Source organism: Pinus tabuliformis, chromosome 7, assembly GCF_031772625.1.
Source record: "Pinus tabuliformis cultivar Carrire ecotype Pingquan chromosome 7, CPIR1, whole genome shotgun sequence".
Lineage (NCBI taxonomy): Eukaryota > Viridiplantae > Streptophyta > Pinopsida > Pinales > Pinaceae > Pinus > Pinus tabuliformis.
In genome coordinates this window covers 169,136,293-169,280,471 of record NC_142293.1, presented here as the reverse complement: position 1 = coordinate 169,280,471, position 144,179 = coordinate 169,136,293, and the positions used below count along the sequence as shown (strand labels likewise).

General features: G+C 38.8%; 1 protein-coding gene across 1 annotated transcript; it reads left to right on the top strand.

Moving 5' to 3' along the window:
• The first annotated feature begins 28,975 nt into the window (after positions 1–28,975).
• APC10 (anaphase promoting complex 10) lies at positions 28,976–103,636 on the top strand. Its single transcript, XM_089455680.1, has 6 exons — positions 28,976–29,322; positions 48,439–48,499; positions 48,630–48,722; positions 66,446–66,516; positions 102,989–103,093; positions 103,245–103,636. The coding sequence occupies exons 1-6, from the start codon at positions 29,168–29,170 to the stop codon at positions 103,312–103,314; spliced, it is 555 nt and encodes a 184-aa protein (XP_089311806.1). The 5' UTR covers positions 28,976–29,167; the 3' UTR covers positions 103,315–103,636.
• The last annotated feature ends 40,543 nt before the right edge of the window (positions 103,637–144,179 follow it).

Sequence of the window (144,179 nt, the reverse complement as noted above, 5' to 3'; positions counted from 1 at the left end):
AAATTAAGTCTTGAATCACCTGAAGTTCAGTCTCTAATCCATAAACTTCAGAGCTTCTCGATTTCACCACAGAAATCTGAGGTATCAGAAAGCAGTGCGACTTCGCAGTTCAACCTCACTCACCCTCTCACCAGACTTCTGAGCGAAAAACTCGGTATTGAACCCACTGAGTTTCCTTTACCTAAAAGGAAAAGGGCAAAGAAAATTACCAAAGGATCTGATAGTGAAGGGCTTTCATCCACGTCCTCCATTTCATTTTCTCCACTGCGAGGTCAACCATCCACTCCCCCACTACAAATTGTCGTTCACCAGGGATCAGAAGCCTCAATATCTCAATCCACTCACTCCTCATCTTTAATCCCTTCCCACACATCCGGAATCCCAGCAGTAGTCTCAACCGTTGTTGCTATCATAATGGCAGATCCATGGACTAGGCCAGGAGCAGTCAATATGCCTGCACCCTTGCATGATCTACCCGATTATCCCGAAAAATGGCTGCCTAAATTCAATCCAGATGATGGGACCCAGGCTGAAGAACACATCAACAACTTTATGTTAGCAGTTAACCTAAAAGGAGTGACAGAGCAAGATGTTGTTGTAAGACTTTTCCCTTACACTTTATAAGGATCAGCAGGATCCTGGTATTTTTCCTTACCTTCTGGTTCAATTACCAGTTGGAACACATGCCAAGAGCAGTTTCTCACCAAATATGGAGATGATAGGTCCCTAGCAACTTTAATAAACGACCTCTCCAATTTGAGAATAGAGCACAGGGAACCAATAAAAGAGTTTAATGCCAGATTTAATAAACTACTGAATAAAATCCCTACCGCTTCTAAACCAAGTGAACAAATCCGAAGCGAATGGTATATCACTGCCCTACCTGCCAACATAACCATTTTTGTAGACAGGGCTGCGAAACCTACCTTAGCTGAAAACATGAGAGAGGCACTTGCTGTTGAAAAGCGCATCAATGCTCTAGAAAAGAAAGCTGCTTTGGAAGATAGAAAAGATAAAAAAGTCTCGTTTAAAGAAGATTCCAAGAAGAAAACCCCGAAGGACCCGTATGACATGGAAGGTTTACAAAAGGTCCTTAAAACAATGTCTAACGAAATGGTTGAGATAAAGAAGCAGGTGGCCGAAACTTCAAGCAAAAGACCATTTAGAACTTTTAAGAAAACTGAATCAAAGCCGCCCAATGTTATATCTAACGCTGATTCAGACCAAGAAGAAGAAGAAGAGGAAACATCTTCACAGACCGATGATGAAGAAGAGGAAACATCTTCACAGACCGATGATGAAGAAGAAGTAGCTGAATGCCACGGAATGTGGGATTTTATACTCCCAAACTCTGATACGGAGAATGAAGAAGAAGCCTTTCCGGTTACTACAAGAAGTAAAAGCACTCCTGAACCCGCCCAGGCAACTTCAAAGAAGAGGAGCGCAGGCGCTACTACAGCAAAGGAAAGAGTTCCCCCAAAGAAGTCACCTGTAGTAGTTCCTCAAAACCAGCCTTCAACTTCTAGTTCTCCTTCAACATCCAAGATTCTAGTGGTATCCGATTCAATGGAATATAACATTGTTGATGACATGAAGAAAACCAAGGCAAATATAACCATGTTTGAACTTAGCAAACTAAAGCATCAACAAAAGTTACTTCTCAAAGAATTAAATGTTGTTCCCTCTACTCCCCTTCCCAGTGCAAGAGCTGCCAACGATTCAGGCCAGCCTCCTGCAGGTATGGTTGAAATTACCGATTCAGTTTTAATCGGAGATAAATCAAATTCTCACACTCCACCCTTCCTGCTCACTTATGAGATTTATAATAAAAACCTGCACAACTGTTTAATTGATTCAAGGGCCTCATCTAATATAATGCCAGCTTCAGTTTGCTCTAAGCTGAACATCGAACCCCAGAAGTCTGCCATTCATATTGTACAGTTGGATAGGACTAAGGTGCAGGTTGTGGGAGAAATTAATTCTGTAACCATCAGGTTGTCAGCCGACCCCAGAATTGTTCAGAGGATTGACATCTTAATTGCCGACATACCCGAATTTTATGGTTTGATTTTAAGCAGAGATTGGTCCGAAAAACTACATGGGTATATTTCCACAGATTGGTCACATATGTGGCTTCCCTACAAGGGAAAGCCGAATCAAATAAGGATCGATCGGGAGAAGCATATGACCCATACAGTTACTGAATTTGAGCAAGAAAACCAACCTGTGGCATTCAACAACAATATTTTGGGGAACTATTCGTCCGAATCATTCTTTGGCAAATTTGTTGCCCAACCATCTCCTTTTTCAGTCAATCATTTTACATCTCAGATTGAAAATTTTTCACAAACAGATAAATCCAGATGCTTTAATGATGCTGAGGAAAATGTAGACATTTCTGTTAATACTTCTTTATTTTGGTCTTTATATTTTGATGGTTCTAAGTCCAGCGAAGGCTCAGGAGCAGGTTGCATTTTGGTTAGCCCGCAAGGAGAAAAGACAATGCTGTCTTGTAGGTTAGAATTTGAGTGTACTAATAACACAGCCGAATATGAAGCTTTGGTCCAGGGTTTATATAAAGCGATCGGCCTTGAAGTGCGATATCTAAAAGTGTTCGGCGATTCGGAAATCATTGTTAAACAAGTTAGAAATGCAATTCATTGCCTTTCGACTCACCTTAAGCATTATCAATCGCTAGTGCAGGATCTTACCTCACACTTTTCAGCCTTCAACATTTCTTCCATTCCTAGGTCACAAAATTCAGCAGCCGACCTACTAGCCAATGTAGCTTCTAAGCTTCTACCTTCCGAAGACTACAGCCTTGATAGATTTTCTGTAGAATTACTTTTTAGGCCTTCGATTCCTGACAATGTCACTAATTGGAGAGTATTTAACCATGACGAAGATATCTTGCAGTTTCTAACCTCGGAAAAATCCTATGACAATCAAGTCATTGAGGAAGATGACCATGATTTACAGATGAAACAAGCGCCTCAAGAAAATTCAATTCCCAAACCCGTGGTGAAGCTTGAAGACCTTTATGATATCAAAGACAGGTTTAAACCTGTAATTAATGCAAAGCTTCAAAGTTCCACCCTTAGGTTTGAATTAATAAATCTAGGCACAGAAGATGCTCCTCAAAACATCAACTTAGGAATAGGACTTTCCCAAGAAGAGAAGGAAGCATTTATTAAACTATTGAAAAAAAACAAACAGGTCTTTGCTTGGAAATATGATGACCTAAAGACATATGATACATCTATTATCCAGCATACCATCCCTATGCTTCCTGATCAGAAACCAATTCAGCAAAAATTAAGAAAAATACATCCAAATTTGGAGACCCAGATAAAGTCGGAGCTTAATAAGCTTTTGAAAGCCAAAATTATCTTTCCGGTCCGTCATTCAAATTGGGTCTCTAATATGGTGCCAGTCAGAAAGAAGAATGGCGACATTCGAATCTGTATTGATTTCAGGAACCTGAATAAAGCAAGCTTGAAAGATAATTTCCCACTACCTACTATGGAGCAAATTCTTCAATCAGTAGCAGGTTCTGAATTGATGTCCTTTCTTGATGGATTCTCCGGATACAACCAAGTTTTGGTTCATCCTGATGACCAACTTAAAACCACATTCAGAACAAAATGGGGAACTTATGCATATCAGAAAATGCCTTTTGGACTCATAAATGCAGGAGCGACATTCCAGAGAGCTATGGATATAGCTTTCAAAGGGTTGGTTAATCGATCAGTAGTCGTCTATCTAGACGATATTACTGTATATTCTAAAAAGAGATATAATCATTTGCATGACTTAAATCAAATCTTTCAGCGATGCAAAAGATATGGTATTTCTCTAAACCCAAAGAAGTCTTTCTTTGCTCTTGACCAAGGAAAGCTCTTAGGCTTTATAGTATCCAAAGATGGCATTTATATTGATCCTGATCGGATTAAGGAAATTTCTGAAATCCCTTTCCCACACAATAAAAAATCAATGCAGTCATTTTTGGGTCAGATTAATTTTGTCAAACGATTTGTTCCAGATTTCTCTCAAATTGTATTACCACTTCAGACAATGATCAAGAAGAATTCAGTCTTCAAGTGGGGATCAGAAGAAAAGCAAGCTTTTGATGTTATCAAGCAATCAATAATCAATGCCCCAGCCTTGAATACTCCCAATTTTTCTAATCATTTTACATTGTATACCGTTGCGTCCGATGTATCCTATGCTGCAGTTCTCACGCAGCCAAATGCTCACAACTTGGAAGCACCAATTTCATTTTTTAGCTCAAATCTTCAGGGTGCCGAACTAAATTATTCCGATGTGGAGAAACAAGCCTTTGCTGTGTTCAAAGCAGTTAAACATTACAGGCCCTTTCTTTTGAAAACTCACACGAAAGTTATAGTCCCTTTCCCAGCGGTAAGACAACTATTAATTCAAAAAGAACTAGGTGAAAGAAGGGCCAATTGGGTCACAACGCTTCAAGAATATGACCTAGAAATAAAGCCAGCAAAGATTGTTAGGGGCCAAGGTTTTTGCAGGATATTGGCAGGAGCATCAAACATTCCTGAATCAAGCGATATGGATAAGACTCAATCAATCAATCAGATAAGTGTCACTGATTCTGAATCTCAATATGCAGATTTAATATTTTATTTGAAGAATGGTTATGCTCCTCCAAATTTATCTTACAAAAATAAAAGGGCCATTAGGTTAAAAGCGAAGAATTTCACTCTCATTGATGATGTGCTCTTTATACAAAATTATGATTCTATCCTGTTAAGATGTCTTGAGAAACCTGAAGCTCAAAGGGTTTTACAGGAGCTACATGATGGGCGAGCGGGAGGACATTTTGGAGCAGACACAACAGCCCACAAAGTTATTCATGTTGGATATTATTGGCCTACACTGTTTAGAGATGCTCATGAATACGTAAGAAAATGCTTCAATTGTCAAACCACTAGTGGAAGACAACGGAAATCAGCTTTCCCTCTGCAACCTGTCAACATTGAACAGCCATTTGAACAATGGGGAGTAGATATCATTGGAGAGATTACTCCCCCATCTTCCAAACAACACAGGTATATCCTCACTGCTACCGATTATTTTACCAAATGGGTAGAGGCTATTCCTTTAAAGGCAGCAAATTCAGAGGCAATCACTGACTTCATACACCAATTCATCATTACCAGGTTTGGTGTTCCAAACGCTCTCGTTTTTTATAATGCTTCCTATTTCTCAGGAAATGCTATATATGATTTCGCTATTAAGAGAGGGTTTAAACTGAAATATTCTGCTAATTATTATCCCCAGGGAAATGGTTTAGCCGAATCTACTAATAAGAATCTCATTAAAATTATTAAGCGAACTGTTGAGCAGAATCATAGAAACTGGCACAAATCTCTAGTGTTTGCATTGTGGGCTGATAGGGTTACACAAAAGGCTTCTATAGGTTCCTCCCCATTTAATCTAGTATATGGAAAAGAAGCAGTATTGCCTACCAATCTTGTTCTACCCTCTTTAGCCCTAGTACAGTACATCGAAGAGACTCCTTCTTCCTCTGTTCAACTTAGACATGACCAAATTCTCAAATTAGAAGAAGAAAGGGAGAAAGCCAGAATCACCCACGCCAAACATCAACAAATGATCAAAGCATCCTTTGACTTAACCTCATCCGATTCCAAACACTTCCAAGTTGGTGACTTAGTTCTCAAATGGGACAAGGCCCATGAAGATAAAGGTAAGCATACCAAATTTCAGAAAATGTGGCTTGGACCATTTCAGATCTGTGACAAGATAGGCCATTCAACCTTTATATTGCAAGATTTATCAGGGTTGAGAGATTCTCTCCCTGTTAATGGCCTGATCTTGAAGAAATTCTTTAATTGAGAAGGTGATCCCTTCTCCTCTTTGTAGATTTGTGTAGTTTGTAGGATCGATAGGAAATAAAACTGTAGAGTATCTCCATTGACCTTTAGCTTGGTTTGAAAAAGCTGTCTCACAAAATAATACAAATATTTGCTTTTAGATAGTAGAACCCTCAACCAAAAGGAATAATTTCTAGGGAGCTAGATATCTGTTTGTTCTGAAATCACCACCTAATGTTTTGAAGACTCTTCTCGAAAGGTAAAAGTTCTGTAAATCATTCTCGGTTTTCAAAAACTGGTCTCTAAAGGTTATTCATTTTAAGATAAAAACTAACCCATTTTCAGCATCCTCAACTCTTCACCTGTCATCCATTTTCTCTTAAGGAGAAAATTGTTCACCCCATTCCTTAAAGTTTATGGTTACTCAGAGTGTAATTCTAAAATATAGAAGATTAAAGATAAGAGGTCTTATTACAAGCCTGCTTACCATGTTCATAGGAAAGTAGTTTGACTGACATTACCAATACTGCCTATCATAACAGGGTAATGGCTTGAAATTTCAAGACAAGAGGTCTCATCACGAGTCGGCTTGTTCAGTTAAATTACTACCAGTGAATGGCATTGTCAATAGCTGGCCACCAAACTAGGACAATGGCTTTTTATCTTATCAATGACAAAGAAGAAAAAACAGATAAAAAATAAAATATGGGAACATATTTTAGTTTCATTCTGTTAACTACAATCTTATGTGAATGGAAAAGTGAATAATACTATGGTTAAAAGGTATCCCTGTCGAGACTATAAACGTTTGCTGGCAACAGAGGCTCTACCTATGACAGAGGGGTTAATTATAAAAGCTGATTTGGGAAAGTTTTTGTTTTATCATTATAAACCAATAAAGGCCTATTTTAAGACTTAGAATGTATTTATTTTTCTCGAAACCAAAAGGAAAGAAGTTAACAGAATTCACTTGGTTCAGAACGCGCGAATATCCAGTTAAATTAGAAGTTTTTCCCTTATGATTGAGTTTCTAGTTTTGAAAAGCTTAAGTGTTTGGATTACTTTCAGAGATAACTGGTTCTTCCAGCGAATCGCCAATTGTTGTGCCCTACAACAACCCCCCATTTCATATCATTCTTATTTTTCAAAAAATTAACATATGGAATGGGTCCCTTTTAAAATTTTGGCATCAATGCTTGCATGTGCAAAAAAGGCCGCATAATCAAATGAGCTTTCATGTATTTAAGCCTTTTTGGGACATTAATGTTTCAAATAATAAATAATCTTTTATTATTGCGATAAAGCGATCGCAAGATCGCATATCGCAACAACATGAGAGATGCATTCAAATGGCATTTTGGTCTCCACCGATGCGATATCGCTATCGGCGATCGGCAATGTTACATACACACTAAGTTACGGCACATAACTCATGCCCCGACGCGACGCTATATCGGCGATAAGCTATCGACGATACCTCATGTGAAACCGCTTTATGATTTAAATCCCGACCCGATGCGATATCGCTATCGGTCGTCGGCAGAATTCCACGCACTTCGGTAAGGCACCCGGTTCCTACCCCCGATGCGATGCGATATCGCAATCGGTAACCCCAAACCATTTTATATGCACCTACCTCTGTTTCCATGCGCTAGCCCGATGCGATATCGCTTATCGGCTGTCGGCACGATCATTTGGTGATAATTGTGCAGCACCTATTCCCCGAAGCGATGCGATATCGCTCATCGGTGGTCGGCAATCTTAAAAGCCATCACTTAAAGCTTTAATTTTATATTCATATCCGGTTGACAAAGCGCGAATCCCAAAATGCCGTTAATGCAAAGGATAAGGTAATGCGTGTGTATTTAAAAGATTTTGCCCCTTCGATTAATGAACACCTGTGTCTAACCGCCAGAATATCTATTGCACGCTTAAGTGAGTCATTCACCCGGATAACGATGTAATCATCACATTTAATGGGTAGTAGGCCTCAAATCACCATTAATGCATCTGCAATATCCTCTCAGCGATTGGATCCGCAGCCACTTTTGAAAATTAATCTTGGCACGCTTCAAATGATATATCTATCCCGCCGAGAAGCGTCATTGTTATTGTGTTATTACGATTTATCTTGCAGTTGTGTAGAATTCGTCTTTTGAGAGAAGCTTAAGCATGATGGGGAAAAGATCCAAGAGGGCTACGGGCTCTACTGTTACACCTGTAGCAGGTCAAGCAGCCGCAGATAAGAAAAAAGGCCTCATTTCAGATACTACATGCACTGGTCTTAACAAGACTACATGGCAGGGCACATATAATCTATTAGAGGCCGAACAACCAGAAGTTTCAGTGACAGTGGCTACTGCGGACCCGCTCAAAAAGTCCGACGCAACTCTCAAAGAGTTGGCCGATTCCTTTCTTCACAGAATAGCTGCCAGAGAGCAAATCCTTCCCTACACTGATGTAGTGCGATGGGCAATTGAGGAAATTCCAATCATTGACAGAACGTTCCACACAAGAGACGGACGAATTTTCGGGTCGTTCAATCCAGAGCACCTGAGGGAAATGTATCATTTGCTTGAGCCAGAGAAAATCTACAACAAAGACTTCGTGGAGAAGTTTGCAGCTGAAAATGAAGTACCATCTGAGCCCATTCGGGATTGGAGGCAGAACCCGGCCAAACACAAGCACGAAAGCTCGGGTAAGTACTCTGTCGATTCCTTGGCTTCTCCCTATTGCTATGCGGAAATTATGATGTGTAGGCTATGGGGATTACATGATTCTGCCAATTTCGATATAGAAATGGTTCCCCTAATGGAAGCAGCTGTTAATAGTTTTATCATGGATTGGGCCACCATTCTTTCTGATAAATTGACTGTAGCTGTTCGGGATTTTAGAGCTAAATCTGTAGTCACCGAAAGGAAAATCCCCCCATTTTATTATAGCGCCTACATTATGGACACATTGTGTTTTAACTCTGAGTTTCCCATCCTCGGTTGGAAATGGACCACCCAAGACCCTTCGCCCATTCATTTGTATCATCGGAAATTATGGAAGTCCTCTTACAATGACCATTTGTATCAAATTTGCAATGGTTTTATGGTTCCCATTCATTATTCCATTTTTGATCGACCTATTCCCAAAATTTCCTATCTCGCTTCCTTCGACTTACCAGCTGTAGCAGGATGGTTTGGAGAAGAGCACTTTACCTATATTAGGGTTTATGGAAGCCAAGCCAAACCGCATGTTCTCCCTCTATATGTTCCAGACAAACTGTTAGCCCGAGAGATATCCTACCAAATTATGGCCGAGAGTGTAACCCAAACACTCAAGAAAGAGAAGAAGAGGGGCTGGCCCCCTTTTCCCTTGAGGATGGGTGTTTTTACTCTGCATAATCTTCAGCATGCAGAAAAAGAGGCAACAAAGATGCAAGCTTTATCCCTGCCCACTATGCCAGCCAGACTCTATGATCCACATAAAACTTCCTACAATGCCCTAGAACAGGCCAAACTGACTAAGATTGATCATCAAAAGGATGAGTTTGATGACCTGTTCGTAGCTGCCGATTCAATAAGCCAAACCAAGCAGCTTGCCAAGATGAGATACAATGATGAGAATTTAACTGAGTTCAATAAACTTAGAGAGCAGAGGTTGCAAACTCTGCCTCTGGATTTATCGTCATTAACCTCAGCGTCCTCCTCAAGCGAGCCCGGTCAGAAACAGACAAGCCAACCTCCTGTTATAAATAAAGAACAAAAGAAACAACAGGAGGAAAGGCAAGAGAAGCAGCAGGCAGAGAAGCAGAGAAAGGAGCAAATGGATAAGCAGCAGAAAGAGCAGAAGGAACAAGAACAGAGAAAGCAGAAGCAGATGGAGGAACAGCGGAAGAAGGAAGAAGAAGAAAAACAAAGGAAAGAACTGGCAGATAGGCAGAAAAAGGAATTAGCAGATAAGCAAAGAAGAGAGCAAGAAGAGGAACAGAGAAAGGAGTTAGAAGAACAGCAGCAGAAAGAGTTGGAGGAGCAAAAGAGGTTGGAACAAGAAAAGGAGAAGAGTAAATCCCAGACCTACATAGATCCTGAATTGCTGAAACAATGGAATCAATTCGATTCCATTATCAGTGGAAAGGAAGGCTCCAAAGACGCACCAGACACCACTTCTTCTCAGGTTCTAAGCGGAACCAGCGGCCCACCCACTTCAAAGGATCTCGAGGTAATCACCAAAGACCCTTCCGATCAGATTGTGCTCCAGGTGGAAGATATTCCTCCCCTGGACGTTTTCTACAGCCCTAGGCACAAAGCAGTTGTTAAGCGCTCAAGGAAGAGACGAAGGCTTGATCAACCTTCCATCTTTCCTGAGCAGACAGTCACGGGGAATGTAGTCTGGAAGGAAGAATTGGACCCCTCTGATGATCTAACCAAGCTATCGCAGTATGCGGGAGCTTATTCTGCAGCGACTATTGATAAAGCATCAGAGGTAAGTCTTTTGTTAAAGACTAAGGACCAGGAAATTTTTGCATTGCAAGCAGAAGCAGCCGAGGCACGAAACAAAGCAGCACAGGTAGAAGAGCAGTTGCTGGCACAACAGCAAGCAAACAATGTATTAACCCAGCAACTGCAAACTGAAAAACAGAGGATTGATCAGAACGCAATCCAAAAGCAGAAAGAATTAACAAAGGCATTGGCACAATTGAGAGCAGCAAACGAGCTAATGACGAAGTCAAAGGATGAGCAAATCGCTCAACTATTAGCACAGCTCGAAGATATCAAGGGCACCAAGAAAGTCGAAGATTTCAGAGCAGAGGCAACTCAAATAAATAATTCATTAATCTCTCAAGTTAGACTCTTGTGCCAACAACTAACTGAGGCTGAGCCATTATGTGAAGTATCTACATCAGTATGTCAGCAAATTGAAAAAGCCAGAAATGAGCTAGATCAAACCGAAGAAACCATAACCTCATATCTTGATTGGCCAGATACTGATGTGGGGAAAGAAGCAAACTTCCCTAGGATCTATGAGCCATTCAAAGACATACTCTTCACGGAATGGAACACTCAGATGATGAAAGCGGAAAGGGCAGCTTCAAGGTGTAAAATGATTGCCAACAATATGATTGATTTGGTCAACAATACACTCTATTTGGCCAACATGATCTCTCAGTGTACACCTGGAAGCATAACCACGGCGAACATGATTGAACAAACAAGTTATCATGGACTGGAGGAAAAGAGAAAGTTAATCGCTGGAGTAAATACTTTAATCTCCGACGCATATTGGCTCTTTCTAATCAAGCCGCACACTCAAAGGTCGGCTCTTAAGTGTTTAACAGATGCTCTCAAGTGCCTAATCCCCGACATTCAGGATGCCACATATGATGCCCAGCTCACGTCGCGTCTCAACACTCCACCGGAAGTAGAGCCAATGCTTGCGATATGTCAGTTGAGGTTTAAAGGCAAAGAGCCCACTGAATGAAGCATTGCTGCCGACTGCCAGATCGCCAAGAAAGATGGAGAAATATTTATTGATGCCAATTTCATAGCTGTTCAGTTTTTCTTAGATATTTAGATTAGATTAGTATTTACAGACCCTTTCATTGTTTTGGAAAGGGTCGTAAAATTTTGTAATAGACTTAAAGGCTGAAGTTTGCACTACTGTGCTTCAGCCTATATTCTTTTGTGAAACTCGACCGATAGTCCTTAATTTGACGAGAAGGTTGTTTTATGCATTTGTGCACTATTGTCTCTTGTTTGGAATGCTTTCTGGTTTGAAGGAAGGACTGCGACATAGCGATTTATATAATGGATTGTTGAGCAGCTTACATGGTACTTTTATCTGCATCTGTCCTCTTTCCTTTCATATGAATTGCTGTGTTATTATCTTTTGCTATTGTTGAATACATGTATGCGTTGTAACAGCAAATCTTCATTTCATTCCACTATTGGATGTTTTGTGATATGCCTTTCTTTTAATCATGCATGTAGCAATGATATGAATGACAATGTGTAGTAATTCGCTATTATCGCTCTGCATAACTAATTATGCAGAGCAATCTTAAATGGTTTAAACGTCTATGCTTTAGTGTTAGAGTCATCTATATGCCTGCCTTAAAGCACAGATTATCAAACGCTACGCTTTGAAAGATTGATAAGTCCCGGGATTAGATTATAGTTAATATATATTTCGCTGATAGTTTTAGTTGTTCACTTATCACTATCATACCTCATAAGTTACTCGTCCATCCCACTTTTACCTATGATTGGGAAACTGGTCCCATTATCCCCAGTCGGAGCCACTATTCCAAACGGAAAAGGAGCTGTACTAAGGTCCGGACCGGGTGGTTTCCCCTTTGTTGTGGCAGCAATTTTCGAGGCCTCAACAGGTTCTAACACACAGAAAGTGGAATGAGTGCGCCCCTTGGAAACCTGTGGAAACACATAGCTTGGAAGGGAACACACGAGCAAAGATGCATCACAAGATGAAAGGCAGGTGAACCAACAATCCAAAGTGATGGTTAAACCAACAACACATCTCAACAAGATTCATACATACATATATAGAAAGAGTCCATACATACATGCGTAAGAAAGCAACTACATATATCATTAGAGTAACCAAGACAACTGAAATACAATAATCACATATGCATGAAAAGTGTTGGCTCTGTTATATTAAGAGTGAAAGATCCAATCATATAGTACAACCATGACCAACCTCTAGTTCCAACAGTGGAACGTTGCAGTCACTTTCGCCTGCTCCTCCAAAGAGATGTACTAGCTCTATACTGTGGAGAAGCCAAGGCCTGTTACAATACACTCCAAGCTTTCTCTAAGATACACCTATAGGAAGCTTGGATCCCAAAAGCCTGTACAAAGAGTTATGAGGTTCTATAAATAGAAAAGGGTGGGGTAACCCTTGACATTCCCATTTGTGACTCTTCACCTACCCTCATGACTCTTCAACTACTACATGATTGCTGCATTTGACCATCGACACTTGGTCTTTCACTTTTACAAGGTGTTACATTACAATCTGCACATGTACTCATGTGAGACAAAATAGGCTTGAGAAAGCCATTGAAGACACTACTAAGACTCGGACAACTATGGGAAGACCAACTTTTTGACATCCTAGTGATGGTCGACGATGGCGAAATGATGCCAAGCTTGGTAGTCCGTGATGGTGTCCGTGTGCTCAATGGTGACATCGTGTTGAAAGCGAACTCTCGCCTTCGTTGCATCTGGATACACTAATCTGGCACCTCTGTCCAACTCGTCTGATAACATGTGCATCATAGTCTTGAGTGTAGCGGGACCAGCAACATACTGATGCATAATGTCTACGCTGATCTCCAAGTCCACACTAGTGGTTACACACATCAACTTGTCAAAGTACATGTCCAACTCCATTCAAACTTGGTTCTTTGACTTCACCTCAGTGAGAATGCCAATAGATGGGATTGCGTGCGTGCGTGTGCGTGCACAATGACATCCATGCTTATGAACACCCATGCATGCGAAGCCTGCAAACTGGTGATGAGTTGCGAGAGTTCCTCATAGTTTTGGATTTGACTACGGATGCGTGCCTTCAACTCTACCACCTTTGGCTTCATCGTCTTTGGAAAATGCAATGGGGCTCCTTTGTACCTCATTGTTCCTGTGTGCATGGGGTCAACAACAGTGTGCAAATTTGACAAGATGCGTGCTCTCCTAGCACATCGTTGTTGCCGATCGTTGAGATGGACAACTGCCTTATGCATGATGCCAAATCTAGAACACAACATCCACATGACCGTTTCGAGGGATGATACTTCATCCAGTATCGCTCTCTTCAACTCGGCTCTAGCAGATGATGTAACATGTTATCCTCCCTGCTTGGCCGCTTGTAACTCCTTGGCCATGCACTTGTTTTTTGCTATCAAGAATCGAACACTCGAGCTGGTGGATTCGACATATGCTTCGGTAGCATTTACCAATGTTGTTAGATGCTTGTGCACATTAGATACAATCACTCATTCTTCAAACTGCACAAGATATGTGTGGACATCCGGAGTACGTACTCTGCATGACTCAACAACTCTGTGTTGTGATTCGTCGAAAGATGTGTTATGCATCTTTTCCTCTGGATTGTCTTCAAGGATCTTTGTGTCTACTTGATCGCTTGGGACTTGATCTTCTTCTGGATCTAGCAAAGACGGTGGGGTGTCCTTTCGATTATGAGGCACGAGATCAATAGCATGCTCGGACTTTGCCTGCACTGCATTCGTATCCATCTGCTTTAGCATTTGTTCAATTTCTTGAGCTAAGTCTTGCTCCTACGACTGCTCACCCTGTCTGCTCTGTGCCAGCTGCTCGGATGAGTCTATAACCTATATGGGTGCAGTTTCATCAATCTGTGCGGGTTGCGCCTCCTACTGTGTCTTTCCCTGTTACGCTCCCTTCTCTCTTTTACGAAACTCTTGTTCTTCCCAGAGTTACTGCTTCAACTCTTGCAACTCTTTTTTTGTTTCCTCCATCCTCCATTTATCTATTTGCCTTTGGGTCTTCCCCTTGTCGAGCTGTCACCTCTTAGCCTCAATCACCAAAGCTACTTTCATCATGAGTGGATCTGCTTTGAACTTGCAACTTTGTTATGCCTTTGCGATGTCGTCAACCTTTCCATTGCCTTTGTCATGCACAGGTCTATTACCTTCTACTGCTGCAGATGATGGTGCTCTTTGAGATGCTACTTCGCTAACCATTCCAACAGCTATGCCGACCGGTTCATTGAGCTTGGAGAAGCTGTGACTATATCTCCATGAGTCTTCCTCAGGCCAATGACACGCCCCGTGAATCCAAGGAAATTGCACTCTCATGCAGTGGTCCTTTTCAAAGTAGTGTAGGTCATACGGTTTGAAACTTTTGGTGCCGAAAGTGAATCTTTTGAACTCTTTCATCTCAGCATCAACATGCTTGAGATTTTGTATCTTGTACAACTCGATCCGTAAAGGAAGAGCGGGCCAAGGTGCCTTCTTCTTCATGTGCAATCTGGCTGAAAACCCTGTCGAGATGTGATATGACACTTCTTGCATGATGAGATTATCCATGGAAAACTTCGGTAAAACATGTGGAGGCTTCTCCGCACTATACATTCGTATGAAGGTGCCAAGTGGTGAGGCATACCAATCTGCTATGTTTATCAATGCCTCCATTGCTGCGTGCAACATGCAAGGTGGATCCTGCTCAATATCATTTTGTACACTAGGGTGACAAAGTGGTCTAACAACTGTGTGATGACTCCGCATAAGTTGCATTTGGATAACAATCTGCAATACATGTGCACAGAGGTTTCCGAAGGTGTCCATGCCCACTTCAAACTTGGCAACTACTGACAGGCACAGATTGCATCCAGAATATAAGCGAACATGTATATTTTTGCTTGCTGACCTTTGGGAGGATGCTGGGCTTCTATCACCTATTCCTTCATCTTGAGAGCCAACATGTCGGACCAATTGCATGGCCTTCCTTCGCTGACCAGTTGGTCCAACGCAATCACCTAGCTCTGCAGGAAGGTCTTTCTGTTCTCTTGGTCATATAAGCGGCATGAAAACATGACCAAGTACTGATATTCCTTTCGTAGTATCTTCGTCTTGTAAACTGGACTGGGTGTTGTCATGAACTTGGATGGCTCTTTCACCCAACTCTTCAAGATATCCATGGAGTTTGCATTATTGTGTATGCTAAAGGTTTTCTCCATTATGATCATAGGTTGTGGCAAGTGATACATCTCATGATAGTCCTTCACCCTGAAGGTAGCAAGCTCTATCTCGCTGACACTACTCAACATCATCATCTTGGGATCAGTGTGTGAGACAATCCAATGTGTCATGTCCGCGCATGGAAATGCAAGATACCAGCATGCAATCCGGTACAAGCTAGATTTGTGGACGTTGACATAGACCCTGAGGTCTTCCAGATCCTCCTCAAATGTGAATGAGAATGCATTGTTGATGCCTTGCCATTTCATATTGATGTCTCTGTCTATGACCATCTTGGTGTCTCTGTAAACGGGTAAGCTCATAGACACTTGTTCAACTGCATCTCCAGTTCCACTTCCAACGGTGTCCTTTGACCCTGCTCTCTTAGAGGCCATTGTACATGTACCGCTAAGAGATGAACGAACACCTTCTATACCTAGAGAAATAAAGACACTCATGGCAAACAATCTGTCAGTTGAAAACCAAAACAAATTTGAGGACTCTCATGCAACACACTCGGGTGACAGGCAGTAAAGATTACGCAATTTTCACTGGAAGGATGGGAGACTGACTGCCAAAACTATGCAAAGCATAGTCCGAGCTATCAGGAGGCTGACTGACTGTTGGAACTACGCAATGCACAATGCATCGTGCCTGCTGAGGACTGAAACTGCACAATGCGCAGTTTTAGTCAGCAAGGACATGCATGCCCAAAGACTGCATTGCACAATTTTCTGGGTCAGTAGGGCACTGCCTCCCAGAATTGTGCAATGCAAGCCTGGAGGCTAGTGCAAGGCCAGATTTGCGCAATTTCTAGAGGGAAGGCAAACCCTTCACTTCCAGAAATGTGCATTTCTGTCCGCCCAAGGCAAGGTCTGGGCCAAGGCAACCCAGACTTGCCGACGAGCGACTGAAAACATGAAAAGGTTTGGATGCATGGCGAGACTGAGTGTAAGCAAGAGTGAATGATCATGCATGCAAACAATGAATGCAGGATTCAGAAAATAGGAATGCATGCATATGTGTGAAACGAGTCACCGCAACGACGACCGTCAATGCAAAACAATGTCATGCATGGGACAACAGTGAGGTGCAAAAAAAAACTGAAATGGTGCTTCTACAAGATAATATACATTAAAACAACAACAAATATTCAACAAAACCAAGCAAACAACATTCATACAAACCGAAATACGAAAAGTGACAGAAAAGCAGCAAATGACATGAAAAACAGACTTACCTGGAAACAACTGAGCTGAATGTGTTGAAGACACCTAGATTTGCTGTGGGATGTCAAAGCTCTAAGATCGATGTGAGGAATGAGCTCTACAATGTCAAATAAATAAGTTTGAGGCTTATGATGCGCATGCCACAAATTTGGGAAAAAGCGACACTTGGAGGGAAGTTTCTAAAACGATCTTTGCATGTAACCTCCAGCTACTAAAAATAGATCTCTAAAATCTAGGGATGCTTTTTGCATGTTGTTTTTTGTTATTTCGGGAAAAGCAACCCATGCATGCAAATCAGGATTGCTCAGTCCTGGAGGGAACCGGTCAACCTAAAGGCACATGCAACATTCTGCAAGCTTGGGAAATGGATTTGCACAGTTTTTGGGCTGAGCAAAGTTGGATGTCCCTTAGACATTGCGCAATTTCTAGGGTCAGCAGGTCACTGCCTCCTAGAATTGCGTAATTTCTAGGTTGAAGCCGAGTGTCAAGCTGGATTACGTAATTTTCTGAGGGAGGGCTGCCTGGCTGGATTGCACAATTTCTAGAGGGAAGGCTGGTTCCCCTCCAAAATTCCGCAATTTTCTGAGTGAACATCTCAGCTATAAAATTACCTAAGTCCGGAATGGCAGCCTGTGATGGGAGACAAGCAAGTTGACATGCACAGGCTGGCAAGCCACTCAAAACTCAACTGAAGCTTATTTACTCGACAGTGCAAGACATGTTGTTAAGTATGGTTGGTAGGGAGGCTCCAGAACGAAGCTGAGGCAAAATTTTGGAGGGTGGTTGTAGCCGCTACAACAAAACCATGTGACTTTTTAAGTAGCATTAAACAAAAAAGCCAACAACTTTAACTTATTGTAAGCAAAACACACCCAAATATTTGAAAATCCTACTCTTACAAACCATAGCTTTATTGCAAGTGTTTGCTAGACTTTTGACATTTTAGGATGTTACCTTAGCTGATAATTTTTGGGCATGATAAGGTCTATATTGTTATTGTCGGCATTATCTTTCAACTTAGCCAAAACATTACCTAAATTCAATGTCTTTGGAGGCTTTATCAGGATGTTATGGAGCTAATATTCCTAGGTTTAATGCTTCAAACTTCTTCTAAAGCATTTGCAAGGGTCGTGGTTTCTTAAGTACTCACAAGGGAAGGTGGAGAACGTACCTTCCTACCCATTGTCCCCAAGGCAAAGAGAAATAAGAGAGATCTATCAATTCTTTATGATAATTATCAAGGCCATGGGCTTATTCTAAGTCCACCTTCGAATAAAATTGGTTTCAAATGTTGCATTTTTATAGTGACACTTTCATTATTTTGGAATTCTTGTAAAGAACATTGACATATCCTCCTATAGTACCATTATTGGCTTGGGCCACATTTTAAGATTGATTTTTATTGGCTTAAGAGACATGGACAATTGTGGTTTTTGGTTGGACCATCGAGGGTGCTCAATATGGATTTTAATGTTTCAGGCTCTAGCACTTGAAAGATGCCATAGGTTGGTTAATTAATCTCATGTTGTTTCATCATTTTATCGTTTGCTTGGATGAGGGCAATTTGTTTCACATCCTTGGGAATGTTCATCATTACATAAGCCTTTATCTGAGTTTTGAGATTGGAAAATGTGGTGGGGGATTGCTTATGGAAATTAAAGTTCTTGACAACCATTGAGATGCACTCTTGAAAAGGGCCAAGACTTCGTAGGCATCATGTGAAATTTAACCCATGTAAGACATGATAATAAGTGTGTTAAGATGTGCTCTTAAAAGGGCTATAATTTCATATGCAGTTTAGGCAGTTCAACCCACATAGAATGTGTTAATCACATAATCTAATCAATAGTAAAATTGACCTCAATCGAAAGGAAAATACAACCAAGATATTGGTCTTATCTAATATCCATCAATAATGATGGTTACAATGTGTACTTTATTAAGAAAATAGGGTTGAGAAAGCCCTTTGTTAGGTTACATATACTAATACAATTCCAACCAGAAGGTTACTGGATCTCCTTTACTTAAGCCTTGATCATGTGCTACAGCAAAATATGACTATCAAAGTATCCATGCAACATAATTTTTCTATAAAAATTAGGAATATGATCATATTTAGTAATGATAATATTTATTTGAATTTTATGTGGGGTTTTATTTCATGATAAAATTATGAAACATATTTGCTAGGACTTTAACAGGTACCATAATGTTCACTATTAAACATCGAGGTTTTATGGACAACTTCAAAAATGAACATAATAAATGAATCACATTTGAGCTAGGCGTAGGCATAAATGAGTTCAAGAGGTCACATGGTAAGGCTATTGGGCTAGTCAAGGTCAATGTAAGCTAACTAAAGAGATGACGTTGATAACAATTACAAAATAAATGACAATAAATTGCATCCATAAATATGTCCATACCCACTCTTAAAGCCTAAGCTCCAATTTATGTTTTTTAACCATGGGAAATACATAACACGTTGAGGTAATCTAGGCGAGCTCTAAGGTCAAATCTTCTTGCTTCCATCATAACACCACGTGTATATACAACAATCAACAAGCCATATACATCAATAACTTATTGCACTGAGGGGCGCTAGACAACCTAGTATGGGGGATATGTTGTAGTGTTTGTAAATGAGTGTAAACATTTAAATGTTAGCTCACTATGGGAGAGATGTACTGTCCACAAAATGAACCATTAAATGAAAAATTAATAATAATAAACATTTATCAACTCAATTAAATTTTTTTATTAAATCTGTCTAATTAAATTTATTATGTTGTCATTTTGTTGGTGATTATACCTCGAAGGTGGGTTACACTTTACTGTCAGCAAACAGAGACAAATGCCACCCAACATGGTGGTGGAGGCAGGTTTGGAAGGCAAAGTGCCCCCCAAAAGTAAATATCCTCATGTGGTGGCTAATGGAAAAGAAGGTTCCTACTCGGGAGGTACTTCAAAGAAGGTTCACACATCGTTCAGGTTAGTGTGCATTATGTAAAGATAACGAAGAAAAAATGTGCCACCTCTTATTGATCTGCTCGTTCACACAATAAGTATGGATAGTATGCCAAAGCACTAAATGTTATATAGGGTGATGGGAAGGAGGAAAATTGGAAGATGCTTGGAAGACTTGGGGGTTGAACCCAAACTATCGCCACTTCATGGCGCTACCTAAGATCATTTGTTTAGGGATCTAGAAAAGGATTTAGCCCCTTGGAGAATCGAGTAGTGTTCCAAGATGCGGCCTCCAACCCAACCCATATAACGACAGAGTCACTAGCTATTGTGAGTCACTGTCCTCGGGAAAAGGATTCAGCCCCTTGCAGAATAATTGTGGATGAATCACCCAACCCTTACTTACCATGGGCCTACTTTGATGGAGCATCGGTTGATGAAGGGAAAATTAGAGGGGGGATTATTCTACACCTTTTTTAATCACATTCTTTCCATGCAAAAATGGGTTTTGGGCCTGGGACGAATAATCAAGCATAACTCCTTGCTTGCAAAAATCTTCTCCTCTTTGCTCTAGATAAAGGTTGCTCTCACCTTCAAGTTTACAAGGACCCTCTGCTTGTCATAACTTGGTTGAAAACACACAAGATTATAGAAATATCACCTTAGTTCCTCTTTTGGAAGAAGCATTACAAACAAAAGGAGAATTCACCTACTTTTCTTGTACACGCCTCTACATGGAACAAAATCAGGAGGCTAATAATCTCTCGAAGCTTGGTTTGAATTTGGATTGTGGGCTCTGGCAAAATTTGGAATGCAGGGATGACATCAACAAAAAATATTACCATTAGCTATACATGGTTTTTTCCTGATAAATTTGATAGATGACTTCTTGCATTCTATATGACATATTACTATTTCTTTGGTTTTTATTATATAGACTTGTTATCATGTACTCTTTATAAATTTATGATATTATGTATAATGGCGATTCTCTCCACTGCTTTTGAAAATTGAACAACTATGTCTAAAGTCTTTTTTTTTGGAACAAGAATACACAAAGAAAGAATGCAAAACGACAAATGTTGAGGTATATGAATACACTCGAAAGTGTATTCGCTAAATGTAATTTTTCTTCGTCTCTAATGAAAAAATTATGGTTTATTTCCTTTGGAAAAAAATTGTGTCATAATTTTGTTTTTATTAATAAAAGTACACACAAAGTTTTCTAAGGAGAAAACCAAAATATGCATATCACATTAAAATAAATTAAAATAATAATAATTTATATTCTTAACCATCATTTTTCAAAACTTAGAATTAAAAATAAATAAATTTAACAATAGAAGAATAAATAATAAAAAAATATTTTTAGATAAAGAAATGTTATATATATAGATATCTATATATATTTGCCCAAATTTCGGTAAAATTTTATAAGAATCATAAGTTTAAGCGGTTTAATTTGCAAAGTTCAAGGCCCCCTATGGTTTTTTAGGGTGTTGAATCCATTTATGCATTCAAAAATGCAATTTAAACAACAGAGAATCACAATATTGCTCGAAATTGTGTATATATATATATATATATATATATTAAATGGAACAATTAACATTTGCATTATAACAGCTGGACAGATGACCTGAATCATTTACATGCTTCAAAGATTTCAAAAACTTGTAGATTTGAGATTGAGCACGAAGGCTCAATCCAAACCCTAATATGATTTCCCCATGACACAAACATTTCAAACCCTTTCCAACTAATTATTTCCAAAAAACCCCCAATATCCAGACAAATTTACATTGCATTTTTCACTATTTTTTATTTAATTTGGTTTAACTTCTTGTTTTTCTCGGTGAAAACTATTCCCTTTCTTCTCAACTTGTATCCAATTGATATTTCTGCCAATTCTAATGGGTCATTCATCGCCAAGTGCACATTATTATTCTTGACATTTTCCTCATTCGCCTAATTTGCCCAAGAAGTTGCCATTTCAACGTTATTCCTCGTGGTTTCTAGAGGGGATTTGATTTCCACAAGGGTTTGTTGCTTGTACACTTTCACTACATCCAAAGAATCCTTGTTGGTGTTTGAAGGGTCCTCATTAACATGCTTTTTATCTTGCTTAGTTTTTGTTGTCACAGATGCATTTTCTTTGGCCGTGTCTACTTCCTTCTTGTCTTTTGGTTTTGTCTTATCCCAAAGCTCTTGCTCTTTGTATACCATATAGTGATCACTGGGTACTCCTTCCCACCATTTGAGCCTTTGAGATTTTTCCCATCTTTGCTACTTTGTAAACGTTTGGGGCGATTTTTAATTATGTGCCCCGTTTCATAGCATGATCTGCACTGAAAAATACATATTCTCATAGTCAATCTTTTAGACATAAACATAGTTTGGAGCCTTCAGATTAATCTCCACGAGAAAACCCTTTTTGAAGTCCATCTCCACACATATTGTGACAGAATTAGCCATGTAAAATTGTTCAGATTCAAGACAATAACGATACAAATTCTTTAATGCATCCCCAACTGAGGATAACAATGGAAGATTCAAAAATTGCAACAAAAGATTCATAAGCGTTACCAAAAATGGGGTCATGGAAATTGTTAAACACACACATGGCAGAAAGAGTATGAAAGATAAAACATGAGAGTACATTTTTTATTAACAAATGATATACAATTATAGTACATGGTGTGATCCTTGGATTCATATTCCAAGTGGTCTCTTGGACTCTTTTGGCTGTTCAGCTTCCACACTAACCCTTAGAGGATTAGGTGTCCAACATTCCCCCCCTTAATCCGAAGGGTTATGTATGAGTCCAAGAAGAGAGCTGTAATACAAAACATGCAAAAATGCATCGTAGCACTAGGCTGAATGTGCTCTCTGAAATGTTGGTATAAAGGGCGATGGTTTAAGGATGACCACCAACATTGGAACACTTAGTGCAGTTCCCATAACTCTTCCAAAATTGGCAAGAAGCTGAAGTCTTCTGCTAGAGGAAGTGCTCCTGATGTTTTGAAGAGGGAAACCTTCAACCAGTAAAGGGAGGTCTCACCTCGCATAAAAGGAGGACCTCAACCTGAAAAGGGGGGTCTCAACCCGTGATGGTTTAAGGATTACCACCAACTATGGAATGCTTAGTGCAATTCCTGGAACTCTTCCAAAACTGGCAAGAAGCTGAATTCTTCTGCTAGAGGAAGTGTCCCCAATTCTATTCCTGGAACTCTTCTGAAACTGGCAAGAAGCTGAAGTCTTCTTCTAGAGGAAGTGTCCCAAATTGCAACTAAAGGCATGCTTAGGGGCATCTTTGTCTCTGGCTAAAACTCTGAAACTGGTGTGATAGGTTGTAGCTCAGGCTCGCTTGATGTGGCTTTGAAGCTTGTAGATGACCATCATTCCCCCCCCTGTCAGATACAAGGTGAGATGATGGAGAAGACTCAACTACAAGACTGTTCAATACTCTTGAACAAGTTCTGACATGTGACTGAAATATCTTCTTGGTTGTTGATGCCCATTGCCAAGAAGTGATCCATCTAAGATGAATCTTTGTTCTTGCAGGAGATTTGTTTTTAAAGCATCTGTTTGAAGAATGACTGGTTTTATGACAGTGCTTACATGGATGAAGATCAAAACAATGATCTTTCAGATGACCAACTTGGTCACAGTGTTGGTATTTCACAATCTATTGTTGTTGAAGAGGGGTAGAGTCTGGAACAGCTGGAGGTGAACTGTCATGAAGGAATCCAACACTCTGAAACTGGATGGGCTTTGAGTAGTCTGAAATATGAAAGGACACGTCCTTCTCATATCCAAGACCTATTCTGTGTTTTTTATGGACAAGTTGTTCCCAAGGTCTGATGATGGGCTTGGGAAGTGCAAACTGAACTTCTGCATCTGCATGCAAATCTACTTCTGAAATGATCACTGGATCTTAATCAACTTGCTACTTATGGGAGTCTGTTTCAATGTTTTGAACAAAAACAGGTTCAAAATGATGACTCCTCTGTTTTAATTCTTCTTGCTTAAGCTAAGATTCAAGCTCCAAAAATTCTACCTTTTCTTGTGTATACTGCAGATAGATTTTAATATCACAGAGAGTGTTCTTGCTGATTTTCACTATATCATGATCAGTAGAATGCATCAAAGTTTTCAAGAATTCTAATACTTCAGTAATTTGAGCCATATTCTCCATTGTCAAAATTACACCTTTTAAAAATTGATCACAACTATGACCCAATGTGGAAAAGTAACACCCACTCACAATACAAAGACACAACAATATCCTCTATAAATGTGCACCAATTGACCAGTATGCAACCAACAAGCACCAATTACTGTAAAGCAATTCAAGTTGATCTGGTTGCAGCATCTTTGAATTCTACCTGTTGCTTCTTGTTGCAAACTGGGACATCACTTCTCATTTGGCATGGTAATTTTGTATGCTTGTGCATTTGAAAAAGGAATATTGAAGCCTATAGAAGTCTTCAACTTTACTCAAGATGACCTGTTGACGGAGGATATCATGGTACTGGATACTCACAGCGAGGTTTTCATTTGGATTTGTTGGATAGAAATACACAGAGCGTGCAGCGGTGTTTGAAGGGTTGTCTCTAGATACTCCGCTTTACATAGTTACTGAGGGAAATGAACCATATTTCTTCACAAGATATTTTGCATGGGATTCTTTCAAGGCCGTGGTCCAGGGGAATTTATTTGAAAATAAACTTGTGATTCTCCAAGGAAAGCCTATTCTAGCTATTGAGAAATTAAAAGCCGAGTACACAACATTAATGCTGCATCCAGTGAAAATACAAAACAAACACCTGAGAGTTTGAATGGTCTTCGAAAAGGTGGCTTAACTGAAAAATCTTCTGCATTGGTTGCCTTGACTTCTACTTTTACATCAAGTAACGAAGAAAAAGGTTCAAGTAAAGATGTGAAAGCGTCATCCAAACCTACTTTGAATCAGTTCTCTCAGAGATCATCTGTTGGTTCAACATTATCTATGATCCTCAGTGTAGAAACCAAAAGCCATCCCGCTAAAGACTTAACCGTTCAATCTATTCCAGTTACTGATGCTACAACAGTTTCAGATGCAACAAAGATTGAAACAAGCAATACAACAGATGCTGAAAGTGAGTTGCCTAAGCAAGATGAATCGGCCTCAGAGAATGATACGAAATTAGAACTGTCTATGCCTGATAATAAAAGAGAGGAAATATCTAAAGACGTCAATATCGAGCCAGAGGAAAATGGATCTTCACAACGCCATGTCTAACCTTGGAAGCATCACCGAGGTTAAATTTGTGGGTAGAATCCATGCATTTCTCGGCAGAACGTAGCACCAACTCGAGCAAGTCGTTTGTTCTGTATTAAAATGCGTCCTATGTTGTATTCTTTGGTCTTTCAACAAACGTTTTCCTGGGACTTGAAACGCTGGCCTTGACAAAAGCGTTCAATAACAGTTCCTCTTCTTATAATGGCTTTGGGAATGCAAGCGTAGTTTCCAGAAGCTTGGAAAATGTTGTAGCCACATTATAGTCTGGTCCCAACGTACTCTCTTTCCTTCATCATATATATATATATATATATATACATGCACATATACATATATATATATATATCTATATATATATATATATATATATATATATGTATATGTGCATGTATATATATATATATATATATATATATATATATGTGGGGTAATATAATACAATTCCAACGCATATATGAATCCACCATTTTTAATATGACCATAAGTCCTCTTGAAAAAAACTAAACTCATATAAAATTGATTTTCTTAAATCGTTCTTCTCAAGCTTATCACATGGACACATTTAAGGGTATTAAAAACTTCAAGACATAGCATACAAGTGAAATGTAGATGAGGAATCAGTCCACAAGCCCAAAGAGAGTCACAACACGCCCAAATTGAAGATAATTTTCAGCTAGTTGTATGTTTTTTACCACTAATAAATCACTTCATAAAATCGGTCCCTTAGCGAGGTAGGTTCAGCTTCACACTCAGAATTTGATATGTTTTTCAACACTGATAAAATCTTGTCCCTTCATCTCGTCCCTTCAGCCAGAAATTCGACTAAAAACTAAGGTGATTCTTTTGACGGTATAGGTGTTTGTCCTTTGTTCTCAAAGAACCACGCAAATAGTTGCGTTGATACAAGAGGGAGATTAGATTTCCATTAGGGGAGAATTGGTGCCATTAGGAACCAGAAATCGGCCTTGTCTCTTTTCCTAAAATACGACCTCTATTCTCAAGATTATACCAGCAGAATTTGAAAGCAACTCGTTCTCTTTCCAGCCGTGATTTTTGACTCGACTCTTCTACCAATCAACACAAATCAACCAACACAACATTTCACACAGACGACAACATGAACAATATAGCAAAATGGCCATGGAGTTCAACGCATGTGGAGTTCAATACATCGATTCCACCTTAAAATATGACACAGTGCTGCACAACGCACATCAGGGCCTCAGACAACGCATAACAAGATGCAGATCAAATCCACCTCAAACAATGCACATCACACCATGATATTCCAACGCACAATGCATCATGCAAATGATGGTTGGACGCACCACATATCAGTTTGATAAAGGCAGTTTATAACAAGCAACTAAACATGCGAGAGCATAAGAAGCAACTGAACATGCCAGAGCAGTTTAGTCACAACAAAAGAGGTAGCGTTGCACAACCATTAATCATGCGAGTTGCTTGTGCCTTACACCACAGCACTAGCCTGGCGTGGCTGACAAAACTAAATGTTATAGCTAGGAATATAACAGTGACACCAGTACGCAAAAAGGTTGTAACGGTTCCTTCAAGGGGTAGTGATGACAAAGATGCAACAAGAATAGTAATGGCAGTTCTGACACACAGAAAGGCAGAATTGATGGCAGAAATGACCTGCACAGAAAGGCCATAAAACAAATGGCTCAAAGTAATTATGCAGGGCAGGAATAAGCCTACTCTGATACCATGTTAAACACACACATGGCAGAAAGAGTATGAAAGATAAAACATGAGAGTACATTTTTTATTAACAAATGATATACATTTATAGTACATGGTGTGACCCTTGGATTCATATTCCAACTGGTCTCTTGGACTCTTTTGGCTGTTTAGCTTCCACAATGGTGTATAGAGGATTAGGTGTCCAACAGAAATTGATGTCGTTACCAATTCGAAAGTGGGAGTCTAGGGTTGCATGAAAATACCAGCATTACCGAAAAACCATGACCTAGCCTCATAAATGGCCTTCATACCCTCTATGCTATCAAAAACCAAAACAAAAAAACTCGAGCCATAAGGTAAATGTTTAGTTCATCTGTTAAAAGGGGCTTCCATGTCTCAAAGATCCATTTGTGTAGATTAGTCAGTCGCAACCAATACCCAATAAACTTGCAAACCATGCCATGCTGCGATTTTTTTTCATAATAGAAAACTTCCTCATCTAGTGGAATAGTGGGGGATTTTTTTTCAACCACCAAGAGACCAGAACCAAACCTCATAATGAAACTGTACAAAACCGAACAAGAGCTAGTTTGACCGACAACCATACCTGCAGAAGAAACAATCTTTTTCATCGAATCATAGGGATTCACCATTGAACAGTCTGCATAAGAGATCTGAAAAATACACAAAAACTAAGCAAATTGGTCGGTTAGGGCAAAACCCTAGCCACCTCAAGGGTTTCCAAAGCTCCTTCCATCCTCTCGCGTCATCAGATTCTTAGGGAAAATACCATTTTATCTATCTCATGGTGCTGAATCCATTTATGCGTTCAAAAACACATTTTAAACAACAAGAAAGCACGATATCACTTGAAATTGTGTCATTATATTTTTTGGGAACAAACCAATTTGTCTATTAATTAGACTGCCATATGCATATACATATATTCCATATGAGGAATATACACATTCCATCCATTACATCAAAGTTCATCGTGCACGAATCGAACTTGGGTGGAGAGGATTCCAATCATTCCTCCCAGTCACTAAGGATAACCCTATTGACAAGTTATATATCTATCTATATATTTATACACATAACTAATACTATGCATATCACATAAAAAATTATAAAAGAAAGTGCTCCCCCCCCCCACACACACATATTTATATAACTTTATATAACTAGAGGGTTTTTAGAAAATAAAAAATAAGAACATTTATATATGGAGATGTGCAATTTATATAACAACAAATAATATTATTAAGAACCAGCATAAATTAATGAATGAAATTTTGAAGAGGTTTGCACTTTAGTGAGATTTGATCCTTCTTGGTGCTTGATAAATCCGAAGTTAAGATGGACTTGGCAAGAGTTGAGACATATAACCATAATTGGACCTTAAACTTCATCACCAAAAAGAAGTTTGCACCTAGAGAAATTTGATCCCTCTCGAAACTTGGTAGATTCAAAATTAAGATGGATCTATGCTAGCAAGTTAACAAGAGTCGAGACATATAATCACACTGAGACCTTAAACTTCATCACCAAATCTTATTTTTTTTATCACCTCAATACTAACACACACACACACACACACACACATATATATATTCAAAATTTCCAATAATGAATAATTAAAAAAACCACAAACTTTAAAATTGACTTAAAAGTCATTAAACTTCATCATCACTCAACCCCGAGGGTTACTTCAATTGGTCGAGTTTTCGTTGCTAAAGCACCTTTGCTATTGGGAGATCATGGGGTCAATTCCCTTGACATTCTGAGGACATACTTCATAATTAGCCAACAAAAAGTGATCCCTTTGAATGGATTTGCCTAATATAAATATTCCTTGAACATAATGATCACCCATCCCTAAAATTTGTGAACCACATAAAAAAACTTCTCATCGCATTTTAATTTTTGTAATCACTTCAAATAAGTCGGTTTATATTATTGAGAGTTATTAGAGTAATAGCATTCTTATATTTACCTTTAATATATTGGTTGGATAAAGTTCCATTCATGTTAAACTTAATGATTAAAAAGGAACAAATTCTATCAAAATTTCCAAGTATACGTTAATTAACCATAACGTAACAAAATCCATATAACTTTATTATAAAGTTCTGAATTTTAAAATGTTATTACGTTAACCGTGGAATGGGATATATAAGATATATTCGAAAAGCGATTATTGTTGGAGGCATTCTTATAGCTAAATCTCATTCTATTTCACCGCCAATACGATTCAAAGCCGAGGCGAAACTATTTAAAATTCAAAAATCGCTGTGAACCTTCTTTCAATTTTCATAGCCCTATTGAGATTTATTTGATTCAGTTAAGGCTCCTACTCACTGGACATCGTGATTCACCGGAAAAAATGTCGGTAGAGGTAGCAGAAGGAGAGGAAGTTCTAAAGCCAGATTCGGCTGTGATGCGGGAGATGAGCAAGAAGGCCGCTTGGAGTGTGAGTTCCTGTAAACCCGGGAATGGCGTCAACCTTCTTAGAGACGATAATCTTGATACCTTTTGGCAGTGAGTGTTCCGAGCTTTAATTTCTGCAGTGCTCTGTTTTTTCATGTTTACATTTGTGCTCGAGTGCTAATATTTTCTGCATCACCCTGTGCATATTATGCAATCACATGAAACCCTCTTTGATTATATTCCGCACTTTAGTCTGTAAATTCAAATGCGAGGGCATGCTCTGTAACATTTGGAGTCTGTTTTGCTCTTAATTAGGTGATTTGGGTTTAGTCCAGTGGGTAGGGTCTTTTCTCCAGGGCATACGGAAGCAACCTGTTGAGGTTTTGCTGCTCACCCCATTCTCAAGGGCAACCAATTTGGAGAGTGTCCCATGCAGCATGACCACGATGAGCGAAATCACGAGCAGGGTGAAGTGTGAATGCAAATTGGATATGCGACGAAAACCAAAATGTGGGTGCATAAGCCCGGACTTGTATTTGAGCTTTGAGCATCTCCCATTCAAAACCAAAATCAAAATATAACTACCTATGGGCGGGTAAGCGTTCAGTCCTCATGTACTTATTCCATGCACACAATAATGATGAGGTGTGAAAGCTGTGTGGGACGACACTTGGTTAGTCTTCTAGAGATGGGTCGGTTAATTTTATAGAGAATCATCTCAGCAATGTGATATATGCAAAAAGTGAAGTCTAAGGGGAAGACCATCCTCTTATTTTGATGCTCTGTTCTATGTTACAGATATAGGATTCCAGAAAACACAATGACAGGTAGATTTTATAGATATAAATATACATAAATCACGCTAAAACAACGATTTTAGAACGCCATACTCTGCTGGATAGATCCACTAAGAAGTGTAAACCCAAAGCCAAAATGTGCTGTGCATATGAAATAAATACAGGCTTCAATTGAGGTTGAGTTTGACATAGTTACAGACTAAAGATTCCAAAGACAAATATGGGTTGGTAACTAATATTGGATTATCAAGCTTTTGAGATCAGAATATACCGTGGATGATATCAGTCTTGACCACGTGCAGATTATGCAACAATAAAACATGAGAAGCACCCACTTCCGATTTTTTTTTTTCCAACAATAACAACTACAAATACAGGATTGCTGAAAGCAATTTTTGCCAATAATGAATAACTTGTTCTAAATAAAAGTTAGAAAACAAATGATATGGGCAAATTCACAGCAAAGATTTTGATCACAGGACCTCAAGACAGGGCATGTATCTGTAGACATGGATAATGCTGATAACTAATAGGTCTCCTTGGTCTGAATGGGTTTTCATTTATTCGAGAAAGGGAGTCATCCATACTTGCATAACAGCAGTCCTAGTATGATATGTCATAGGAAATCATATGGCCTAGTGCCGTTTTTGACTAAAACACCCTAAAAATTACAATGGTTCAAAAATGGCGTCAACAGTTTCTCAGTTGTTTCTTGGTCGTTTCTTATTGTGAGAGAAACTGCAACATTTTTAATAGGAAAATTTTAAAAACATAAAAGATGTAAAAAGGAAAAAAGTGATTAATGGGGCAGAACTTAGAAGGCTACATGAATCAAGATCCTGATTCAGGTTACTGGTCTTTGGTTTAAGAAACTTAAGCCTACATCAATTTTGTAAATGGATGGTTGACTTGTAATTTAATTGGAACTTGATCAAATATGGTTTCTAAACTATATTGTTTTCCGGAATTGTTAGGATTCTGGTTTTCAATATTGGTTGAAGTATTTTAGAACTGCTTATCACTTGTAAACGAGTTAATCTGTTCTAACGATTCACATGGAGGAGTGACATACAAATTTTACCATTATACAGAACAAGAAAGATAAATACCTTAACTAGACTACGATATAGATAGCCTGCATAAAAAGAGAAATATGATAATAATCAGCATGAATAATAGGATAGGAGAGCATTGTATGCATTTGCAAAGGAAAAAAATTTGGTGCAGCAGGATAGCACACACTTTCAAAACAAAATTATGTATTGTAAGACTAAGGGCTTAGTCATAACTCCACAGATATTAGGTACCAAAATTCTCTTTGTACCTTTGGAGGTCTACAAATATTCCCCAAAATTACATAACCAAAACACTATGAAGGGAAGATTCCACAGCCCCACAAAAGCCATAGGTGCAACTCACAAAGCTTTGTTATCCTTGTAATTCTATATTGACTTAGTAGCCAATGGCCACGTGCCCTGAGATTCAAAATTTTCTTTTCAGATGTAATTTTTATGCAAAAGCAAGCTGAATGGGGCAAATGTTTGGCACTTAAAGGTGCATCCTTTTCCAGATAATCAGGCTTTTGGAAAAGAGTCATCTAATGCTTCTATTCATTAAGACAAACCGAACAAGTCTACCTCAATGCAAGATCCTCTTTGTTTAAATTACTGAGCAAAATTTCAGAGAGGAGTGAAAGCAAAACAAATTAGCGAGATAATTAGATTTGCTGATTAGAACTTTGCTACATGTTATGCTCCAGATCCTCTGCAGCGCACACTACATTTTTGGGCTGGGTTCAACACCATCATAAGCCCAATCCTGGATCATTTTAAATGGATGGTCATGGCTGGTCCTTTTAGTCCCCATCTTCATTGCCTTTGGGTCCATGGTACTTATCTATTGACTAGCCCTTGGTGGGTGGTAACTCCTTGCGTTGTGGGCATTTGATGTCTTAGAAATGCTTTGGAGGTCTAGGAGGTGGATCTACTAGGACAAATGATTTACAAGAGCCCTTAGTTACTTATGTTTATTTCCATCTAAAAGGTTGTAGCATTCTAGAGCAATTTAGTACTTAGGGTTTCCCAGGAAACTAAGGTTTCTTCCGCAGAATTCTTCACTCATTCAATAGTGGCACAAACTCCGTATGGGTCATCTTATTTATGACAGCTGATATTTTTCTTGGATTCCTCTCTCTGAGAGGTGTAGGATTGATCTAAAGTTCATCCAATTCCGACATGTACAAATAAATATATGAATTTATTTATATTATGGATAAATTGTCAAGGTCAGCCAGCAAGCAAAACAGGCATTCAAACCCCCAACTCATCCTCAATGTTGCATATAAAAGGAGGAGACCTCAAGTCATTTTAATCATCATCTCATCTCACATCTCTCTCTCCTCTTGTGATTGGGTACGCAGAATTGGGCAGCTTTCTCTCACATGTGCGAAGGAAGAAGGACGAATTCTGTTGACTGCTTTGACCAATGTTGACCGAGCTGCAAGATTGCTGTTTGACTGTGTTGACCTGTTTTGACTGCGGTTTGGGTGAGGTATCTCTGTCCTAGCAGGCTGCAGATCTGGGCACTGAAATCGAGGCAATTTGACCTCTCCTTTGACCAATGTTGACTGTGCTAGGGCTGGCCACAGGTTGACTTTCGTTGACCAGTTTTGACTGGACCTTTTTCTGACTCTGTTTTGGGCTGATTAGGCTTGTTGTTGGAGGCCGAAGTTGACTGGGTTTGACTGAGCTGATTAGAGGAAGAATTCTGCCCTGTTTGACCAGCGTTGACTTTTCTGGTTAGGGCTTTTTGCTGCTGTCATAAATTATCAGATTTGTAAATTGTACTATCTCTCTCTCTGCTGAACTATTGAAGAATATAAGAAGAATTGATCAAGGGTTTCTCCACATTGGGGTTTGTCCCTGGATGGTGCCACATCTTGTGTCCTCTTGTCTTGGCTTGTCTTCTGCTGTTTAATTTATGTTCTTTTTGCATTTTACTATCATATTGATGTGATTGCTAATTTGAATATTGATACTGGGCTAATAAAGAAATTGAAGTAAAATTGCTCTAAAGCATAGAACATGCCATTGTTACCTAAAATTAACACCTTAGTTACTTATGTTTATTTCCATCTAAAAGGTTGTAGCATTCTAGAGCAATTTAGTACTTAAGGTTTCCCAGGAAACTAAGGTTTCTTCAGCAGAATTCTTTACTCATTCAATAGTGGCACTCCTCCATGAAATAAATAATTTCGTTCAACAACATCAGTAATCATATATGATCAAAAATATGATTCTTGAATCCATGACTATCAATAACGAGAAATACAATATTCCACAAAGTATAGTGCTATATCCAATCATTCAAGATTTGATAAATAATTTCAGTATTAAACCATACCTCTGACTAAACTTTGTCTCACTGTGACTTTCCTAGCTTCCTAATAAATTACTTGGGTAATCATATGTTGTTCCATAGTCTAGAATAAATGCAAAATTTTTGGATGCTTGCAACCAGAGGTATGACGTTTGGATCAACTTGCGGTGGACGAGGATGTCCACAACCGAGATTTGGACACCCACAGCCAGGGATATCACGATTGCAGATATTCAGATGTCTTAGCTTAGTGATTCATAGCACCAAAAACTGAATACGTGACAACTATGCGCAGAGGAGATCGACCTTGCATTAATCCTTTGAACGTGAGCCTGCACCTTCTGCTATCTATACGTTGATCTAATTGGCTTGTCCACAGATCATTACAACCTCAGTGACTTTCAGATGGTCCCGTGTTATTCCGGAACAACTATATGGTGGTTAGATAACTGTGGAACATCACAGGAATGGTGTGGTTTCCAGAGACAATATGGTTGCTATAAGACTGACCTCGCTCCACAAAGAACCACAATAATCCATACCAGACCGAAGTTCTCCAAGAGCATGCCGTGCCAAGGCAAGTGAAAACCATTCAATCATTAAAACAAATCCAGAGTTGTGTCAAGTGCTTTTCTTTGCCCAAATGAACCTCAATCCATTCCAGGAAATTGCCTCAAAGATTTGGCCAGTTCTCTTTAAGGAGAAATTGATTCAGAACTACGATCTGCTCCAAAATTCAATCGCTACTGGATCTCAGATGATTTTTTCAGCTTCAGAAAAACATCTTGATCTACCTCAGCTTAAATCTGCTCATAAATTTAACTTTAGGATGTGTGTCTATTACTGCAAAGGGAGTGCGAATGCCACATGAGGGTGACGTCTTGCCTTAGCAAACCAAGAGTGTGAATGTTTACAGTAAAGGTGTTCTGCCCATAATTTCGATATCCTTCAGAAGATAGATTTCCCGTTGCCAAAACAACCAAAATACTAGATCCACAATCCAAACTAGAATTGTCCAATAACCCGTGCCAAAACAAAATAGAAAGAGGAAATAAATTAATTAGGGTGGAATCTTTCACCCCCATAATTAGAAGGAAAGAGACTAGGTAGGGTGGGATCAACTCCACCGAAATGAGTCCAAGGGAAGGGTTCTTAAACCCTTAGAGCCTCAGGCTCAAAGAAGAATAGAGACAAAATGATTTAATCCAATGATGATCCAAATGAATTCAACCCTCTTGTATTTATAGATTTCCTTGAGGGGATTCTCTCCTTAATTAGTTGAGTGGAATTCACATCAAACCCCAACTTTGGTTTTTTCTACCCCATCTACCACAAACTTGCCTAAACATTGGGTATTTTGTGGTTTTCTCCTTCGTCAAGGACTATAGCCTATGGGGATCAATAGGCTACTTTGTCCCTTGGATTGATTAATCCATTGTGAACATTACAATCACAATCCCCCCTTCCCGACATTGCTTATCCTCAAGCAATGGCATGTCTGGGTGTTGCTTCAATTCCATATTGTCTGCAATTGGTGGTATAACCTTTTAGAAATTCGATTCTGCGAGCTTGTCTCTTCCCTAGTGGAGTCACCACAATTTGGAAAACCCCCATGAGCAACAAATCTGATCCTAGAATAATTGATTTTGATATTTTAGCTGTAGCATGACCTTTTCTATACACCTTTAGGTCCAAGAATCTTCTAATAGATGCAAAAAGTTGCAAAATACTCTTGTTACAGAGACTAATCACACTTCAGTAGGTGTTAGACTACCTTGATTCAATGTATCTTCACATTCTGTAAACAAAATAGGATTCCTAGAATAAGGCAAAAGAAAATGTCCATTCCTGATGCTAATTCCAAGAGCCACGTAACACTGCCCATATGCCCGAACACACAATACTTCCTCGCCAAGTCCCCCAACATCAGCTTTAGTACATTCTTGCGAACAACCTAATATCTTATTAATGCCATATCAAAATCATTCTTGTGATGCTTCAAAATAATATCATCCTCACCCTGGCAACACTAATTGTTATTCCTGAGCACTCTTTGAACTTCCAAAAGATGAGTATATATGTTGCTAGAGATAACCCTCATCAATAAACGCTCTACATATAAGCAACTTTGGGCAAGCACAAACTCAACTTCATTCCCAGTCTTGGGGTCTATCACAAAGGTATCATGAGAACAAATAATATGTTGATCTAGTCCTGGTTCAATTTTGAGAAAAGGTATGCAACCTGAATTAGCGACTCCAATCCTTTTAATAGGATCCAACCGGTACATGATTTTTATAGCAAAAGTTTTCATCCCATTGGTATCAGTTTCTCCATCAGGAGGGACCTGTTTTAATTTGGTAGCTCAGGGATAAATTCCCTCCTTTGGACAATCTTCCTCATCAAGAAAGGCTCCTCCTAGCCCTTGGAAGAATTTAATTTAGTTAAAGAAAAATATATTTTTAAAATGGAAACCCACATGTGCACAAAAGGACAATTTAACCCTAAAAGGAAATTGGACACCCTTGGATGGCTATAAATACAAGTCAAGTGACCCTCATTTGGAGATCATCATTAAACATTCTTCTTTTCTCTTCTTTGGTTTTGGCTCGCACATGTCTAAAATTGGTTCACAGGGAATTTGTTCGCATAGGTCTGAAATTGCAAGGTCCGAGCTCACATGTACAGATTAGGTTTTTTGGTTTGCAACCACAGGGTTACCACAGGAAATTTTTAGCTGTAGTCGTACGGATGCAAGCCTTTGCGTGCGGGCGAAATGCTTCAGTCGCACGCATGACCGTTAGCTCCATGCGACTGAGACTTAGGGTTTCTTTTGACATTTGATTGTAGATTCTGACAATTAACTGCAAATTTTGACAGTCGACTGCAGATTCTGATAGTTGACCACAAATGTTGACAATTGACTGCAGGCTTATGAATAGTGATTTTGATTAGTAGTGTTGTTGAGTTCATCTCTTGGATATTGTTTGGTTGATTTTGTTGGATAGTCTCATGGATAAAGAATTGGATCATTGTACTCTCTCTTTGTTGAACATTTTATGACAATCTAATAAGAAGAATTTGAAAGAGGTTTCCCCCTTTTGTGGTTTTGCCTTTGTCTCCGACCAATCTTGGTGTCTCTATGTGTGAATGCTTTTCTTCTATTGTTCCTTTATGTTTCGTTGCATTGATGATGTCATTGTTCTTTTTATAGAATGGCATATGTTGCTAATAATGTTATGCTATGGGGTGAATTCAATATGTAAATAATGAAATGCAATCATCAAAGAAAAAAAAATATAGCCCTAAGAAAAATCAACATGGTATCAGAGTTAGGCTGAAGAAAAGTCATCGAAGGTCACCCTTGTGAAGACACCATTGATGGAAGCAAGAGAAGATGGAGGAGACCTAAAAGAATGCTAGGGTTTGAAGGAAACCCCAGGCAATCTGGTTATTAGTGATTGATGGATTACATGAGGTTAGAGTTTGGAAGAAACCCTAGGGTATGATAAAGGCTTGAATTATACAATCATGATTAGTGAGAAGATGTGCTAGCACTTGTGACTGGTTCAGTGCCACTGTTAATTTTAGGATAACAATGGTATGTTCTATGCTTAAAGCAATTTTACTTCAATTTCTAGTTCAACAATCACATCATCATGATAGTAAAATGCAGATAGAACATAAACAATAATAGTAGAAGACAAGCCAACACAAGAGGACACAAGATATGGCACCAGCCAGGGACAAACCCCAATGTGGGGAAACCCTTGATCAATTCTTCTTATAATTCTTCAAAAGTTCGACAGAGAGAGAGAGAGAGAGTACAATTTACAATATTCACTTGCCCAATCTGATCAGTCAAAACAACAAAAATAGAAAGCCCTAACCAGAAAGTCAACAGGGTTGAAATAGACCTCCAAAATAGCTTAGTCAACCTTGGACAACACGACCTCCAACAACAAGATAATGCAACCCAAAAAAGTTCGAAAATAACCAGTCAAACTTGGTCAACAGAAGTCAATGCAACAACCAAAACTAGGGTAGTCAATGCTGGGGTCAAACAACCTCGGTTTTCATGCCCAAAATTGTGGCTTGCCGAAACAAAAGTCTCCCTCACAAAACTAAAGTCAACGCTAGTCAAAGTCAGCCTCCTGAAATTGCGGTCAAATCTGGTCAATGCAGCAGCTAAAAAATTAGACCTTCCTTCACACGTGTGGAGAGAGAAGCCCATAAATCTTTACCCAATCAAGAAGAGAGAGAGAAAGATGAATGGGAGTGATGCCAAAATGCGGAGGCACCTTGTATTTATCTGCAACGTTGAAGGCTGGAGGAGGCTAATTTGATAGCTGACCGACCTTGACAATTTGTCCATAATCAAAATAAATTCATAACTTCATTTGTACATGTCAGAATGGGATGATCTTTAGATCAATCCTACACTTCTCGGAAAGAGGAATCCAAGAAAAATATCAGTTGCCTCATAAGAGCTGTCCAAAGTGATGTTTGGCCTTAGTTGGTAGATTTAAAACTCCCTCTCAACTAACTTCACCTGCGAAACTGTCTGATAATTTGTACCATCCCTGTCATTTCTCTGTTGAACCATGAAGAAAGAAGAAATGATCGAGAATGTATCATACCATTCTCCACTGGCCCGAAGTCAGTCTCTAATAATAAAGAGTGTGTCATATCACTCTTAACCGACCCGAAATCAGTTTCCATTGATCCCAGATCAATATCAACATCCTAGCATAGGGAGTATGGTAGTACACAATGCGTCCATCGGTAGTACCATGGTCCCTATCCGCATTTCCCTACTCATTGGCCAGATGAGAGATACTTCCCATGAGTCCAGGACTACATGGGTAGGATGTGTCAACAGGAGAAGGTAAACCATTCATCCTGCTCATATGCCATAGGGGAGGGTAAACCACTCAGCTTATGCATATGCCACCATGGGGTATCACAGGTGTTAATTTTAGGTATGTTCTATGCAGAGAGCAAATTTACTTCAATTTTCCATATTAGCTCAATATCAATTCCAGATAGTATGATAGTAAAATGCAGATAGAACATAAACATAAATCGAAGAAAACAAGCCAAGACAAGAGGACACAAGATGTGGCGCCAGCCAGAGACAAACCCTAATGTGGGGACACCCTTGATCAATTCTTCTTATGTTCTTCAATAGTTCAACACAGAGAGAGAGATATTACATATACATCAGAAGTCAACATTTTGACTTGTCATAATAAGAGCATAGATCTTCTCTAAGAAGATGACACATGAGGTAGCTGATCTAAACTCAGGTGAAGGCAAACTACTTCAACTAATCCTCCAAGGTGATTCCATCACCATGTTGCACCCATCACAGAGCTGCACCCATCACTGCTATGCTGTATCTCATCATGCTGCACTAATCATCACTGTGCTGCACCACTGTCACTATGCTGCACTAATCATCACTGTGCTGCACCACTGTCACTATGCTGCACTATAGGAGTGCTTATGTACACAAATCCTAAAAAGGTCTCCACTGCTGGCTATGGCCTGTGGCCTAGCCCAGCAGTGAACTGCAACTAGGTCTCTCCATACAATGATGCTTCCCATATAGAGGAGCAATGTGAGTTGATGTCATATCTAAAGAAAACCATAGCATCTTGATGCCAACCGTATTATAGAGAAACAAAGTGTATTGATCAAGAGAAACAAAGAATACATACTGTGGATCATGATACATCAAACTGTCTGCCACGTCTACTATATCATGTCACTGGGGAGACTACCCTGTCATGGATACTATGTTTGCCATGTCATATAATATATATACTGTCTGCCATACCAAAATCCTGTCAGCCATACCATGTATATACATGTTGTTCACTGTCTGCCATGTCAAAGCACTGTCTGGCATATCATGTTTCAACATGATATTTGCCATACCATGACATTGTCTGCCATGTCAAAGCACTGTCTGCCATATCATGTTTCAGCATGATATTTGCCATACCATGACATTGTCTGCCATGTCAAAGCACTGTTTGCCATATCATGTTTCAGCATGATGTTTGCCATACCATGACACTGTTTGCCATGTCAAAGCACTGTCTGCCATATCATGTTTCAGCATGATGTTTGCCATACCATGACACTGTCTGCCATGTCAAAGCACTGTTTGCCATATCATGTTTCAGCATGATATTTGCCATACCATGACATTGTCTACTATGTCAAAGAAACACTGTTTGCCATACCATGCCATACACAATGTGGTGATAGTATATAATGCAATTTGATAGCATCACTGTGATTTTTAGTGAGTCACCGGTTATTCCATATGCTGGCTAGAGATTATGACATACATGGATATACCTTATGCGAAAAGGGATTGCGGTCATACCATATGTGAGATAGTCCTGCGAACTTCTATGTTCCACGAACTAGTAGATATGCAAACCAATCAATGGAACATTTGACCTGCATTTAGGTCATTCCCTTGCTGCGTTATGAAACCTTCCTCCCTGACTGCGTATTAGTTAGGGCGTCCTTTAGGAACCATCTTCCAAGTTCTCATGTTGAAACTATTGATCCTCAAAAACACTGCTTGAAAAACCGCCAATGTTGGATGCTGAAAAAACTCCAATCAGAAGAGAACATGAGTCAGCTGCAAGTCTGAGTCATCTCTGAAATTTTGCTTGACAACTCCATCACGTGCCAAGCTGCAAAAGGATCCATCTGTCCTTTGCTTGCAATCAACATCCTTTGTCCACTGACAAAATATTGAGAACGCCCACTGGCTACTTTGATGTTGACCGCCCATTGGCTGCTTTGATGTTGATGAATGCCCATTGGCTAATTTGACGATGCCCACTGGTTGATTTGTTGATGATGCCCACTGGCTGATTTGAAGATGCCCACTGGCTGATTTGAAGATGCCCACTGGCTGCTTTTGATGATGTTGTCGAGACTTTCAGTCTGACAACCACCCTTAATTCCCCCCTTTGTCAGCTGAAAGGAGAGACAATCATTTGCATTTGATTTTTGAACTCCCCCCTTCAGGTGTAGGAGAGTTTCACTGTTGTACTCCCACTTTCAGGTGCATGAGAGTACCATCTTCAATTGACTGTTGGCTGCAATAGTTGAGATTGAATTCTGTTGTAAAACTTATACAATCGTTTTACTGTTGATGACCATTCCCAAGGATCAATCCATGCATAATTGATCTTTAATCTGGTAGGTTGGTGTTGTTTGCAACATTTCTCTGATGAATGATTCTGCTTGCCACAATGGTGACAAGGATGGAGATCAAAACAATGATCTTCCATGTGACCTTTTCTTTGACAATGTTTGCATGTGGGTTTGTCTTCAAATTTTTCATGGCTTGTTGATGTTATTTGATCAGGAAAGCTTGCATTGATGAACTTGATCGGCTTAGAATAATCTAGGATATGCAAGTTGTTTTCATCTTTGTCATATCCTAATTTTCGTCGATTTTTGTTACATTGGAGTTCTTCCCACAACTTGATGATTGGTTTGGAAGAAGCAAGTTCAATTTGATCATGGACAACTTCCACACTTGAAGTTGTTTGGATGAGTGACTTGGAATCAACATCTTTATATTCATCTATATGGTTGAAAGACTTGGAAGCATCACTCTTCTGTTGCAACTCATCTCTTTGTAGTTGCGACTCTAGTTGAAGGAACTCAATTGTGTCATGTGCCTCTTGGAGATTCATTGAAATATCAACAAGAGTTGCTTTGCTGATTTGCACCATGTCTTGAGCAGTTGATAGGATCAAACTGTTAAGAATATTTAACAATTGAATGCTTTTCTCCATGTGAACTCACTGGAACTCACGCTCGCTTGCTTTTAATACTTGCTGGATTTTTAGAACTCGCTCACTTGAATGCTTGATCTTGCTTGCTTGAACTTGCGCTCACTTGTTGTAGATATGAACAGGCTTGATTGTTGTTTGAATATCACATTTTCTTTCTTTAGAGCTGAACTCGCTCTCTTGATGCTTGCTTCAATCAGTTTCACGCTCGCTTGATGTTGTGAACTTTGCACTTGCTTGAACTCACTCTCTTGATTGATCAAAAGTAGGGTGTCGAATACCATCGGAAATGCACCCAAGAGAAACACTTACAATGATTTGAATGACTCAGTTAAAAACAATGGATTCACTTGGTTTAATTGATTCCCTATCCATTCAAAGCTTGGGTGTCGGATTCAACCGAGAATGCAGCCTTACAATTCAACTCAAGTTGACTTACAAAAAATAAATTTATTGGCAAGTTATACAATTACTAATTGTCGTTGAATGTGGATGTAGACTTTGCCTTGCAATGCTTGAGTTTTCAGCTTCATTAACTCGATTTGCCTTGAGCGAATGGAATTTCTTGTTGATGTTGAATGCTGATGTTGCCAACTTTGCTTATGTGTTGTAGGTGCGCAAAAGCATGTGATTGTTTGTGCTTGATTGAATGCTCATTGAAGCTTCTTAATTTCAAGTGCTTGGATTAATGTGCTTGTTTCATTCACTTGCTTTAGACTCCTTGTGTGTGGTAGATAAGATAATTGTGTCAAAACTAGACACCAAACATGCACAAGCAATCACTACACAAGGTGTACCTAAGATCCCCTTATTTAGTTTCAGGTGGATCTAGGACACATCAACACCACAAAAATGTCTTTATTAAGTATTTGAGTACATAAACCTTTCATCTTTACAACATTTTCATTGAAACTTCTCAAGCACAACGTTTGAGAACTCCTTGAAGGAAAATTGTCTTCAAAACTAGATGTTCACTGACTCAATCTTTCTCAAAGTAAAATAATACTTTGGATGACAATAATAACTATCTCTAAAAAGAAAGTCACTTATCACTCCAAACACAAAACACTTATAACTCCAAAATTACAAAATATACTCCTTATTTCACCACTACAAATATCTATATATATATATAAAACTTTATAATCCACCTTATCCCACCATTAACTTTAATCTGTTTTCTTTTAAAAACTCCCATTAAAAAAGTTCCTTTTTTTAAAATTTGAAAAAAGTGAATTTTACGTTCACTTTAAAATGTGAATGAATCTATTTTTTTTTAAAAGCACGCATCATGCTTTGAAAAAAATCCACATCCTTTTACCTTTGATTTAAAAACACTCTATGGAATCACCTAAAAAGTGATATAAAGTTACCTTGCACATAGATAACAATGGGAGGGAGCATTCGTGAACACTGTTGGTCTTCAACAATGGAAAAAATTGTTCACGTGATTTTGCTCTACTTCACTCGCACTTGAGCTGAGCTTGATTTCCAACACCTCCAAAGGCATTTTGCTCCTTTCTTTTCTCTTCGACTTGTCCCGCCAACTCAAATCTCATTAATACCAAATGCTTGCAGATTCACACAGATATACAAATAATCAAATCTTCAAAGATTAGAAGTCCTCTTTTTGAAAAACAAAAAACAAATTGGAGAGTCATTTCAATGAAATGGTGATTTACATCCTTTTCGACTTGAAGATTTTGTTTTGAGCAGCCGTTCTAACCCATTACACTAGAAATTTCAATTAAACTTGTGGTGTTGCATTGCTATATTGGCTTAATATATATGATGCTTTTTCCACATGAGTGCCAAGGTTGATCAAAGAAATGTGCAACTGACGGTGTTTCTACTCTACTCAATTGCATTCATGGCAACGATTGGATTAACATTACCGATTAGCGAGCGGATCTAAACTCTATTGCTCAGATTTAAACAATCAAGTCCATCTACAACAAACCATGAGAATTTCCTCTTCACACGTACTACACTTATATGCTTCTATATTCAACACAAGACGTTCGTCACATTGTTTCTATTCAGTACGGTCAATAGCTGTTCACAAGTATACAATCGACAATTTCTCCATTGAGATTTATAGTCCCACGATTTTGATGATAAATTCTTTGATCGGTCACTCGCAACTATTTGTTTGAAGGTTTCCGCTGGCGTCTTCTCACACATGCAAGAATTTTCTGAATGCTTATGTTCTTCACGTTGTTGAGCTTCTTTAGTGCATCCAAAAGTGATTCTTACAACAGACAACTCACTCCTATATGCACCGCTCTTCAATCAGCCTCCACTATGCAAAAGAGTCAACTCTAATTTGGACCCATGATCAACACATTAATTAAATGCAAATTTCATATGATCGCATTCCCACTCACAAGAGAGCGAGGGCTATTTGGCTTTGATACCACATGAAGGATATTCAATCAACTAATAAAACATTAATAAAATAAACAACAAACTTATACACAAATCAGACATGGCGGAAAAGACCTAAAAGCCTCACTGTATTATATTCCTCACACTTTCAAATGTAATATACAAATAATGATAATAGTACAAATAAATATATGAGGAAGTTTGTCTCAAGATAGTATGTGTATCTTGGACACTATGGTTGAGCAAATATCTCAACCAAACACTAATCTAGGAGCCTAACTATTTGGAGAGAATCTCTCAACCAACTAAGCCTAAACTGACTCCTAACCATGAGGAACAAACTCAATTTACAAAGGTAGGATTAAATCCAATTTTCTTGATTTCAATTAATTTAATTGTTTTGGACTTAGAATTGTTTTCATCACATGAGAGTGAGGCTAACACCTTTTGATCTCTCCTACCACCAAAACCCAAAGACAAGTGGAGAGGGATCACAAGGGATGATTGTTCAAATGACTTGGAGGCCACCTCTATTTATACTAGAACGTTGAGGATATGTGGGGGCAATTTGGTTGCTGGCTAACCTTGAAGAATTGTCCCATGACACAAATAAATTCACATCTCCATGAATGCATGTCGGAATCGGATGATCTTTAGATCAATCCTACACCTCTCGATGAGAGGGATCCAAGAAAAATATCAACTGCCATTAATAAGATGATCCACATGGAGTTTGGCCCTAGTTTCCAATTTTAACAACAGGGGAAGGTGAACCATTCACCCTGTACATAGTGCACCACTATGGGAGGGTGAGTCACCCTATGGTTGCTCATCGCTCCAAGAAGTACTCCAAGCCCCTAGGAGCTCCTAGAGCTCACTATCCATCTCATACGGGACCCTCATAAGAGGGTCTCTCCACAACTCCAAGTCGTTCACGGAAGGTCAAGAATTTGACCTTTCCCAGGGGCTTCGTAAGAATATCGGCGACCTGATCATCAGTCCCAATGTGTTGGAGCCTTATTGCTCCCCGTTGTACCATATCCTGGATATAGTGGTACCTGATATCAATATGCTTGGAGTGGTCATGTGTTAATTTTAGGTATGTTCTATCCTTAGAGCAATTTATTTCAATTTTCACAGTTAGCTCAATATCTTTTCCAGATTAGCAATCACATCAGCATTAAAGTAAACTGTGGATAGAACATAAACATAAATTGCAGAAGACAAGCCAAGACAAAAGGACACAAGATGGGGTGCTAGCCAGGGACAAACCCTAATGCGGGGAAACCCTTGATCAATTCTTCTTATATGTCTTCAATAGTTCAGCAGAGAGAAAGATAGTACATTTGCAACAAAAGTCAACACTTAGACTTTTCTAGATAAGAGAATAGATCATCTCTACATGAGATCAATTAAAGACATGCTGCTTCAACTGATTCTCCAAGGTGACTCCTTCACCTATCATTGTGCTGTATCTCGTCATCGTGCTACACCTCACCGTGCTGCACCATGCTGCACTCATCATCACATTGCTGGACCTCATGTTGCCACTGCTGTTCCATGTACCATACTGCTGTCCCACTGTTAGTGATATTACCATTCCATGGTTGCCATACTGCTGTCTCGTTTGCTTGCTCCATCAAGCTTCATTTCTGTCCTAAGGCTACACCATACAACACCATATGCCTTCATCATGCTGCCACATATCACATCATTATGCTACTGTACATACTGTGCACAAATCTGCCCAAGCGTATCCACGTTGTCTCTTGTTTGAGGTGATAAGGCCTGCTGCCTATCACTGTATAGCTGTCATCTACAACTCACTTCCAAACCCCTTGATTGCAGTCCAAACTATCTTGATTTGGGCTTGGTCTTAACAGCCCTATACACAGCGCCTTGATCCTTGGGACAACCTTGTTCAGGACTTGTTTTCACTCTCAAACATTCCTCAAACAACCCCCAAACTAATCCACACTTCCACAACAACTTGTCCTCTGAACTAAGCTCTTCATGCTGTCCTGAAGTGAAATTACCTTGTTGTCTCTTCTTGCTGTGGCTAGGGCATCCAGTCATCATCTTTGGACTGCGTTTGGCTATGTATAGACTGCGGCTAAGTCTCCTGGTTGCTATGTCTAAGGGATGTCCTAAGCCCTTCCAAAAATGGTGTTAAGGTCTTACCTTGCTGCGTATAGATGATCCTCTAAACAACTCCCTTCTTGCTGCGGCTAAGTAGCCTTTGTAGACTGTTGTTAGGGCATTCTTTTAGACAATGAGTTAGGGCAGGCTAGGGCTGCATATAGGAGCAGGTTAGGGCAACGTATAGGTTAGGTTTCTCCTCTCTTGGACTGTCGCTTAAACCACCCTTTTTAGGACTGCGGTTAGGGCAGTATTGAACCTCCCGTTAGCACTGAGTATAGGGCAGCATTAGCCCTTCCTTGACAACTGATTAGGGCATGCTTGGATAGCAACTTGAGCTCCAAGATTGGATTGCGACTAGGGCATTTTATCTCCATTAAGACAACATATAGAACCCTTCTTGAATGCGTAGAGGTGTCTCCTCCTAGGACTGCGTAGAGGATACTTAGAAGGATTTCCCAAATCGGGCCCAACAACACTTCCGCATAACTTCTAGAAGTTAAGTTCCGTTGGAGTAGTCACGGACTTGCAGTCCACATCCCAAATCTTTCAAGAATCTTCATAATATATTTTCCTTGAGAAAGGAAAATCTCGCTTGGCTTTTGCCATACCTCCAACCCTAGGAAGTAATGCATTTGTTCTAGGTCCTTCATCTCGAATTTGGAAGCCAACTCCCTCTTACATTGATGAATAAGAGGGTCTGCACCTGTCAGAAAGAGATCGTCCACATAGAGTACCAAGATGAGAGGTCTATCATTCTCAACCTTAAAATAAAGGTTCGGATCAACTTCACTTCTCGTAAATCCCAGCTTCATTAGATAGCTATCGATCCTCTCATACCAAGCCTGGGGTGCTTGCTTCAACCCATAGAGGGCTTTCTTCAACCTGCATACATGTGACTGACGATCTTGAACTTCGAACCCCTCAGGTTGTTCTACATAGACTTCCTCCTTAAGTGAACCATGCAAGAAGGCAGTCTTGACATCCATCTGATGAAGATTCCATCCTTGCGAGGCAACAAGGGCTATAATCGAATGGATGGTGGTGTAGCGGGCAACCAGTGCAAATATCTCATCATAATCTACACCTTCCTTTTGAGAGAAGCCTCGAGCAATGAATCTGGCCTTGAACTTTTCAACACTTCCATCAACTCCATGCTTGATCTTGAAGAGCCATTTCGAGGTGACAACGGATTTGTCCTTGGGTCTAGGGACCACATCCCAGACATCATTCTTCATAATTGACTCATACTCTTCGTTCATTGCATCCTTCCAAACTTGGTGTTTGGTAGCTTCTTCGAATATGCAAAGTTCAGATTGAGCAATGGCACTCATAGCAGTTAAGTACCTTTGGTACCTATTCGTCTTCTTACTTTCACAAAATGTCCCCCTAGGTGCAACATGTCTCTTGACATCTTCAAGAGTCTCCCTAAGCCACGAGGGTCTTCTTTTTGAGGAGGAGGGCTCATGAGGGGGTGGATCAATGGGATCCATTGGTCCTTCAACATCGGTCATCTGCTCATCCTGCGATTCTCCCTGCTTTCCAGAATCTGCCTCTTTATCCTTCCTTGGAAGAGGAAGGTTACTAATCTTCACAAGGGCAGAATCCTCATCAAAGGTGACATCATGACTTATCTCCACTCCTCTTTGACCAGGCACATAAATTCTATATGCCTTAGAAGTTTCACTGTAGCCCACAAATGTTCCTTTCTTTCCGGAAGCATCCAATTTGCTTCTCTTTTCTTTCGGCACATGAAAATAGATGGGGCTACCAAAAATTCTAAAGTGAGAAACATCAGGTTTAATTGATTAATGTTGACTATTAAGCGAAGTTTCTAAGGATAAATAATTTAATTATTTAAGTGACTTAGATCTAACCTCTACTGTTGATTTCATGTGAGGCTTAGTATCTAATCATATTCATTTATCTCTTAGGAGATTAGGGTTAGAGATTTAGTTCAATGAAATTATAAAATAAGCCTTTCGGGAGTGAAATTAGTGAAGGTTGAGTTTGTGGAGAGAGATGGCGAATTTTTGGAGCAGGCCCAAACAATGGAGAGAGGTTGAGCTTCCAGCCAGGTTTGCACGAAGGAAGGGAGGCTGAGTTTCCCAATGTGTAGGAGCCGTAAAGGTGGAGCCAAGATTTGCTAGGGCCAAGTATTTTCCAAGGAGGCTGAATTTCTCAAGAGGCTGAATTTTTGAGTGGGGTGAAATCCATTTTCAAAGTGTGCTGTATTTTCTGTGTATTCTTTGTGGGTCAAGGCCCTAATTTTCCAGATTTAATAAAGTAAAGGAAGATTTGTTTGGACAGAATTATTTGGTGTCCCTGTGGTTGATTTTCCTATTTGATTTCCACTGCAATTTTATTTCTGAAAGTTAAAAATACCAGTGTACTTATTTTTTAGCAGTTTTTAGAATTTTATTGAGCAAATATTTTTCTGGGTATAAAATAATGGTTGAGGAAAAATAAATCAGACCTGGTATTAAAAGCTGACAATATAAACCTAGAAATTTTTTCATAGATGATAAGAAGTTGACAGAATTATTTTGTTAAAGATATAATCATATAAAGCTAACCTTGTTTGTTAAAAGAAGAAAAGATGTAAAAATTCCAAATCAAAATTTGGTCTTGCGTATATTTTCCACTTTTCAGATTTTTATTTTTCTTCTTGTTGTCTTTTGTCTTTGTAGGTCTGATGGAGCTCAACCTCATTTAGTAAATATACAATTTCAAAAGAAGGTCAAGCTACAGGTGCTATTAATATTTATTTATCAAATATTTGTTTTAAATTAATATTATTTTTGCCTCTTACATACATTGGGGTGTATAATTTGATTGTATGATTTCGATTAATTTGGGTTGGGGCATCTATTTGTTGCAGCTTCTTGGAATTTATGTTGATTACAAGCTTGATGAGAGTTATACACCTAATAAGATTTCCATCCGTGTTGGCAATGGTTTTCGTGATTTAAAGGTGAGAACCATGATAATGCATCGATATTCCTTCATTGAGTGAGGCTTAAATACTTGCATCGTCAGTATTATTCATAAAAATCATAGTTGGTGCTTAAATATTACATAAATTGTCGGTGAAGAAACTCTGATCAGTAGTTATATTTTGAACTGTATATTTAGGAGGATATGCTATGCAATGCTATGTGGGGATTATAAAGTAGGAAAAGATAGTTGTAGTAAATTTTTTATTTTTTTCTAAATATCGTTCAAATACTTTAATAACAATGGTGGCTTCATGCTTTGATGTTTGTCCTCTTGATAGGGGATATGTTCTTTATTTTATATTATTTTTTAATTTTTCCAGATAACACATCACAAGAAACCCCCAAAGATGTCACCATTATTGATGTGTGGTAACTAGGGTAAACTGTTTGTACCTAAATTCCAAACACCTCACTCCAAGGTGATCAAGAGAGGTGAACCTGTGATCACCCCCACATGGGGGAGAGATCTCCTTTTGGCTTATGATTGCTTGAACTAGGCCTTGGGCTTCTATATCATTTAGCATTAATATGCGTTAGATTTTATGCTTGTGTCGACATTGTCTTACATAATTGTGTAGGAATGATTAAATTTTTCACATGCAGAATATGAAGTTTACTGAAAGAGAGAAAGTTGATAATATTTCTAATGTGCAATAATGAGATGCATAAACAATGATATCTCTACTGAAAGAGACAATCACTTGTACTACCAACTATTATTGTGTTAAGGCATAATTGAAATCTGATTAACACTTTACATGTATGTTAACCTTTATTTGCACTTGTGCAACTATAAGGTTCAGGTCCAACAGGATTCCATTAGGTGAGTTTCAATACATGAGCATCCAGATATTCACAGTGTATAGAGCTTAATTCAGAGTTCAGTTTCTCTAGATTTGGAGGAACTGCTATTTTGAGCAGTTTACTTTTTTTCCAGGAGCCAGAAATCTGGGGATTGTTTGGATGTTTACATATTCTGGTTCCCTCCAAAAAAGTGAGTCCAATGAGGCTGATTTCAGTCACATGTGAGATGTTGTTATTTTTAGTATTATCCAAATTTGGACTTGCTGTATTTGGCAACTTTCTGATGGATGTTACCAACATTTTCAATTGTTCTTGCTTTTTGCTTTTTGAAAGGTAGAAAATAGAATGTGTTTTGGGCATGTCTATAATTAGCAATTTCCATTTGTGGCAGGAACAGTTTGGATGTCATAGTTCCAAGCATCCATTGATGGGGTGGTTCAAGGTTATGGTGGGTGAAGAGTGACGAGTCAAGAGTAATATTTAAGAGATGGATGGTCTCCTAGAGTGACATGTTGTTTGTTGGAAAGTTTAGTGTGCATGAGATCCCCAAGGGCCTAAATCCTAAAACCTTAACTCTTGATGGTTTTGCCTTTTCAAAGGTCTTATTCACCTTACCCAAATTATGGCGAATGTTAGTTTTTGTAGCATCAGAGGTGTTCTAGTCTCGAGACTTTGTGGAGATGTTAAAACACAGGAGTTCTCAATAACTCAAAAATTGTTTCTGGAAATTCCACCTAGAAGTGCCAATTAGATTATTAATCAAATTTTAAATATTTCCTAAGTCTAAACTTAGGAAAATTGTTTGATAATTATCTAGAAATTGACACGGATCAACAAGGAAATAATCTCAACCATTGATTATGATTTAATCATGGCTGTTGGAGTTCCCCTATGAGATTATAAAAAGTCGATGGGTAGATGGAAGAACACATTGGCGACATTTGGGATCGATTTCCTTGGGTAGTTCGATTTCTCTAGAGAGCAGCAACAGTTGCCAGAAGAATTTGAGCTAGAGAAGGGAAGCAAAGAGGGGCAAAGATAGTGAGTCCAAAGGAATTTTTCCAGTTATGGAGAGTCAGAAAGGAAGGCCGAGATTTTCTCTAGGGAGTTGTGCAGAGGTAGTGTAGAGCCTCAAGAGGGAAATTCGATCTAGCTGAAGAGGAGCTCGTTCTTAGTACCAGAGGTTGAGAATATTTTCCAGTGCCGAAGAGATAGTTTCTTAGTTAGCAGCAGGCAAGACGACTAGATTGACAACTGATTCGAGCAAAACGTTTGAGGGACTGCGCTAGGGTGACGCAGGGCTTGCACAAAGTTGGTTGGATGACTAGCTTTTCATAGGTCAAATTGTGCCAGGATTGCTCGGAGAGGGTGATTTTCCTCAGAGAATTTTTGTTAGTATTTATCTTGGATAAATTTGCTAGTTTGGCTACTGTACGTAGAATTTCTCATTGCTGCTTAATAATAAGAACCCTCAACTGCTGCACCAATTTTCCCAAGTTGGGTTTTTTTGAGGACTTTTGTCCAAAAATAATTGTCTTCTTGCACTGTTCCGATGAAGACCAACATAGGGCACGAAGGGCTACCACCTATCACTGCAAGATGTCCATCTCCCACAATGAACACGGGCTAGGAGGACGACTCGTCATCTACTGTAGAAGTCCTTCTCCACACACAAGTTTCGGGCTCCACAAATTGCTCATGGTTGATAAGACCCTTGATCTCATCAATTGCCTCTCTTGCAACTACCTTTGTCCATCAAGGTGTTGCTCACTGGGCTCCAACTTGGACATTATCACGCTGTCCTTCAACAGGCCATAAATTCCCAATCCACATTCACACTTGGTCCACTCTCACGCTGCCCTCCAACAGTCCACAAGTGATCAAGTCCACACTGTAGCATCTGCACCTAGCTAGGGCATCCCCACACCTAGGAGACCCTTACACATGGCTGTCAACAAAATTCCCCAACCCTGCCCTTTGCTCTATAATAGAGGAGCTATTGCACAAATCTACGCTCCAAACTTCACTGTGAAACAACCCACTGGTTAGGGCTTCTAACATGCCACATAAACCCTACCCCCTTGGCTTTCACAGGCTGCAACTACTCTGTCCACACTAGGGCACCTACATCACTCCATAACGGGATCTGCTCCTAGTTGGAGTTCCTTCATGCCCAAGGAAACTCCAACAAATGGCTCCCAACAACCTGCAATGTAGACTGATCCAAAAATGATCCTAAATTAGGATCCAACACCTACAAACATTCACCAAAATACATACCTCTGTCCACTGTTTGAAGTCTGCTCCACTGCTGCAACCTAGGGCATCATCACAATCCCTTTTCCAGCCTTTACTTCTGCCCAGATTTGCACCTAAGGACTGTGACTATCCTTCAATGAGAGGTTGTCCCTCCACGCTGCAACTTTTGGGCTTCAAGCCCTTAACACAAACTGCCCTCCCTTTATTACAGCGACACCCTACAACACCTTCAAACAGGCATGCGACAACCTCTTTTGAGGACTGTCCCACCTCAAATAAGCCCTCAAACAACCCCCTCTTCCTGCGACCCTCCAGCAAGGCACTTCAACCCTCTCTCCAACAACTCAGTGCTCCTGAATTGGCTTCAAAACAACCCTTCAACCTTTGCTGGTCCTGTCCTCCTTGCTGCGGCCTAGAACAAAGGTATCTCCCTCTCCAACGAGCTCTTTGTGAGGTAAGTGTTGCACAAATGGATGAGGAAATTTCCTCCACTCCACCTCCTATATATACACATAAGGAGGGCTTCTTCCAACGTTATTCTAGGGTTGTCCAACTTGTCAAGAGGCTTATTTAACTCAAGCCGACCTTGACACATATGGTATAAACCCACTCATGACCTTCAAAAATTCATTACTTCATTTCTAGAGCTTTGATTTGAGTGATCTTCGAAGTGTTGGAATTGGCATGCTAAGCTCTATCACCTCAAATTTTCTCATACTCAAATTCTTCATGATTTTGGCCCAAATCTCTAAGGGTGCAAAACCCCAAGCTTGGGTTACAAGCCCACAAACCTACTTGTGGCACTTTCCCTCCAACCTCCGAACCCTAGGGCTTGGAGTACCTCCCAAGCTACACAAAAATCAACAATATTGACTCTATTATGGTGTTATTCCTGTTAAGAAGCTTCATATATTTTGTCGGGGTTCTCCTTTAATTGACTACTATAAGTTTTTTGAGAGGAATTGATATAACTTATTTGAGATCATATATCCTTAGTATTATACTTTTAAAAGAAATCACACCTTCAATGTTTTGTATATAGCTTGGTTTCTTTGAATAATCTTGGTACGCAATCAAGATGTGTTTCTTGTTCTCTATTTTTGCTGATAATTATAATGTCATCCATGAAAAACAATAAATTTCCTTGGCAGGGTCAAAATATGTTGTTCTTAATCCTCATAAAACTAGAAAGTGCATTTGTTAGGCCAAAGGACATAAGTAATTTATTTAACATAATGAAAATAGCAATGTTGCGATAATCAAGACCGGGATTAAATCGGTGAGGGTCCCAAATCAGAAAAAATCCGGAGAAATCAGTAGAAATCAGCAAAAACAAAAAAAATGAATTTCTTTTCAATTTTTTTAATATCTAAAACATCCACAACATAATATAAATGCATTGACACATAAATATGAAAAGAGAAGTAATATATAAGATGTGTAATATGTCTAGTGTTACATCACACAAATAGTGAATCATGTCTTGAATACTGAGTCTTGAGTTTTGACTCAGCCTCACAATATCAACAAAAAATATAATAATGTATCTCATGTCATGAGTCATAATATCATATACAATAAAATCAACTAAGTAACTAGTACCACTGATTTCCTCTACCCCTCTTGCGAGAAAATATTACAACTTTCCCTTTAGATGAAGAAGGTCCTGGTGATGGCAGTGGACTTTGTTGTGCTCTAGAAGCTGAATAAGTAGGAGCTATAGGAGGTAGACCACGTCCTCTATTGGTGACCATGGTAGGGGGTGTCACCTCCTCCTCATCTGCGGTTGCTACCCCCTCCACTACCTCCTCTAACTAATCGGGGACCGATTCCATGATAAGCCTCTCAGCCTCAACCCTCCGTGCAAAAGTGGTGTCAATCCCATCCAATGAGATGGCCTCCACGCCTGGTGTCCTCTCAAGTTGCCTCACCCACAATTGGAGATTGTAGTAGACGTAGACCATGTCATTAATGTGTTGGGCCTTTAACCTGTACAAGGGTCATAAATTATAAATAATAAATAAATAATTAAAAAAAAATTATATTGTTTATTATTTAATGAACTCAAAAAATTAATTGGAAATTTTTTAACCTGTTGCACTTGGTGTGTATCTTTACAAATACACTTTAGTTGCACTCCCATCTGGAGGAGCTACATGTTTGGTTGAACACTTGAATGGCAAGCCTTTGGAGATTGGGTACTCTGCCACCATAGTTTCTCCACCATGCATCTACAACAAATAAGATAAACATTAGAAAAAAATTGAAATTTTGGTTGAACACTCGAATGGCAAGCCTTTGGAGATTGGGTACTCTGCCACCATAGCTTCTCCACCATGCATCTACAACAAATAAGATAAACATTAGAAAAAAATTGAAATTTGAAAGTTCAAGCAAAGTTTGAAGAGAATTAAATTTGAAAATTGAAATAAACTAAAGCTTGCTTGGCATTTTGGTTTTCCTATCATGGATAACCATGTCTGTTAAAATTTGGCAGCTTAGGGATGAATTTCTCATAGAAGAAATCATATCTTTTAGTTCTGTTTGAACCTCCTATAATAAAATTTCATTTCTAATAATTCTAATGACACTCCAAAAATAGTAAGTCACATCTCAATTTGGAAGTCAAAAGGATCTTGTAACCATATATGCTCTAGAAGATAAAGGAATGAAAATTGCTTTTATTAATGGAAAAGTTCTAACTTGGCCTTTGAACTCAAGTATGAGAGAAGCCTTCACTCTTGGATCAATATATGAAGGGCTTTACAAAGTCAATGGTAAACCCATTCATGCATTGGTTTGTGATACCATACCGATCTTTAGTGTGAGCTATGGCACATAAGATTTGCTCACCTACACTACAAAGCCTTACCTCATGTAAGGAAGATGGTTTTTGGAATGCCTGAGATCAGAATGGATCATGAAGGAGTTTTCCCAGGATGTGCAAGTGGAAAGCATATAAAGGGACCATTCCCTTCAAGCAGAACAAAATCTAGTCAGGTACTTCAGCTCATACATTCTGATTTATGTGGACCTATGCATGTTACTTCTCTTGGTGGCTACTTGTATTTCATGATTTTTGTTGATGATTTTTCTCGCAAGACATGGATATTCTTTTTGAAAAAGAAAGGGGAAGCATTTGACATGTTCAAAGATTTCAAGGCTCTGATTGAAAATCAAACTGGAAAGCTAATCAAAGCTTTTAGATATGATAACAGGGGAGAGTTCACCGCCAGTGATTTTAATGATCTTTGCAAAGATGTCGGAATAAAGAAGGAAACCACTGTGCCGTACAGTCCACAACAAAATGGTGTGGCTGAGAGAAAGAATAAAACCATTATGGAAGCAGTTAGAACCATGTTGCATGATCAAAAGCTACCAAAGTTTCTGTGGGAAGAAGCTGCAAATACTGTTATTTATGTGCAAAATAGAACTCCTCATCAGGTCTTAAACAATAAGACTCCTGAAGAAGTCTTCATTGGTAAAAGGCCTGAGGTGAGTCATTTGAGAATCTTCATTTGTCCTGTATACTTCCATGTGTCAAAAGAGAAAAGGAACAAACTGGAAGCTTCAGGTAAGAAAGGTACGTTTGTTGGTTATTGTGATAATTCAAAAGCTTATAGAATTTATGTACCTGCTCAAAGAACTATAGAGTTTAGCAGAGACATAACATTTGATGAAGATGCAACTCTTAGAAAAGCAAGAGACTCTTCTCCTCTTGCCATTGCTGAAAGACAAACTGTTAATGAAAAAGAGGCTAATAATCCAATGGGTTCCATGGATCTTCTAGATCCTCCACCACATGCTCCTCCTACTAGAAATAGATCACAATGGTTGCGAGATACCTTGCAGATGCTGAACAACATGTTGCCCCAAGAGGAATGTTCAGAGAAAGTAAGAAGCCAAGTCGGTTTCAAGGGTATGTTGCTGCCATGAGCAATATCATTCAGGCAGAACCATGCATCTTTGAAGAAGCTGCAAAATAACAAGTTTGAAAAGATGCTATGACTGAAGAATATGAGTCCATCATGCAGAATGATGTCTAAGAAGTGGTTCCTAGACCTCAAAGTAAATTTGTTGTCACTTCCAAATGATTGTTTAAGATTAAACATGGTGTAGATGGTAGTATTGAAAAATAGAAGGTTAGATTTTAGCTACAGGTTTCTCTCAGAAAGAGGGAATAAATTACGATGGGATTTTTGCACCTGTAGCTTGATATACTACTATTCGATTTGTTGTTGCCTTAGTTGCTAGCCAGGAATGGACTCTTCACCAAATGGACGTGAAAATTGCTTTCTTGCGTGACTTCCTCAAGGAAGAGGTATTTGTGGAACAAGCACAAGGCTTTGAAGAGCATGACAAGGAAACTCATGTATGCAGACTAAAGAAAGCCTTATATGGGTTGAAGCAAGCTCCAAGAGCTTGTTATGTTCGCATTGATAGCTACCTAATAAAGCTTGGTTTCACAAGAAGCGTGCATACCCAAACCTCTACTTCAAGACAGTCCAAGGTATTCCTTTGATTTTGGTGTTTTATGTTGATAATTTATTCTTGATAGGAAGAGAACCTCTTATCCTCTAGTGTAAGAGGGATTCAACTTCTGGATTTCTGCAAAACATGTACTTAGATACTTGCATGGAACTATCAATCTAGGATTGAAATAAACTGCTAAAAATGTATGACTTCATGGATATACTGATTTTGATTGGGCTGGTAACTTTGTTGATAGAAAAAACACTTCTGGGTGCTACTTTAGCTTGGGATTTGCCATAATCTCTTGGATGAGCAGAAAGCAGAACTCTGTTGCACTGAGTACATTGCTGCTAGCATGGTTAGCTGTGAGGCAATTTGGCTGAGGAAGCTTTTTGAGGAACTATTTGAGCAAGTTCCAGACATAACAATTATATATTGTGACAATAAGAATGGGATTCGTCTTACATAAAATCTTGTTTTCATGACAAGTCCAAGCATATTGAGATCAAGTATCACTATATCTGAGATATGGTGCAAAGAGGAGCAGTGAGGCTCCATCACATCTCCATTGATGATCAGATAGTTGACATTTTTACAAAGCCTTTACTGAAAGGAACGTTCTTGGTTTTTAGAGAGAAACTTGGACTTATGGACATGACCCTTCCGGGAAGCGGTCATAGCTAATTGAGAACACTGAGTTGTATTCCCCACCTGTCAGAGCTCACAGGATTAGGGAATGATGCTGGAAAGCTCCTAAGGATGAGGTACCTCTTGTGTACTGTGTGTTGTAAGAGTAGGCTTTAGTATGCATCTGACCCATAGTCTGGGACATGGGAAAAGTCACCTATCTGGCCAATAGGTGTAGTGAGACTTATCTGTGTGACTTGTCGAGGATGCAGGTGTTCCACCACTTGACACTTGTTTGTGTTTGATTCTTGTTTGTGTGACTTGTTTGAGTCTTGTCTACGTGATGTCTGTATTCTATCACCTAATTTTATTATTTTTTGAGATGAAAATTGGTTGAGTGTAATCCTTGTCTATGTGACATGTGACGATCTTTTCCTTTCCAAATTTGTGTTAAGTGGATGATTCTTCTTTAGATTGCGATTTCATTGTTACAAATATTACAGAGTAGAGTTGAGCTGAAATGAATGAAAGAGATCAAAGGAAGTAAAGTTCTTTGATGCAAAAAAAAATTCCTTCCTAGCTGAGAGGGAGTGTTAAAATTTGGCAACTCAGGGATGGTTTTTCCTAGAAAAAATCATATCTTTAAGTTCTGTTTGAACTTTGAACTTTTTATTAAAAAATTTCATTTCTAATAATTCTAATATGACTTTCCAAAAATAGTAAGTCACATCTCAATTTGGAAGTGACTTTCCAAAAATAGAAAGTCATGTCTAAATAATCAAGGATGATATTGACATTGATATCCACTTTAAAATCAAATCAATCATGATTATACAAGTCAAGAATTAATATTTTTATCCTTACTAATATTGTTATTATTATGATAATATTATCTATAAAATATTCTAAAGTCATTCACCTTTAATGGATTAATAAAAACAAATTCTCTCATGCAATAAGTAAATTAAATTGAGAATCTCTTACTTGGCAAATTGAACCTCTCTCTTGGAATAAAATAGTAACTCCACATTTAAGATAATGCAACTCTCCCTCAATAATTCAATGTATGACAAAAGTGTAACTTCTCACTAAATGCACTTGTAACTCCCTCATTAATTCAATTTGAAACTCTCACCAAATATTCTCTCATGTTTAAGTGTAACTCTCTCTCTACTTAATTCAAATTGTAACTCTTCAAGACGTGTATGTTGTTACCCCCCATTTTGTGGGTAATATCCTTAGGAGAAATGTTTTCCCCAAGATGGTCCTCAACTGACTGTCAGCAACTCCTTCCAGCCACCGGCTAGCTTATTGTGCCATTTCTCTGCCACCTGAGCTAGCCATGTGGTCCCTCACCCATCTGTCAGATCATATTTTTGAAGGTGGGCCTTCTGAACCTAAAGGTATGCCTTGTCATTTGGAAAATGAGTATTGTAGTTTGCTTATCATGGACCCTTATGGGCATGGATTAATGGGGTGATTCGGCGGAAAGAATGGGTTAGGTCTGTGCTTTTGTCCCCTAGGCCCCTTTTGGATATTAAACTTGGATTCTAGTCCTGTGGGATCTCTTTCACTGGCCTTTTGGCTCTAGGGATGGTATTTCATGGGAAACCCTGATTTTGGTTGCATTGCCCTGCTTCCTTATCTGCTTCTATTGCCCTCTTTCCATTCATTATTACCCTATTCATCATCTTTCCCACCTGGCTCCACATTTCACCACTAGGGACACATAGGGTTAGCATGCCCCTTCCCCTTGCCCACACCTTGGGTCATGGCCTACAATGAAGCTTAGAGGTTGGTGTGGCTAAAAAGAAAGATGAAAGCATACATGACCACATTCAATAGGAAATGTACCACAAAATGCAAAAGATGGTCAGGACAAACACATTTAGCACGTGGGAAAAAACCGATACTTGAACTCTACCCCATCATCATGGCCACCACCCTGGTTCCTACAGGTTCTATGAACCTCCTCCATCATATAGGAACCCATGATTGTCCCAACCCCTGGTGAGCAATGAACCGCCCCACCATTAAAAGGGGGTATTCACCTCTATATCTTATACATCATGTTCTCACCCCTTGAGCCCCGAGCAGTTAATCAAAGAAAATCATAAAAATGCAAAAGACATACAAAGAAGGGTGGAAAAGTCAAGGCCAGGGCACCTCATGTACCACGATTGCTCCCTCCTATACAGTATAAACTCAAGTGTGGGCTTCCCTCTTATTAACTACCCTTGTACCCCAACATGTGACTCAGGGTTGTGCCTTCTCATTCCCTACTTCATTCACCTATCTGTCACATGCTACCACCTTTTGAAGGGTGTACCTTGACCTTATTGTCCCCTTTAGAAGTAGAAACCACCTAATAGAATTGTTGGTTAACCCCATTTGGAGTTTAGGAGACATTGCACATCCCAAGGCCCATTATGGAAGGGCAAGACATTATGAAGTCCCCACTTGTGGTCCATGATTTGGTAATCTCATTTACTCGATTTCTCTAATGACTTGTTGTACTAGAAGGCTAGGGGACGCATTGGATCTTATGCAGGATTGCAGATGGTTTCCATCTTGGGTTTGGTCTCCTTATACGGGGTCCTAATGCTCCAGAGGGCTACAGTGGCACATGTAGGGTGAGCGTTGAGAGCCATGGGTCTCCACAACAACAGACAACACTCCATGGATCTCCACAACCATTTAGAGATTGCTCGTGGATCACTTATTGGACGAGGAAGATGCACTTGATCCATCATGCCCAGTTGGCCCCAGATTTACACCATACACTTGGTAGATGATCCAGTCCTTGCACGATGATGTGGCACCACTTACACCATCATAGCCCTTGCAGGTGATCTACAAACATCTTCGTTTTATTTGGAGACCCATGAGGACACTTGTGTGCCGCCACATGTCATTTGGAGCACCACAGTTTATTACAAGGGTCCATCCCCTTATCCACTGCTTTTGAGGGTCTTATTCTTCATTGTGTCACCCATGGACCTCATTAGGCCTCTTAGAGGGCCGTACAATGTGCATAGATTATTATTTGACCTCTTAGTGTGAAAATTTCTAAACATAAATTTTATTACTGCAACAACTGATTTACTTTACCTACTTATTTATCAATAAGTTATTTATGAAATCTCTTCAGTAAATATTAAATTAAATTCTATTGCAGATATAACACCATTATACAGAAACAAATATATGCACAAGAATCAAACACATCTACACAATAATTTTTGGACAATTGTTCCTAGAAAAACCCAATGCGGGAAAACTGGTGTAGTAGAGGAGGGTTTTATCAATCTTTAGCAACAATCGCTTTTATAGAAAAATTTGCATAGACACTAGGAGAAAACACCTGAGACTTCTCTCCAAGACTTTTTGACACCCTGGAGGACTTCCTTTCCCTACTGCATCATCCCTGCATCATTCGGCGTGGCTTTGCGCTGCTCTGTCCTTCTTTGCGTCATACACTATGTCTCTATGATCTACATCTCCTTCTGCGCTATTTCTCAGAGTCCCTGCGTCACCTCTTCTGAGCTCCCAGAGTGCCACTAATCACCCCTCTTCCTCCACCCTGCAACTCTCCCTTTGAAATCGATTTCACTCTCTGAAAATCGATTTTCCTTGGGATATTGAGTATCTGCTGGTGTATCTCCAAATGACCCTCAAGTCTTCTCTTATACTTTTCCTCTTGACGAATCAACGACTGAGATTAAGTCTCTAATCAACGACTAAGACTAAAACAGACTTGATCCTCGTCTCTTAGAAGCTTCTCATCCTTATCTTTATTAATACCCATTAATATTTTTATTTTCCTAAGTTTTGACTTAGAGCCCATTAAAAAATAATAGTTATTTTAATGACTCCTCATCCGGATGGAATTTCTCAAAACAATTTTTGGGTCTTGGAGATCTTATGTGCCTTAGCCTCTCCACCAATTTTCATGGCTAGAGCACATCCGATGCTACCACAAGTCAACACCCCCTCTTAGCGAGGAATATGCTATAGTAATGCTCCACCACTGAACATCACACTGATCCTCCAGCACCGGTACTTGTGCTGATGCTTGGCTTGCTGCCCAACATACTCTGCACTGCTGCCTCCTGTACTGCTGCCCATGGCTCTGCTACTGCCATTGCTACATCTGTACTACTGCCCATGGCTCTGCTACTGCCACTGCTACATCTGTACTACAACTCCCTCTCAACATGCTGCCCATAGCACTGCCACTGCTAACTGTTGCACTGCATCCTCTGATACTTTTCCATTTCTGCTACTGAAATGGATTCTTTGCCATCCCCATCTTCTCCCTGAAATAAATGAACTTTGTTCTTCCTAGGGCCTTGATGAGGATGTTCGCCACTTGTTCTCCTGTAGGAGTGTAGTTCAACTGTACTGCTCCTCGTTGGACACAGTCTTTGACAAAGTGACACCGAATATTAATGTGCTTTGACCAATCATGAAATACTGGATTCTAAGAGAGCCTAATGGAACTCTGATTATCACACATGATCCTGGTCGACTCCATCCTTCTTCTGAATAGGTTTACAAGCAATTTTCTAAGCCATATGGCTTTGCACGAAGCTGTGCTAGCGGCCATATATTCTGCTTCAGCTGAGCTCAGAGCTACGGATTTCTGTTTCCTACTGCACCAGGAGGTCATCCCTGATCCAATGTTGAAACAATACCCAGAGGTACTTTTTTGATCTACTGAATTTCCAACCCAATTTGCATCAGTAAACCCACTCAGTCTGGTGTCATTACTTTTGGTGTACAATAGTCCATACTCAACTGTTCCCTGTATACATTTGAGAACATGTTTGGCTGCTGCCCAATGCGCCCTCTTGCCTCTTGCTAACAATGCCACATTGTCATCCTCCTCCACTTGTTTGGCTGCCCCAAGATGGTTCTTTCTTATCTCATTTTGAATGCAATCATCCCACAACCTCTCCCAATCGGGGAGGTTTTCCCGTGCAACAATGCCATCCACAAAATTCTCCCAACTCTTGGGAAGACCATTCAAAGCAATTCTCACCAACTTAGTGGGTGCAATGATCTCACCTACGACTGCCAACTCATCTCTCACTGAAGTGATCTTTGTGAGGTATGCTGTAGCACTGTCAGTCTTAGCCATTAATGGCCTTCCGTTTCTCCTTTAGGACCATTTTTTTTCATTTGAGCTCTAGTAAAGACTGGTCAAGGCTGTCCACATCTCATGTGCATAAGTCTTTCCTCTCACATGAGGAATGACATGGTTTTTGATTTGTTCCAAAATCAATCTTTTTGCTTTAGCATTATTTTTGTTAAACTCTGCCAACTGTACAGGGTCAACAGGTACTACTACTGGGTTCTATGTGGTATTTACCATAATTCCCCAGAGTTTTGTTTCCTCAAAAATGCTTTGGATTCTCTCTTTCTATGCACTGTATTTGTTATGCCCATCCAACCTGTCTTCAACTCTCAAACCCAAATACATGTTTCACTATCCTACCAAATTGAAATTTTCAAATTTGTGGTAAAGGTTTCTGTTTTCTGTGTAAAAATCAATTTGCTGTAATTTTCACTTTGCTGTCCCAAACTACACTTTTCAGCCAACCAAGCTCTGATACCATGAAGAAATTTCAACCCCCACTCCAGTTATCAGTTTTCTTTATCACTCCATGCATTTAGTTTTAAATCCAAGCATAATAAAAATTCTAAAATCTAGAAATGATAATATTTTTTTGGAAACACAAATTTAGAGATTTCACAACTGTTAAAATTGCAGAAATAAAACACAACAAAATTATGACAGCCACACACAAAATAACACAATGATTTTTGGTCAATATGACCCTGGAAAAACCACCTACAACTCTTGGGGAAAACCAGTTTGAGAGCTCTTCTTTATTTCTGAAAATGCTTTTACAGAGAAATTGAAATACACTTTAAAAATTCCAGCGACCACAAATTACAACTTATCTTGATTTCCGTGCTTGAACTCCACTTCGAAAATCGTGCCAATCAACGAATAGCCAAAACAGAAATTTTTACAGAAATAAAACAACATTAAATATTGTACGACCAACCTCGAAAAATGTGCCCAGAACTTGCTGTCCCTCTTCCTCAATTTTTGTGCCTTTCTCCTGTTGTACGGTTTTCCTTGGGATGCGTGCCAATAAACGCTGCTGCCCAGATTTGCTGAAATGTCTTCTTGTTGCTCTCCTTCACTTCCTCACTGCTCATAAATTTTTCCTTGCTCTCTCTTCTCTTTCTCTCAAATGTTCATGAAAGAATGAATTGATATTTTCCTCTTCTCTTCTCCTTTTATTCTCTAAATGACCTTTTGGGTTACCTTAAGATCTAATGGCTGAGATTCATTTAGATCTAGGGATGAGAATAAATGTGCATTTAATTCTCACTTTCTATTTTTTAATTCACCCACTTAAATAAAGACCCACTTAGACTTTTATTTTCATAGTCACTTTTTCACTTTCTAATTCTTCATTCACTTTAATAAAGTCACCTTTAAATTAGAATGTAATTTTACCACTTATAAAGTCACTTTTAAATTAGAATGTAACTTTACCACTTATAAAGTCACTTTTAAATTAAATTGAATTTACCACTTATAAAGTCACTTTAGGAGAAAAGTAAAGAAATAAATTTGGACACTTTTCCCTAGGCCAAAGATCAAAGCCTTAGGGAACCACTTGTCCTTTCAACCTTTGGTACCCAAATTTTAACACTCGTCTGAAAAAAAACATTCTCTTCACATCTCACATAGAATTCAAAAGGGATTGAAGAGATATGAAGCTAGTGGCAAATGGTGTAATAGTAGGGCGCACTAACTCCTTGTTGTTGGTGAATGTTCTCATCAAAAGAAGCACAAATGCATGATTATATATAAATTTTGTGATGCTTTTTGACGATTCAACAATATTCTTGACAAAGGGAATTTTTCCTATGTCTTCCAACATCAAGTCAATCCAGTGTGCAACACAAGGTGTCCAAAATATGCTAGGATGCCTCTCCATAAACATCTTGCCACCAACAACATAATTAGCAACATTGTTCGTTATGACCTGGACAACATGTTGTGGACCCACTGTTTGAATAAACACATCCAACAAATCACATAATAACCATGCATCTTTGATGTGTGAAGAAGCATCGACAGAATTCATAAACATTGTCCCCTTGAGACAGTTAACGAAGAAGTTAATAAGGGTATTACTCTTTTGATTGGTCCAACCATCTGACATCATAGTGCGTCTTATCTGTGCCCATGAGCCCCTAAACTTCTCCAACCTATTAGTGCATTCAACCTTTTCATTTTGAATAATACACCCTCTAAAGTTAGCATAGGAAGGGGCTTTGTACCCCGAGCCAACAATAGCAATAACATCAATCGTGGGCTGGAAGAATGGATTGTTCCTGGCAAGGCTGAAAGGAATATCACTCCAAAGAAGACACTTGCCCAACAACGTGTCAACTTCTTCCTTCTCTATTTTTTTAAGAGTTGACTTAATAGATGGTTGTGCACTAGGTGTGGTTATAGGAACAAAAAGTGATGAAGCAACTGCGGGGTTGGTTGTAGAGATCGATGCTGAAGAAGAACTAGTACCACTCTTATGGTCAATGTTGCAAACACGTCGATAACATCCTGATTTTATCTCGAAATCATGATTTTTTGGCCTAGCTGATGTTTGCCGATTTTTATCGATATTTTGATGGTATTTTGATTTTGCTTATGTTTGCCAATTTTTACTGGTTTTATTTTTTTTTTATACGATTTTTTGGTTTTTCAGACCCTTGTCGATTTTATCCCAATGCCGATGTTCGCAACATTGCTCACGGTCACCTCCCAATCCCATCACTCCATCTCCTGCCATTTGGCTCTTCAGAGATACCTTGGTCAATTTTGCTGTCTCTATATCTTCCAATTATTTGAGGGCTCTACGGATGATATTTGGAGTTTTGTTTGTGAAAATCCTTACTTCATGTTCAGGAATTCGTGCAAGGTGGAATTTTAATCTGTATACTCCCCCTGTCATATGTTGCTCACATAACTTGCAAGTCAAATTTGATCTGTCAAACTCTCCATCAGGTTCACCAAATTCCCACCTAGGGTCCAATTTCCTTGGCATGTTTGCAACTTTGATGAACTCTTGAGCTTTAATTTAAGATTGAAGTTTGAACGTAGGGCACAAAAAGAATTGCAAGCTAAACAAATGAAATTAAAATTTACATACAACATTTTGAATTTTTGACAAAAATATCCCTCAACTCAATGCAACAATAATGACAAAAAAACACATTCAAATCCAAACAAAAGTCATGGAAGAAAACTAGAGCACGAGAATAATTTAAACAAATAAAATTAACAATCAAGATTTTGCAGTTTTGACCAAAAAAACCCTCTCCACTAAATGCAACAAAAATGACAAAAACACACACTCAAATCCAAAAAAAAGTCATGGAAAATATATAGGTGACTGAAACCCAAGGAAAAACACGGAAAAAACAAAAAAAGAAGGCCAAATTTGATGCCCATTCCTAAAAACCACGCCTTGCTGAAAAAACTTAGTCCAAACTCTTTTTTTTTGCTTGGGATGCTAAATGCCTTCACTTTTCACCTCTCTAGCCCTTGTAGACGATTTCTCCTCGTTAGCTCTCACTTTTGCCCTTAGTGTGCGAAATAAAAAAAAACCCAAAAAACATTTAAAAACTCGCTATCGTGTGGCCTAGCAATTTTTTCAGGTCAGATCTTGATATTTTTTTTCCAGAAAATCGCGATTTTTTCGAAGCGAAAAAATGGCCGATTTAATCGTCACTGCGAAAAAATCGCGATGTTCGCAACACTGGAAAATAGTACTCTGATTATTGTTAGTCATGATTAAAGTCTATATCCAATGTTTTATCCTTTCAGTTGGAAATAAAGCTAGTTTAGTTGTGCAAAGAATATTATTTTTCCCTTTGTAGCTGAAAATTTAGTCTTGTTATACGGTCAAGATGAGTTTCCTGTTCTCTATTTTTGCTGATAATTATAATGTCATCCAGGAAAAACTATAAATTTCCTTTGATAGGGAATATGTTGTTCATAATCCTCATAACAATAGAAAGTGCATTTGTTAGGCCAAAGAACATAATTTATTTAATGTAATGAAAATAGTACTCTGACTATTGTTAGTCATGATTAAAGTCTATAGCCAATGTTTTATCCATTCAGTTGGAAAAAAAGCTGGTTCAGTGGTGTAAAGAATATTATTTTTCCTTTTGTAGCTGAAAATTTAGAGCATCAAAAGCAGTAATTGTATTTCTTCTGATTCGCTGGTCTATTCCTTTATGAGCCAGGCTATTCTCCACTATCTTTTTGACCGTTGTAGTATTTTAGTGATAGGCCTAGATTAGATCCACCTTATTCGCTTCCTTGCATTGTCCTCAATTATTATTCTCAAAAGCCCTAGTGACACTTCATTATATCTTGTTGGCATTAATGGTCTCTTATTTATAAAGATATTCTTCATTCATTCTCCATATGCAGGAAATTAAGTTGGTGGAACTAGTGGAGCCTGTTGGTTGGACCTATATCCCTCTGTGTGCAAATGAGTCGAGGTAAGGCTTAAACTTATTTCATTTCATTGATTAATATTTCAGTGTGACCAATATGTTTCCTTATTTTATTTGTGCTTGACGTCAAGACCTATTGCTTCATAAATGAAACATTATTTTCTAACTTTTAGAAAGACAATGATATTGATGGAAATGGTAGTGGGCTTTTTTCCTGCACATGATGTAATTTTTTATGTCATCTTTCCTTCATGTAAAGGCTTTGAATGCTTATAGGAAGATTTGATTGGAAGGAATGAGAATGCATATGTTAGAACTTAGGTATATCTAGTATCTATTCAAATTATTTTGAAATGATATTTAATGCAAATTCAAAAATTCCACCTTAGCCTTAAGATTCCTGGATCTATTAATCTATTTCCTGTGCGGAATTTGAAATATAAATTACAGCAGTGCATACTTCTTTTCGGCCAAACACACTAGACATCCCATGAAAATACGTACTGAACAATTGTACTTCAAGGGAACATTGTTTCTGGCCTTAGGGCACACTTCCCAACATAAACCAGATTTGAAAATCACTTCTTATAGCAGATTTGTTACAGCCATAAATCTATCCACTTGTCTTCTATATGTTTGGAAGATTGCTTAACAAAATCTGCTCACTGTTAGGTAAAATCACCGTGCATAACCAGGTATAGAAGCTGCTTAATCATCACGAAAAAATAGGTTGAAAATAAGATCTGCAGGTAAACAAGGTTTGTACAGCAAGGAATGCTTTGAATATATGTGATGAAGTTACAAGTAGATACCTACTGCTTAATGCAAGCTGGTGCCAGTCATGTTTCTCAAACCTCATTTAGGGAATCCATGATAAATAACGAACCAGAGCCACCCACTCCTTGTAGCTAGGAATCATTCTCATCAAAGTTGCTCACTTCACCAAAGGTCCACAACAAGCAACTATACACACTAGTAAGTTCTCTTTGGTACATACACTTGCATCATGTTACCTCTCGGATTAGTATCCTCAGCAAGGTCCGATCAAGGTTCTAAGCGTTGAAATATGTAACTAGGTTTGGTCTTCATAATGACATATGTAATTATGATTTTATGTATTTAATGAAAAGAGAAAACAAATTTATTATTGTTATTCTTGAGGCATGGGTTTCATGCTCAAGGGAAATTTATTTTTAAGTCAAGCACCCATTGAGTGCTTCTAGGTTTGTCATAAAGTCGATTGAGTCATTGTCATGTATTGAAGACCTATTTGGGCATGTTACATATTGTAAAGAAAATTTATTTGAGTCAAAATAGAGTCAAAAGACCCTCCAAGACCTAGTCATGGCACAAAGATCAAGTCGACTTACATGAAGGGACAAGTCGACCTAAAGATAGCAATTCATACCCCTCAAAAGCCTATATATAAGAAGGAACTCGACCTCATTTAGACGCACACTCAAGCAAGTTCGATCTCCTCAATATAGAAGTTGGAAAAGGGCGAAGAAGAACAAGATTAAAGTTTTGGGCCTCTTTGTCTCTTTTGTTAGGGTTTTTACAACTATCGGGCAAGATGAAATTTTGATGAAGCTGCAAGGTTGAAGCTGTGAAACTGTAAGGTTGAAGATGTGAAGCTGCTGCTAGGTTGAAGCTGCATCAAAGCTGTAGGTTGAAGTTGTAGAAATTGTCGCTGGGGGTCGAAGTTACTAGAAGGTCGAAGTTGTAGAAATTGTTGCTAGGGGTCGAAGTTACTAGAAGGTCGAAGTTTGTTGTTGGAGACTGTGCATATTAAGAAGGAAGGTTGACTTGGTATTGGAGGAGTCTTGGTCAAGAGTCATAGGTCTTGGAATTCGTCAATTGCAGGTTTTATAAGAAGAGAAGAGTTCTTGTGGGTTTTCCTCTCAAGTGGAGAGGTTTTGGCCCTAGTTGATCGCCTATATCTTGTGTCCTCTTGTCTCAATGTTCTTTATGGTTTGGTTGCTGTTTGATGAAAAGAACACAATAATAATTAAGATGAAAAATAACCTAATCAAGATAAGAAAAATTATATCTCAAGCAATTATCAAAGTAAGAGAAATCACATAATCTAGCTATCCTAGATTTCTCAACACTAAGCAGTAAGTGCACAAGACATTTGTCCATTGTTACCTCGGCGCAATCTCCCCTCACTTTAGGCCAATTCCTAAAATGCCACGTAGGCTATCCCAATACCTTGATTGCTTCACCGACAAGTTAGTAGACTAGTGCCGGAAATGCTAGATACGATGAAGGCTAGTTATTTGAACAAAAGTGGTAAATCTGATATGTAAGTAAATTATGCAGAAAATACAAAGCAACACTTAAGAAAGTGAAATACCTGAAATAAATATTACCTTTGATGTCACAAGTTGAAGTAAGGGTGTGTATATCAATTGAGGTGATCTTTCTTTGAATTATTCTTTATGGTCTTGTTGTCGCTCAGATTGTATAGGCATTGCGACAATGACTCAGTTTGGGGGTTGTCACTCGAAATCTGGACCTCTCCATTCTAGCTATCTCCCAACAACAGGCTATGGGGGGTAGTTCCTATGGAAATGTGAAGGCGAAGGACAAGTTGGTACGCAACAAGTTCGAGAGACACAATTGAGTGGCCTATCTACTTGGTTAAATTTATCAAGATCTTAAGGATTAGATTAAATTCAAATATGAGACCAGTGCCTTATGGAGTAAAAAATCAAATTAAGACCAATTAATTGGATGGACAACTGCTGCTTAGATGTTTCACTAATCTATATGCGATGCAAATTCTAAGACCTAGGTGTGATGTAAGAATCTTGGTTAATTTTAAGTTATATGCCTATTCTAAGTGGAACCTCCCTCTTAACTGTTTTGAGACCAGTCTTTATAGTAGGTTGTGGGATGGAAGCCAACGGGAAGAATTAATGATACCTCCCCCTGTGTTCCAACCACTTGATGCCTCCGACGCTGCAGAGTCTGTGGCTTTGATGTCTGCAAGGTCACCGTGTTAACCCATAGAAAGGTGTTGATCCCTCAAGCTGAATTTGAGAGAGGGTGGCCCTAGATGTCTATCAACCAAGCTTATGCTTGGAGGTATATTATTAATGGACCTTGGCGTAGAAGACTCATGCAAGATGGATGAGTGATTCTTCGTTTAAGACTTGTTTTTATGTTTAAGTACTTAAGCTATGATTAGCTTCTTATAACAAGAGTACTTAATGATGAGTTATGAAACAATCTTATAACCAAGAGTGTGCCAATTTATTTAGTGCCAATGTTAAATCCACAAGATACTTAGCCAATGATAATAGTTATGAACAATTATTTACTTAACAATTCCCCCATAATTATCGACACAAGATGCCAATTACTCAAGATATTCCAATGACGATTATCAACAATCTTATGCCAACGATAATTATCTAAGATAATGCCAAGATTATGTTCTTTAGATAATGCCAATTAAATGCCAAAATACATAAGAGAAAGAGACACTTAAATGTCAATGAAATTTCAATGCCCAAAGTGACTTAAACCATTCAACAAGATTAGCGTATTAGAGATATGATGTGTGAGTGCTTATTTAGTGCGGAATTGTGATTGTTAAAGGTTATGAATGCACCAAGACCATTCCTAAAGCTTTGAAGAAAGATGCCTGTTGAGATGGAATCATTAGAAGCTCAAGCATTGGGACAAACATTTTAACACTGTTAATCTAGGTGGCCCAATCAACTTTCAATCACGACTTATATCTTTCAAAAGCAACCTGCTTACTTTGACTTTGCTTTTTTATCTTTCCTTTGATAAGTGTAGCCTTGACTTTTAGCAATTTTAAAAATTTGATCTGGAGATGGCTTTTTAGCATACATTTGCGTGATAGGATCCTTTTATTCACTAAAATTATTGATGGTGAATGATGAAGGAATCATATCCGCACAACGAATTTCCCTAGATGAATCTTGACCGACATGATTTATTCGTTCATTTGCTGCTTCATCCAAGATCTTTTTAGCTAAGGCACATGCACTCTCTTCATGGAAACTTTCACAAGGTCTGCAGAAAGGGATAGGTTCATCAACAACATTAGCAGATTCAAGCAGAGTAGGAGGCCTTTGATCATTTGGAGGGTTCCTTCCTGGCCATGGATTATTGTTTATGTCTGGGCTGCATATTCCACATTCGAATCCTTTCCATTTGTATTAGCTGACATTGCATATCACTTATTTGTCTGACATGTTCAATTTTCATCTCCCTAATTACTTGAGTAAATTCTTTAACTGATTCCGATTCTTCTTCCTTAGTTTCTTTTCCCTTAGATTTGACTAGACCTCTTTCAAAACCTGGGATCTCTTTCTTACTTGAAGCTTTCGTGTCCTTCTCTAACTCTTCAGTTGTATTCTGGTCAACGACTAAAGTAGCAGACTTGGCAAGCCTAATCTCATATTGAGTATCACCGTTGAAGACTTCCAGATACTGTTTCAACAATGTATTGCCAGGAGGCCTATAGTCTTGAGTCATGTCCTTTAGAAGACCATTAAACCTTTGGTTGAATTCTTCAACTATTTCATTCTCCCTCTTTTTATTAGTATGGAGTTCTTTAACCAAATATTTTCCTTCTTTTTTATCCCCAAATTTGTCTTCAAATGCATCAGTGAGGGCTCTTAGAGAATCAAAGGCATTGTCCGCTTTGTTATGAAACCACTCTAGTGCATTATCTTCCAATGAGAAGACAAATAACTTCATTTTGACATCTTCATGATTGTATGCAGTGGCATGAGCGTATCTTTGTACGAAAGTGTTGAACTTCTTTATGGGAGCTTCGACATTGATGGCATTGTTCTCTTGAAAGATCAAAAGTCTATTCATAGTAAAGTCATCTGGTTGATCATGCGAATATCCCTTGATGTTGGTGAAGTTGCAAGGCCTGTAATAATAAACCATGAAGTTTTGATTGGGAGAATTAATGAAAAGCAAATGGAGATCAAGGAGGGCTTCCTGTCCGAGAAATAATAAACGCTCTCTAGAATGTAATTTGTTTAATCGAGCTCTCAAGACCTTCTTAGGATCGAGAGCGGAGTTAACCAAGCTACTGGGATTCCTTCTAAGGGAAGCTCTTGTGAATGGATGAATAAGTGGAGTCGCCGCCCAAATAGGAAACCAACCTAAATGTCTAGGTGCTAAGGTGCAGATAGACAAAATGAAAGGATTAGTGAGAGGAAAAAGGATAAGGTGATGCAAAGATGAAGAATGATGAAAGGAAGGTGCCATAAAATGTTGTGGCGTTGCCGACTCAAATGAAAAGATGTAAAGATGATATGAAATGAAAGAATGTCGTGAAAACCAAGGATCAACAATTGGTCCCCAACAACGATGCCATAAAATATTGTCGCTTAGAATGTACATGCAGTGCGACAACAACTTAGGTTGGGGGCTGTCACTCTGATCCGAGACCTCTCTGTTCTAGTTGTCTCCCAACAGTAGGCTATGGGGGGTAGTCTTTATGGAAATGTTGAGGCGAAGTACAAGTTGGTATCCAACAAGTCCGGGAGACAATTGAGTGGCCTATCTACCTGGGTAAATTTAGCAAGATCTTAAGGATTAGATTAAATTCAAATATGAGACTAGTGCCTTGTGGAGTAAAAAATATTGCTTATTATTAAATTAAGACCAAGTAACCGGATGGACAACTGTTGCTTAGATGCTTCACTGACCTATATGCGATGCAAATCCTAAGGCCTAGGTGTGATGTAAGAATCTTGGTTAATTTTAGGTTATATACCTATTCTAAGTGGAACCTCCCTCTTAACTGTTTTGGGGAAAATCTTTAGAGTAGGTTGTGGGATGGAAGACAACGGGAAGTGTGACCCACCACCTGTGGGTAGTATGCATAGTAGAATTTTTTTCTCCTAGATGGTCCTAAGTCGGCAACCAACAACCCCTTGCAGCCCAGAGCATTTCTGATTTCTTTTAACCATCTGATTCTTGATTTTTGTTTCCAGAGCATTTCTTCTTGCTTGCTTCTTTCTTCTAGCTGTGTGAGTAGATCTTGTTCTTGACTGACCAGTTCCTCGGTCTTTCCACCTTCAATGATTTTCTGCTGTAGCTCTATCATGCTTTGCTCGAGCATTTTTTGACCTTGAAATATATTGTCAAAGGTAGTGTGATTCCAGTGGTTGATTTGTTTTGAGATACTTTAGCTGTTGTTGAAATTGATACATGGTTGACCCTTTAGAAGGAGTGAAGTTATCCCAAGCTGATTTGACTATATTTTTGAAATCTCGGTGGGTGAGCCAGAATGTTTCAAATCTGAAAGGCTTCCTGATAGTGTCTCTAGGTCTTGTCCATTGAAGTGAAATGGGCCAGTGATCTAAGCTTGATAGGGGAAGTATTGAAGCAGTAATGTCGCCTCCCAAATGTACTGAGTTATCTGAGATTAGAAATCTGTCTAGCCTAGAGGTGATTTGTTGAGATCCCGATCTTTCATTATTCCAGGTATAAAGACCATTGTTGAAAGGTAAATCTATTAGCCAGTTATTTTGTATGTAATCTTTGAAACCTTTGCTTTCATTGTCCAATTTCACTTTGCCGCCTTTTTTCTCCTCTAGTTTAGTAATCATATTGAAGTCCCCACCGGTGATCTAAAGTGGATGTTTTCTTGTGGAGTTGAGAGTTTCCAACTTTTTTAGCAGTGCATTCTTTTGCATAGAGTCTTGAGGGAAGTATACATTTGTCAAATGACCATGTATATTGGTTCCTATGATATGAACCATGAAAGTTTGTTAATGAAAGTTTTGCGTATTCCAAGCGATAGCAAGCCCTCCCGATGCTCCATATGCATCTACTGTAACAGTTTGGCATCCCGGCCAAGCTTTGGATAGAATAGAATCTAATGTGCTGTTGTTGCATTTTGTTTCCTGCATGAAGAATATATGGGGTTTTTCATGCTGTATCATGTTTTTGATCATCTTGTATTTCCCGGGACTGTTGAGTCCTCTTACATTCCATGAGATGAGCTTCATGGTTGACTAGTTGGTAATGATCTATAATATTTGGTCAGCTTGGAGCACCTGCCGGACTCCACTAACATTTCCCCAATGAGGATGGTACGTTGTAAATCTGTTTTTCTGCCCCTTTTCTTTCCATCTTTGGTGGTGTGTTTCCCATCCCAGTTGCTTCCTTGTTGTATGCCCAAGGTTCTTTGTTGGTGTACTCTTGAGAGTACTACTTCCAAATTTTCGAGCTGCCTGTCTGGTATTTTGTCGAACTCCTTCTTTTTGCAAGCTTGTTCGAGACTAAAGATGTCTAGGTCTCCTAGATCAAAGCTTTCTGGCTCTTCTTCCATGTGACTTTGTTGACTACTCTCCGCCATGACGTTGGATGTTTTGAGTGGGTATGTTAGAAAATTGTCAATGTCCATTTCTTTTGCTGACCACTGGACTTTGTCTTCTCCTTGGAAGGGGGTAGGTTGAGAAGCTAGTGGTTGCTGATCTGGATTTTTTTTCCTGTGGACGCTGACTAGAAGCATTGAGAATGGGTATGGTGGACGACTTGTTGGTTGACATGGTAGATGGCTTAACCGATTTGGGTATATCTGATTCTGGCATGTCTGGGTTAGAATATCAAAATTGTTGCTGGTGGATGGTACATCAGAGGTGGGCACAATGTTTTTGTTTTTTGGTCCATGGGGGGGGTTTTTGGTGTGCTTCTTTCTATTTGCGACTTTGGTGAACCCTTTAGAGTCAGATTTTTTCGCATGGTCTAAGTGTTTAGGGGATGCATTTAAGGGACAGTCACAGAATAAATGGCCATGAGCGTGGCATTTCCTGCATCTAAAGAGCACATGTTCATAATCTATGGGTTGAATCCATTCAAAGTCATCATGAAGGAGGCTTACCAAGCCCGTGAGAGCATTGCCGAGTCGCATGTAAACGCATATGCAAGCATATGATGTGTACCGGCGGAGCTTTGTTTCCTCTGTAATCTTTATGAAGTCTCCTAGCCCATTGCCAATAGCTTTGAGTGATTCTTCATCCCAATATTCCAGAGGTAAGGAGTGCATTAGAATCCAGACTGGTGCCCAGCTGAAGTCTTCCTTGTCTGGGTTGAATCTTTCTATCCAATCTCTTAGATATAGACCCGCGACATTGAAAAAATAGGGGCCTCCATCGAGGATGCAGTTTCTGTCTTCAATGCAGTTGAAGATGGTCGTGAAAAATCCTTTTGGGCTCAACTGCAGGGTAACATGCCCTTTTGGTTTCCATTTCGAGGCTATCCATCCTTGCAGTGCTTTCTCAGTTGGCCAGTAGCCTATGAATTTACCTATGAGCGCATGATCCTTCATATACTGTATTTGGGCATTGATTCTATGGCTTGGTAGATCTATCTTGGGGCGTTCTGCTGCGATGGGCTTGCATGTTGAAGATGTTGCCTTCTTTGGTTCTTCAGGTCCTGTGGAGGTGTGCTCCTTTCCTTTGTTCAGATCTTCCTCTTCTGGCTGCTGTGCAGGTTGGAGCAGCGACTGTTCCATGTTCTCGGATAAGGGCTGTTCGTTTTCATTCCCATTTGGTTTGCTTCCATTGTTGTTGCCTGTGGGGGGAAGCCCTGTGGCCTCCCTCATTTGAATGTTCATTGTTTGTGTCTGTCAGATCAACTAAACCCTCGCTCGAAGTGTTACAACTTGTTTCGGAAGGCCTGCCGCCTCTGTCTTTGTGCCATGGAAGGGTTTGTTAGAAACCCTCGTCTGCCATTTTCCTCTGCTCTCTCATCAAAACATAATATTAAAATCACTGTCAAACATTGTTGTCTTTAGATCACTGTCACATTAGGGCATTGTCTCACTATCATATAGATCATCGAATCACTGTCATCAAGGTCATTGTCTTACTGATAATAGATCATTGGCTCACTGTGATCAAGGTCATTGTCTTACTGATATACATATCATTGGCTCATTGTCATCTTGGTCACTGTCTTACTAATATATAGATTTTGGCTCACTATCATGAAGGTCATTGTCTTATTGATATGTATATCATAGGCTCGCTGTCATCTATTACAAGGTACACATGCGTGCCACAAAGATATGTGATCCACTAAGATATGTATGTGAGCCACAAAATAGATGCAAGTTACAACACAGATGCAAGCCACAGGATATGGATGCAAGTCACAACAGAGATGCGAACCATAGTAGAGATACAAGTTACAACAGAAATGAAAACCACAAAAAATATAAATACGAGCCACAAAACAGAGTATGCAAGTCACTGCAATATGCGAGCTTCCGGGATCTTCTATGAGCCATACTAAACAGATGCGTACCACAAAATCTTCTAAGACCCATAGATAGATGCGAACTACAAGAAACATATGAGTGTCATAGAGAGATGTGGGCTACTGTACAATATGGGCCACAAAGACAGAGTGTGAGCCACTCAAACAAGATATGCGAGCCACGATAAATAATGTGAGCCTCAGAAATATGTTAACGAACGAATATGTAATGTGAGTTTCAGAAGTATGTTAACGAATCAATATGGAATGTGAGCTATTTTAGTGTAGTGCGTTGTCCAGAAATATCATTGCGAGCTATTGTATAGACTCTAGAGAGCAAGCCACTGTACATGATGTAGGCTACAAATAGGTGTAATGCGAACCATTGAGAAGATAATGTGAGTTACAAGAATAGTGCCTTAAAGAATTTATGCGATCCACATGAAACCTATACAAACCACAAAGAGCCTTCATCGAATTGATTGTGTCCAATGGAGGAAGATTGGCGAGTATTTATAGTTGATCCCTTTAGCAAAGGGTCACCACCTTTGAGCAGGCTGACTAAAACCATTGTGAGGCCGACTTGTAACCTTTTGGAGGGAAAGATTCAAATTTGAATTTGCTCATTTGAATATTTAAATATATTTCCAAATGTTTTTATGATTACTTGTCCAAGTGCCAAATTTATCAACAATAATAATTCTTTTGTCCAATTTGAATTTTCCTTTTGGGGCAAGATGGGCTTCTTTGGGGTAGTTGGCTTCCTATGGGGAAATTCATCCCATAGCTGCCTCAATTTTCAACACTCCTCACTTGTGCATCCCTCCAAAAGTCAACCTCTACACACTTGTGTGGCCTCAACTCCCCTTAGCCCTCACATGTGCAGCCTGTGCGCTATGCCTCTCGCATGTGCAGCCTCTGTTGTGCACTTCTTGGCTCCTGCAACTTCACTAGAGATGATCTCAATCACACTTCCAACCCTCCACAAAATTTTGTTGCTCAGTCACTCGTATGACCTCAGCCTCCATTGAGTTTCTCATTCACTTGAGAAAATCTCTCTCAAATCCGCAAATCACTTGCAATAGTGTTGTGTCTTCCTCCTTCCCTTAGGTTGTCTGTATAATTGTTCATTGAGCTAGATCTCAAACCCTAATCTCCAAAGTGATCGATGGCTTGGATTAAATCTTGACCCACTTGTGATAAATAGTTGAAATTAGATGTAGACTACAAAAATGAATAATTCACTTTTCTTTAGAAAACCTTAGCCCAATAGCCAACATTAATCAATTAATTAATGTGCTTTTCCAAAATCAAACTTAGGAAAAAGATCATAATAGACATTTACTTAACATGACCAAGCTCCTAGGAAGGTCTTGGACTAGTTTTGCATGCTTGACATTTAGCCTCTGTAGAAGTACCTGTTCGTTGCTACAATTATCAACAAACATGATAGGAACAAACATCATAGGAACTTCTATTTCTTTTGTACCTAATTACTGAAACTGCTCACACAAAACCTTTGACCAAAGACTCTTCCAACTAGAGTCTAAGATGCCATGCCAACTATTTCATGAATCTTGATATCCTCTTATAAAACAGGCTTTACAGGAGATTTGCTTTGCTTTATACAATTTTTCCACATTTTCCCTATAAGACTATCTTGGGAAACCGCTTGATCTTAGTTCTTTGAGGTACCCTCTAAAAGACTCTCTTAATCAACCTACCTTTTATAAGGCCCCTCTTCAGAAAACCTACCTTTATTAATCCATAGAGTATTTGGAGGTAGATAAAAGGAAGAGTAAGACGTTGGTTTCCCCCCCTTCAACAAGATTTCCTTTTTGGTTGCACAAGTAGAGCTAATAGTTTGATTATGCTGACTTCCACAGTAGTAATTGCTGGTCTTTATTGTGGATTTTAATGTATATTCTACACAGTAAAATCCAGAATAAAGATAAGAGCTAATAATGCTGACATCTTGGGGTTTCACCAGAAAATCAGTGAAATTCACAGTATCTCCCAAACTAGAGGGCTAAGTCCCCTGACACGGTGACATGGGACACATAGGACACAAATTCGAGTGTCCGACACGGGCACATTGACCCCTTGGAACAAGACAAGTTATATATATATTATAAAAATTAGATATTTCTTACACAAATTCTCATTCATGATACAAATTTAGACATAGATGTAGATTCTAAATTGTAAGTCTAAAATTTGTAAGTTTTACAAAGTAACGTTATGCATACAAATACAATTATGACAGATTCATCAATGATCCAATAGGAGAAAGACAAAAACTGTAGTTTTCTCATTAAGTCATTAAAATCAAATTGTTTTACATAGGTAGTAGCAATGCCAATGGCAAATAGCAATAGCAAATACAAAACAACTACAAGTACAAGGCAGTAGGTAGCTCATGAGTCATCAATCATCATCATCATCATCATCAAAATCAACATCACTGTCATGGTCACCACTACTCTCTTCTGTTGTGTTAGGTTTTGTAGCATCGGATGTGTTATAGCCACTAAATTTGGTGGAGAGGCTAGAATACATGAGATCTCCAAAACCCAGAAATTGTTTCTGGAAATTCCACCTAGAGATGGCTTAATTAGATTATTAACCAATCTTTAAATACTTCCTAAGTCTAAACTTAGGGAATATGTTTAATTAATCAGAATTAATTAAGTCAAGGTGAGAATTCTCTAGAAACGGAAATGGATCAATCTAGAGATGATTCTAGCCAGCCATTGATTAAGTTTTAATCTTGGCCATTGGTACTCCAACTGTGGATTATAAGAGGAGATCGATGTGGTGATGGAGAGGACACCAAAATTCGATTTTCTAGAGTAGCAATAGTCAGTTGCCGGAAAGTTCGAGCTTTAGTGAGGAAGCAGTATGTGAGTGGTAGAGACAGTGAAGCTAGAGGAAGATTTCCATATCTAGCGAGTGCAATTGCAAAGTGGCCGAGATTTCTCTAGGAGGCTGCGCAGTTCCAGCACAGAAACCTCAAAAGGCAGTTCGATTTGCTGAGAGGGCAAACGTTTTCAATTCGAGAGGCCGAACAGAGGTTCTAGAGTGTCGGAGAAGCGTTTTCCCAGTCAGCAACAGGCATGACGGCTTGATTAGCAATCAATTCAGTTAGCGCACAGAGCAGGTAGCTTCAGAGTGATGTATAGCCTGTGTAGGCCCAGATGGACCACTTGATTTTTAGTGACTGCCGAAAGCCAGAATTGCCCAAAGTGAGGGTAAATTTCCCTCTAGTATTTTTGCCAGTAATTTCTCTATAGGATAGCTATATTTCGGCATCCAGATTATTGTACTCAAAATTTCGCACTGTTTCTTAATAATAAAACCCTCACTGCTGCATCAGTTATCCCAAGTTGGGATTTTCCAGGGACTAATGTCCAAAAATAACGGTGTCAATTATATTGTGTGTGTGTGCGCTAGTATTTTCTCAGTTTCCAACGCATTATTTTTCCGTAGAATTTTATTTGTGAAGGTTGCAGTGTGTTTATTTCGATATATGTCATAGCAGATAAATTGTTAAATTAATTAACAATTAGGAGAAATAATAACAGTTGCTGCAATAGGATTCCATATTGGAATTTTCACATGGTATCAAAGAGTAAGTGCCGGGAAACTTAGTAGCGAAGAAGAGAATTTCGCTGCTCAGAGGGAGCAGCAGGCCGAAAATCTTGAGGCAACGCAGTTCCTTAACAGGGAGGTCGAGCTGCTTGGGCAACAATTCGATTTTCAGTTGCAGGGCTGCAGAAAAATTGAATTGCCCGGGTAAGTGATTCCAACAATCAGAGGGAGCAGCTGCAACTCAGATTTTCACTGAGTAGATTTTTGGTTGGATGCATAGGGGTTTGCAACAGTTTGTAGTTGGAGAATCCACATCGGGTGGAAAGAGAAAAGCACACACATTTAGAGGGAAATTTCTCTCAGGGTATCTCGAGTCTTAGGGATCTAAAATTTTCCAATTGTAGATTAATAGTTGCTATGAGCAGATTTGTTGACTCGAGAAGGGAGTGCGAGTAGCAGATTCAATAGCCGAGCAGAGGGAAAGAGGGAGATTTTCGAGGTTTATTTCTCCAGTTTTGAGTTTCCATATTTTGCAACTCTGCAGGGATGGTCGTACGAGATTGCCAGAGGAGGCTGTGGGAGTTAGCCATAATGCAGATTTGGGCAGCAGATTGATTTCCAGTTGCCGAAGGCAGATGCTGGAGGAAGTGTGAGTTGTCTAGTACAAGTTACAAAGAGAGGAAGGGTCCCAGCTAAGGACTAGCCTCGATAGGAGATAGTGGGGCACCAGATCCAGGTGGAGGAGTATGAGACTCCAGTGTGCCAGATGGGCAGGGTCCAGTGCAATTGCAACAAGGAGATCAACCAGATCAGTTCCAGATTGTTGTAGCAAGACCATCACCTTTGCTACAGGAGCCCACACTATCTTAGTAGCAGATTCAGTGTCAGTAGGCGCTGTCAATCATTTAGATGGCAGTTGTAGATCTCGTTGTAGTTAGTACCTGAGAGACAGTTACAGAGCTAGATGTAGTGAGACAAGCAGTGGGAATTGCCCAGTTGCAGTAAGCAGGTGCAATTCTAGCTAGGAGATTCCCAATGCAGAACTACGCAATCTAGTTTCCAGTATAGGAGGACAGTGTGAGTTTCCAGGAGGGAGCAGAGAGATTTCCATAGGGAAATCGACACTTAGAGGGAGTTGTAGTGCAAATGCAAAGTTGGTAGCAGTATGGTAGTGTCAACAACAACACAGATGCAACAGTTTGGTTAAGCTACAGTCAGTGGTAGATGAATAAGAGTTAGCACAGTGGTTGATGGGCAGTTACAGTGGAAACAGTGCAGTGACTAAGGGAACAACTCAGTGTCTAAGGGAGCAACACTGTGACTGAGGGAGCAATGCAATCATTTGCAATAGTGTCTGGCAGAATTTCTTGTCAGACATTAGCAGCGTGATAGGAGATGATACAGAGACAGGGTGTGCAACACTAGAGTGTTAATTTTTGTAGCATCATATGTGTTCTAGCCACAAAATTTGGTGGAGAGGCTAGAATAAATGAGATCTCCAAAACCCAGAAATCGTTTCTGGAAAGAGATGGCTTAATTAAATTATTAACCAATTTTTAAATATTTCCTAAGTCTAAACTTAGGGAATATGGTTAATTAATCAAAATGAATTCAGTCAAGGTGAGAATTATCTAGAGACTCACACGGATTAATCTAGAGATGATCCTAGCCATTGATTAAGTTTTAATCTTGGCCATTGGTGCTCCAATAGTGGATTATAAGAGGAGATCGATGCGGTGATGGAGAGGACACCAAAAGCACTTAGAGAATTCAATTTTCTAGAGTAGCAACGGTTAGTTGTTGGAGAGTTCGAGCTTCAGTGAGGAAGCAATGTGTGAGGGGCAGAGACAGTGACGCTGGAGGAAGATTTTCAGATCCAGCAATTGCAATTGCAGAGTGGCCGAGATTTTTTCAGGAAGCTGCACAAAAGCCTCAAAAGGCAGTTCGATTTGCTGGAGAGGGCAAACGTTTTCAGTTTCAGAGGCTGGACAGAGATTCCAGAGTGTCGAGGAAGTGTTTTCCCAGGCAACAGCAGGCAGGACACTTGATTAGCAATCAATTCGTGTTGCACGCAGGGCAGGCAACTTGTTATGAAACCAGCTCAAGAAAAGATAGAAAAAATAGATCAACGCCTTAGAATTCAGCCTCTTCGAGGGGGCAACCTCCTTTACATTACATAAATGAACAATTCTTGGATGATACAAATGAAAAGACCTCCTTTCTATATATAGGAGTCTAAGGGGTTATAACATAATCAGAGCCGACATAACAATAATAATGTAAGGGCATAATAATAACAATAGGGGGCTTCTATGGGGCACAATAGTAACAATATGGGCACTACATGGGTACATCAATATAATAAGTGGGTTATACTAATAACAATAAGGGGTTACACTAGTAGTATAGGGGCCTAACATGCCCTTCTCCTTCAAAAAGCATTGTCCTCAACGCTTGAGTAGTTCTTGATGCTTCTATATAAAATTCTTGTCCTCCCATGTGGAATATTCAGCGGGTAAGTTCTTCCACTTGATGAGATACTCTGAAATTGATCGATTTCGTAGCTGTTGGGTTCTTGTTTCTGTGACTGCTCCAGGTTCCAATATTATTTTTCCTTCCTCTTCAATTTCTGGCAATATTGCTTGAATTGGGATCTTTTGCAACTTTTGAATAAGTGGCCATACTTCTTCGTTCTTCTTCCATTCATCCGTTGCTTCGTTTATCCAATTTGGTTGGATAATATAAATAGCACAAAACAATGCTTCCACATCCTCATCATTGAAGCGTCTTCCCATTCGGTAAGGTCGCCATTTTTTAAGTGCATGTAGTATTGCCAACATTTCCTTCTCATAAATAGCTTGCTTGAGATGTAGCAGTAAAAATACCCAATCACTTACATCAAAACATTTTTCACTACGATGTTGATCTACCTGTTGTTTCATTTGATTTTGCACCGAAGTGGCGTTATCCTTTAAAAGTTGGAGAACTTGTTGTTGATGCCCGATGTGATCTTTCACTGCTTGAACCTTTTTCTTCTTGATATGTCCTTCTATCTCTAGAGTTTGAGGAGTGGTAATTTCTTCGAATCCTTTACAAGATATGGTCGGATTCATTTCTTGATGCTCGATGTGATATTTCACTTCTTGAACATTTTTCGTCTTGATATGTCCTTCTATCTTGATAGTTTGAGGAGTGGTAATTTTTGCCAGTGCTTTACACGATATGGTCTCTTTCATTTCTTCTTTCTCTGGGGTGGGGTCCTGACGTATATCCTCTTCTTTTGATGTTTCTTGATCCTTTTCTTCCTCCTCTTCATATTCTATGTAAAATAATTTCTTCTCAGCACACCTATGACCTTTAGTGCATTTGCTATCACAATTGTAACAAAGCCCTTTTTCTCTTTTTTCTTCCAATTGTTGTGGTGTAACCCTTGTAGGTTGTGGAAGGCTGGGAGAAACAACACTTCCATCTTTATAGTTGTGAGGGGTATGCTTCCTGGTTTCCATAATTTTGCTTTCCATTATGTCACAAATCCCTTTTACTCTTTCCAATTGTTGTGGTGTTGCTCTAAAGAAGGTGTTGCTCTTTGTATCCTCATAATGTGCTATCATTTCCTCCGTGAAAATTGACCACGTAACAAGTTTTTTACGAGAACAAAGCCCTTTGTACCATAAAAATTGATCTGGTTCTAAATATGAAGATGCAATACATACCTTTTGTAACAGTTGTACACCATGTATATCAAAATATTGCTCCATCTGAAGTATCCAATTTACTGGATCCTTGCCATCAAACTTCCTCATCTTGCTTTTTCTTGATTTTAGGAGCTCTACCTTGAAATGACTGTAACTCTGTACTTTCAGATCTTTAAGTTCTGAAATTGTGACCTGTAGTAGCCCTCTGTGTCCTCTTTCCAATGCCACAAGTCTGATCCAAATTGGATTCTCCAAGAAAGAGTTATGCACAATCTCCCGCAGTGACCTGATTATAGACTAGTTCAGTAGAGCGAACTTGTATGAAGTGCCACGTGTCACTGTTTCAACATTTGACTCTGAAAAATATATAAACCGAAACTACAGTCCGTCCTCTTTCTTTACCTTCTTACGAAATTTCAATCTGATGCTCAGAAAGAAAGTTATGACGATTTTCCCCAGGTCACCTGTTTTGAGTGTAATTCAGGAGTCTGCAAAAAGACCAACTTCCTCAGATCATATCTCCGAAAATATCGCGTAAAAATATCTGAAATTCGGACCCAAGGTTCAGCGTCAATTCTTCTCAAATGGGTTTTTTTTTTGCGACTTCTGAAACGTCACAAAAAAAAAGTTATAGCGAAAATGCCACGATGACTTGTTTGGAGCAGCGAAACCCTAGAATCCAAAGCTCTGATACCAAATGTTATGAAACCAGCTCAAGAAAAGATAGAGAAGATAGATCAACGCCTTAGAATTCAGCCTCTTCGAGGGGGCAACCTCCTTTACATTACATAAATGAACAATTCTTGGATGATACAAATGAAAAGACCTCCTTTCTATATATAGGAGTCTAAGGGGTTATAACATAATCAGAGCCGACATAACAATAATAATGTAAGGGCATAATAATAACAATAGGGGGCTTCTATGGGGCACAATAGTAACAATATGGGCACTACATGGGTACATCAATATAATAAGTGGGTTATACTAATAACAATAAGGGGTTACACTAGTAGTATAGGGGCCTAACACAACTTTAGAGTGACGCAGAGCCTCACAGACCCAGTTGGACGACTTGCTTTTCAGTGATTGTCGAGAGCCAAAATTTCCTAGAGTTAGGGTAAATTTCCCTCAAGTATTTTTGCCAGTAATTTCTCCTAGGACAGCTAGATTTTGGCATCTAGATTATTGTACTTAGAATTTCTCACTGTTGCTTAGTAATAAAACTCACTGCTGCACCGGTTTTCCCGTGTTGGGTTTTTCCACGGACAATCGTCCTGAAATAACGGTGTCAATTTTATTGTGTGCGTGTGCTAGTACTTTCTCAATTTCCAACACATTATTTTTCTGCATAATTTTATTTGTGAAGGTTGCAGTGTGTTTATTTCGATATTTGTTGTAGTAGATAAATTGTTAAATTAATTAACAATTAGGATAAATAATACCAGTTGTTGCAATATGATTCCATTTTGGAATTTTCACATGTTGCATCCTCCTCTATATCCAATGTCATTTCTGCATCTGCTGGTGTGGAAGATGACCCCTCAACAATATCACCATCATCAAAAGTGACAGGCTCTAGCACTGGCTCATTAAGATCCAAGTTGGCCAATGCCAACTCAACACTGTTGTCCAAACCCATTTCATTAGGAAAGACATCCCACATCTTTGTCTTTCCCTTCAACCACTCATCCTTCTGCCTGTAAATAAGACGAAGGTTGGTGTGCACATACACCATTGTCTCTGCCCTGGACTGTGGAACAAAAATCTTCTGATACACAAAAAATATGTATAAATATTTTATTAAAAGAGATGAAATTACAGATGATGATTGTTTACAATGGGTTGCCTGGCTTATATACCGCCATGGGCACCCTTTGGGAAAGGGCATGATCTTATGATCGTGCCCTTTCGTCTAACTAAACCTATATTAAATAATAACCTAAAATTAACTAATTTTTTTACATAACATTGCCTTCCTCTCGAAAGAATGCTTTGTCCTCAAAGCACATGTAACGACGGATGTTGTTGACAAAATGCTTCATTCTCCCGGAAAGCGTCTTCTTCGGGTAAGTCCTTCCACTTGATCATATATTCCAAGATGATCAAGGTTGCACACTTTAAAAGGTCTTGGATTAATCTCTCAAGTTCCGTTTTTTGGTGATGTGGATATCGGTATGGCTTGATGTTGACAGGGTCTGACCCTGCCTTGACTTCTATTGTATGCTCAATTTCCCTATTAGGCGGCCTCTTCATAGGTAGCTCTTGAATTACTTTTTCATGCTTTTGAATCAAATCTTGTATCCCTGGTGACTCTTCTCTAGTCATATTTGCAGATAACATTTCTAATTGGTGACATTGTATTGCATAAGCAGGTGCTCTTCTTCGACTCAGCTTCATCATCTGAGATGATGATACAACTTGATTTTCTGGTGCTTCGAATCCGTGTAGCTTGTACTTCTGACCTCCCATTTGAATTTTATAAATTGTACTTGATGGTTGGCGGCATAAGTACCTAAAGTTCGTAGCCATTGGATACCTAAGACTACATCTACTCCTCCTAACGATACCGTGAAGAATGGAGACTCTAGATTAAAGTCTTGAATCTGCAAATTGACATTATGGCATTTCCCTACCTTTTCAATCTTCTTACCATTAGCTACCATCACTTTCATGTTTGGTAAGGGAAATGAAAAGATATTGAGTCTCTTTGCCACGGTTGCATCTAAAAAATTGTGTGTGCTTCCAGAGTTGACGAGAACCACTACGTTTCTTCTTTATGTGTCCTTTTAACTTTAAAGTCCGAGGTTGTGATATACCTGTCATAGCTGATAATGACACTTGTGGAATACTTCCATCATCTAATTCTGGTGAGAGTTCTGGGGCGTCTTCTGTGTCTTCTATGTCATAATCTTCATTGTTTGAATCATTGGTTGCTTCACAATTATCTAGGTTCTTTAGTTCTTTTCCTTTAGCACATCTATGTTTGGGATCCCACTTCTCACCACAACGTTTACATTTACCTTCTTTTATCCTTTGCATTTCCACATTAGATTTTTCATCTTCACGATGATGTGGTGGAACATATCTTGTATTATTTGAGTCCACATACTGGGGTATCCTTCGTCTTGCATAAGCTTTTTCCACTTTTGACCAAAATATTGGTTCGGATTTCTTTTTGGCTGTTTTTGCTTTTCGCCTTGCTACTTCTCTAGATGTAATGTCATGCATCTCAAGTTCTGCTTGTAAATGGGTTTTGAGTCCCGAGATGTATGACTGAATTAGACGAGATTCTGATAACCCAGGTACTCGTGTTACTAAGGTCTCCCATTCTTGAGTGTATTTATCCACACTTCCTTTTTGTCGTAATTTGATGAGTTTTGAAAAGAATTCTTCTTCCTTTACACCTTGGAATCTATTGAAGAATGCATCTTTAAATTTTCTCCAGCTAATGACGTGTGTTGTCTTTTCCCACCACATAAACCAATTATATGCTTCTCCTTCCATTTTCATGGATGCATGCCTGAGCTTTTCGTCATCGTCATTGATGTCATATATCTCAAAGTATTCTTCTGCTTTATTTATCCATGCAACATTGTTTTTTTCGTTTCCATCGAATTTAGGCATCTCGACTTTTGCCCTTCGCTGGTATGTTGCTACTGGTTGAGCGAAAAAAGGGTGTTGATTTGTAAAGTTATCCCAGAGTTGCTTGTTTGTAAAGGCTGTGTTACTTGCTTCTTGGTGGGGTGTCGCTGATTTTTTTGGGGATTCAACTTTGTCATGAGAGTCTGTGGACTTTGTTGAATCTGACGAGATGTGTTCTTGATTCTCTTCACCTTCTTTTAGTAGTTGTTCGGGTGTACAATTCGACCTTTTACACAGAGTTTTCAGCATTGTTAAGACCTCTCTGATGCTTGCTTCTGTTTGGACATGGTAATTTTCCATCTTTATTTCTATTCGATTTGTCGTATCGTGAAGATTTTTGATTTCATCAGCTTGCTCCCCAAGCTTGATCTGGAATTCATTTAATCTTTTACTGACCTCGTCGTGGTTGCTATTTATCTTATGCTCCGCGTCCAACAATTTTTTTTGGAAATCCGCCATTGTCATTGTCGACATTGAGCGGGTTTGCGGTGGCGTGTATTTATTTGCCAGCTAAAATATTTTTCCTCTCCTTTTTTTAGCAAAAATAAATTTTATATATATAACTTTTAATTAATTAAAATAGATTTAATTAATTAACTAACTTATATATATATATATATATAACTTTTAATTAATTAAAATAAATTTAATTAATTAAATTAACTTATATACATATATAAATAACTTTTAATTAAATTAAATTAAGTTATGTATTATATATAACACATATATAATTATATTATATAGTATATATATATTATATATAAATCAAAGTTATATATATAATTTTAACGTTATAAATATATTACGCTGATAGTCGCGTCTTTGATGAACGTTTTGGCTGAACGGTCACCTTACTCTTTCACCGTAGACTTGTGTGGCTATCACGCAGAGCCCACCTCAATGGAGCAAGGAGCACAATTGCGGCCTATGTTAGCGGACGGACGGGACAACAGGGACACGGTTGTAGACAGTGGACAACAGGGTCAACGGACGGCTGTGGGCAGCGGACTGACGGCTGTGGGCAGCGGACTGACGGCTGTGGGCAGCGGGAGTGAGCTGAGAATACCCACAGTAGCGGCTGTAAGAGCAGTGGATAGGTAGCGCGGAAGACAGCGGATGTGGGTGATGCGGGTAGCTTGGGTGGGGGCCGTATGGGAAGTATGGAGTGAACCGTATGGATATATGAAGTATGGTCAGCGGAAGTATGGACAGCGGTGGCCTGTGTTTTATGGTGGCAGCGAGGTTGTGCAGGACAATCAGTGGGGGCAATGGTTGGAGAACTTCATGACCTGTGCAACGCTAAACCGAGGAACAACCTGCTTTGATACCAATGGAACAAAAATCTTCTGATGCGCAGAAAATATGTATAAATATTTTATTAAAAGAGATGAAATTACAGATGATGATTGTTTACAATGGGTTGCCTGGCTTATATATCGCCATCGGCACCCTTTGGGAAAGGGCACGATCTTCGTCTAACTAAACCTAAATTAAATAATAACCTAAAATTAACTAATTTTTTTACATAATAGACTGCTCAAGCATGCTCTTCTTGACACTATACAAATTCCCATATGTTCTCCAATACCTCTACAACAAGAGGATGAAGCCATCTAAGAGAGGAACCTCATGGCTAATTGTTGTAGAGGAGGGCTTGTTACCGAGAATAGGGCTTCTTAGCTCCCTTGTCTCTAAGCACATCATATCTTGGAAATTGACCAATGTGAAGCATAGAAACTGATAGCTTGTTGACTTAAATGTAAAAATACACGAGAGGTATTTGTAATAATAATTTATTATATATGCAATTGTATAAGTGATGAATATTACAATGAGGACCCACATATATATACCTAAGCAGGTTTCCTTTCATGATTGGGCATGTCTTTTAGACATGACTTTTCACTTAACTAATGACTATTTAACATAACCGATATTTGATTATTTAATATTTACATTAATTTTATTTATTTTATTTGTTATGAATTTATTCATAACATAGCCCTTTCTTTTGGAAGCTTTGTCCTCAAAGCTTTAATGTTGTCGATTTTCTTCACTTAGTGTCTGTGATTTCGATGTATATAATCTGGCAAGCGTCTCTTCATATAGAACCTGTAATATTCCCTTGGATTTTTTTTTTCGTTAAATATATATATTTTTAATATATATATATATATATATATATATCATAATATATATTTTTAATTAAATAATTCAATTAATTAAATATTTTTAATTAATTTATGTTAAGTTTATGGGCCGATTATATTAATTATGGTCTCATATATATATATATATCAACTAATGTTTATATTTAACAACCAACGTTAATGCACACCAACCGGTAGAGCAAGAGACGTGACGCATGACACACCAACTGACAGAGCATTTACGTCAGGTCAAAAGGGACAAGGAAACAACACCCGCGAATTGTCACAATGTTTGAACCCTGTTGGAAGCCCAACGACGATAGCAGAGACTGGTCGTTGTTTAGTAGAGGTGACTGGATTGAGGAATGGTTTTACGCAGGGTGCGGAGCGGAATGGCAGAGGTTTGTGCGCAAGGTCGAGCGTTGGACAATGCAGGAGCATGGACGGGGAAGCATGATTGTGAGAGTTGAGGGTGAAAGTTGAGGCTGGGGAAACACGACGACAGGGGGACGAGCAGGGGATAGCAAATTGACTGTGCATTAAGGCTTCATCTCATAGTTCATCTTCCATATCTTTTGTTATGTCAACAAGTTCGACCGCCATAGCCATATTAAACTGTGAAAAATCTTGGGTTTGTTGTGCTAGAAGAGATTGCATGGTCAACTTGTCAAGTGTGGTCAAATAGCAAAGGGGAGAGGTTTGCTAATTTTTTGATAATGGGAGATTTTGGAAGGTAACAACGAAAACAAAAGTTTTGGCAAGTCCCTTTTCACAACACTTCCACTGTAACTACTTGTGCTATCTAAATCTAACTCATCACCAATTTTCATTATCATCCCAATTAAACCCTCAAATGGTTTTCTTTCATACTCTACATCATAGGTACTTAGGAGTGTTGGCCTTACACTTACTAAAAAACCCTTAATGTTTGGAAACTGTGGTTGCAAATCACTTAGTGTAGCTGAACCATTTGTTATATTTGCCATGAAGGTGTAACCCCTGTTGTGCTTGTGATCACCCAGGTCTTGAGGTAATGAAAGATCAGAAATACAAATCTTCATCCAATTTAATGGTTGACATGAACTTCTTGAAGGGAGAAGCTTTTTAATTGTACTTTTAAAATTCACGGCTTGTAGAGGTCTTTTTTGTGAAATTGGAAACTTTGACCTTCTTACTAAAGGTGGCCTTGCTGGTTGCTGCTGAAAAGCATCATTACAGTTACATTTACCATTATAATCTTTAAGATCATCTTCATTCTTATCATAGAGTGTTGTCATTTTAGAGAATTCGAAAGAAGTTCAAGAAGGAACTCTTATAAAGACAAAAGGACAGGGACTTCTAGAAAAGGAAACACCATAGAGTTTTCAAGGAAATTCTTATCATAATCTGAAATTGACATAACCTCTTTCTGATCTCCTGCAGCATGTGGTGATTCTTCATCAAAAGTATTACTCTCTTCTTTTTTTTCATATTCCCAATTGGATTTAGATTTTGAGTGGTCTTTTTCTTTAGTTTTCATATAACTACTTTGACTATCCTTCTCATCACAACCGTTGTTGAGATTATCTTCATGTGGATCTCTGTCACTACGGTCAAGTTTATTTTCACCTTTATTAAAATTAATGTTTTGTGCCTTATTCTTATCTTGTGCCTTATTCTTATCATTTTGATCATGGTTTTCTTCCTTCTCTTCCCCATAATCCACTTTTTCTTTTTCTAACATGTCATCTTCATAATTATCTTCACAAATATCTTCTTCTTCATCATCATCAATGTCTTCTTTAGCATCTTCCTCGTTGTTATGATATTGTTCATCTTCTTGTTTTTCAAGATAGTCCTCTCATCCACATCATCTTCATTTGGATCATCATCTTCATCTACATCATTTTCATCTGGCTCTTGATCTATATCATTCTCATCCACATCAAGATCAACTTCATCTGGATTTTCAACATTATAATCTTCTTGATCTATATCAGCTACATCAGAATCATTACCTTGATCATTTTCCTTGTTATCGATTTCCTTTCGACATGCTTTAACTTCTGCATATGATTTTTCTAAATGCTGAAATGCTTCTTGAATTTTACTAAACTGTTCAACGCATTCAGGACGTGAACGTAATGGCACATTGTGCGGCGAACAATGTTCAAAGACCCACATGATTATATTGTGTGCCATGGCTCTGATACCACTGAAGCATAAAAATTGATAGCTTGTTGACTTAAATGTAAAAATACACGAGAGGTATTTGTAATAATAATTTATTATATATAAAATTGTATAAGTGATGAATGTTACAATGAGGACCTGCATATATATACCTAAGCATGTGTCCTTTTGTGACTGGCATGTCCTTTAGACATGACTTTTCACATAACTAATGACTATTTAACATAACCAATATTTGATTATTTAATATTTACATTAATTTTATTTGTTATGAATTATATTCATAACACAGTGCCAGTGGAAATTTTTGCAAAGGCATCCTCCACCTCATCAAGGGATGCTCTATCTTGAAAAATCCACCTCAACGCATCCTTCCTCCCGTGTGAAATTTTACCATCCATGTGAGGAGGGAATCTACGGGAAGGTCCACCATTCAGCCACTCATGGCTTTAGTATTTTGGGTTAAACGAGTGATCCAAACAATGCAAAGGTGTGCAATTCTTGTCCCATCTGCTGACAAGAATATTCCGTATGGTGGTGAATAAGGCCTTTGGTGATATCTCATACTTAGGGCACTCACTCTGTAAAATAATGGTCCTCACGAACTCAATCATAGAATCCCATCCCTCATAAACCTCTCCTATGATGGGTTGGTCTGTATTCGCAAATCATAGTAAAGCAATGATAGGGTCCATTATCTTAATAGTGAGACCTACCCTCTCCCACCAAGCATCATCTAACACTGTTTCCTTGACTCTTTTTGAGGCAGCTTGATTTGTCTTTCTCCAAAAGACCAAAACTCTGAAATAACCATGGCCCCAAGGGGGGTCTTGACCTCCCTCAACCTATTTAACATGATGGATGAAGAGGAAAACCATGTATCTGCAATCTTCAACAATGATAGATGGGTGTATTCCTTATAGATTGTGAGGGAATTTGTATGATTTTGTACAAAGTTGCAAATACGTCGTCACATCAGAAGCAATAGATTTAAGTGCTAAATTCAAGGAATGGACAATGCAAGGTGTCCAAAATACTTGTGGATATTTAGCTTCCACAATCATGCCAACAACTTTGCAAATAGGTGCATTATCTGTAATGATTTGCGCACGAGAGTGAACACCTACATCTTCAATAACTTTAATGAAAAACTCACCAATATATTGTGCATCCTTGTATTGTCCAAGTGCATCCACTGATTTCAAGAAAACTCGGTCCATTCAAGGAAGAAACCATGAAGTTGATGAGTGGGTGGTGTGCTAGATCTGTCCATCCATCAGAAACAATACTAACCCCAGATGTTGGGCATGCTAATTTAATAGGGTCAAGCATTTTGTCCACCTCTTTCTTTACCTTAGTCAACAATGTGGTTCTAAGCTTTTCTGACCCAGGAGGCACAGACCCTAATAAAGCCCCTTGAGTTAGAGCTCGACGCATCTCAAGAAATAAAGGTGAGCGTGCAACATTAAAGGTTTTGAAGTTCTGATAGGAAAATAATGCAATGGGGAGATCAAGCTCTTCCCATTTCTCTTTCTAAAAAATCTTGTCCATTGGACCAAGTGCTACTACCTTTCTTTTTTTTGCTTGACCCACACCCCCACCAAAACTCTCAAATGGAAATTTGTCGCTGCTTTCCTCAAGAATCGAAGGGGATCATCGTTCTTGTCTTTTTTAGATGATGCAACCACCCTTTCGACACCAACATTGGCCTCTTTTTGTGGAGCGCACGAATTCTTTGATTACAGAAAACATGAATATATATATATATATATATATATATATATATATATATATTTATTTATTAATGAATGATTGATAGTTTTTTTACAAGAAGGCCCTAGATTAAATATGCCCTTGGGCACCTTTTCGAGAAGGGGCATGATCTTTGATCGTGCCCCAATTATATAGTTAATTAATTACATAACATTGCCTCTCTCTCGAAAATATGCTTTGTCCTCAAAGCATACGCAACGACGAGTGTTTTTGGCAAAAAATTTCTGAGATCATGCCCCAATTATATAGTTAATTAATTACATAACATTGCCTCTCTTTTGAAAATATGATTTGTCCTCAAAGCATACGTAATGACGAGTGTTTTTGGCAAAAAACTTCTGTCTCCCAGGAGGCTTGTTCTTCTAGTAGATTCTTCGACTTGATAAGGTATTCTTTAATAACTCAAGATCACAACTTCCTTTCCCTGGCGGTAAAATTCCTTCTGGTTCTAAGATGAAATTTCCTTCATCATCTAATATCAGAAGCATTGTCTGTGCTGATCGGTGTCTGCGCAATGCCTTTTAAGACAAGATACGTGGAAAGCATTGTGAACTCGACTGTTGTCCAGAAGGCTTAAGCTGTATGCTACTTGGCTGATCTTTTTGATAATCTGATATGGTCCATAAAACTTTAGTGCCAATTTGTTTTTTCTTTTTTGTTTTAGGGATAATTGCTTGTAAGGCTAAAGTTTAATAAATACCCATTCTCCAACTTCAAATTCTCCCTCTGTTCTGTGTCGGTTGACCTGCTGCTTCATGTGATTTCTTGCAATACTTAGATTTTATTTTAATGTTTGAAAAACTTTTTGGGTTTCTTCTAATTTCTCCTTAACTGCTGGAACTTTTGTCTTGGAAATGGCCAAATCCTTCCATTTAGGAGGTTCATATCTGTACAGAGCTTGAAATGGGGTCGTCTTTGCGGAAGTGTGATAAGTTGAATTGTACCACCATTCAACGAGTTGTAACCACTGAGCCCACTTGTTTTGTTTGTTTGCTGCATAACAACGAAGGTAAGCTTCTAAGCACTTATTGACGATCTCTATTTGACCATCTGTTTGAGGATGATAAGCAAAACTTATGTTAAGGTATGTTCCAATATGTTTGAAAAGCTCCTTCCAAAAATTCCACTTAAACTTGGGATCTCTATCACTAACAATGACTTTAGGAAATCCATGTAATTTGTAGACATTCTTGCAAAATATCTCGCTGATCTCTTTTGCTAAATATGATTTCTTCATTCTTATGAAGCATGCATGCTTTGTGAGTCTGTGTACTACTACAAGAATTTTATCTTTCCCGTTTGACATCGCTAATCCTTCAATAAAATCCATTGATATTTCTTCCCATTTTTAGTTTGGGATATTTAAGGGGTGGAGCAACCCTAGGGTCAAAATGTTTTCACTTTTTTTTTTCGCTGACGTTGATCTCATTCTGCTACATATTTTTGAATATCATATTCATACCCTTACAGAAGAATGATTGACATGCATTATAGTAGGTTTTAAAGAATCCTATGTGTCCGACTGCCAGTGAATCATGTGACTCTTTAAGAATCTTGGCTTTAAATTTGGAATTTGAACTCAGGTAAATTCTTCCCTTGTACCATAGAATATCGTTTTTCCATTCAAATTATGAATTCTGAGGAAGGCTATTGATTATAGCGCTTGTTTCTGGATCTTTTGCATATTCACTTCGAATCTCATTAAGCCATTCAGGAACAACAATTGAAACTGCAAGTACTGATGGTTCTTCATCTTTCGTAGATAGAGCATTAGCTACTATGTTATCTTTCCATTTTTTATGTAATATATCCATGTTGAAGGCAATGATTTTTCGATCCATTTTTGTTGTTCTGTAGATAGCATTTTCTGCTGGAGGAGATGCTGAAGACTATTATGATTTGTTCGTATTAAGAAGTTACTTCCCAAGAGATATTGTCTCCATTTGGCTAATGTGTGCATAATAGCAAGCATTTCTTTGTTGTATGTAGACTTGAGACGTTCTTTGCTCCTATGCCAAAACTTGAAGCATCACACTTAATTACAAATGGTTTTGAGAAGTCTAGAGTTACCAATACAGGGGGCATTAGACATAACTCCCTTCAAGTCTTCAAAGCACTTTTATGCTTCATCATTCTATCGAAATGAGTTCTTTATAAGGTTCGTTAGGGGTGCGGTTACATGGGCATAATTTTTTATAAATCTTTGATAATACCTGGTCAATCCTAAGAATCCTCTTAACTTGGAGATATTAACTGGTTTGGACCATTCCCTTATAACCTTGATCTTATTAGGATCTACTTTTACTCCTTCCTTGGATATTATATGTCTGAGATACTCTACTTCTTCCTTCCCAAAAGTGCATTTGGACTTCTTGGCATAGAACTGATGCTCTTCTAATACAGTAAGAACTTGCTCCAAATCTTGTAGGTGCTCCCTCCATGTTTTACTATAAATTAGAATGTCATCAAAGAACACTAACACAAACTTCCTTAGATATGGACGGAATAATTCATTCATAGTAGCTTGGAATGTTGCTGGTGCATTAGTTAAACCTAAAGGCATTAATTTAAACTCATAATGGCCTTCATGTGTTTGGAACGTAGTTTTTTCTACGTCTTCCAACCTTGTTCTAATTTGGTAATACCCTAACCTCAAGTCCAATTTTGAGAATTATTAAGCTCCATGTAGTTCATCCAACATTTCATTGATAAAAGGGATTGGAAATTTGTTTTTAATTGTTATTTTGTTTAGTCTTCGATAATCGACGCATAATTTGAACAATCCATCTTTTTTCGAACTAATACAATTGGAGCAACATACAGACTTTTACTTTTTGTGATAATGCCACATTTTAAAAGATCTTGGACTAATCCTCAATTTCAATTTTTTGATGATGTGGATATCAATACGTCTTGATGTTGATGGGATTTGATCTTGATTTGACTTCGATTTTATGCTCGATTTCTCTTTCAGGCAACAACTTCATTGGAAGATCTTGGAATACGTTTTCGTGCTTTTGAATTAGCTTTTGAACCTCCAGTGCTTCTTCGTTGACCAGAGTTGAAGTTAACATTTTTAATTGATGACACTATACTAAATAAGTTGGTGCTCCCTTCCGAATCATTTTCATCATTTGGGATGATGATATAATTTGATTCTCACGGGGTTGGAACCATATAACTTGTATTTCTGCCCTTCCCATTTAAATTTTATAAATTGCTTTTGATGGTTGGTAGAATAAGTACCTAGGGTTTGAAGCCATTGGATACCTAGGACCACATCCACTCCTCCTAATGGTACAATGTAGAACGAAGATTTTAGATTATAGTCTTGAATCTGTAATTTGACTTTATGGCATTTCCGTACTTTTTGAATATTCTTACTATCAACTACCATACCCTTCATGTTGGGAATGGTAAATGTGAAAATGTAGAGTCTTTTTGCCATAGTTGAGTCCAAAAAGTTGTGGGTGCTACTGGTATCGATTAGAACCATTACGTTGCTCTTCTTGATATGTCCTTTTAACTTTAATTTCCGGGGTTGCGATATACCTGTCATGGCTGATAATGACACTTGTGGAATATTCTTGTTATCTAGTTCTGGAGAGAATTTTGGAGAATCTTCGACTTCTTCTACGTTTGATTTGTCACTGTCTAAATCATTAGTTGCTTCGCATTTATATAGGTTCTTGGTCTCTTTTCCTTTGGCGCACCTATGTTTAGGGTTCCATTTTTCGCTACAACATTTGCACTTGCCCTCTTTCATTCTTTGCATTTCGAAGTTAGTTTTTTCTCCCTCACAAAGATGTGGTGGAACATATCTTGTGTTATCCGTGTTTGCAGCTTGTGAAAATCTTCGTCTTGAATATACTCTTTCAACTTTTGGCCACTGCATTTTTTCGTGTTTCTTTTCAGCGACTTTTACCTTCTCTCTTGCTACTTCTATAGAAGTGATATCATGAACCTCAAGTTCAACTTGGAGATGGGGTTTAAGTCCCGTGGTGTATGATTGAATGAGATGACTTTCTGATAATCCAGGTACTCGTGTAGCTTATGTTTCCCATTCTCGAGTGTATTTGTTCACATCTCCTTTTTTTTGCAGTCTGGTGAGTGCTGAGAAGAAATCTTCTTCCTTGAAACCTTGAAACCTTTTAAAGAATGAATTTTTGAATTTTCTCCAATTGATAGCAAGTGTCGTCTTTTTCCACCACATACCAATTATATGCTTCACCTTCCATTTGCATGGATGCATGCTTGGTCTTTTCGTCATCATTGTCAATACTGTAAATCTTGAAATATTCTTCTGCTTTATTGAACCATGCAACACTGCACTTCTCGTTATCGTCAAATTTGGAGAGTTCAAGTTTTTCTCTTTGTTGATATGTTGCAACTATTGGAGTAAAGAGAGGGTATTGATTCTTATTCTTCGTATTTGAGGATTGATTCCAGAGTTGCATATTTTGAAAATTTGTGTTACTATTTTGTTGATGGGGTATGTATGATGCTTTTTGCGATTCAAGATTTTTCATGTGAGTCTGATGAGTTTGACGAATCCAGAGAATTGAGATGTTGAGTAGCTTCATTATTTTGGGGTATTTGATCGGGTGTAATCTTCAACTTGTCACAAATACAGGGCAACATGACCATTGCCTGCCTGTGGTTTAGATTCACTGTATTTGAAAGGATTGCATGATCATTTTTAAATTCATTATGGTTCTGTTCGAGCTGACTCTCTATTCTCTTTGATGTATTCCGGAGCTCCTCGATTTTTTCGTCATGTCTGGTGACCTTAGCTTCAAGCTCTATTAATTTTTTATTAAAATCAACCATCATCATGGATGAAGACATTGATCGGGTATGAGGTGGAGTACACTTATCCAGCTTAACTCTTTTTCTTAACTTGATCCTCATTTTTCTTTTAATATTAAATATAATTTGTTTTTTATTATAATATATATATATTTTTTTATAAATATTAATTAATATATAATTATTAAATTAAATAATAACTATATAATAGTTATGTACCTTAATAGTTATATACTGTAAAAATTTTGTTTCCCACCCCGGTTTTCAGTTTCACCTTATTTCTCCCATGTATTTAAATGCCCTTTCCCATAACCATACATTCAACAACTGAAAAATGATTTTTTTTTTTTTACTGAAAACACTAATTCTGGAAATTTTACAGAATGCTGGAAAATGCAGAAATAAAAATTAGCAGGTACAAACAGCCATTTAAAACATTTAGACATAGTGATTTTTGGTCAATGTGACCCTGGAAAAACCCCCTACAACTCTTGGGGAAACCCAGTTTGAGAGCTCTTCTTTATTTTTGGAAAATGCTGTTTACAGTGAGAAATATTCAGCAAAAATCAACAAAAATCAGCAAGCAAATTTACAACTTATCTTGATTTCTGAGCCTTACAGCCCACTGGAAATTTCCAAACAACAACACAATGCTGTACGGCTACTGTACGGACGACTGTACGGACGACCGTACGGACGACTGTACAGACAATACAGATAGACTGTACGGACGGACTGTACAGACCTCGATTTTTGTGCAGAAAATCAGCTGCCTCGATTTTTGTGCAAAAATCTGCCTTTTATTGTTTGTTCATTCAGCTGTATGGATTTGCTTAACTGCTGCCTTGGTATGTGTGCCAAGCTGCTGCCTCCTCCTCCCTGTCCAGAAATCTCCCTTGCTCTCTTGCTCTCTCTCTTTCAATCTGCTCATGAAAGAAAAATGAATGTTTTTTTCCTCCTTTTCCTCCCTTAATCCAACCCTAAGTGACTTTTGGGTGATCCCTAAATCCAATGGCTGAAATAGATTGAGATCTAGGGTTGAGATTAAATGCTCATTTAAATCTCACTTTCTATTTTTTAATTCACCCCACTTTAATAAAGACCCACTTAGTCATTTATTTCCAATGTCACTTTTCTTTTCTAATTTTTCATTGATTTTATAAAAGTCACTTTAAAACTAGACTTTAGTAACTTTATCACTTAAAGTCACTTTTAAATTAGATTTGACTTTATAAAAATTATAAAGTCACGTTAGGAGAAAAATTAAATTCTTTTCGACACTTTTCCCTAGGCCAAAGATCAAAGCCTTAGGGAACCACCCGTCCTCCGGTACCAAATTTCAACATATACCTTAATAACTATATACCCACTGTTTACGTGAACACGACTCGTTTGGAGGACGATGGAAATTGAAACGGGAACAAACGGACGAAGTGGTGATAATGGCGTGGACTGAAACGGGAAATGAGATCGATCACGGTTGAATTGTTGACTTGCGGTGAGGAGAACGAAAGCGTGGGGTTCCCGGTTGGAACCAGGGCTCGCTAGGACGACCATTGGGACGACGGGTGTTTGGAATGACGACTGGTTGGACTATGCAGAGACAAGGGATACAGGCGGAGAGTGGGTCGATGCTGGAGAGGTAAGAAGATGCGACAAGTGGAACATTGAAGGTGAATGGATCAACGCAGTAAGAGGTTGAATCAATCAGCAGGTGCGATGATCAAAGGCTCTGATACAACTTGGAGTGCACAAATTCTTTGATTGCAAAAAACATGAATAGATATATATTTATTAATGGATGATTGTTGGTTTTCTTACAAGGAGGTCATTGACTTAAATAAGCCCTTCGACACCTTTTCGAGAAGATAGTTAATTAATTACATAACACTTTCCATTTATTTCCTTTTAGCTAAAGACAACTGTATACATGCTCTAATCCCACAACCTGGTAAAGCCAACAAATGACTTTTCACACGGTAGTAAGTGCTCTTGAAATGATTGTTGCAATAGTTGCATTTTCAAGCAACATTTCCTCCTCCCTTCAACTTGCTCCCTAACCCTTGATCTCTTATGACATACTTCCACAAGGGATATTTGTTTTCTTGAGCTTGCTGTCTTTCTAAATTCATTTTTCCAATCAACATTTGAAGCCGCTGTTGCAGCCCCACTTCCAAGCGAGGGAACACTTGCAGACCTTGATGGAATTGGAACAAGAGGGGCATCACCAATCGGGACACTCTTTCCCTTCCTTTGCCCCTTCCCTGCCCTTGATTGAGCCATGAATGCTTAAAAAATAAAAAAAAATGCACAAACCTGTAAAAAAATGCACATGCAAACTGCTGTAATAAAAATGCAAAAAAATAGAAGCAAAATGCACTTACCTGTTGCTTGAATCACTTCCAAATGCTCCCAAACCCTTTGCTACAAGCTCCCGCACACTCATAGCAGAAGACACACTCAAGAATGAGTGCCAAATGAGCCTGTTAAGTTTAGGTATGTTTTATGCTTAGAGCAATTTATTTCAATTTTCATAGCTAGCTCAATATCTTTTCCATATTAGCAATCACATCAACATTAAAGTAAATTGCAGATAGAACATAAACATAAATCGCAGAAGACATGCCAAGACAAGAGGACGCAAGATGTGGCGCTAGCCAGGGACAAACCCCAATGTGGGGAAACCCTTGATCACTTCTTCTTATATGTTCTTCAATAGTTCAGTAGAGAGAGAGAGAGAGAACATTTACAACAGAAGTCAACACTTCGACTTTCTAGATAAGAGAATCGATCATCTCTACATGAGATCAGTTGAAGACATGCTGCTTCAACTGATTCTCCAAGATGACTCCACCTATCATTGTGCTGCATCTCGTCCATGTGCTGCACCTCACCATGCTGCACCATGCTACAACATCATACCATGTTCCTGAGCTGCACCATGCTGCTCCACTGCTGAGCTGTACCTCATCACGTTGTACTCAACTTGCTGCTCTTAATCATCATGCTCCACACATCATGCTGCGGCACTAGCTGTCACTGCTTTATGAAATAGGTCATCAACATTTAGTGCTCTTCCTCCATACAATCAAGAATGCAAGTCTTCAAAGTGAGGCTCTACCACTTGAGCGATCCTTAGATCAACCTTTGCAGTTGGCTATGGCCTACGGCCTAGCCCAGCAGCAAGTTAAGCCTATGATTATTGAGTTTAACAAGATTGACTCAATCTGAATATACGCAAGGACAGTTTTCTTCATTGTAATGACAACCTTATAAATTGTCCTCATGAACTGCCTCATCACTGCACTGTCATCACACTTCTATGACACAGTCTATGATGTTGTCATGATGACTGGTTAGGGCACTTCTTGGTTGTAGCTTAGGGATCCAAACAACTCTAAAACAACAACCGCTAGTTCCTCCTTATTGCGGATTCTACTGCCCCTCAAGAATAACATTAACTTGCCCAAACAGTCCCTAAACAGGCCACGCTGTCACCTACAACAATGTGGCATTATGACAGCTGCTTAGATGACTGTAACAGGTCTCTTAGAGCTGCGTATGAGGTCTTCTTGCTGCGGAATAAGGGCTGCTCATAACAGTGGCTAGGGCATCATCCTAAATTGTGTCTAATACCTTTCCTTAACAGCGTTTAGGAGGAGCTTCTTCAGGCAGCATATAGGTCCTCCCTTGACTGCGTATAAGTCTCCTTCAGGATTGCGGATTAGGGCTCCTCAACAGTGGATAGATGAGGTCTCTTTTGACAACGTTAAGTCCTCCTTTGTGCAGCGTATAGAAGCCTCCTTCAACTGCGGATATAAGGCTGTATTTAGACGTTCTTTTGCTGCGTAATAGGGCCTGCAGTAGGGCTCCTTCCAATTGTGGCTAGGGCTTATTAAGGCCTCCTTTATGCAACGTATAAGGATCCTCCTTGACTGCGTCTATAGGGCCTGCGTCTAGATGTCCAGCGTATAGATCTCTCCATGGCTGAAGCTTGATCTTCATTAGGGCAGCGTAGAGGTCTCCTTCATGACAACATATAGGATAGGGCATCCTCTAGTGCAGCGTATCCTCTTTATGTCTCTCCTCCCACCAAAACGCAAAGACAAGAGGAGAGGAAGAGATCACCAAGAGGATGAGTGTCTAAATGACTTGAAGTCCTCCCTTATTTATACTAAAACGTTGAGCACAAGTGGGGTTTATTTGGTTGCTGGCCGACCTTGATGAATTGTCCCATAACACAAATAAATTCATATCTCCATGTGGCATGAATACTTATCGGAATCAGATGATCTTAGATCAATCCTACACCTCTCGATGAGAGGGATCCAAGAAAAATATCAGCTGCCATTAATAAGATGACCCACATGGAGTTTGGCCCTAGTTGCCAATTTTAACAGAACCCAAATCCGGCTTTAAGGGTCGCGCGACACACTTTTTTAGGGGACATGTGTCCCAAAATCGGGACAAGTAGGAAATGCTGTCGGGATTCACGTGTCCCTCGAATCCCTCCCTCCAAGACAAGTCGGACATGCTGAAGGGACACGTGTCCCAGCGAATCGTGTCCGATTTGTGGGATTGGGGACACGCCAGGGGTTTTGGACGAATCTGGTTTCTTAGCTAGAGGGATTAATACTAGAGAACTGACCAAGAAACAAGATTCCCAAATATTTTTCCCTTTGTGTAAGCACCACCTCCCGAGACTTGATCAATACCTTAGATGGATTGCCACATGGAATGCCTTACCACACATCAAGGCTTTCTTAGATGAAAGTAAAGACTGAATTGGAGCAAATTGACTTGCTTGACCAAAACCTAGGTAAGCTTGAGAGGATCCATCAATGCCACATCAAGGATAGTAAAAGCCTTATGAGTGAGCCCTTTAATTGTCGGAGCGCAAATACCAAGAAAATCGCCCCCTCTTACCTAAGCCAACGAGGAGATCTCCGCCTTTGATAAGGGTTGACAAAGCCTATTAATAGTCGTGTTAGATACTAATTGATGGGATTGAGCAAATATCCTATCCACTTCTCTTAAAATTTTCTGTTGAAGAACGACAGACCTCAATTAATGAGAAGCCTCAGCACCTAGTGCATGGTCGGACCTCGCTTTTTATCCTTTGAACTCCTCCTGGGATGAATATGCCCTTCTCATCCAAGGCGTCTGTGGAAAAATCAAGAGTTTCTTTGTCCTCCTCCAACCTCCCATCTAAATTTGTCTCTACATCTGTCTCAATTGACTGAATTTGTTCCAATATTCTGCTGGCACTGTTCTTATCCAGTAAATGTTTTGAAATGGTTTTTCTATCTTCAATGAACTGGTTGTTTGATGAACCAGCTGATTGCTATATTGAATAATTCTTTTCTTTTAGGCTCACAAAACTTCTTTTGTCCTCTAAATCCTTGGCAGGGAAGTATTTGTACAAACATTTATGTTGCAGCTTGCTGTCTTATCTAATCATCAAAATGGAAGAGATACCCATATCCGTCAAATAAAGGTTTATGGACCGTATCCGTAAGTATTGGTTGCTGTCTACTGTTTTTCACAAATTGATTCAGTGTCACATGTGATTTATTCTGGTGCAGTATAATGGAAATTAGTTTATTCAGTGGCTACATCCTAGAGAGTTGCATTCTCGTAACGTGGCTGTGTTGTGCTGAAACAGAAATCCAGTGCCGCTCCAGGAATTCCAGTATACTTCACTTGAGTTTACAATGTTCTCAACCCTTAGATAGCAAGATGACATGTTTGAAAGCTCACTTGCTGCTTAATAAGCATGGATATGACTGAATTAAATGGGTTTTTGTAACATATCCTACATGTTCTAGGTATTTAAAAAAATATGACATACAATTTGTTGTTCGAAGAAGCAATTGAATATTTTACTGGTGTATTTCCCATGCATAATGTGGAAAATTACTTCTGTATAAAATGCCATAGCTGTATATGGCCTCGCGAAGCCTTTTTCTGTGGCGCAGTTTAACACATGATTTGCAAACTTGGTTTAGGTAGCTTATTCTGGAAAGTTATAGCCCTTAATCATTTCAAGTTTTCTTTATACATGCTGTTAAGCTCTATTGTTCTTCCAGGACAGTGAATTGAAGTTTCACTTTGTAAAAATAATTTTACATTAACCGGCTACAGGTCCTTAAAAATACATCACATCATTCAAGAATGTTGTGCATTTACTTGTTGAAATGGCGGTAAACTTTACTTGTGGTTACGACATAAAGCTTCCTTGTTATTTTATCCTAGTCGACATTATTTTATAATATTCAAGGTGTCTAAGATGAATCTAGCCATTTATGTGGGCACATAACCCCTTAGTGGGGAAGGCACCCCAGTTGATAAGTTATGTATAAATACACAGCTTATGAGTCTTTTATACAATCATGGATTTATTAATGATTGGCTCTTTTCACTAAAGCCACCATATCTCTTCTTGTTCACGGGTTTACTTTTCTTTATGTGATATCTCTGTTCAAGGTTTATGCTGGATTAGGGTTTGCAGAAGTGTTTATTATAGATCAACAATCTCTTTATCATCCCAACATGGTATGAGAGCTACTTTGGACTCTTCCTTCTCTATCTTGCGATGTTTTAAGGTTGTTTCATGTCTGTCACTCATCAAAAAGTAATGGGAAGTTCTTCACATTTGCTTTTAAACCTTTGTACTTCCTTGGTAATATCCAATGTTTTAAAACTCCGACTCCGACTCGGAAACGGCCGAGGGTCGACTCCGACTCCGACTCCGACTCGGTATTGACTCGGCCGGTTTGATTTCAATGACTCGATCGTTGTAAAAAATACATTAAATATTTATTTTTCTATAAAAACTTAATATTAAAGATTTTCATTCATGTTTCCAAACACAAAGCTTTAGAATATAGAGAGAAGACAACATATGATCAAAGTAGGCTCATGAATATATCCATTATATCAAAATGGCACCGAGTGCACTGTTCAATACAAAGTTCATACTTAGCCACCAATGCCAGGATTTGTTCTCAGCCTAAGGACAATCACTAGACTACAACAATAATACCAATTCTCTGCCCTTAATGAAGTCTCAAAGCCCTTGATTTAATTCTGGTCAAGCTCCAGAACAACCAGTGGTAAATATGTATTTATTAGTCCATTGCCAGAACGTTTGCCTTTTTAAAAACATTGTATGACTCAATGCATTGTTTTAGTTTTCTAATTCATGCCACTATGTTAATTTTAGGTATGTTCTATGCTTGAGCAATTTATTTCAATTTTCACAGTTAGCTCAATATCGTTTCCAGATTAGCAATCACATCAGCATTAAAGTAAATTGTAGATAGAACATAAATATAAATCGCAGAAGACAAGCCAAGACAAGAGGACACAAGATGTGGCGCTACCCAGGGACAAACCTCAATGTGGGGAAACCCTTGATCAATTCTTCTTCAAGTCAACACTTTGACTTATCTAGATCAAAGCATAGATCATCTTTAAGAAGATGATACATGAGATCAGTTGAAGACATGCTGCCTCAACTGATTCTCCAAGGTGACTCCTTCACCTATCATCGTGCTGCATCTCGTCATCATGTTGCATCTCACCGTGCTGCACCATGCTGCACCCATCATCACAATGTTGGACCTCATGACTGCTGCACCTAATGTTGTGTTGCTGTCCCATGTGTCATGGTTGAACCATGTTGTCCATGTTTATTGTCCAATTGCTTGCTCGCTGTACCATTGCATGCTTGGTGTACTTGCTGCTAAGTACCATACAACTGTCCCAATGTTAGTTTGCTATCCCTTGCATGCTGCTGCACCATAAAACTGTCCCAATGTTAGTTTGTTGTCCCTTGCATGTTGCTGTACCATACAACAGTCCCAATGTTAGTTTGTTGTCCCTTGCATGCTGTTGTACCATATAGTTGTCCCAATGTTAGTTTGCTGTCCCTTCTATTGATGACGAAGTTCCACCAATGTCACTGAACATAGGCCTATATTAATTTGTCCTCTAACAATCCTCTTTGTTGCTCCAAAGGTTTCCAACCAAGGTCTTCAACATAGCGATTTCTCTCATAGAATTTACTCTTCATAACCTTCGTCAAGTTCACACCCTTTTCTCCATCCAAGTGACTGTACTATTATCAACACAGTCCTAATATATGTTGCCTTGTTGGAAAAACTCCAGACCTTCCTCATCTTCCTGAAGCTTGACACTGTTGCTGTCCAAATCTGAGGTCAGATTAGGCATCTTTTAGCTGTGGTAAGATTCCTCCATGGTTGCGACTGGGGCATGCTTGAATAGTCTTCTTTTTGACTGTGTTAAGGGCTCCTCTTTCCAGCAAATAGGAATCCTCCTCTCGCTGCATAGAACCCTTATTGACTGCGGATTACATCACCTTGAGGACTGCGGTTAGGGCGGCATAGAGGCTTCTTGAGATTGCATATTAGAGGACTGCGTCTAGGGAGATGAGGCCTCCTATTTCCAACGTATAAGAATCTTCTTAAATTGCAGATAAAGGGCAACATCTAGTGCGGAATAAGGCCAGCAGTTAGGGCGTATATGGACTGTGACTAGGGCACGAACAGAACTGCGGCTAGGGCTCTTTTGAACATCGTATAGGTCTCTCTCCTTAGGGCTGCATATAGGTGCCTTTTAGGACAACGGATAGGGTCTCTTCTTAGACCCTCCATGGCTGCGTATTACTGCTTCTTCATAGGGCAGCATTAGGGCTTTCTTCACTATGCTAGATCTCCCTTTCTTCCTGCATTTAGGGCTTCTTCATTAGGGCAACGTAGAGCCTAGGGCATTCCCTCTAGATTAGGGCAGCGTTATCCCTTGGATCTCTCCTACTAAAACCCAAAGACAAGTAGAGAGGAAGAGATCCAAAGTGTGTTGAAATGACTTGAAGACCACCTCTATTTATACTAAAACGTTGAGCTCAAGTGGGGTTTATTTGGTTGTTGGCCGACCTTGACGAATTGTCCCATAACACTAATAAATTCATATCTCCATGAATACTTATTAGAATTGGATGATCTTTAGATCAATCCTACACCTCTCAATTGAGGGATCCAAGAAAAATATCAGTTGCCATTAATAAGATGACCCACATGGAGTTTGGCCCTAGTTGCCAATTTTAACACACTAGGATAACCATACTTTGGCCTTGTAATTTTCAAAACTTTCTCACAGTGATAGATTACTTTAGGGCTATAAATATGCAATAAACAACAACCCAACCATTGATATGTAGGAGGCGAAACAACTTTTGACAAATGTGTTTCAGGATTTTTGTCAAAGAGCCCAACCGGCTGAGTTGTTACTGAGCCGCCCGAGTCATTACCGAGCTGGTTGAGTTGTTACCGAGCCGGCCGAGTTGTCACCGAGTCGACCGAGTCAATGATTGGCTCAGTAATATCCGTCCAACTGTTTTGTTTCGGCGACCGAGCCGACTCGACCAGGCATTGGCTCGGTCTGACTTGGCCGAGTCGGAGTTGACTTGGCCGTTTTTTAAAACAATGGTCATATCTAGCAGTTTGGAATGCTTGTATTGGGAGAACAACAATTTTTTTTGGTCTTTACTCTCTCTTTCACCAATGCCTGCGTTTGACAACCCTAATATTTTTAGTGGATTTAAAGGGGTTTTTTGTAGGTTTGTTCTTTTTTAGGGAAATGCACTCCTCATTTCTCCTTTGTTTGGCCCAACGTTTCATTTCCTAGGGATACTTTATGTTTGAAACTATGGTCTTTGAAGCCTTGTTTTAGCACAACAATGTTTTTTTGTTGGTGTTTTAATAATCCACAACTAGTGCCCTACACTTTTTGGTGTTTTTTTGTTTTTTATAGCGAATTTAAGGGATTATTTATTAGTTTTTCCTGCAAACTTAACACCCAACACTTAATTCCTAGCAAATTACAAATACTAATTAATTGCACAACTAGGCTCATTATCACAATTAAATCGAACTGAAGTAAGTAGCACTAGGTTGGTTCATGGGTATATGAGGAAACACCATTCAAATATGGGAGGAGATGAAACAAACATTCTTGAAGAAAATACCTAGATTACTGTAAAGTTTGGGATCTTTGGGAATAATTTTTCAAGATGATGCAAAAGGATGATGAGAGCTTCAAGGATTATACAATCTGCAAAAGTGGAGGGAAAACAAACTAGGTTTAGAATCTATTTGTATTATCCTCCTTACAAGAATTAGGGATGACTATATAGACATAGTGAATCTCATTGGAGCTAGAGACAATTGTTAGCTACAATACGAAGAGATCTGTGGACTAGGTTGATATATTTTTTATTTATTTGTAAATAAGATAATGTCTATTAATTCGAAATATGGTATTTACATTCAGAGTTGGGTGGTGCGAGCTGGATGCTCAAGCACCAGAGCAAATCGCTCTTTTCACAAATTTTACAAAGCAAACATTTCTTGCCTTTGTTGAAGTATCTATTACAGTGGTTTACAAAAAAACTTTTTGTTCTGAGCTGAGTGGATTTTCTGATTTTGCTTTTACAACAGTAAACAAAAAGACTTCTCCTGAGCTGAGAATATAGATAAGTAGTTTGAAGAAGGAGAGTTGCAGAGAAATCCTAAAAAGCCCCTCGATCCATTGGGGCGAGAACAGAGAGAAGTTTGAAAAAACAGAGCACCGAGAATGGCTTTGTTGTCAGGTATGCTGTTGAAAAAAGGAAGATTCTAGAAACTTGGAAGAGATAGTAGACAAAATATCATTAAACAGTAACCTCCATGGGTTCTTCGTCCAGGCTCATGGGCTTCTCCTGCGTGCTTCCTTCCTGAGCATCTGTTGCTGCCTGGTGACTTGAAGAGGCGCTTTCAATTTCTTTCTTAATACTTGGAGAACCCCCTTCACTGGCCATGTGCTACTTGAGCAGTGCGTAGTGAGGCGAGCCTCGAGTGACGAAGTGGTGAAGGTGGACAGATTCCACATACACCATGATTTTGTCACTCAACATATCAATCTTCTCCTCCATTGCTTTTGTGTTTTCTGTGTGTTGCTGAAGACACAACCCGAGAATTGCCTTGAGCTGCCATGAAAGTTCAATTGTGTGGCTGTATATATTTTTCCTGGCCCGGGTAAGGCCCGGGTCGGGAATCCATTCAAATTCTGCATCAACAACTTGCGAGGTCACTCTGCGTCTAATTTTGCGCGCTTGAATTTCCAGGTTATAGATTTGCTCCTAGGTTTCAGGATCGACTGAGACAACATATTTAAGAGCAACACGCCTCGTGGAGGCCTCTGCCCTGGTGTTAGGCTGCCTTCTTGTATTGTCCCACCTGGAAGTGTTTTAGTCGCTTCCGCGACTGTGCCGGGGAGTAGGGTCAGAGCTGCTTCGAGAGGCCATGCTGAGGAAGAAAGGGGATTCAAGGGGGGAGTTTTGGACATAGGTATCGAGAGCAGTAACGCTGGGGCAGAAAGAGTAGTAGGGAGGAGCTACCGAGATGGGGTATTCATAGGACTGGGCAATCAAGGAGGCGTGGGATGGCCTGGGAGGGCCATTGAATTCTTCCAGAAGGAGGTACATCATCGTTATGAGGGAGAACGTGCCGTTATTGGTCGAAGGGCCTGAATGGCGATGACTTTGAGGGGATGCAGTAAATAGGTTCATGCTAATTTCATGTGTAGAATTGGTGTCGCTGTAGTTTGAGGAGCTCATAATGAAGTGATGTAGGAAGTGTATCGGTCTTGAACATGAGTGCGACAGTTGATCTCAGTAATGAGAAGGACCTACGATCCAGTTATCAGTCCCATTTATTGTTTCACAGTCTCGTCTGAGTTGACCCTCCTCTAGGTTCCTCCATGCAAGGGATAAAATTCTTAGGGTGCTAATTGTGCCTTCATTAGCCAGTCTGTCCACCAAGTTGTTTGCCTTCCTTCTTACGGCTTGGAAATGGAGCCCACTTACCTTGCCAACGTACCGTTTGATTCGGTTTAGGATTTTGTTGAGTTGCCAGTTGTCCGAAACTTTGGTGACCATCGTTCCTTGCTGAAGCTTTCTGCAAGCTTGGGTGGCAAGCATGGAGTCTCCTTCCACAATGAGCGGCCAAAACTTATAGGTTTTTGCAATTTCCAGACCATGCTCCAGAGCTTGGAGTTCGGTTGCATTGTTGGTGGATGTACCCAAATTGCCTGTGTATAACCAAATTATCTTCCATTGTGAGTTTCTAAATACACCTCCAAAACCTGTGCCCCCAGATTTCCCTTGGCAGCTCCATCGTAGTTCAGTTTAGGATTTCTATATCTGGAGGGTGCCAGTGACAGGGAGCTTCTTGTCTAGTTGTCGCAATAGTTATGTTACTCTGAGAGGGGGAATTTATGTCGAGGAGGTTAAGGATCCGTTTATCAACAAGGCAAAGAGGATCACTGGAGATCGAAAAATTGGATATGGCTACCGTTTCTTGAATTGTATGTTTAATGAAGGTAAGAATATTCTCTTCTGGCCTTTTTCCTTCTCTGAAAATTTTGGCATTTTGTTCTTTCCACAACGCTCAACAAATTATGCCCGGGATGATATCCCAGGCTCTGTCAACCATCGGATTTGAGGAGAATGAGGTTCTCCAATTCTCAATAATTTTTAGGATGGAAGTTTTGTCCCTGTTAGAAGCTATGAAAATCATTTCCGCCCACTCCCATAAATTGTTTGAGTATTCATATTCATTCAAAAGGCGGTTTGTAGTTTCTTCGCTCTTTTCACGAAGAGTGCATCTCGAGGGTCCATTGAAGCCTCTTTTGCTTAAATTGTCCCAGGTTAAGATCTTCTTCTGCATTGTTAGCCATAGAAAGAGTGTGATTTTGGGCCACTGTTTTCTTCCCCACAGAGTTTTCCATTTTTTCTCTGGTTGAATTTGATCATGGTTTGCCATATAGCTATAAGCTTCCTTGGGGTTGAAGTGGCATGCAACATTTTCCCCCCATCTGATCTTGTCCTCCCCTTTGTCATGTTGAATTTGTCTTGATTGAATTGCGCCAGTGAATGATCTCCAGTCAAAACCATTGGGCAAAGGTTCCCAATCTCTGTCATCCAACCATTCTCGCCATTTTTTCTTTGCATTTTTAGGCCTCTAGTAACGAGCCACTCTGTGTTTTCCTTTTTCTTTCATTGTGCTGCGAGGTTGGGTAAACTGTTACCTGTTTAGGTCTAGCATTTGGTGCCATGCATCGTCCCAGTAAAGAGCCCTTTCTCCGTTTCTAGTCTCCCAAAAGATGTGCTTTTGGATGCCAACCTTGTTTTCCCATGCTTGATTCCAACTTGACGATCCTTTGATTTCCCCGTTGAGCTTGATGAGATCCTCAATTGAGTGATTTGGCACATATTTTGCTTTCCAGATACGACCCTAGGGTGAATGTGGGTTTTCTAACCAATGCCACGAGGTTTGGAGGTTTCTGAGGCTTCCGAAAACCCTGTGAGAATTTCTTTGAAAGAATTTGATTCCTTAACAGTAAAAATGCCCATTAATAGGGTGTCATCTACGAATTGTTGATGGGTGGAGGGAGGGGCATTGTCATGAAGCTTGAGGCCTATCAGGGAGTTGTTTATATTTTCTGCCTTGATGGATCTGCTTAGTCCTTCTACCATTATAACGAAGAGGAAAGGTGATAGGGGATATCTCCATCTTATGCCTCTAGAGGGGCAGAAAGGCTTTGATGGGGAGCCATTGAGAAGAATAGAGAAGAAAGCTCCCGAGACCATTGCCATAATCCATTTTATGCAATCCTTATTGAAGCCAAAAGCTTCTAGTACTCCTTTCATATAGTCCCAACTTATTTTGTCAAAAGCTTTTGACATGTCGAGCTGCATAATCATGCCCATTTTTTTTTAACTTTTAGTGAGTGAATCAGTTCATGGGAGAGGATTATGCTGTCCAATATTTGTCTGCCTTCCACATAACCCGACTGGTTTGAGGATATTAGGAGTGGCAGGACTGTCTTGATCCTGTTGGCAAGGACCTTTGAGATGATTTTATAGATCACATTACAAAGGGAAATAGGTCGAAACCTATCCGGAGAGTCAACACCTTCCTCCTTGGGAATGAGAGTAAGGAAAGTGGCATTTAGGGATCTTAGAACATATTTGTTGACTCTGGATTCTTCCACCAGAGCATGAACCTCCTCTTTTATGAGGGGCCAACAAGCTTTATAGAATTCAGTTGTGAAGCCATTTGGTCCAGGGGCTTTCCCATTTGGCATGGTCATGATTGCTTCCTCTACTTCTTGCATCGTTATTTTCCTCAGGAGCATTCTGTTGTGATCCTGATTGAGGATTACATGTATGTTGTTTGTAATTTCTCTTATTGCTCTGACTCTATCAACGTTAGGCTCTTCAAGAATATCATTGAAGTAATCATTTAGATCATTTGTAATATCCTCATGGTTGTGGATCATACTCCCATCAGTGATTCTAAGGCCAAGGATTCTATTGTGTCTCCTATGTTGTATCATTGAGTGATGAAAGAAGGAAGAATTGCATTCTCCACATTTAAGCCAATTGATGTAAGATTTTTGTTGCCATAATTTTTCCTCCTGTGAGACTCTTTCTTCCCATTTCTTTTGGAGGCTTAGTTCTTCTTGCTTCATTTGATCATTGATTCCATTGCTGATGATTTTTTGTTGGAGCGTTTCCATTCTTTGTTCCAGATCTTTTTTATCTTTAAATATATTACCAAAGATCTCTTTGTTGTAGTTTTTGATTTTGTTTTTTTATGAGTTTCAATCTTTGTTGGAATTGATACATTTTGTTTCCTGATTGGGGCATAGGCTTTTTCCACGATGTAGTGCCCGCTCTAGTTGACTGACAGTGATATGACACAAAAATTTAGTTAGCCATAAGGCCCACACTTTATTCTTTGAGGACCTCAGGTTGAGGATCCGGGCACATGACACTATTATTAGCGATTGAGATATTCATGGTTGTGATGTTTATGAATGCTTTCCATTGATATTATGATAGCATGAATGGTTATGTATCTTATCTATCGGTATTCTGATGTTTGGAACATTAAATAGTTAAGTTTGGTCTCTATTTGAATTTAAGATGATGAGGGTAGTAAAGAATATGTATGCTCTCTACTAAAAGCATGATGATGATGAATTTGATGGATAGGTATATTTCTATTGATGTTACGATGTTGATAGCTTAATGAATATGTATGTTTCCATTGATGTTTAATGATGATAGCCATGATGGATGTGTCCCTTGTGTTACCTCCTTTCTTTAGTTCAGACTTACAATGGACAATGATGTGAATGACTAGGAATTGTTAATGATGCTATTATGACAATGTCGAACATTGAGAAACCTTGTTACTGATGATTATTGAGTATGGCAGGAAACAATCAGAGGCACTCGCATATGACGAGTTGATGACACCTGGTTTGATGAAAATTCATATTATTTTATCTTTGAAAGTCTAAGTCGATCTTGAAATCTGTCATATATGTTTAACTATATTCTGATGATATGTTAATGGTTGTAGGCACAGATTAGTTGCTTGACCAAATGACTTATATATGGGTGATGGGGTTGTACAGGTGGATGGAACTACCTGGGAGGGGTGGGAGTCCCTGAGCTCACCCACTAGCACTCCCGCCCTGACTTGGGCTGGAAGGGTTGAAACACCTTTGCCTTGAAGATCACGATGCCATGAGGGCAGGTCCGAAAGTTGGGTCGTTCATGAGGATTTTACTGGGGGGCGCGCATCAAGGCGAATTCCTTAATCCCCGACACCATTAGTCTCACTATAGCAGGCAACATAAGAGATGATAGTGGTTTATGACGTTGCACTATACTTTCCCCTCGTAGTCACTGAACGCTTGAAGGGCAAGTGGTGTGGCACCCTTAGAACTTCAGGGGAATTTCTTGAAGGACACGACCAACTTGGCACCCTTGGCATCACAAATAAACTATTAGGTGTGGCACCCTTGGAACTTCTAGGGAAGTTCTTGAAGGGCACAACCAAACTTGGCACGTTTGGAATCATTAAAAATAAATAATAATAAATAAATATAAGCAAGGAATGAAAACTAGGTAAATTTACATCAAGGGTAAATGATGATTAGAAACCAAAGTAATTAAATCAAAAATAAAACTTGGAATAAGGAGGATCATAGGAAGAAATAAAATAGAGTACCTTTAAAAAACTCTACCCTTCCCATGTTGGAAAATACTAGGTAGACTATGTGGTTTAATTAGGTAAAAGGGGAAAGACGAACATAATTGTAAGGATAAAGATTAATCCTAAACTAATTAAACCTAATTAAGAAAAGATGAAGGTGAATTAAAATGAGAATAATAAATTAAATTAAGAAATGTAAAGAAGCTCCATGTGGCAACAACCAACATAAGAATATCCATCTAAGAGATAACCTGAGTTAAATAGGGAGTAGATTGGGGATAAAACCTTGACTCATTAATTGACTTCAAGTAATGAACACAAATTAATGAATAAAAGGGGGGAATAAAGAGACAGCTAGGAGAAGAAATAGGAATCTTGTTGAGGTGAGGAAAATATTAGTTTTAAATAAAAAGTTAAGTAAATAATTTTAGGTTACCCTTGATGAGAGAGTGATACATGGGTAGGTGAATAATCAAGCTATTGAATTATAAAAAAAATATAATTATGCATGACATGCCAAGTGTCATTTATGAGGACTCTTATAAAAGAAGGGGCAAGCTATGGGAGAGAGGACTTTTTGGGAACCCTATTGTTGGATGGATGAGATGATGTCAAAGCAGTGATTATGAAGCTATAGTGAGTTTGGTGAGGTAGAGGATTTAGAGAGGGGACTCTTGAGTCAAGGTGTGCTCTCTTCTACCAGCTAGTGCTTTCCTCCGTTGTACGACCCCATTGAAGCTTGGGGGTCCGCGGGGAAGAAGAGTACCCAAGGAGTAGGCTGGGAGGTTAACCGGTGGGTCTTTGCATTCAGATCAAGTGCGTTATCATTCACTCATGGAGGTGACCGGCAACAAGGGAATACCAGTAACAGCAGAGCAAGCAGAGTCTCGCCTTCTGGTGAACGACACATATGTATTTCATTACTATTTGATCATAGTTAAAAGTATGTAAATGTTATGATATGTTCCTGAAATGAGTGTCAGGAATGTGTGTGCTGAATAAATTTGAAAAAAAATGTATATAGTCTAAATCTGGTCTTTACACTTGGTATCAGAGCCATGTTGAACCCTTGAGACCTATGAGCCCATGCATGCATGACTAGTTTTGTTAAAATATCTTCTACATGAGCTACCCAAAAATTTTCGTGATCATTTTTGCAGCATCGAATCCAAAGACTAACATGAAATAGATCCTTTATATACTTTTACTACATGAGCAATCTACCATCAATATTATTATATGTAGCTTCTAGATAAGCATCTCCACAATGTTCTGTGTTTGCATTCCATAAAGAAATAAACTTTGCTTCAAAAAAAGTTCCATGTTTCTTCTACGAGTTTAACAATCCATTGTTTATAGTACTAGCGTTGGTTCTCATAGTTTCCATGGCCATCTTATAAGAAGAACACAACTCTCTTTTAGGACTATGATGAAATGAAACCTATGCTAATGTTAATTTTCAATGTGTATAAGTTTGAATTAACTCGATGTGGCAAATTTTGGTTAAAAATAAAAAAATAAAAATACTACTCACACAAAAATTTGGCCCAATTCCCCAAATACTAGCCTAAATAAATATTCGTAAATAAATGTTGGGTAGTGCTCCTGCTGCCGCTCGCTATTAAATCACTGAGCTCAGAAAAAAAATAAAAAATAAAAAATTCTCCACAACATTTAAAAAAAATAAAAATTAGTAAACCCTAATGCCAAATCTGCAGTCGACATAGCTCTGAAACCATAATTCCTCGAAATTATTGTGGCGGTTTTGTGCAGGTACTATATATAATGGTCAGCCCTAAGTACTCATGCCCACAACACAATGTATCTTCAACCAATTTTTCAGTTTCCAAGGAAAAAATAGATCTCATAACATGAAATCACATCAACTAAAAAGAGAAATATTAAAACAAGTTAAGCTCAAGGGAGATTTACATGAAATCTCGTGTTACATATAGAAACAAAATAGCTAATAGCTTGGCTTGGCTTGGGATCTGACTCAGATGGATGAGAAGGTTTCTTAATGAAGCATGCGTATTTAAAAGCATTGATTTATTGTTGGCACTTGTAACGATCTCCTTTGTGCTCCTCCAACCATTTCTTCCAATCTTCTCCATCACACGACGATAGACTTCCCTTCTCCATTTCGCCCTCTTCCATTTTTCAACTTATCATTTTAGGGAAAATGGGTGTCGCCCCGCTAAAGCTGTGAGAACGTTTACTTGAAAACAATAAAATCTTCAATCAATGCAAACCATATTGTGTACTGTAATTATTTTAAATTATTGAGATATCACTGAATTCTCAGAATTGCGTATTTAAGTTTAAATCTTACAGAACTCTTTGTCCTTAATTAAATTAGGAGAGCTATAAAAATTCTATAATAGGCAGCAGTAATAAGTAGCCATTAGCGAGTAAATACAACAATTAGAGTTGGTATAAATTCATGGTTTAGAGTTTATGACACAGATTTGCATGGCTGGAATGGTAAAACACAGTGACCTGTAAACACGAAATAAAGGTAAAATAAAGATAAATGGCAGCTAATTTTGAATTTCACTGATTTCTTTAATGGTTTAAAATCTCACAGAACAAAGAAATAAATTTTGAAGTTGAGTTGAGTTTTTATATATATTTATGTTTATATATATTTATATTAAGAGCAATTAGTTTTATGTCACCCTGGGCACACTTACCAAAGGCCTATTACTGCCCCCAACAAAGTTAAAATATTGCACGACACCATGACAAGTTATCAAATATTCTCGTTGGTAAAGTCACTCCAATTTCACAAATCTTATACACTATAATGTAATTTAACTCATCACAGTTAAAATTAAGAAATAAGAATGTACCGACGGTGGCTTTGGAGAGTGGTTTTCTATGAGTAGAGTGGAAATTTTCATATTCATACTTTTAATTGACGTTGGATTTATTTTGATTGTAAAACAAAATATATATAGATATATATATATTTTGAAATCTAATGAATATGAATGAAATTAATTAATTCATTGTTTAATTTTCAACTCTCAACTTTCATATATATATATATATATATTCCCAATATTCACAATTGAGTTGCAATCGAGATCATGGATTCGTGATGATGCATACATCACATCTCTTTTCAAAATGTACTGCAGCGCAATTGAAATTTCCGGCATGTTTTAAAAATAAAAATAAAAAAATTAGTTAGTACAGTATAAATATTACAACTGAAACATATCGGAAGGTTATTTCCAAATTCTTTATACGACTCCAACCACATAATGCGGTGCATGGTGGACTGTGGAAATATGCGAATAGGCTTTGGTCAATGATGGAAAGTCGCAATCGAGAAGTTTCGTCTGAAATTACCACCACAAATACAAATTGTGGTCGACATATAAACAAATGGAAATGAAAATTGAATAAACAGTAGATTTAATATCACTGTCAATTGATTGTTATAATCCCCTTGCCCTTCACTTAGATTATGTTTTTACATTCCATATTTCCATAATTGTCATTTAAATTCATTGAACTGAAGTGATGAAGTGACGTTTGTGTTAATTTTTCCTTTGTCTAATCTTTTTCAAATTAATTTATTAACTTACTCTATTTTTAAATTTTTATTAAATTTAGAAGAAATTTTGGTGGAAAGGTTCTTCCTTACCTGGATGTCAAATTTCTTGGACGAAGAGTAAAGCGATTAACTCTAGAAAGGTTCTACTTTTAAATATTTATTTTGGCTTCAAGGATAGAAAATTGTTTTAAATCAAAACCTTCCAAAAAAAATAAAATTCCTCGGACGTGTGAATGAAAGAAAGTGAAATTATTTTAAAAAGAAGTTGTTCTCTTTAGAGAGAATTTTCTCATTTAATTATATGATAGAAATTTTTCTCATATGTTAGTTTTGGGAAATTGATTGGTAAAAGTTTCATTAGTAAATTCTTTTCACTATAAATTTTTTCATTTATATTTTGAAGAAAGTAAATTTCACTTTTAGGGAAATTTTGTCATATTAAAATATTTGTAAAAATCATTTTAAAAGTTTTTCCCCATTATTAATTTGAGGAAGGGGCATTTAAATTTTTCATTTTGTAACCCCCTTAAAGGTTTCATAACCCTCATCATCCTTTTGGGTGTAATTATTTTGGAGTGGATTTTAGTTTTTGGGAAAATCATTTCCTTTTTAATCATTATAAAAATGCTTTTTCATTGATGTCTTTGAAAAAAAAGGGGGAATTTATTGGTAAAGGAAATTTAAGTATAAAATATTACTGTATTATTTTAAATTTCTTCTTTTCCATATTAATATAGGGTAGGTGATAAATTCTAACTTTTAATTTTAACACTCAGCTTCCATGTTAAACTCGCAGTTTAATTTTAAAATTTAAAAAGAAAGAAAGGAAACTGAATATTATGTGTTCATTTAAGTCAAATAAGTTTAGAAATGCATTCTTACGTATGTTTCAATAACAATAAATTATAGAACGACTCACGTTGGTTATAATTTTTACTTGATTGGTTTTTATCTAATAAAAAAAAATCGTATTAAACTGTGGCAGGTGAACCATGGTTAGAAGAGGTACAAGGAGTGGGGCAGATAAAGGGCACAACATGGCGCCACCACAACAGCCTACTCCTACCACCCCACCAAATGAGGGGGAAAACATCTCAACACAGGAACAAATACCAGCGGGAGAAGTGTTGAACTTAATGAGATCATTCCAACACATGTCTGAGGCATTAATAAACCGTTTGGAACGGGAGCATGGAGGACCAGTCATACAAAATGAAACACCCCAAAACACCACAAGGAATGATGTACGTCGAAACTTGGAAAAGGTAAAATTTCCAGAGTTTTGGGGCTCCGCGGATGGTCAATTGGCAAAGGCATGGTTGGAAAACATGGCTATGTGTTTTACCCTAAGAGATTACACCTCAAACATGAAGGCCAAGATGGGTATATTCCAGCAAAAGGGAAACACACTACTTTGGTGGAAGACATTATTAACCTAATTGGGGATGGATATATCAGAAGTAACTTGGGAGCTATTTGAAGAAAAATTTAGAGAAAGTTACCTGTCAGAGAGTTCCTCGAGAGACAATTAAATGAATTCAATTCATTAAAACAAGGGAGCCGCTCCCTACCAGAGTATGAGACACGTTTCATGGAATTACTTCGTTATGCCCCTCACTTGAACACAAAGAAGCTCAAGGTGAACAAATTTGTGTATGGATTAAATGTTAACATTCGTACCAAAGTTAGAATCTTAATGCCTCGCACCTTGCACGAGGCAGTTCAGCGGGAAATCATTGCAGAGGAGGAGATCATGAGCAGTGAACATAGTAAGTCATTAAGGCCCACAGAATCAGGAGTACCAGGTAGGAACAATATGGAACGTAGAAATTTGCAAGGGGGTCCTGCGCTAAATCATCAAAGGTGGTCAGGAAGAAATCAAAGAACACCATATAGGCATCGAGGGTACCGCAATAAACTCGTCAAAGACCACCGCACCGGCCTATGCGACAACACCAAGTCACACCACCTTAGCGCCAATCTTCTTTCCAACAGAGTTCTAGACCAAATCACAGTTCAGTTGGTAGTAGGAGCCAAGTCCCTAGGAGGGGGTGTTGGACTTGTGGGGGTTCTCACTACGAGAGGGATTGCTCTCAAAAGACAGGTAATACCAACTCAACTAAGAATGCAACTACAGTGGGAGATCTGGGGAAGGCTTATCGCATCCATGCAGTGGTGAACAATCGCCAGGTCGAACACCAGTCCACTGTGTTAGAAACCTTAGGTAATATTGATGGTATGAGTTTTGTCATTTTAATAGATCCAGGGGCTACTGATTCATTTGACCAATTTTCCCACACTTTATTCTTTGAGGACCTCAGGTTGAAGATCCGGGCACATGACACTATTATTAGCGATTGAGATATTCATGGTTGTGATGTTTATGAATGCTTTCCATTGATATTATGATAGCATGAATGGTTATGTATCTTATCTATCGGTATTCTGATGTTTGCAACATTAAATAGTTAAGTTTGGTCTCTATTTGAATTTATGATGATGAGGGTAGTAAAGAATATGTATGCTCTCTACTAAAAACATGATGATGATAAATTTGATGGATAGGTATATTTCTATTGATGTTACGATGTTGATAGCTTAATGAATATGTATGTTTCCATTGATGTTTAATGATGATAGCCATGATGGATGTGTCCCCTGTGTTACCTACTTTCTTTAGTTCAGGCTTACAATGGACAATGATGTGAATGACTAGGAATTGTTAATAATTCTATTATGACGATGACTAACATTGAGAAACCTTGTTACTGATGATTATTGAGTATGGTAGGAAACCATTAGAGGCACTCGCATATGACGAGTTGATGACACCTGGTTTGATGAAAATTCATATTATTTTATATTTGAAAATCTAAGTCGATCTTGAAATATGTGATATATGTTTAACTATATTCTGATGATATGTTAATGGTTGCAGGCACAGATTAGTTGCTTGATTGAATGACTCACATATGGGTGATGGGGTTGTACAGGTGGATGGAACTACATGGGAGGGGTGGGACAGAGTCCTTGATCTCACCCACTAGCACTCCTGCCCTGACTTGGGCTGGAAGGGTTGAAACACCTTCGCCTTGAAGATCACGATTCCATGAGGGCAGGTCCCAAAGTTGGGTCGCTCATGAGGATTTTACCGGGGGGCGCACATCAAGGCGGATTCCTTGATCCCCGACACCATTAGTCTCACTATAGCATGCAACATAAGAGATGATAGTGGTCTATGACGTTGCACTATACTTTCCCCTCGTAGTCACTGAATGCTTGAAGGGCAAGTGGTGTGGCACCCTTGGAACTTCAGGGGAATTTCTTGAAGGGCACGACCAACTTGGCACCCTTGGCATCACAAATAAACTATTAGGTGTGGCACCCTTGGAACTTTTAGGGAAGTTCTTGAAGGGCACAACCAAACTTGGCACCCTTGGAATCATTAAAAATAAATAAATATAAGCAAGGAATGAAAACTAGGTAAATTTACATCAAGGGTAAATGATGATTAGAAACCAAGGTAATTAAATCAAAAATAAAACTTGGAATAAGGAGGATCATAGGAAGAAATAAAATTGAGTACCTTAAAAAAACTCTACCCTTCCCATGTTGGAAAATACTAGGTAGATTATGTGGTTTAATTAGGTAAAAGGGGAAAGACAAACATAATTGTAAGGATAAATATTAATCCTAAACTAATTAAACCTAATTAAGAAAAGAGGAAGGTGAATTAAAATGAAAATAATAAATTAAATTTAGAGAAATGTAGAGAAGCTCCATGTGGCAACAACCAACATAAGAATATCCATCTAAGAGATAACCTGAGTTAAATTAGGGAGTAGATTGGGGATAAAATCTTGACTCATTAATTGACTTCAAGTAATGAACACAAATTAAGGAATAAAAGGGGGGAATAAAGAGACAACCAGGAGAAGAAATATGAATCTTGTTGAGGTGAGGAAAATATTAGTTTTAAATAAAAAGTTAAGTAAATAATTTTGGGTGACCCTTGATGAGAGAGTGTCACATGGGTAGGTGAATAATCAAGCTATTGAATTATAAAAAAATATATAATTATGCATGACATGCCAAGTGTCATCTATGAAGACTCTTATAAAAGAAGGGGCAAGCCATGGGAGATAGGACTTTTTGGGAACCCTATTGTTGGATGGATGAGATGATGTAAGAGCAGTGATTATGAAGCTATAGTGAGTTTGGTGAGGTAGAGGATTTTAGAGAGGGGACTCTTGAGCCAAGGTGTGCTCTCCTCTACCAGCTAGTGCTTTCCTCCATTGTACAACCCCATTGCAGCTCGGGGGTCCGCGGGGAAGAGGAGTACCCAAGGAGTAGGCTGGGAGGTTAACCGGTGGGTCTTTGCATTTGAATCAAGTGCGTTATCATTCACTCACGGAAGTGACCGGTAACAAGGGAATACCAGTAACAACAGAGCAAGTGGAGTCTCGCCTTATGGTGAACGGTACATATGTATTTCATTACTATTTGATCATAGTTAAAAGTATGTAAATGTTATGATATGTTCCTGAAATGAGTGTCAGGAATGTGTGTGCTGAATAAATTTGAAAAAAAAATGTATATAATCTGAATCTGGTCTTTACACACGAATCTTCCATGTTTTCTATAAATTCTGGGTGCTCAAGCCAAAATGATTCGAATCGGAAAGGCTTGTTTTTTGGTCCTGTGGAGATTTGAACTTTCAAGGAGATTGGCCAATGGTCTGAGCCTGTTTGGGGGAGGATGCGAGCCTCTGTTTCCCAGGAGGTCATGTAAATAGCTTCAAAGAGAAGGAAGCGATTGAGTCTAGATGCAATTTGTCTGACTCCCCCTCTTCTATTATTCCAGGTGAAGATACCATTGTTTGTGGGGATATCTATCAGACTTAGCCCATCTATTGTTGATTGGAAGGCTTTTGAATCTTTTTCTAGTTTGTGAATCCCCCCTTTTTTTCCTCAAGGTTTAAAACCATGTTGAAATCTCTTGCTATAATTTTGAAAGGCAAAGGAATGGTCTCCAGGATTTTCATAACAACTTGAAGCATTTGGATTATTTCCACTACCCTGTGAGGAGCATAAATGTTAGTAACACATATACTTTCATTGGTTCCAATGATTTTTAGAACAATGGTAATGGAGTGCCTTGTTGCCACAGAGGAAGATAACTCATACAATGAGATTTTCCAGAGAATCAGGAGTCCACTGGCAGGTCCTGTTGCTGAGTTTGCTACACTTTTGAAGGATGTTGATGTTCACCATTGCGATTTTACTTCAATGAGAACAATATCAGGTTTGTCTGTGATGAGTCTCTTTTTTAGGACAATTTTTTTTCCCTTGACCATTGAGGCCTCTTATATTCCATGAAATACAACTCATTGATAATGATGAGGGGTAAGGGTAAGAGCTTTTACCTTTCCTTCATTAAGGAGCCTTGCACCTAGTTCCTGGAGGCGCTGCTCTGTGGTTTTTCTTTTGCGTTTTCTGTTGGGTCCTTTTGGGTTGTAACTCTCTACTGTTATGTTTTCAAGTATCCCTTTGTTTGTTGGGCCATCTGGTGGTTTCCGGAGTGTATTATGTTTTAGTTCCTCTTTTAGAAGGTATGCTCCTATTCTATGTATTTTCTCTTCTGGTATTGCTGCCAAACCATTTTTTGCCATTCTTCTACTATGGATATGAGGTTGACTCCTTCCAGGGCTTCCTCTATTGCATTGTCTTTCGAGGTGGTTTCTGTCATTGCTGGTTCCATGTCGGTGTCTTCTGGTATATTCTCCTCTTCTATTTGAATATGTTGTGAGTGATTCTCCCCTTGTTCCTGATTTGCTCAGTTTTAGATACTTCCCATAGTTTCTTCTTTATTCTTGCCATCTCAGAGAGGGTCTTCTTGGACTTTCTGTAGTGCTTCATATTTATTTTTATTGATTACTGGGTGTTGATCTTGTTTTCCTTGTGTCTTCCTATTATGCATGTTTCGTGGTCCAACTTTCATGAAACTTGTTAGTTTTTGGTAGCATCGGAAGTGCTCTAGCCTTGAAAATTGGTGGAAAGGCTATGGCACATGAGTTCTAAGGAACCCAGTAACTGTTTGGTGAAATTCCACCCAGATTGTATTTTATTAAAATAATTATTATTTTTAATGGGGTTCCTAAATCTAAACTTATGGAAATTAAAATATTAATGGGTATTAATCAAAATATGGGTGATAATGATCTAAAAGGTGGATCAAGTCATGTTTTAATGTTAGCAGTTGATTAGAGACTTAATCTCGGCTGTTGAAGTCTCAACAGGAGAACTATAAGAGTGAGGCTTGGGGTTCATTTAGAAACACACAGAGAGATTGAGAAAATCGATTTTCTGAAGTGAGAAGTTCTCAGGAGGAAAATCGATTAAGGAGATCTTGCAGCAGAGGGGCAGTGAGAATCCGGGAGAAGGAATTTCTGGAGAGTACAAGGCAGAGGGAGAATAGAAAGACGTTTAGAGGAAGGCTGGTGCTGGTCCACGTAGTGCTGACGCAGAGGCAGTGTAGCCCTTGAGGGGAAGTCCAGTTCCTATTGAGGGAAGTCAAAATTCAGTTACCAGAAGCCAGGGTGCAAGTCTGGGAGGCAGAAATTCGATTTCTTAGCCAGCAAAGGATCCAAAGGAGAGACAACGTAATACCTAGGAGGGGTGACACAGTTCTGCGCAAAGGCCACACAGAGGGTGACACAGAGCCTCAAGAGCAGCAGGATCAGTCACAGATTCTCCAGTGACAGGGTGAGATCATTTCACCAATATTTTGTTCAATATTCTTTGTATTGGATTGCTAATTGAGCATCCTAGAGTTTTACTCAGAATTTCTCTTGCATAATAATAAAATCCTCAGAGTCGTTGCACCAATTTTCCCAAGTTGGGTTTTTCTAAGGATGTTTTGTCCAAAAATAACTGTCCTATGTGTTGTATTTTTATTTCTTGCTCAGGATTTTGTTTCCGCATATATGTTAATTGAGTGAAGGTTGCAAATGTATTTACTTCGATATTTACTATACAACATAGTAAATAACTTGCATGAATTAACAAGTAGGAGAAGTAACATTGGTTTGCTGTAGTAGGGGTTCCCGTTGAGGAATTTTCACATGGTATCAGAGCATTGATTTTTAAACAGGAAGAGAAAATCTGACACTGAACAGAGAGGCCGAAAGCTGCACTTGGCAGTAATTCGAATTCCCTTGAAGGGATTGCGTAGTCCTTGCCGGGAAGCAGAGATTCCGAGGAAATCTGTCTCTGAAAGAGTCGACATAGAGGTGAGATTTCCGAATCGTGAGCTTGTAGAGGCAGAGGGAGTGACACAGAGCCTTAGTGCAGTTCTAGAAGGGCGCAATTTTTGTCGGGGCAGAAATCCGTCGGAAAAGAGCGAAGACACATAGAAGGGGAATTTTATCCTCAGAGAACGTTTTGCCAAAAAGTTCAAATTTCTCATTTGCTGGGCAACTGAGTAGTGACTAGAGGAGTCAATTCAATAGTTGGGTGAGATGGCGTTGCATGGGCTCAAAGATCAGAACAGGTTGGAAGGAACTTCCAACTATGTCATATGGAAGACCAAAATCTTAACTGTTCTAGAAGAATACGATCTCGAAGCCTACGTCAAGAGTGTTGTGGCTGTTCCTGTTGACAATGATCAGAGGAAGAAGTACAAGGCCGATAAGGGGAAGACGAATAGGGTCATTCTCGATGGAGTTCGAGATCACGTGGTGTCACACTTGCAGGGAAAGGATACTACCCGAGGGATGTGGGAAGCCTTGTCTTCTCTGTATGAAGGCTCTTCCGAATAACGGAAGATGTACCTAGAACAAAAGTTGTAGCGGACATTGATGTAGAAGGGAGAAGGAGTTAACTCCTATCTTCAACGTCTTCAGGATACTAGAGACTAGCTTGCTGCAATGGGGTCCACTCCTCAGTTAACCACGATGATGAGGCTAGCCATGAATGGAGTCTCGGATGAATGGAAAGTCTTCGTTCAAAGCATATTGGGTAGGGAAAGACTACCTTCATGGGAGGAGATGTGGGGAGCCCTTTGGCGCAGACAAACCAACAATTGACATAAAAATATGTATTTATTAATAATGAATATGAATGGATGATTTACAGGATGAGAGGCTCGGGATTAAATACATCCCTACGTGCCTCTTGGTGAATGGGCTCTATCTTTGATCATGCCCTATGCCATAATTAACTAATTCGTTTACAAATACTAAATTTTTATATGACATTGCCTTCCTCCCAAAAAGATGCTTTGTTCTCAAATCATACGTAATGATGGATGTCTTTGATGAAATGCTTCAGTTTCCCAATAAGCTTCTTCTTTTGGTATGTCCTTCCACTTAATCAAGTACTCTTTGATTACTCGTGATCAAGGCTTATTTTCCCTGGTGGATATGATACCTTCTGGCTTTAAAATGACACTTCCTTAATCATCTAAGGATGGAAGCATTGTTTGTGCTGATTGATGGTCACCAAGTGCCCTTTTAAGGCAGGATACATGGAAGGCGTTGTGAGCACGACTTTTATTCGGAAGGCTTAAACCATATGCAACTTGGCTGATCTTTTTGTTGATCTGGTATGGTCCATAGAACTTTGGTGCCAATTTATTTTTTCCATTTGGTTTCAAATATGACTGTTTGTATGGATGGAGCTTGACAAATACCCATTCTCCAACTTCAAATTATTTCTCGGTTTTGTTTCGGTCAACTTGTTGCTTTATACAATTTCTTGCATTATTTAAATTTTCTTTTAGAGTCTGAACGATTTTTTGGGTTTCTTCTAGTTGGTTTTTAATAGCTGGTAGATTTTTTCTGGACAATAGCTAGATCCTTCCATTTCAGAAGTTCATACCCATACAAAGCTTGGAATGGAATCATTTTTGTTGACGTATGATTAGTAGAATTATACCACCATTCAGCGAGATGCAACCACTGAACCCACTTATTTTGTTTTTCTGTAGCGTAACAACGTAGGTAGGCTTCCAAACATTTATTGACAACCTTCGTTTGTCCATCTGTTTGAGGGTGGTAAGCAAAACTCATATTTAGGTAGGTTCCTATGTGGTTGAACAATTCCTTCCAGAAATTACCCTTAAATTTAGCATCTCTATCACTCAAAATGACTTTTGGAAAACCGGGTAATTTATAAATATTTTGCAAAATATCTCAGCGATGTTTAGCTAAGTTTGATTTCTTTATTGCAATAAAGTGAGCATATTTGGTGAGTCTATCAACTACTATGTAAATCTTATCCTTGCCCTCAGATACAGGTAATCCCTCAATAAAGTCCATTGATATTTCTTCCCATTTCTGATTCGAAATGTTTAAGGGGTGAAGTAATCCAGGTGTCATAACATTTTCACTTTTATTTCTTTGACATTTGTCACATTCTGCTACATATTTCTGAGTATTGCGACACATCCCCTTCCAAAAGAATGATTGACGTGCATTGTAGTAAGTTTTAAAGAATCCTATATGTTTGGATGGCAATGAATCATGTGACTCCTTGAGTATCTTGGATTTAAACTTGGAGTTTGAATTTAGATAGATTCTTCCTTTGTACCATAGAATATCGTTCTTCCATTCAAATTTTGAGTTCTCTGAAAGTTTATTGATTATCGCAATTATTTATGTATCCTTGACATACTCACTTCGAATCTCATTAAGCCATTCAGGAACAACAATCGAGACTACAAGTAATGTTGGTTCTTCATCCTTCCTAGATAGGGCATTTGCTACTACATTGTATCTCCATGTCAAAGGTGACACTTTTTTCAATCCTTTTTTTTTGTTCTTCAAAAAGTGTTTTTTGTTGAAGGAGGTGCTGGACACTGTTATGGTTTATTCGAATGGAGAACTTACTTCCCAAAAGATATTGCCTCCACCTGGCCAGTGCGTGCATAATAGCGAGCATTTCCTTGTTGTATGTGGACTTAAGACGTTCTTGTTTATTTAGCTTCCTGCTTTCAAAAGCTATTGTATGCCCTTCTTGCATTAACACTGCACGTATACTGAACCCAGAAGCATCACACTCGATGCTAAATGGTTTAGAGAAATTTGGAGTTGCCAATACCGGGGCATTAGACATAACTTCCTCCAGTTGTTCAAAACACCTTCCTGCTTCCTCATTGCATTGAAATGAATTCTTCTTTAAAAGGTTTGTTAGAGGTGCAACTATATGTGCATAGTTTTTAATAAATCTTCGGTAATATCTAGTCAATCCTAAGAACCTTCTTAGCTTGGATATAGTAACAGGTTTGGTCCATTCCTTTATAATGTTGATTTTATTAGGGTCCACTTTTACTCCTTCCTGGGATATTATGTGTTCGAGATATTCTACTTCTTCCTTCCAAAGGTGCATTTGGATCTCTTGGCGTAGAACTGATGCTCTTTCAATAGTGTAAGAATTTTATCCAGATGTTGTAGGTGCTCCTTCCAAGTTTTACTATAAATTAAAATATCATCAAAGAATACTAATACACACTTCCTAAGATATGGACGGAATAACTCGTTCATAGTGGCTTGGAATGTTGCTGGAGCATTGGTTAACCCAAAGGGCATTACTTTAAATTTGTAGTGACCTTCGTGTGTTCAGAATGTAGTTTTTGGTATGTCTTTCAAGTTGATTATGATTTGGTAATACACTGACCTTAAGTCAAATTTTGAGAAGTATTTCGCGCCATGTAGTTCATCCAATATTTTGTCGATAAAGGGAATTGGGAATTTGTTTTTAATCGTTATTTTGTTTAATCCTTGATAAGCAATGCATAGTCTAAATGATCCATCCTTCTTCCTTACCAATACCACTGGAGCAACATACAGACTCTTACTTTTCGAGATGATCCCACATTGTAAAAGGTCTTGGATTAATCTCTCAATTTTAGTCTTTTGGTGATGTGGATATCAATACGGTTGATGTTGACGAGGTCTGATCTTGTTTTGACTTCTATTGTATGCTCGATTCCTTGTTAAGAGGCATTTTCATGGGCAGGTCTTGTAATACTTTTTCATGATTTTGAATTAGCTCTTGTACTTCCAGTGACTCTTCGCTAATCACTTTTGCAGATAACATTTCTAATTGGTGACATTGTGCTACATAAGCTAGTGCTCCTTTCTGAATCATTTTCATCATGTGGGATGATGACAGGATTTGATTTTCTAGTTCTTGGAATCCGTATAACTTATACCTCTGCCTTTCCAATTAAAGCTTATAAACTGCTCTTGATGGTTGGCAGAGTAAGTGCCTAGGGTTCGTAGCCATTGGATACTTAAGACCGCATCTACTCCTCGTAATGGTACATTGTAGAACGAAGATTCTAAATTAAAGTCTTGAATCTGCAATTTGACCTTATGGCGTTTCCCTACCTTTTCAATCTTCTTACCGTCGAATACCATCACTTTCATGTTGGGCATGGGAAATATGAAAATGTTGAGTCTCTTTGCCATGGTTGAGTCTAAAAAATTGTGGGTGCTACCGGAGTCGATGAGAACCACTATGTTGTTCTTCTTTTCTATCCTTTTAATTTTAAAGTCTGGGGTTGTGATATACCTGTCATAGCCGATAATGACACTTGTAGAATGCTTCCGTCATCTAATTCTGGAGAGAATTCTGAGGCATCTTCTATTCCTTCTATGTCTGATTCATCACTGTTTGAATCATTAGTTGCTTCATAGTTATATAGGTTTCTTGTCTCTTTTCCTTTAGCACACCTATGTTTAGGGTCCCACTTTTCGCCACAACATTTGCACTTGCCTTCTTTCATCCTTTGCATTTCCACATTAGATTTTTTTCCTTCACGAAGATGTGGTGGAACATATCTTGTATTATCCATATTCACAGAGTGGGGAGTTTTTTTGTTTCAAATATACTTTTTCCGGTTTTGACCAAAATATCTTTTCAATGTTGAAATTTGGTATCGGAGGACAGGTGGTTCCCTAAGGCTTTGATCTTTGGCCTAGGGAAAAGTGTCCAAAAGAATTTAATTTTTCTCCTAAAGTGGCTTTATAATTTTTATAAAGTCAAGTCTAATTTAAAAGTGACTTTAAGTGATAAAGTTACTAAAGTCTAATTTTAAAGTGACTTTAATAAAGTCAATGTAAAATTAGAAAGGAAAAGTGACTTTGGAAATAATTGACTAAGTGGGTCTTTATTAAAGTGGGGTGAATTAAAAAATAGAAAGTGAGATTTAAATGAGCATTTAATCTCAACCCTAGATCTCAATCTATTTCAGCCATTGGATTTAGGATTCCCCAAAAGTCACTTAGGGTTAGATTAAAGGAGGGAAAGGAGGAAAAGGTCATTCATTCTTTCATGAGCAGATTGAGAGAAGGAGAGCAAGAGAGATTTATGTACAGTGAGGAGAAGGAGGCAGCAGCTTGGCACACATTCTAAGGCAACGTTTCAGCAAGTCCATACAGCTGAGTTAGCACACAGTGAAAGGCAGGTTTTGGGCACGATTTTCTAGAAAGGCCGTACAACAATTTTGGTTCAGATTCCAAGGACTCCATACAACAAGTTAGCACATAAATCGAGGAGCAGAAAATCTGAAGTTTGATGGCACATTTTTCAAGGGAGGCCGTACAACAAGTGGTTGTACCTTGGCATGCTTTTTAAGGCAAAAATCCATACAGCCGTACAACTGTTTTCTGCACAAAAATCGAGGAAAACTGTACAACAAAATTTATGGCAGCATGCACACTTTTCTAGGCAGTCCATACAATAACATTTAAGGCTGAAATTTGGGCACAAAAATCGAGGAGGTCATACAACATTTATCGCTGTTCTATTTTGCAGTTTGCAAGTTTTTCCAGTTGGCCGTGAGGCACGGAAAACGAGATAAGTTGTAAAAATTTGCTTGCTGATTTTTGCTGAATATTTCTCTTACTGTAAAAGTATTTTCCAGAAATAAGGAGCTTTCGAACTGGTTTTCCCCAAGAGTTGTAGGGGGTTTTTCTAGGGTCACCTTGACCAAAAATCACTGTGTTTAAATGTGTTAAATGGCTATTTGTATGTGCTGATATTTATTTCTGCATTTTCTAGCATTCTGTTATATTTCCAGAATTTGTGTTTTCAGCAAAATTTATTTTTCTGTTGTTGAATGTATGGATATGGGAAAGGGAACTTAAATATTTTGGAAAAATAAGGTGAAACTGAAAACCAGGGTGGGAAATGAGAAATTTCTACATGGTACCAGAGCTTGAGTGTTGAAGTGCAGCTTGGGACAGCAAGGAGGAAAATTACAGCTTGTTGATTTTTCACTCAGAAAATTCCAACAAGCTAATTTTTCACAAACAACACTTTTATCTTTACTACAACAATGCTATTTTTCAGTTTTAGGACAGCAGGATGTCATTGGGATTGAGGGTGGATGATAGGTTGGATGGGCATACCAATTACAACGTTTGGAAGGAGAGAATGCAGAGTATATTTGAGGAGGTAGAAGTCTGAGACATTATGGTGCATACCACACAGAACCCTGTTGTTGTGCCTACTGATGCTACTCAGTTGGCTGCTTATAATAAAAAGAACAACAAGGGTAAGAGACTGATTCTAGATGGAGTCAAAGACCATTGCATTCCTCATGTGAGAGGAAAGAGAAATGCCCATGAGATGTGGACAACATTGTCCAATCTCTACCAAATTACCAATGAGAATTGGAAAATGGTCGTGAAGGAGAAGATGAAGACCATTAAGATGGGTAATGATAATGCAGCTGGATATCTCACAAAGATTACTAATGTGAGAGATGAGTTGGCAGCAGTTAGAGAGGTCATTCCACCCACTGAGTTGGTGCGGATTGCAGTGAATGGCCTCCCCCGTTCATGGATGAACTTTGCTGATGGGGTTTGTGCATGTGAGACCCTTCCCACATGGGAGAGGTTTTGGGATGATTTCATTCAGACAGAGATCAGGAAAGGTCAGCTTGGGGTAGCCAAGCTAGTTGAGTAGGAGGAGGATGTAGCATTGTTGGTAGGAGGAAAGAAAGGCAAAGGGAAGAAGCAGGCTTCCACAAGCAATGGTGGGGGCAAAGGCAAAGGCAAAGGTAAACAGGGTAACACACAGAAGGACTATTCCAAGGTGAAGTGTTGGAATTGTCAAAAGATGGGCCACTATGCAGTTGTGTGTCCGGAGAAGAAGAAGAAGAAGAAGAAGGGGAAGAACCAGAGCTTGGCAGCTTCAACAGAGGTTGAGGACTTTGCAGATCGTTTTGACCGGGAGTTTGGGTTCACTGCGTGTGAGTCCTCTAGTGCAGGATCACCTGCCACACAGGTTCAGAGGGAGCATGCTTTTCCCTCGATTAATGAAGCATCTTCGGGTATCTGGTATGTGGATAGTGGGGCTTCACGTCACATGACAGGAGTCCATGAGTACTTCTCAGATCTTTCAGAGAGTGGCACTGATATAGAGGTAGTACTCGGTGATGACAGAGTTGTTAGAGCAGTCGGTGTGGGGACAATGACATTTCAGAGGGAGTCCAAACCTCCCTTGAAGGTGTCAGATGTTCTTTATGTGCCAGGGATGAGGAAGAACCTCATATCCGTCTCAGCTTTGGAGGATAGAGGATATGAGGTATTGTTCAGGGGAGAACAGGTGTTGATGTATCCCAGGGGCACTCCAACTAATTCAACTAGAGTGATAGGTTTACGCCATGCAAAGGTGTACAAGTTTGCATTCCAACCTGTTATGAAACCAGCTCAAGAAAAGATAGAAAAGATAGATCAACGCCTTAGAATTCAGCGTCTTCGAGGGGGCAACCTCCTTTACATTACATAAATGAACAATTCTTCGATGATTCAAACGACAAAACCTCCTTTCTATATATAGGAGTCTAAGGAGTCACAATATAATCCAGCCGACCTAACAATAATAATATAAAGCCACAAAAATAACAATAGAGGGATTCTATGGACACATTAATAACAATATGGGGGCAATGGGGGCACAACAATATAAATAAGGGGTATAACTACAATAGTAATGGGGTAATCACTAGTATTATAGGGACCCAACATGCCCCTCTCCTTCAAAAAAGTGTTGTCCTCAACGCTTGAGTAGTTCTGGATACTTCTGCATAAAATTCTTATCCTCCCATGTGGAATCTTCAGCGGATAAGTTCTTCCACTTGATACGATATTCTGAAATTGGTTGATTTCGTAGCTGTCGAGTTCTTGTTTCTATAACTGCTTCCGGTTCCAATATAATTTTTCCTTCCTCATCAAGTTCTGGCAATATTGTTTGAACTAGGAGCTTGTCGCCTACAACCTTCTTTAAGCATGAAACATGGAAAACTGGGTGCAATCGAGAAGCTGCAGGAAGCTCCAATTTGTATGCCATAGTACCAATCTTTTGCAACACCTTGTACGAACCATAATACTTTGGTGATAATTTATTATCCTTCTGTTGTGGTCACCAACAACCCCCCTCTTTGTTTGATATTAGCAATAACACCAAGCAAAGGGGGACCCTTAACAAAAAAATCCAAAAATTATTTTTATCAAAATTTTTGTATTTTTACTCCCTAAAGCTATATCGCATCGCGAAGAGAGAGTGAAGCATTTCCTATGCGCGTAAATAAGCTGCGAAGAAGCGACGCAAAATTCATCGCATCGCATATATTGAAAGCGCTCTTAAATAAAAAATCTTAAGGAATCGCCGATGGCCGATATGCGACGTCGCATATCGCAACATCGCATAAGCAGCACACAGTGATTGAATGAAAAAACGCAATCTGCGATCTTGCGATCTGCGATTTGCGATCCTGCGATTTGCGATCTGCGATGAATGAGACTATCAATTCCTGCGATGACACTTCTTGACATCGCAATCCTCGATACTGCAATGCGAATCGCAGAAACCACTCATCGCAAGATTTCCTCGACATAGTCTGTAAACCCAAAATTGAGCGCGCACCTTAAGGGAAATTAATGATTGTACGCCTGAGTATCCAAGAATGATTGTGTCGCGTTTTTCGAAGAGTCAAGTCATTATGAGTGTCATGATTATGCATTCATTAGAACTTAAAGCTTTCATGTCAATCTTGTCGTCATTTCTCTTTTCCTTTGCGTAAACTGTAAGACAGCAACTAATATAAATCAATATGCAGGAAACATCTAAGGAAAAGGGGAAAGCGCCAATACTAAGAGAACAAAGAGGAGATGCCTTCGCAAATGGTTGCCGCATGCAGCAGGACCGCGGATTCCAGAGTATCACTCAATAGATACTGATGGAAATAGACTATCCAAGACTCAGAGTCAAAGGCGCACAAAAGCAGCATGTTTACAAAAGATCCTGAAGCTCAGACTGGGTAAAGCAAAAAGAAAAACGCTAAAGAGGGAGGACGCTCCAGAAAAGCCTGGAACAAAGAACGGAAGCAATTTTCAATACAAAATATTGTTCAGGCAACGAAATCCCTAACTCATTGAGTCATTCGCACGGTCGGAAACCGAAATAGCAACAGCACAATCAGTTTGAAGGAAATCTAGGTTATACTAAGTATACACAACGAATACACCCAGCCAGAGGAAGATTTTCGAAAATATCTTCTAGTTTGTCAGAAAGAGGTGCCAGCTCTTGTTATTTCTACTTTTATCGCTCGAACGAAAGGAAAAGACAACCAGCCGACTCTTTCCAGGCGAACGTTGCATTGCTTACAGCACTAAGGAGCAGATACAGAAACAGTTAGAAATTAGATTCAATTTTTAGAAATAAATTTGTTTTAGTAAAAGGGCGGTCATTTGAAGCCGTTTCCTAAATTTGTGTAATTAAGATTAATTAGTTAGTAGTATTTAACCCTTCTCATGGCATTTGGAGAAGGGTCCGGAAATTTGTCAAAAAACTTGTCCTCAGAACATGCACTTTTGCACCCTCGGAGGGGGTTTTTGATGAATGGATGGATCGAGATTTATTTATGTTTGCATTTTAATGTCTGCTACTGATGTTGCACTTCTGTACTCTTAGTAGATATTAGAACAAGTAGAGATAAATCGTTATTGCTTGAAGTTTATGAGTGAAATCAGTCATAAATGGTACTTTTATCTCTTGACCAATTTCTGCTTATATTCTTAGAGTGATATGCAGCTGAGTTGTTTATATGTTAATGTATGAATGTGTGGGTTACCATTTGGCACTTTTGTACGGTGGAGTCATTTGTTTGTGCTTGACATATGAATAAATTATTATGTGATATGCTGTTCACAACTGTTTTGCCTAACTTTTTATGCAGAATGGTTTATCTTAATTGATTTCTATTCTTATGATAGCTGAATGATCTTTATTACCAGTTATTGTTCGAAATCTTTTTAGATCGCATAATAGAGGAAATCTACCCCGGGTTAGCGTAGATTAGATGTGTTGTTTTTGTTAGATTACAATAGCATAGAGTCAGTTTAGAAGTTTGAATTAAATTAGCTTAAAACAATTCTAGATCAGCATCATCAAACTCTACACACACACACACCCCTTAGATTGGGAAACTGGTCCCATTATCCCCAGTCGGACCCTCTATACCAAACGAACAAGGAGCTGCCAACCAAGTTCCGGACCGGGTGGGTATCCCCCTTGTTGTCGACCCGATTTTCGGGGCTTCAACACCTTCTTAGCTTGCTTCAGGGACATTTGCTTATATGGTTGTAGCAGTAGGAATACCCAATCACCTACATCAAAACTTCTTTCACTGCGATGTTGATCCGCCTGTTGTTTCATTCTATTCCGTGCCAACACGAGGTTATCCTTTAAGAGTTGGAGGACTTGTTGTTGATGTTCGATGTGATGTTCCACTGCCTGAACCTTAGAATTTTCTCTTAAATATGATGTGATGGATGGTGGTTGATACCCATAAAGTGCCATAAATGGGGTCATTTTTGTTGCTGTATGAAAGGAAGTGTTATACCACCATTCAGCCAGAGGCAACCATTTGACCCATTGTGTCTGTTTATCAGATACAAAGCAACGAAGATATCCTTCCAAACATTTGTTTACTATCTCAGTTTGCCCATCAGATTGAGGATGATAAGATGAGCTATGAGCTAACTGAGTACCAAGACAAGAAAATAATTTTGTCCAAAAATTTCCAGTGAAAATTGGATCTCTGTCACTTACAATAATCTTTGGGTTTCCATGTAGCTTTTGAATTGTTTCCATAAATGCAGTAGAAACTGTACTGGCTTTAAATGGATGTGATAATGCACAAAAGTGTGCATACTTGGTAAGTCTGTCAACTACCACCATGATGACACTCTTTCCCTCAGACTTGGGTAAACCTGTGATAAAATCCATTGATACCTCCTCCCAACGTTGGCTTGGAATGGATAAAGGTTGTAATAGACCCGGTGTCTTAATTGTTTCAACTTTATTTTGTTGGCAAACCAAACATTCTGCCACAAACTTTTGAATATCTGATTTAAGGCCATCCCAAAAAAATTCCTTCTTAACCCTGTGGTAAGTTTTTAAAAATCCTGAGTGCCCTCCTAAGGGAGAAGTGTGCAATTCCATAAGAATCTTTTGTTTTAGCTGGGAATTCTTACAGAGGTATAAGCGATCTTTGTACCATAACGAATCCTTTTTTCAGCTAAATGTATCAGACGAATCCTGTTGTAGCTTTCGAATAAGTGCCCACACTTCTTCGTCATTCTTCCATTCCTCCCTTGCTTCATTTATCCAATCTGGTTGGATGATAGAAATGGCGCACAACAATGCTTCCACATCCTCATCCTTCCTTGAGAGTGCATCTGCCACCACATTTTGCTTCCCTTTTTTGTAGATGATTTCAAAGTCATAACCCAACATCTTTGTGACCCACTTTTGTTGCTCTTCAGAGGATAATCTTTGTTCTAAAAAGTATTTAAGGCTATCATGATCCGTTTTTACCTTGAAGTGTCTTCCCATTAGGTAGGGTCGCCATTTCTTAAGTGCATGGAGTATTGCCAACATTTCCTTCTCATAAATAGCTTTGCTTAAAAACTTTCCCTTGATTGGACGACTTTCAAAAGCAATGGGTCTTTCATCTTGCATTAGAACAACACCAATTCCATTTCCTGAAGCATCACATTCCACAATAAAGGTTTTTGTGAAGTCCGGTGTAGCTAAGACGGGTGCTTGGCACATTGCCTCTTTAAGATGTTCAAAGGCCTTTGTTGCTTCCGGAGTCCATGAAAATGCATCTTTCTTCAATAATGTTGTTAGAGGTGCTGCTATTCTCCCATAATTCTTAACAAACTTGCGATAATACCCTGTCAACCCAAGAAATCCTCGCAGATGCTTTATGGATGTGGGGATTTTCCATTCCTTAATGGCTTTAATTTTGCTAGGGTCTACCTTAACTCCTTCATGAGATACAATATGACCCAAATATTCCACCTCCTGGACTCCAAAGAAACATTTGGATCTTTTGGCATATAATTGTTTCTCCTCCAATAGTTGTAGCACCCTGTCAACATGTTCAACATGATCCTTCCAAGACTTGCTGTAGATTAGTATATCATCAAAAAATACTAACACAAATTTTCTAAGGAATGGTTTGAAAATTGAATTCATCAAACCTTGAAATGTTGAAGGTGCATTGGTAAGGCCAAAAGGCATGACCAAAAATTCATAATGACCCTCATGAGTTCTAAATGCCATTTTTTGAATGTCTTCAATCTTCATTCTGATTTGATGATATCCTGAACGAAGATCCAACTTGGTGAAGTAAATTGATCCATGCAATTCATCCAGTAATTCATCAATGACAGGAATGGGGAACTTATCTTTAATAGTGAGCTTGTTGAGCTCCCTATAATCCGGACACATGCGCCATGATCCATCCTTCTTGTGCACCAATACTACTGGAGCAGAGAAAGAACTTTGACTCGGTTGAATTATACCAGCCTCTAGCATTTCTGCAACCATACGTTCAATTTCACTTTTTTGGACATAGGGATATCTGTACGGCCTGATGTTTGGAGGAACACTTCCTGGAATCAGATGAATAGCATGATCATGATCACGCATAGGTGGGAGACCTTTGGGAGTCTCAAATACCTTGGAATGATTGTCCAGGACTTTTTGGAGATCTGGAGAAATAGATGATTCCAATGTGGAAACATCTAGCGAACATAATTGTGCAATTACACCCTTTGCTCCTTTTTTAGAAGCTTTGTCATACCATTAGAGCTGATTATCTTTCCTGGTTTCCCTGCAATACCCCTTAATTCAACTTCCTTTCCTTCCATAGAAAATTTGATGAAAAGTTCTTGAAAATTAAAAGCTATTGTACCCAAGGATTGTAGCCATTGGACTCCTAGTACAACATCAACACCTCCCATTGGAATGGAAAGCATTGGGCTAGTCAATACATATTCTCCCATGGATAGCTTGATATTATGGCACTTTCCAGAGCAATTTATTGTTCCTCCATTTGCAATCATCACTTGACACTCTGGTGCTGGATATAGGAAGCAATTCAATTCTTTTGCTACCCTACAATGAATAAAATTGTGGGTGCTTCCTGAATCAATCAACACTATTACCTTTTTCTTCTTGATTTGTCCTTCTATCTTGATGGTTTGAGGAGTGGTAATTCCCGCCAATGCATTACAAGATATGGTCGGATTTATTTGTTCTTCATCTAGGCTTTGTTCTTGGAGCATATCCTGTTCTTTTGACCTTTCTTGCTCCTTTTCTTCTTCCTCTTCACAATCTATGTAGAATAATTTCTTCTCAGCACACTTATGACCTTTAGTGTATTTGCTATCACAACTATAACAAAGCCCTTTTGCTCTTTTTTCTTCCAATTGTTGTGGTGTCAACCTTATAGGTTGTGGAAGACTAGGGGCAACTGCACTTCCGTCTTTATAGTTGTGAGTGGTATGCTTCCTGGTTGCCATAATTTTGCTTTCCATTTTTCTTGCTAACCTGAATGCCTTCTCTAATGAATCAGGTTCCCAAATTTGAACATCATGTTGGATATTATCCTTTAAAGACCCTATGAACACATCAATCCTATGCTACTCTGGAATATCTTTTACCCTTATGTTCAATTTTGTGAACTCCTCAATGTGCTCCATTATTGAACCCTTTTGTTTGAGACTTATCAATTGGCTAAAAAAAGTGTTGCTTTTTGTATCCTCATAATGTGCTATCAATTCTTCCGTAAAAATTTCCCAAGTGATAAATTGTTTACGAGAGCAAAGCCATTGATACCATACAAACTGATTTGGTTCTGTTGTGGTCATCAACAACCCCCCTCTTTGATCGGTATTAGCAATAACACCAAGCAAATGGGGAACCTTAACAAAAATCCAAAAAAAAAACATTTTATCAAAATTTTTGTATTTTAACTCCCTAACGCTGTATCGCATCTCGAGAAGAGAGTGAGACGTTTTCCTATGCGCATAATAATCTGCGAAGAAGCGACGCGAAATTCATCGCATCGCTTATATTGTGAAGCGCCCTTAAATGAAAAACTTAAGGAATCGCCGACGGCCGATATGCGACGTCGCATATCGCAACATCGTGTAAGCAGCACACAATGATTGGATGATTAAAGTGCGATCTGCGATATTGCGATCCGCGATTTGCGATCTGCGATGTTGCGATGTTGCGATGAATGCGATCATCAATTCTTGCGATGACACATCTTGATGACGCAATCCTCGACACTGCGATGCGAGTTGCAGAAATCACTCATCGCAAAATGTCCTCGACACAGTGTTCAAGGAAAGCTGTCTGTAGACCAAAATTGGGCGCGCGCCTTAAAAAGAAATTAATGATTGTACGCCAAAGTATCAAAGAAGGATTGTGTTGTGTTTTTCGAAGAGTCAGTTCATTATGAGTGTCATGATTATGCATTCATTAGAGCTTAAATTTTTCATGTCAATCTTTTCGTCATTACTCTTTTCCTTTGCGTAAACTGTAAGACAGCAACTAACATAAAGCAATGTGCAGGAAACATCTAAGGTAAAGGGGAAAGCGTCAATACCCGGAGAACAGAGAAGAGATGCCTTCACAAACGAATGCCGCATGCAGTAGGATCGCGGATTCCAGAGTATCACTCAACAGATACTGATGGCAATAGACTATCCAAGACTCAGAGTCAAAGGCGCACAAAAGCAGCATGTTTACAAAAGATCTTGAAGCTTAGACTGGGTAAAGCAAAAAAGAAAAACGCTAAAGAAGGAAAATGCACCAGAAAAGCCTGGAACAAAGAACGGAAGCAGTTTTCAATACAGAAAATTGTTCAGAGAGCAAAGTCCCTAATTTATTCAGTCATTCACAAGGCCGGAAACCGAAATAGCAACAACACAATCAGTTTGAGAGAAATTTGGGTTATTACCAAGTATACACACAGTGAATACACCAAGCCAGAGGAAAATATCTTCTAGTTTGTCAGAAAGCGGTGCCAACTCTTGTTATTTCTATTTTCGTAGCTCAAACGAAAGGAGAAGACAACCAATTGGCTCTTCCCAGGCGAATGTTGCATTGCTTACAGCACTAAGGAGCAAATACAGAAACGGTTACAAATTAGATTCAATTTTTAGAAATAAATTTGCTTTAGTAGAAGGGTGGTCATTTGAAACCGTGTCCTAAATTTATGTAATTAATATTAATTAGTTAGCAGTATTTAAACCCTTCTCAGGCATTTGGAGAAGGGTCCGGAAATTTGTCAAAAAACTTGTCCTCAGAACATGCACTTTTGCACCCTCGGAGGGGGTTTTTGATGAATGGATGGATCAAGATTTATTAATGTTTGCATTTAATGTCTGCTACTGATGTTGCACTTTTGTACTCTTAGTAGATGTTAGAACAAGTAGAGATAAATCGTTATTTCTTGAAGCTTATGAGTGGAACCAGTCATAAATGTTACTTTTATCTCTTGACCAATTTCTGCTTATATTCTTAAAGTGATATGCAATTTTCAGTTGTTTATATGTTAATGCATGAATGTGTGGGTTACCATTTGGCACTTCTGTACGGTGGAGTCATTTATTTGTGCTTGATATATGAATAACTTATTATGCGATATGCTGTTCACAACTGTTTTGCTTAACTTTTTATGCAGAATGGTTTATCTTAATTGATTTCTATTCTTATGATAGCTGAATGATCTTTATTACCAGTTATTGTTCGAAATCTCTTTAGATCGCATAATAGAAGAAATACACCCCGGGTTAGTGTAGATTAGATGTGTTGTTTCTCAACTAGATTACAATAGCATAGAGTTAGTTTAGAAGTTTGAATTAAATTAGCTTAGAATACTCCTAGATCAGCATCATCCAACTCTACACACACACACACCCCTTAGATTGGGAAACTGGTCCTATTATCCCCAGTCGGACCCGCTATACCGAACGGATAAGGAGCTGCCAACCAAGGTCCGGACCAGGTGGGTATCCCCCTTGTTGTCGACCCGATTTTCGGGGCTTCAACATATTTGGCGCTAGATGGAGGGCCCGAACTATGAATGGAACCTAAATCAAAATCTAAATACCATTCTAAGAGTAAATCCCCCTCATCAACTCCCCCGACTTCCCCAGTACGTTTAAATCCAGAGTCAGAAGTCGCTCGAGTATCAACCGCTGCTACATACGCTAATATTTCAGACCAATTTATCATTGAACCTCCTGAAGTTCAAACTCTGATTCGCAAACTCCAGGGATTTTCTATTTTTACCCAGAAGTCTGATAAATCTCAAAGCAGCGTGACTTCGCAGTACAATCCTGCTCATCCCCTGACCAGATTAAAGAGTGAAAAATTTGGCATCCAGCCAACTGAATTCCCTCTCCCCACCAGGAAAAGAGCAAGGAAAACACCACCAGAGTTTGACAGTGAGAATCTTTCATCTACGTTGTCCATTTCAACTCCCTCACCGCGAAGTCAGCCACCCACATCTTCATTCCAAATCACTCATCCATCTTCCACAACCCCTCCTCTTCAATTGTCAACGATCATAATATCTTCATCTTCCCAGCATCAGGGATCATCCTCTGCACTTTCATTTACTAGCAGCTCAACGATGGCCCAGTCTCCATGGAACAATCCTGGGGCGGTTTTAATGCCTCCACCCATGAGCCCAATACCAGCCCATCCTGAGAAATGGCTACCCAAATTCAATCCAGAAGTAGGAATGCTAGCTGAAGAGAATATTAATAATTTCATGCTTTCTGTTAATCTCAACGGAGTTACCAACGAGGATGCTGTCGTCCGGCTTTTTCCCTACACAATGCAAGGAACAGCCGAGTCATGGTACTTTTCATTACCTTCCGGGTCTATAACAAGTTGGGACATTTTTCAAAGTCAATTCCTTACCAAGTTTGGTGATGACAGATCAACAACGACGTTAATCAATGACCTATCCAATCTTAAAGCTGAGGCTAGAGAACCCATCAAAGATTTCAGTTTACGGTTCAATAAAATCCTCAATAAAATTCCCGCTGCTTCCCAGCCCAACAAAGAAGTGAGATGTGAATGGTATATTACGGCCTTACCATCGAACTTGGCAATCTTCGTGGATAGGGAAAATAAGACAACCTTAGTTGAAAACTTGACAGAGGCGATAGCAGTAGAGAAACGCGTAGTAGCCCTGGAAAAAAGATCTGCGATAGAGGAACACAAATCTAAGAAAATCTCCTACAAGGAAGACCCCAAGAAGAAACAATCGAAAGATCCTTTCGATTTGGAAGGATTACAAAAAGTGTTAAAAACCATGTCCAATGAGATGATTGACATAAAAAAAAAATTAGCAGAAACTTCTTCGAAAAAGCCCTACAGAGCTTTTAAAAGAAATCCTTCAATGGAGGTGAAACCACCCAACGCTATCTCAAACGTCGAATCCGAAGGAGAAGAAGAAGAAGAGAATACCACTGAAGGGCAGACCGATGACGAAGAAGTTGTGGAACTACAAGGAATGTGGGATTTCATCCTCCCGCAAGAAGAATATCAAGAAGCGTTTCCGGTTAGCACACGAAGCAAAAAATCAACTTGATCCTCCCCAAACTACCCCTAAGCAGAAGGGCGCAAGCCCTGCAGCAAAAGATAAAGTCGCAACAAAGAAAACAACCGCTAAAGTTACTCAATCTAGCCCAGTCCAATCAGATCAAACACCTCCATCAAGAACACTGATTGTGTCGGATGAAATGGAGTACAACATTATTGATGACATGAAAAAGAATAGGGCTAATATCACTCTTTATGAGTTGAGCAAATTGAAACATCAACAGAAGATAATGATGAAACAATTACATGCCGTGCCTACTACATCTTTGCCTACAGCTGTAGCTTCCCACAACACGGGAAAACCTCCAACCAACACGATCAATAAGGTTGACCCAAATGACATCGCCTTGATTGGAGGAAGATCAAGGTCTCACACTCCCCCCTTTCTTCTCACTTATGAAATTTTCAACAAAAACGTGCACAATTGTTTGGTAGATTTTGGTGCTTCAACGAATATTTTACCCAGATCAATATGTGCCAAGTTGAATGTTCAACCGCAAAAATCCGCAGTGCGCATAGTTCAGCTTGATCGATCTCAAGTCGAAGTGATTGGTGAACTTAATCAAGTGACCATAAGATTGTCGTTTAACCCAAAGGTATGTTAGGTTATTGACATTCTAGTAGCTGATATCCCTGAATTCTATGGCTTAATTCTTAGCAGGGATTGGTCCGAAAAACTCCATGGATACTTCTCAACCGACTGGTCGCACATGTGGTTACCCTACAATGGTAAACCGAATCAAATAAAGGTTGAACGAGAGTTACACCAGAAGTACATAGTGACGGAATTGGAGGGAGAAAATGAAGCAATAACATACAACAACAGTATCATAGGCAATTACTCGGTATATTCTTTCCTCGGCAATTTCAATGCTCATACCTCACCTTACTTAGAAAATTCAGTTTTGTCCCAAGTCGAAATTTTTTCCCAAACTGATAACTCGAAGTGTGTTAATTTTTTAGATAAACCTGTAAATACATCTTTGTTTTGGAAATTATATCTTGATGGCTCTAAATCTAACGAGGGAACAGGAGCAGGATGCGTTCTGATTAGCCCAGATGGAAATAAGACCATGCTTACGTGCAGACTTGAATTCGATTGCACAAACAATACAGCGGAATACGAGGCCTTGGTGCAAGGCCTATACAAAGCAATCAGGTTGAACGTTAAGTACCTTCAAGTCTTTGGAGACTCTGAGATTGTCGTCAAACAGGTATGTAACACCATACATTGCCTATCAGGTCATTTGAAGCACTGTCAATCTTTAGTACAAGATCTGACTACACATTTCATAGCATTCAATATTTCATCAATCCCAAGACTCCAAAATGCGAGCGCAGACCTGTTAGCTAACGTGGCCTCTAGACTTATTCCCTCCGAAGATTTTAGTCCAGATAGATTCTCAATAGAATTAATTTTTAGACCGTCCATCCCTGACAACATTACAAACTGGAGAGTTTTCAATGACGATCCAGACATTGTAAATTTCCTCACTTCTGAAGGATCCTACTCAAATCAAATAATTGACGAAGACCATCATGATCACCAAATACAACAAAATAGCACTGATAATGCTATACCTAAATCGGTGGTTAAGTTAGAAGACTTATATGATTTGAAAAGTCGGTTTAAAAGGTCTACCAATTCTAAGCTCTATAGTTCGACTCTGAACTACGAATTAGTAAACCTAGGAACCGATGAGAAACCACAAAACGTTAATCTAGGCCACGGCCTAGCCCCTGATGAAAAATTAGCATATATCCGTCTTTTGAGACAATACAAAAAGGTTTTTGCCTGGAATTACGATGAGCTGAAGACATACGACACTTCTATCATTCAACATACTATCCCTATGATTAACAATGAAAAACTTGTCCAACAGAAACTCAGAAAAATCCACCCC

Coding starts and splice junctions, on each gene's coding strand:
- APC10 (XM_089455680.1), top strand. CDS start 29,168: ATGTCGGTAGAGGTAGCAGAAGGAGAGGAAGTTCTAAAGCCAGATTCG. Junction 29,323..48,438: donor AATCTTGATACCTTTTGGCA/GTGAGTGTTCCG, acceptor TTGTCTTTGTAG/GTCTGATGGAGCTCAACCTC. Junction 103,094..103,244: donor AAGGTTTATGGACCGTATCC/GTAAGTATTGGT, acceptor GTGCTGAAACAG/AAATCCAGTGCCGCTCCAGG.